Here is a 107610-nt window from a genome sequence, read left to right on the forward strand (position 1 = left end):
AATATCCCAACCACGAGAGTCAGAGTGCACCTTTCATCAACAATATCCCAGACACGTGAGTCAGTGTGCACCTTTCATCAACAATTTCAAGCCACGTGACTCATTGTGCATATTCGATCAACAATTCCCAGCCACGTGAATAATTATGGACTTTTCATCAATATCCACAGCCACATGTGTCAGCGTGCCCCTTTCATCAACAATATCCCAGCCACGTGAGTCAGCATTCACCTTTCATCAACGCTTTCCAGCCACGTCAGTCAGTGTGCACCTTTCATCAACAATATTCAGCCACGTGAATCATAGTACACGTGGCATCAACAATTCCCAGCCACGTGGGTCAGCGTGCAACTTTCATCAACAACTCCCAGCCACGTGAATAATTATGGACTTTTCATCAATATCCACAGCCACATGTGTCAGCGTGCCCCTTTCATCAACAATATCCCAGCCATGTGAGTCAGTGTGCACCTTTAATGAACAATTTCCTGCCTCGTGTCTCATTGTGCACCTTTCCTCAACAAAATCCCTGCCACGTGAGTCAGCGTGCACCTTTCATCAACTATATCACAGCCACGTGACTCATCGTGCACCATTCATCAAGAATATCCCAACCACGTGAGTCAGAGTGCACCTTTCATCAACAATATCCCAGACACGTGAGTCAGTGTGCAACTTTCATCAACAATATCCCAGCCACATAAGTGATTGTGAACCTTTCATCAACAATTCCCAGCCGCGTGAGTCAGTGTGCACCTTTCATCAACAATTTCCTTCCTGGTGTCTCATTGTGCACCTTTCATCAACAATATCCCAGGCACGTGAGTCAGCGTGCAGCTTTCATTGATGATTTCCAGCCACGAGAGTCAGCGTGCACCTTTCATCATCAATATCCCAGCCACGTGAGTCACTGTGCATCTTTCATCAACAATATCCCAGACACGTGAGTCAGCGTGCACCTTTCATCAATGATAAACCAGCCACGTGAGTCAGAGTGCACTTTTCATAAACAAATTCCAGCCACGTGAGTCAGCGTGCATCTTTCATCAACAATATCCCAGCCATGTGAGTGATTGTGCACCTTTCAACAACAATTCCCAGCCGCGTGAGTCAGTGTGCACCTTTCATCAACAATTTCAAGCCACGTGACTCATTGTGCATATTCGATCAACAATTCCCAGCCACGTGAATAATTATGGACTTTTCATCAACAATATCCACAGCCACATGTGTCAGCGTGCCCCTTTCATCAACAATATCCCAGCCATGTGAGTCAGTGTGCACCTTTAATCAACAATTTCCTGCCTCGTGTCTCATTGTGCACCTTTCCTCAACAAAATCCCTGCCACGTGAGTCAGCGTGCACCTTTCATCAACTATATCCCAGCCACGTGACTCATCGTGCACCATTCATCAAGAATATCCCAACCACGTGAGTCAGAGTGCACCTTTCATCAACAATATCCCAGACACGTGAGTCAGTGTGCAATTTTCATCAACAATATCCCAGCCACGTGAGTCAGAGTGCACCTTTCATCAACAATATCCAAGACACATGAGTCTGTGTGCAACTTTCATCAACAATATCCCAGCCACGTGAGTGATTGTGCACCTTTCATCAACAATTCCGAGCCACGTGAGTCAGTGTGCACCTTTCATTGATGATTTCCAGCCACGAGAGTCAGCGTGCACCTTTCATCAACAATATCCCAGACACATGTGTCAGCGTGCCCCTTTCATCAACAATATCCCAGCCATGTGAGTCAGTGTGCACCTTTAATCAACAATTTCCTGCCTCGTGTCTCATTGTGCACCTTTCCTCAACAAAATCCCTGCCACGTGAGTCAGCGTGCACCTTTCATCAACTATATCCCAGCCACGTGACTCATCGTGCACCATTCATCAAGAATATCCCAACCACGTGAGTCAGAGTGCACCTTTCATCAACAATATCCCAGACACGTGAGTCAGTGTGCAATTTTCATCAACAATATCCCAGCCACGTGAGTCAGAGTGCACCTTTCATCAACAATATCCCAGACACGTGAGTCAGCGTGCATCTTTCATCAACAATATCCCAGCCACGTGAGTGATTGTGCACCTTTCATCAACAATTCCCAGCCGCGTGAGTCAGTGTGCACCTTTCATCAACAATTTCAAGCCACGTGAATAATTATGGACTTTTCATCAACAATATCCACAGCCACATGTGTCAGTGTGCCCCTTTCATCAACAATATCCCAGCCATGTGAGTCAGTGTGCACCTTTAATCAACAATTTCCTGCCTCGTGTCTCATTGTGCACCTTTCCTCAACAAAATCCCTGCCACGTGAGTCAGCGTGCACCTTTCATCAACTATATCACAGCCACGTGACTCATCGTGCACCATTCATCAAGAATATCCCAACCACGTGAGTCAGAGTGCACCTTTCATCAACAATATCCCAGACACGTGAGTCAGTGTGCAACTTTCATCAACAATATCCCAGCCACATGAGTGATTGTGAACCTTTCATCAACAATTCCCAGCCGCGTGAGTCAGTGTGCACCTTTCATCAACAATTTCCTTCCTGGTGTCTCATTGTGCACCTTTCATCAACAATATCCCAGGCACGTGAGTCAGCGTGCAGCTTTCATTGATGATTTCCAGCCACGAGAGTCAGCGTGCACCTTTCATCATCAATATCCCAGCCACGTGAGTCACTGTGCATCTTTCATCAACAATATCCCAGACACGTGAGTCAGCGTGCACCTTTCATCAATGATAAACCAGCCACGTGAATCAGAGTGCACTTTTCATCAACAAATTCCAGCCTCGTGAGTCAGCGTGCATCTTTCATCAACAATATCCCAGCCACGTGAGTGATTGTGCACCTTTCATCAACAATTCCCAGCCGCGTGAGTCAGTGTGCACCTTTCATCAACAATTTCAAGCCACGTGACTCATTGTGCATATTCGATCAACAATTCCCAGCCACGTGAATAATTATGGACTTTTCATCAACAATATCCACAGCCACATGTGTCAGCGTGCCCCTTTCAGCAACAATATCCCAGCCATGTGAATCAGTGTGCACCTTTAATCAACAATTTCCTGCCTCGTGTCTCATTGTGCACCTTTCCTCAACAAAATCCCTGCCACGTGAGTCAGCGTGCACCTTTCATCAACTATATCCCAGCCACGTGACTCATCGTGCACCATTCATCAAGAATATCCCAACCACGTGAGTCAGAGTGCACCTTTCATCAACAATATCCCAGACACGTGAGTCAGTGTGCAAATTTCATCAACAATATCCCAGCCACGTGAGTGATTGTGCAGCTTTCATCAACAATTCCCAGCCGCGTGAGTCAGTGTGCACCTTTTGTTGATGATTTCCAGCCACGAGAGTCAGCGTGCACCTTTCATCAACAATATCCCAGACACGTGAGTCAGCGTGCACCTTTCATCAACGATAAACCAGCCACGTGAGTCAGAGTGCACTTTTCATCAACAAATTCCAGCCTCGTGAGTCAGCGTGCATCTTTCATCAACAATATCCCAGCCACGTGAGTGATTGTGCACCTTTCATCAACAATTCCCAGCCGCGTGAGTCAGTGTGCACCTTTCATCAACAATTTTAAGCCACGTGACTCATTGTGCATATTCGATCAACAATTCCCAGCCACGTGAATAATTATGGACTTTTCATCAACAATATCCACAGCCACATGTGTCAGCGTGCCCCTTTCATCAACAATATCCCAGCCACGTGAGTCAGTGTGCACCTTTAATCAACAATTTCCTGCCTCGTGTCTCATTGTGCACCTTTCCTCAAAAAAATACCAGCCACGTGAGACAGCGTGCACCTTTCATCAACTATATCCCAGCCACGTGACTCATCGTGCACGATTCATCAAGAATATCCCAACCACGTGAGTCAGAGTGCACCTTTCATCAACAATATCCCAGCCACGTGAGTCAGTATGCACATTCCATCAACAATATCCCAGATACGTGAGTCAGTGTGCAACTTTCATCAACAATATCCCAGCCACGTGAGGCAGAGTGCACCTTTCATCAACAATATCCCAGCCACGTGAGTCAGTGTGCAGCTTTCATCAACAATATCCCAGGCACGTGAGTCAGCGTGCAGCTTTCATTGATGATTTCCAGCCACGAGAGTCAGCGTGCACCTTTCATCAACAATATCCCAGACACGTGAGTCAACGTGCACCTTTCATCAACGATAAACCAGCGACGTGAGTCAGAGTGCACTTTTTTTCAACAAATTCCAGCCACGTGAGTCAGCGTGCATCTTTCATCAACAATATCCCAGCCACGTGAGTGATTGTGCACCTTTCATCAACAATTCCCAGCCGCGTGAGTCAGTGTACACCTTTCATCAACAATTTCAAGCCACGTGACTCATTGTGCATATTCGATCAACAATTCCCAGCCACGTGAATAATTATGGACTTTTCATCAACAATATCCACAGCCACATGTGTCAGCGTGCCCCTTTCATCAACAATATCCCAGCCACGTGAGTCAGCATTGACCTTTCCTCAACGCTTTCCAGCCATGTCAGTCAGTGTGCACCTTTCATCAACAATATTCAGCCACGTGACTCATAGTACACGTGGCATCAACAATTCCCAGCCACGTCGGTCAGCGTGCAACTTTCATCAACAATTCCCAGCCACGTGAGTCAGCGTGTAGCTTTCATCAACAATAACCCAGCCATGTGACTCATTGTGCAGCTTTCATCAACAGTTTCCAGCCACGTGTGTCAGCGTGAACCTTTCATCATCAAAATCCCAGCCACGTGAGTCAGCGTGCACCTTTCATCAACAATATTCCTGCCAGGTGAGTCAGCATGCACCTTTCCTCAAAATATCCCAGCCACTTGAGTCAGTGTGCACCTTTCATCAGCAATATCCCAGCCACCTGAGTGATTATACACGTTTCATCAACAATTCCCAGCCACGTGAGTCAGTGTGAACCTTTCATCAACAATATCCCAGACACGTGAGTCAACGTGCACCTTTCATCAACGATAAACCAGCCACGTGAGTCAGAGTGCACTTTTTTTCAACAAATTCCAGCCACGTGAGTCAGCGTGCATCTTTCATCAACAATATCCCAGCCACGTGAGTGATTGTGCACCTTTCATCAACAATTCCCGGCCGCGTGAGTCAGTGTGCACCTTTCATCAACAATTTCAAGCCACGTGACTCATTGTGCATATTCGATCAACAATTCCCAGCCACGTGAATAATTATGGACTTTTCATCAACAATATCCACAGCCACATGTGTCAGCGTGCCCCTTTCATCAACAATATCCCAGCCACGTGAGTCAGCATTGACCTTTCCTCAACGCTTTCCAGCCACGTCAGTCAGTGTGCACCTTTCATCAACAATATTCAGCCAGGTGACTCATAGTACACGTGGCATCAACAATTCCCAGCCACGTCGGTCAGCGTGCAACTTTCATCAACAATTCCCAGCCACGTGAGTCAGCGTGTAGCTTTCATCAACAATAACCCAGCCATGTGACTCATTGTGCAGCTTTCATCAACAGTTTCCAGCCACGTGTGTCAGCGTGAACCTTTCATCATCAAAATCCCAGCCACGTGAGTGAGCGTGCACCTTTCATCAACAATATTCCTGCCAGGTGAGTCAGCATGCACCTTTCCTCAAAATATCCCAGCCACTTGAGTCAGTGTGCACCTTTCATCAGCAATATCCCAGCCACCTGAGTGATTATACACGTTTCATCAACAATTCCCAGCCACATGAGTCAGTGTGCACCTTTCATCAACAATATCCCAGCCACGTGAGTCAGTGTGAACCTTTCATCAACAATATCCCAGCCAGGTGAGTAAGTGTACACGTTTTATCAACAATATCCGAGCCACTTGAGTCAGTGTGCACCTTTAATCAACAATTTCCTGCCTCGTGTCTCATTGTGCACCTTTCATCAACAATATCCCAGCCACGTGAGTCAGCGTGCACCTTTCATCAACAATATCCCAGGCACGTGAGTCAGCGTGCACCTTTCATTGATGATTTCCAGCAACGAGAGTCAGCGTGCACCTTTCATCAACAATATCCCAGCCACGTGAGTCACTGTGCATCTTTCATGAACAATATCCCAGACACGTGAGTCAGCGTGCACCTTTCATCAACAATATCCCAGCCACGTGAGTGATTGTGCACCTTTCATCAACAATATCCCAGCCACATCAGTCAGCGTGCACCTTTCATCAACAATATCCCAGCCACGTGAGTCAGAGTGTAGCTTTCATCAACAATACCCCAGCCATGTGACTCATTGTGCAGCTTTCATCGACAGTTTCCAGCCACGTGACTCATAGTACACGTGGCATCTACAATTCCCAGCCACGTGGGTCAGTGTGCAACTTTCATCAACAATTCCCAGCCACGTGAGTCAGCGTGTAGCTTTCATCAACAATAACCCAGCCATGTGACTCATTGTGCAGCTTTCATCAACAGTTTCCAGCAACGTGTTTCAGCGTGCACCTTTCATCAACCATATCCCAGCCACGTGAGTCAGAGTGCACCTTTCATCAACAATTTCCAGCTACGTGACTCATTGTGCACCTTCCATCAACAATTCCCAGTCACATTACTCATTGTGCACGTTTCATCAATAATATCCCAGTCACATGTGTCACCGTGCAACTTTCATCAACAATTCCCAGCCACGTGTGTCAGCGTGCACCTTTCATCAACAAAATCCCAGCCACCTGAGTCAGCGTGCACCTTTCATCAACAATATCCCAGGCACGTGAGTCAGCGTGCACCTTTAATCAAGAATTTCCAGCCACGTGTCTCATTGTGCACCTTTCATCAACAATATCCCAGCCACGTGATTCAGCGTGTACCTTTCATCAACAATATCTCAGCCACGTGAGTCCGCGTGCACCTTTCATCAACAATATCCCAGCCACGTGACTCAGCGTGCACGTTTCATCAACGATTTCCAGCCACGTGAGTCAGTGTGCACCTTTCATCAACAATATCCCTGCCAGATGAGTCAGCGTGCAACTTTCATCAACAATATCCCTGCCAGGGGAGTCAGCATGCACCTTTCATGAACAATATCCCAGCCACGTGAGTCAGCGTGCACCTTCCATCAACAATTCCCAGCCACGTGACTCATTGTGCACGTTTCATCAACAATATCCCAGCCAGATGAGTCAGCGTGCAACTTTCATCAACAATATCCCTGCCAGAGGAGTCAGCGTGCACCTTTCATGAATAATATCCCAGCCACGGAGTCAGCGTGCACCTTCCATCAACAATTCCCAGCCACATGACTCATTGTGCATATTTCATCAACAATATCCCAGCCATATGTGTCAGCGTGCAACTTTCATCAACAATATCCCTGCATCGTGGGTCTGCTTGCACCTTTAATCAACAATCTCCCTGCCACGTGAGTCAGCGTGCATCTTTCATCAACAATATCCCAGCCACGTGACTCATTGTACACCTGTCATCAACAGTTCCCTGCCATGTGAGTCAGCGTGCACCTTTCATGAACAATTCCCAGCCACGTGAGTCAGCGTGCACCTTTCGTCAACAATATCCCAGCCGCGTGACTCATTGTACACCTGTCATCATCAATTCCCAGCCACGTGAGTCAGCGTGCACCTTTCATCAACAATTCCCAGCCACGTGAGTCAGCTTGCACTTTTCATCAACAATATCCCAGCCACGTGAGTCATCTTGCCCCTTTCATCAACAATATCCCAGTCACGTGAGTCAGCGTTCACCTTTCATCAACGATTTGCAGTCACATGAGTCAGCGTGCATCTTTCATCAACAATATCCCAGCCACGTGAGTGATTGTGCTCCTTTCATCAACAATTTCCAGCCATGTGATTCATTGTGCACCTTCCATCAACAATTCCCAGCCACGTGTCTCATTGTGCACGTTTCATCAACAATATCCCAGCCATCTGAGTCAGTGTGCAACTTTATCAACAATTTCCAGCCACGTGATTCATTGTGCACCTTCCATCAACAATTCCCACCACATGACTCATTGTGCACGTTTCATCAACAATATCCCAGCCACCTGTGTCAGCGTGCACCTTTCATCAACAATATCCCAGCCACGTGAGTCAGCGTGCACCTTTCAGTAATGATTTCCAGCCACGTGAGTCAGCGTGCATTTTTCATCAACAATATCCCTGCCACGTGAGTCATCATGCACCTTTCATCAACAATTTCCAACCACGTGAGTCAGCGTGCACCTTTCATCAACGATTTGCAGTCACACGAGTCAGCGTGCATCTTTCATCAACAATATCCCAGCCACGTGAGTGATTGTGCACCTTTCATCAACAATTCACATGCACGTGAGTCATTGTGCACCTTTCATCAACAATTCCCAGGAACGTGAGTCATAGTGCACCTTTCATCAACAATATACCTCTGGAATCTGTATGATTTGGGATTTAACCAAACAGGAACTTCGGGATGTTCTGATTAAAAAAAGCTCGACTGGAGCAATAGTTGCTTAAATACTGCCTGTACACAATTATCAGTCAGCAAGAAATAACAGATTGTACACTGCATAAAATGATAAAGGAAATATATTTTCAAATTTCAGATTGAACAGTTAAAAGGAAAAAGAAAGGAAAAATAAAAGGTCTCATTACTGTTAAACCAGTCCAAAGTGCACACTGTGCAGGAACTCATACTGGAGTCATCTTTTACTCACGTGCTGGACCCACAATATCCTTGCCCCATGACTAAGCTCATTTTAAGGAGGTGCTGCTGAACATCTTCTACCTCCACCGGTTCTAACCGGCGAGACTTCTCTCGGAAAGGGGTGTCCTTGGTTACTGTAACAATGTGGCAAGTACTCTTGGATTTCCCAATGACTATATGACATTTAGCTGAACCATTAGCAGACATCCATCGAATGAGTTCAGATCAAAGTTTTTCCACCTCATTCCTCATTCCATCAGAGGCCACTTTAGCAAAAGAGGCCATCACTGAAGCACAACTCGGCTTTTGGAAATGTCCCGCTTCTCAATCATGTTTTCGTCTCACTAACTTCTGACTAACTCTGTAGAAGATGGAGGAGGGCACATCTTGTAGGTTATTGAAATACCTAGAACATTCATGTCATGTGACAGTTCACCTTTCACAACTTGCTCCACCCTCAAGAATTTCTCTTAGACAGTTGAATGCCCCCATTGTGGCACAAACAGGACAGCTTCTCTCCTTCCTCCCGGAATGTGTGCCCAGACTTCATCAGTTTGGCTTGGTGTGGCTAATGTACTTTCTGCCTTTAGCAACCTCACTATATCAGCTGTGGGACACTTTAAACTCTCTACCAGTCTCTGTTTTTCATATCATCTGAGCTCTGCCATTCATCCAGTAACCAAGAGGTCTCCTCAGCCTCTTCTTCCCATCGGGTGTGTCACTGCGTTCGGATATGTCCCAAGTGCGGAGCGAGAGATGCTGAAGCATGTTGATAGTTCACAGACTTCATTACGAACAGAGCTGTTAACTAAAACTCTCAAATGGAAAATGAAGCCTACACTGTGGCTGAAAGGAATAATTAAATATAAAATGAATACTGCTAGTCTTCAGAGTCAGTTGACTCGACAGTCCAACTTCTCAGGCAAGGCCGAATGCAAGCAGGCAGCGAAACATTGCTCTGCTTTGCTCAAGTCTCAACAAACACTACGACGTAAAGAATGGAGTTAAATAGCATCACAATGAAATAATAATTAGCTGACATGTGCATATTCACAAGCGTAATTGCCATATCTGCTACACTGCTGAATCTGTGGTTGTGACAGTGTGGGCTTGACTCCAGAGAACACTCCCAGCCTATGATAACTTTGCCTCTCTACAGGTACACTTTGGCACTTATCAAGTAGTGCTGTAATAGTCAAAACCAGCTCAGAACTTAAATCAACCACTGAAGGAATCCATTAGACCTTTCACACCAGTCAACTCTTTTCCTTCACTTTGCAGAAATGAGAATAACTTGTCTTTAAAGTCTTTGCCTTCAGCTACATACCGCCTTTCTCTGAAGAGATGAACTGCCTATGGCCTCACCTCTCCAGGGTCTCCCAACCTATCAGGCCATGTGACTTCAGCATGTCACTGCTTCGTCTGGACTAACATGATATCCTGATCAGCCAATTGGTCAAAACACCGTTCAATCAACAGAACTTTCCCCAAAACTCAGCATTCTGAGTAACTGTTCATCGGTAATTCAGACATCCCTCCCACCCCACCCTGCTCAAATCCAGCATTATTTATGAATAATCTCTTTGACTCTCTCCAAACCTTAGTCCCTGTCTAGATCTCATGATTTTAACATACAGCTGCTAGGGCAACATAATTTTTTGAGCAAGTTTTAATTGACCTATGCATATACACAGTTCAATATGTCAGTGAAGTTGAAGTTCATAGCAGTGAATACTCATAAACCTTTTCTTTGTTCAAAAGCACAACAAAGTCAAACTAGAAATTATAGGCCAGTGAGTTTTCCATTTGTGGTAGGGAAATTACCAGAAATAATTCTTAGAGACAGAACTGAGTTGCATTTTCAAAGCATATACTTATCAGGAATTGTCAGCATGGCTTTGTGTGGGGTAAGTGATCTCCTACATAGTTCAGTGAGTTTTTGAGAAGGTGATGAAAATGACTGATATAGGTAGGACTGTGGATACATATACCCTAGTAAAGCAAGGTTTCTCATGTTAGGCTGATTCAGAAAATCAAGATGCAAAAATCCATATTGATTACATTCAATATTGGCTTAGCCTTAGAAGACAGAGGGTAGTGTGGTAGACAGGTTTATTCTGTCTGTCACCAGTGGTGTTCTACAAGAATCTGTGGTGGAACTTACGTTATTTACAATACACATAAAAGATTTGGACAGAAGTATAAGTATTAATGAATTTGCAGATGTCACAAGAATTGGTGGAGTTGTGGATTGTGAGGAAACTTGTCAAAAGATATAGATTGGAAAAATGTGAAGAGAAATGGCAGATAGGACAAGTGTGATCTGAGTAGTCGGTCCAGTGTAAGAGGAAAGTATACGGTAAAGAGCAGGACACTCGGGAGCATGGTGTACAGAGAAATCTAATGGGCACTCATATAAAGTGGTGACAAGGTAGTAGAATGGTAGAGAACGGATACACTTGCCTCAGCGGATGAACCATTAAGTAAAAGTTGGCAAATCTTGTTGCAGCCGTATAAAACATTGTGAGACCACATTTGGAATAATGTACGCAGCTCTGGCCATTGCGTTACAGGAAGGATATAGAGGTCATGCAAAAGAAGTCCACCACCATGTTGTCTAATTTGGAGAGTATTAACTATAAGGAGAGGTTGGACAAACTAGGATCATTTTCTCTGGAATATTGGAAGCTGAGAGGGAAGTCTGACTGGAATATATAAAATGATTAGAGGCATGGATAGGGGGAATTGTCAGAATCGTTTTTCCATGTTGGAAATGTCAAATATTAGAGATCATAGCTTTAAGTTTAAAAGCAGAAAGTTTAAAGGAGATTTGTGGGGCATTTTTCACTCAGGGAGTGATAGTTACCTGGAACACACTGTTTCTACCACCACAGGAGGTGGTAGAAAGTAAATATAATAACAGCATTTAGCCAGATGCATGAAGAGACAGGGGATGAAGGGATACAGAGCAGTTAGATTGGCTTTAAGGTTGGCACTGACACCAGGGGCTGAGGGGTTGCTTCCTGTGCTGTAAAAGTGGCAATAACTAATCCATGCATTTGTTAAATATGCATTGTCAGTTATCAATACAATGATCTGACAATAAACACATTGTAAAAATTGATTGAAATTGTGATTCATTAAACAATATTTGATTATTATTTTAGGCTAAAGCTCTTGCCAGCAATTGTGTTCCATCATGTATTTTTGGTGATTATAACATATCAGAACATCCATCAAACCTGCAGAGGCAGAACACAGAGTGGAATTGATATTTGTAGATGATATTCCGTGTGTATGATACTGCGGAGCTGTAGGTGACCCAGCAGACAAATGGATTGGTGCTGCTAAATTACATGAACGGTGAATCCATGAACCCCATCTGGCAGTTTAACACACACAAATTGGTAAATTGGAAGTTTATTGTCATTTTCACTGAGTGAGGGTGAAAAAAGCATGCCTTCTATACAAACCATTTCATTAAAGCTGTACATCAAAGTAGTACCAAAAAAACCAGAATGTAGAGTAAAGTGGCACAGCTACAGAGAGTGCAGGGAGACAATCTATTGCTGTCATGATCCCATACTACCAGGCTCTATCTTCTTCCTGTACTCCTATTCAGCTTCATTTAAGATCCGTCTCGCTACAATGGCATCATCTGAAAACTTTCAGATGGAGTTTGGGGCATGCAGTCATGAGTGTGGAGAGATTAGAGTAAGGGAGGGAGGATGCAGTCACGTGAGGCACCAGTGTCCAGAGTAATAATGGCAGAAGTGTTGCTGCGGTTTCTTACTGATTGCAGTCTGTTGGTTGGGAAGACAAAGGTAAAACAGAGAGAACTGGGAGCATAAGGACACGGTCCCTGTGAATGTCATCACAGGTAGACAGAGTGGTGAAGAAGGATTATCAGTTAAGGAATTCAATACCCCAAGTTAGAAAGTCATATTGCTTCAAGATTAATCAGGATTGTGTAATAGGCTGGGCTGATCAGGAGATGTAATAGGAGGTTCATACAATCACAACAAAGTAACTTCAGCCTAATTTATTACTATAAAATAGAAACACAAATAAACAATACAAATACTACATTGGAAGTGAAGTAGATTTCCCCAAGGATTATAGGGTTCATGATTCTCAGCCACAACTTGATTGTTTCTGTTGTCAGGGGAACTCGGAATTCTGACTCACTCGTGAAACCACCAGGCTTCGATCATGGGTGAAGTCCAGCAAACCAGGAAAGGAATCCCAATAAACAAGCATAGAGAGACACAGACAGACAAGCTCTCTGATCTTTTGTTCTCGTAATGAACAGCCTGGGTTCCTTCATTCCACAACACAGGCTCATCAACACAGTGTTCAGCAGTACCCTAACAAATCAATTGCAAAGTAATGCTCACTCCTCATCCATCAGTCCACCGATGTTTTGGACACAACATTCTGTTGACTTACAAAAGAACATTAATGTTATATATATAAATATGTAATAAGCCGGAATTCGAAAAGGAATCTGTCAAGCCAACTTGATAGACATTCGCATTTTAATTGAGCCTGAGGCTAAGATAAAATCCACCTGCTATCAGCAAACATTCTAAAGTCATTAACAGTGTTTAATCTGTACAGACACTTCACAAACATTACTTACTAACAGTCATACATGCCCCAAATGCTAAGGGTTCATAAGACCATAAGACATAGGAGCAGAATTAGGCTATTCAGCCCATCGAATCTGCTCCTTCATTTCATCATGACTGATGTAATTTTTCACTCAGCCTTAGTCTCCTGCCTTCTCCCTGTATCCCTTTATGCCCTCACCAATCAAGACTCGATCAAACTCTGCCTTAAATATACATGAAGACTTCACCTGCACAACTGCTTATGGCAATGAATTCCACAGATTCAGCACTTTCTAGTTAAAGAAGTTCCTCATCTCCATTCTATAAAGCCAGCTCTCTATTCTGAGGCTGTGTCCTCTGGTCTTAGACTCTCCCGCCATAAGAAACATCCTCTCTACATCCACTCTATCAAAGCCTTTCACTATTCAATAGGCTTCAATGAGGTCACCCCTCATTCTTCTGAATTCTGGTGAATACAGGCCCAGAGCCATCTAAAACTATTGATATAATAATATGAAAGCAAGCTAGAAATCAGTATCAAAGTGGTTAGTAAAAGCTTTTTCAAGTATGTTAAAAATAAAAGAGAGATGCCAGTGGATATAGGACTGCTAGAAAACGAGGCTGGAGAAATAATAGCAGAGGGACAAGGAGATGGCAGATGAGCTAAATGAGTATCTTACATCAGTCTTCACTGTGGAAGACACTAGCCGTGCATCAGATGCTGTAGTGTGTGAGAGAAGAGAAGTGAGTGCAGTTCCTGCTACAAAGGAGAAGGTGCTGAAAAAGCTGAAAGACCTAAGGGTACATAAATCACCCGAACAGATGAACTGCACCCTAGGGTTTTGAAACAGGTAGTGATAGAGATTGTGGTGGCATTAGAACTGAGCTTTCAAAAATCATTGGACTCTGGCATAGTGCCAGGGGACTGGAAAATTGCAAATGTCACTCCACATTTTAAGAAGGGAGGAAGGCAGCAGAAAGGAAATTATAGACCAGTTAGCCTGACCTCAGTGATGTTAGAGTCAATTGTTAAGGATGAGGTGATGGAGTACTTGGTGACACAGGACAAGATAGTACAAAGTCAACACCAATTCCTTAAGGGAAAATCCTGCCTGATGAACTTGTTTGAATTCTTTCAGGCAATTACAAGTAGGATAGAAAAAGGGGGTGCAGTGGATATTATATATTTGGTCTTTCAGAAGGCCTTTGACAAGGTGCCACACATGAGGCTGCTAAACAAGTTACGAGCTCATGGTATTACAGGATAGCTTCTAAAGTGGTTAGAAGATTGGCTGATTGGTAGGAGGCAGTGAGAGGGAATAAAAGGACCCTTTTCTGGTTGGCTTCCAGTGACTAGTGGTGTTCCGCAGGGGTCAGTGTTGGGACCACTTCTTTTTATGTTGTATATAAATGATTTAGTTGATCGAATAGGTGGCTTTGTTGTCAAATTTGCAGATGACACAAAGATTGGTGGAGGGGCAGGTAGTGTTGAGGAAACAGGCTGCAGAAGGACTTATATTAAGAGAATGGGCAAGAAGATGGCAAATGAAATACAATGTTGAAAAATGCATGATCATACACTTTGGTAGAAGAAATAAATGCATGGACTATTTTCTAAATGGGGAGAATATCCAAAAATCTGAGATGCAAAGGGACTTGGGAGTCCTTGTTCAGAACACCCTAAAGGTTAACTTGTAGGTTGAGTCAGTGGTGAGGAAGGCAAATGCCATGTTAGCATTCATTTCATGAAGTCTAGACTACAAGAGCAGAGATGTGATGTTGAGACTTTATAAAGGCACTGGTGAGGCCTCATCTTGAGTATTGTGAACAGTTTAGGGCCCCTCATCTTTGAAAAGATGTGCTGGCATTGGAGAGGGTCCAGAAGAGGTTCACAAGGATGATTCCAGGACTGAAAGGGTTATCATATGAGGAACGTTTGATGGCTCTGGGTCTGTATTTGCTGGAATTCAGAAGGATGAGGAAGGATCTCATTGAAACCTTTCAAATGTTGAAAGGCCTAGACAGAGTAGATGTGGAAAAGATGTTCTCCAAGTGAGGGCTCACTAATTCTTTATAAAGTCTCAACATTACATCCTTGCTTTTATATTCTTGTCTTATTGAAATGAATGCTGATATTGCATTTGCCTTCCTCAACACAGATTCCACCTGTAAACTAACCTTTAGGGAACCCTGACTAAGGGTTTACAAGTCCCTTTGTGCCTCAGGGTTTTTTTTTGTATTTTATCTCCATTTAGAGAATAGTCTACCCTTTCTCTTCTTCTACTAAAGTGCATGACCAATCACTTTCCAACACTATCTTCCATTAGATTAGATTAGATTCAACTTTATTGTCATTGTGCCGAGTACAGATACAAAGCCAATGAAATGCAATTAACATCTAACCAGAAATGCAAAGAATAATGTTATTTACAAAATAACTGCAAATAAAAATTAAGTGCAACAGCACACAAATATAAAAGTACTGAGACAGTACTATATGGGTGCAATGCTGCTTAGCGCTGTGATGTGAGGTTCAGCAGGGTCACAGCCTCGGGGAAGAAGCTCTTCCGGTGCCTGCTGGTGCGGGAGTGGAGGCTCTTGTAGCACCTACCAGATGGGAGGAGAGTAAAATGTCCATGGTTAGGGTGAGATGCATCCTTGACAATGCTTTTCACCCTGCCCAGGCAGCGTTCATGGTAGATGTTCCCAATGGTGGGCAATTGGGTGCCGGTAATCTGCTGGGCAGTTTTCACCACATGCTTTGCGGTCCGATACAGGACAATTGCCATACCACATTGAGATGCAGTTGGTGAGTATGCTGTCAATGGTACAGTGGTAAAAGTCCATCTGCCATTCTTTGCCCATCCTCCTAATCCAGGTCCTTCTGTAGCCTCTCTACACCCTCAAAACTACCTGCCCCTCCACCTACCTTCATATCATCTGCAAACTTGGCAACAAAGCCATCAATTCCATCATTCAAATCATTGACATATACTGTAAGATACAGAGGAGATGTCAGGGGTACTTTTTTTTACACAGAGAGTGGTGAGTGCGTGGAATGGGCAGCAGGTGATGGTGGTGGAGGCACTTATGACAGGGTCTTTTGAGAGACTCCTGGGTAGGTACATGGAGCTTAGAAAAATAGAGGGCTATGGGTAACCCCAGGTAATTTCTAAGGTAAGTACATGTTTGCCACAGCATTGTGGAATGAAGGGCTCATATTGTGCTGTAGTTTTTCGAAGTTTCTCTGTTATAAGAATTGTTCTCAACACAGACCCTTGTAGAACCCCACTAGTCTCCAAAAGCCAACAGGTAAAGGCTCCATTCATTCCTACTCTTTGCCTCCTGCTGATCAGCCACTGTTTCATCCATGCTAGAATCTTCCCTGTAATACCACGGGCTCTTAGCTTGTTAAGCAGCCTCACGTATGGCACCTTGTCAAAGGCCTTCTGAAAATCCAACTCAAACCAAATCAACTGATTCTCCAGTGTCTATTCGATTTGTTATTTCTTCAAAGAATTCCAACAGATATGTCAGGCAAGATTTTCCCTTGAGGAAACCACGCTGACTAAGGGCTATTTTATCCGGTGCCTCCAAGTACCTGAGACCTCATCCTCAATAATCGACTCCAACGTCTTCGTAACCACTGAGGTCAGACTGACTGGCCTTTCTCCTTTCTGCCTTCTCTCCCTTCTTGAAGAGTGAAGTGGCACTTGCAATTTTCCAGTCTTCCCTAACCAGTCTAGTGATTCTTGAAAGATCACTACTAATGCCTCCACAGTCTCTTCAGCCACTTATTTCAGAATCCTGGATTGTACACCATCAGGTCCACGTGACTTATCTTCCTTCAGACCTTTCAGTTTCCCAAGATTCTTCTTTCTAGTTATGGTAACATCACACATTTCATGATCGCAACATCTGGCAATTCCACTGTATTTCTCGTGTCTTCCACAGTGAACACTGATGCAAAATACTTATTCAGTTCATCCACCATTTTGTTGTCCCCTATTACAACCTCTCCTGCATCGTTTTCCAGCAGTCCAATATCCACTCTCACCTCTCTTTTCCACTTTATGTATCTGAAGAAACTCTTGGTATCCTCTTTAATATTATTGGCTAGCTTAACTTCGTATTCCATCTTTACCTTCTTAATGACTTTAGTTGCCTTCTGTTGGTTTTTAAAAGCTTCCCCATCCTCTAAATTCCCAATAATTTTTTTTCTCTATTGTATGCCCTCTTTTTGGCTTTTATGTAGGCTTTGACTTCTCTTGTTAGCCACAGTTGTGTCATCTTTCCTTAAGAATACTCTTCTTCTTTGGGATGTAAATATCCTGTGCCTTCTGAATTGTTTCCAGAAATTCCAGCCATTGCTGCTCTGCCGTCATTACTACTATTATTCTTTTCCAATCAATTCTGGCCAACTCCTCTCTCAGGCCTCTGTAATTCCCTTTACTCCACTGTAATACTGATACATTTGAACTTTAGCTTCTCCTTCTCAAATTTCAGGCGAATTCCGTTACATTATAATCACTTTCCCCAAGGGTTCTTTTACCTTCAGCTCTCTGATCAATTCTGGTTCATTGCACAACACCCAATCCAGAATAGCTGATCCCCTAGTGGACCCAACCATGAGCTGCTCCAAAAAGCCATCTTGTATGCACTCTGGAAATATAGAAAGAGCTAAATTGTCTTTTTGAACTGTTCAGACATTCATCCAATGTTCTACAAAATTTAAAATAACACATTCCACCCTTTGAATGTCTGGTCAAGCTAAAGGCCCATGGAACTTTTCTTTCCGGTTAAAACAACAAATGGATATTAATATCCTTTGCAAGATTAAAATTAATATTATCACAATTATTAAAATATTATTAACCTCAACATTCACATTAAAATATAATCCTCATTCTAAGGGGGTGGGAACAACGTCTTGCCATCAATTTGGACAAGGTGAGTAAGACAATCACTACATTGTGGTCAGGGATGCAAGAGTCAGATTACAATCATTCCTGCACTTCTCTGTTTCATAAGAAAATGTTGTATGAGGCCAGTCACTCCAGGTTTAGAACATTACCTTACAGCTATAGGTCCTCAATTAGACATATCTCATAGTGTACACTTTTCCCAAAACAACAATATTATTTTCAGAAATCACAAGGTTATTGGTGGCCTGTTTGCTCTCAAAAGAAATCCGACATCCAACAAAACACAAGACAAGCATTAAAGCAGAACAAAGCAACATTCTGGCAGGAACCTTCCAAAAAAAATGCCCAGTGATAGTCAGAAATGCTTTATTTCTTTCTCAGTCAATTTACTGTACGTTTATCCACATACACAGGATGGGTTTGTCCTCATAGCATCAGCCAGTGTGTATTTCCTTGTCTATCAGCAATAATCTCACCCTGTAGTGTAGGGGAAGATCAGTATGCCACAAATGCTTACCCCCTTGCAGAACTTTTTATCAACATGTTCAGTTCTGCCATAAAGACAAAAGGAATAGATGAATAAAAAGGGACAGTTGTTCAAATTATGGATCTTGTGGACCATGGGGAAGGACAGGTAACCATCCAGACAAGGCATAGGCAGGAGCAAATAAACAAATTTGTTGTTTTAATAGGCCATTCATTCTTTCAGTCAGGCCACTAGCCTGAGGTTAGTAGTGGATGTGGAAGATGTACACCATTAGAGACAGTCCACTATTGTACCCTAGAACCCAAAAAATGGAAACCATGATCAGATTGAATTTCAAAGGGATCACGGTATGCAGAAACAAGATGTTCTAATCCCCCAAGGGTAACATCCTGATTATCTTTACCAGTAGGACGGCCATCCAAGGAGCAGAATAATTGTCGACCATAGTGAAGAGTTACTGGAATCACTCTGTGAAGGAAGGGGACCAACATAATCAGTTTTCCAAATCTGACCAGGCCACGCTCATGGCGAATAGCAGCCAAGGGTCATTTTAAGAGGTGCCAGTCCTTGATTTCTAACATCAGAATTGGAATTTCCTACCGCTGTATGATCTATATTAGTGGGAAGGAATAATCCCCTCTGCCTTGACCATCCATGGTACAATATACCCGCAGATCACCATAAGACTCATGAGCCAAGTGAGCAAGTGGCAATAATGGTATCTGAGGCTGGGGGCAAGATGTTACCGTGTCAATACAAGTGAGTTTTTCAGCAATGTTGTCGAATCCTGTCAAATTTCTGAATGGACATTGAACCCATGAACACTACCTCACTACTGTTTTCTCTTTTTGCACCACTTATCTAATCTAACTTTCTACACAAATACATGTGTGTGGGTATACATATAGTCTTCATACCATAATTCACAGTTTTTATTATGTATTGTAATGTACTGCTGCATAACAATAAATTTTGCGACATATGCCAATGATAATAACTTGATTCTGATTCATTGGCAAATGATCTTTCAAACGGTGAACTGTAATGGTAACGTGGAATGATTGACTCCAAATGTCATTCCATAACTCTACTCCCCATAAGGGAAGCCTCACAACAGTATAAGACTGCTGGTTCCATCGGGGCAACCACAGAACGTCCATTGGCAAAAGCCCAAGAATCAGTGTAAATATTCATGCATAATGACAGTTTGTATTGCTACAAGCTCTGCATATTGACTGGACCCATCAAGCCTTCCTTCTTCACAACTTGTTGGGTTGAGAAGGTTAGGGGCAGCAGGTTTCCAACAATGGCGACCAATCTTCAATATCACAGAGCCGATGGTGAACCAAGCCTTCTGCTGTTGAACAGGGTCAGGAGATCAAAGGGAATGCCCCACTCAACAGACGAGACTTTGACCAGAGTAGCTTCAGGTGCGGTTGACATAGCCTGAGGGGATTCAGCAACCAGTTCATTTATTTCACTAATTCCATCCCATCCCTTTGATGCTCTGCTCAGGGAAGTACCATTTCCACTTGACATTTGAACTCTGTTGTGTACACCCTACCTTGTAGGTGAGTGTGTCAGAGAGTACACATCCCATTATGGGCCGGTCAGGCCAGAGGGTGAAGGGAGAATCCTCTGTCTGTGTTTCAGTCTCTACTAAAGCCCAGTAGCAGGTAAGAAGCTGTATCAGGAAGGTTTCGGGAGCAGAAACCCAGAGGCATATTCTTTCATCAATACCTCTGCCAGAGGTTCCAGACATCATCTTTAACATAATAGGAATTATCCTATTACCCTTAGTCCATTGTATTCTAAGAATATGAATGGTCATATCTGGGCCCTGTACTTTGTCAGGGTTTATTTCCTGACCTCTTCATCACATGTGAATTTCCAATACACAAGTGTAAAGGAGAATAAGCTAATTGCTCTTCTGGATCTGACATTGCACAAAAAAAAAATAATAAGGTAAAGAATAAATAAACACACACAATAAATATAAATACATGAGATAGTCTATATGCAAAGATTGATTGTCCAAAGGGTGATGCCAGGCACAGGAGGATCTGGACACAAAGTGATTGTGACAGGAAATGTTAGAGTAATGGTGGTGGGGTTGTGGAGGTGTAGTTCAGTGGTGGAGGTGTTGAGCAGCCTTACTGCTTAGAGAAAGTTATGATCTTTCTGGAATGACTAGATTCTGAAATAGTTCTGAAGGACTGGGGAGTTGCAAATTTCACTCCATTCTTTAAGAGGTAGGGAGGCATAAGAAAGGAACTTATAGACCAGTTAGCTTGAACTCAGTGGTTGGGAAGGTGTTGGAATCCATTATCAAGGATGAGGTTTTGGCGTACTTGGAGGCACATAATAATGTAGGCCGAAGTCAGCATGGTTTCCTTAAGGGGAGATGTTGCCAGACACACATGTTGATATTCTTTTAGGAAATAACAAGCAGGATAGACAAAGGAGAGTCAGCGGCTGTTGTTTAGCTGGATTTTCAGAAGTCCTTTGTCAAGGTGCTACACATGAGGTTGCTTAACAAGGTAAGAGCCTTTAGTATTACAGGAAAGATTCTAACATGGATAGAAGATTAGCTGACTGGCAACATCGGGACCAGCATTCTTTGGTAAACGGCTGCCCTAGTGAGCTGGTTTTATGGAAATAGTTAAAAATTCAGAGGAGTTTATCCAGTGTATGCTGCTGTGTTCTTTTGATTAACTATGAAAGAACAAAATCAGTGCAGAATTCTAGTGCAGATAATGGACTACCTTCATACGATTCAATGATTGCATCCTTCAAATCTTCATTTTCATTGTAACATTCAAGATGATTGTTGATACCTTCAAATTCTTCATACTTGGATAATAAGTGTACTTTGAACTTTGAACTTCAAATATTACTTCCTGAATGGACAATGTTACATACACAGGCAAGCCTTCAATTATTGCTATGTATTTATTTAGATAGTATTATCAACAGGCAAAAAATAACAATTTTCATGACATTTAAAAAAACATGGAGTAAAACCACCTGCACAGTGCTCACTCTCATAACAACACTGATGTGATCCTTCAGTTCACTCAGAAAGTATACATTTCTGATGAGGGAAGTAGTTCAGCCGTACCACTATTAGTGGGTTAAGATTTAAGATTTTAACCACTCTTTAAGATTTATGAAGAACAATCGGATTAGTCAATCTACATTGCATCAGAAACACAAGTCCACTTTTAAGGAACGATTTATGATAGATGCAACAAAAAATATTCTAGAAGGACTTGATATTGGTCAACTATGGCTAGAAATAAATGCTACCAAATTCAAAGAATATTCCTTAATACACTGTTAGAGTAACTGAACTGACACAATCAGATGAATATCAGGACCTATACATTCTGGCCCAATTAAATGGCTGCCTCAATTAGCTGAAGTTTCATGGAAATAGTTAAAAAGATATAAAAAAGACAAACTACCATTTAACTGAGTAATAAATTATGTATTTAAATGAACACTACCAATACTACCACAGTACTGTAAAACTGTGTTACTTCTTAATAGTTAATGACAGTTATCCAATGTATGCATTCTTTTGTTTGAATGTAAATGAACAGAATTAGTGCAGATTATGGACTGCCTTCATACAATGCTCGCAACAACTACATCCTCTGAGCCTTCATCTTTATTGTAAAATTCAAGATGATGCTCGAATCCTTCAAATTCCTAACTTCCTGAAGTAGTGAAATATTTCATTTTCACTCCTGCCCATTTTTTGCAGCTCCAAGCCTAAGTGTGGTGAGCAAACCAGTTCTGAATTGTCTTACTATTTGTTTTTCACCATCAGTGACAAAAATCACTGTCCTTCGAACACAAACACACACAACTGACACATACGTGCGTGCCCCTGCCGCTAGTTAAAAACTGTTCAGTAACAGTCTTCTGCCCCAAATAAATGGCATAGTGACCGAAATAAACAAAGAGAATCCTGGTTCTCTTCTCAATTAATATTTATTCCTTTTGAGCTGTTCCAAATAAGTGACTGCTCCGATTAACTGATGGCCCAGTTACCAGAATCCGCTGTATGTTGTTCATTGCTGATGATAGCATTATACTGTCATGGTTTACACCTTTGATTTTACTATCCAAACCATCTGTCTTACTATAATATACCGTATGTGTTATGTGAAACAAAGGTAAAAAAGAAGAAGAGGCTGATGAGGCATTGTATGTGCATGGAATGGGCTGCCGGCAACAGTGGTGGAGGTGGATACAATAGGGTCTTTTAAGAGACTTTTAGATAGGTACATGGAGCTTAGTAAAATAGAGGGCTATAGGTAAGCCTAGTAATTTCTGAGGTAGGGTCATGTTCGGCACAACTTTGTGGGCCGAAGGGCCTGTATTGTGCTGTAGGTTTTCCATGTTTCTATGAGGTAGAACTGTTTGAATGTGTTTGCTATTCACTTACTCTTTGGGTACAGCATCCTGTATGTGGTACTCGTACATTGCAACAAGGAGGACCATTAGGCCTACCAATACTGTCATTTGTGTCATACTTGATGTTACAAGAACTATTTGCATATTCAGTTGCAAAATCCCTTTGTCTAATAGAACAGACTGGGTAGCCCTTGCTCAGTGAAAGTTTTCTGGGAAAACACAAAAGTTCGGAAAATGTGTCAATTTTTCTCAGTCAAGTCTGATCCTTAGCAAAGTAAAGGGGGGAGACCTGGAAAGCTCAACGTTCAATACCATCATTCCCTCAAAACTAATCAATAAGCTTCAGGACCTTGGCCTTAATACCCCCTTGTGCAATTGGATCCTGGATTTCCTTACTTGTAGACTCCAGTCAGTGCAGGTTGGCAACAACATCTCCATGATCTCCATCAGCACAGGTGCACCACAAGGCTGTGTGATTAGCCCCCTGCTCTACTCGCTTTACACCTATGACTGTGTGGCTAAGCACTGCTCCAATACCATATTCATGTTTGCTGATGACACCACTGTCGTAGGCTGAACCAAAGGTGGTGATGAATCAGCATATGGGAGGGAGACTGAAAATCTGGCTGAGTGGTGCCACAATGACAACCTCTCATTCAATGTCAGCAAGACCAAGGGACTGATTAGAGACTTCAGGACAAGGCAACCAGATGTCCATGAGTCAGTCCTCATCAGAGGATCAGAGGTGGAGAGGGACGGTAACACTCTGGATATTACTATTTCAGAGGACCTGTCCTGGACCCAGCACACAAATGCAATTGTGAAGAAGCAGTGCTTCTACTTCTACTTCCTTAGGAGCCTGCAGAGATTCAGCATGACATCTAAAACTTTGACAAAGTTCTACAGATGTAACTTGCTGCATCACAGCCTGGTATGCAAACACCAATGCTTTGAGCGAAATAGCCTACAAAGATTAGTAGTATATCATGGATACAGCTCTCCCAACCACTAAGCACATCTGCATGAAACACTGTTGTAGAAAAGTAGCATCCATCGTCAGAGATTGCCACCACCCAAGCCATTTTGTTTTTTGCTGCTACCATCAGGTAGAAGGTACAGGTGCCACCAGATTCAAGAACAGTTACTACTCCTCAGCTCCTTGAACAAAAGAGAATATCTATACTCATCTATTGAGATGTTCCCACAACAAATGATCTCAGTTTAAGGACTCTTTATCTCATTATCTCATGTTCTTGGTATTTATTGCATTTGCGCAATTTGTTGCCTTCTGCCCTCTGGTTGATCTTTCATTGATCCTGTTGTAATTACCAATCTAAAGATTTGCTGAGTACGCCCACAAGAAAATGAATCTCAGAGTTGTACCTGGTAATATATATGTAATTTGGTGATAAAATTTACTTTGAACTTTCAATTATAACTGGAGACAAGAATCACAAATATAGGAAGGAACTTATGCTGATGGTATGGTTGGTATTGGAATGCCAAGCAACAGCACACAAATGGATGGTCGCTCTATGGGAGATATATAATCAGCCCCTATGTTCTGACATTTTTTTACGGACACCTAGAAGAACTGCACCCTTTTTAGCTGACTGCACATCTAGAGGCAGTTTAACTTTATAAATGTTTCACTCTCTGTGTATATTATTATATTGAGAAATCATGTAACTGATGAATATAATTTTATGTAACTGAAATATAAGATTACTAATCCTTAGGCAAAGGGAGACAGCAATGATAATCAGTAACTAGTTTACAAGACCCATTACAAACATCATTGATATTAGGCCATTTTTGATAACAAAATTTGATATTAGGCCATTTGGCCCATCAAGTCCATTTAGTCCCATTTAGTCAACAAAATAGAGAGAGTACAGAGAAGATTTACTAGAATGTTACCTGGGTTTCAGCACCTAAGTTACAGAGAAAGGTTGAACAAATTAGGTCTTTATTCTTTGGAGCGTAGAAGGTTGAGGGGTGACTTGATAGAGGTATTTAAAATTATGAGGGGGATAGATAGAGTTGATATGGATAGGCTTTTTCCATTGAGAGTAGGGGAGATTCAAACAAGAGGACATGAGTTGAGAGTTAGGGGGCAAAAGTTTAGGGGTAACACAAGGGGGAATTTCTTTACTCAGAGAGTGGTAGCTGTGTGGAACGAGCTTCCAGGAGAAGTGATAGAGGTAGGTTCGATATTGTCATTTAAAGTAAAATTGGATAGTTATATGGACAGAAAAGGAATGGAGGGTTATGGGCTGAGTGCAGGTCGGTGGGAGTAGGTGCGAGTAAGTGTTTGGCACAGACTAGGAGGGCTGAGATGGCCTGTTTCTGTGCTGTAATTGTTATATGGTTAAGTCTGCTCTGCCATTTTATCATGGTTGATCCATTTTCTCTCTCAGCCCCAATCTCCTGCCTTCTCCCCGTATCCCTTCATGCCCAGACCAATCAAGAATCTATCAACCTCTGCGTTAAATATACATAAAAATTATATAGGGCTGCCTATAGCAAAGCACTCTATAGATTTAACACACTCTGGCTGAAGAGCCAGAGGACACCTTTCTATACCAAGGCTGCGCCTTCTGGTCTTAGACACTCCCACCAGAGGAAACATGCACTCTATCAAGCCCTTTCTCCATTCGACGGGTCACCTCAATGAAATGTCTCATTCTTCAAAATTCCAGTGAATATAGGCCTAGAGCCATCAAATGCTCTTCGTATGATGAGCTGTTCACTCCTGGAATCATTTTCATGAAACCCTTTTGAACCCTCTCCCGTTTCAGCACATCCTTTCTAAGCAAAAGCACTTTGAGGAAACAGGTACGCTGCAGAGGGAATTAGAAAAATTAGAAGAATGGGCAATAAAGTGGCAAATGAAATACAGCATTGGAAGATACATGGTTGTGCACTTCGGTAGAAGAAATAAATGTGCAGACTATTTTCTAAATGGGGAGAAAATCTAAAAACCTGAGATGCAAAGCGACTTGGGAGTCCTTATGCAGAACAACCTAAAGTTTAACTTGCAGGTAGAGTCAGTGGTGAGGAAGACAAATGCAATGTTAGCATTCATTTCAAGAGATTTAGAATACAAGAGCAGGGTTGTGATGCTGAGGCTTTATAAGGCACTGGCGAGGCCTCACCTTGAGTATTGTGAACAGTTTTGGTTTCCCCATCTAAGAAATGATGTGCTGGCATTAGAGAGGGTTTAGAGGAGGTTCAAAGGACGATTCCAGGAATGAAAGGTTATCATATGAGGAGCATCTGATGGCTCTGGGTCTGTACTTGCTGGAATTTGGAAGGATGAGGTGGGAATCTCAGCAAAACCTTTCTAATATTGAAAGGTATAGACATGGTAGATATGGAAAGGTAGGGGAGAATCTCATGGCCAAGGAGTTTAGAACAAGAGGGCACAGCCTCAGGATAGAGGGGCATCCATTTAAACAGAGATGAGGAGAAATTTGTTTAGTCAGAGGGTGGTGAATTTGTGGAATTTGTTACCACATGCAGCTCTGGAGGCCAGGTCAGTGGGTGTCTTTAAGGCAGAGCTTGATAGGTTCTTGATTGGACATGGCATCAAAGGTTATGGGGAGAAGGCCAGGGAGTGGGGCTGAGGAGGGGAGAAAAAGGATCAGACATGATTGAATGGTGGGGCAGACTTGATGGGCCAAATGGCCTAATTCTGCTCCTATGGCTTATGGTCTTAAAACTGCACACAATACTCCAGGTGAGGCCTCACACGTGCTTTATAAAGTCTCAACATTATATCCTTACTTTTATATTCTAGTCCTCTTGAAATGAATGCTAATATCGCATTTGCCTACCTCATCACAGAGTCAACCTGTAAATTAATCTTTAGGGAATCCTGCACAAAGACTCCCAAATCCATCTGCGTCTCAGATTTTTGTATTTTCTCTCCACTTAGAAAAAAGTTGACCCTTTCATTTCTTCTTCCAAGGTGCATGACCATACACTTCCTGACACTGTATTCCATCTGCCATTTCTTTACTGGTCTCCTAATCTGTCTAAGTCCTTCTGTAGCCTCTCTATTTCCTCAAAACAACCTGAATCTCTACCTACATCTTCATATTGTCTACAAACTTTGCAACAAAGCCATCAATTCCATTATCCAAATCACTGACATATAACAGAAAAAGAATTGGTCCCAACACAGCCTCTTGTGGAACACCACTAATCACCAGCAGCCAACCAGAAATGCACCCCTTTATTCCCACTCTGCCTCCTGCCAATCAGTCCCTTCTCTATTCACGCTACAAACATCCCAGTGATACCATGGACTTGTAGCTTGTTAAGCAGCCTCATGTGTCTTGTCAAAGGCCTTCTGCAAATCCAAGTACACAACATCAACAAACTCTGCCTTGTCTATCCTGCTTATTATTTCTTAAAAGAATTCTAACAAATTTGTCAGGCACCATGAGGAAATCCATGCATCGCGAGGAGAACGAACAAACTCCTCATAGGCAGTGGTGGGAATTGAACCGCAAAGCGTTCTGTTAACCACACATACCGTGCCACCCCATATATGTGTTTATGTGTCTGAAGAAGCTTCCGGCATCCTCTTTAGTATTATTGGCTAGCTTACCTTAGTATTTTTTTTTATACTTTCTTAATGACCTTTTTGTTGCCTTCTGTTGGTTTTTAAAAGCTTCCCAAGCCTCTAACTTGCCACAAATTTTTGCTTTATTGTATGCCCTCTCTTCAGCTTTCATGTTGGCTTCGACTTCTCTTGTTAATGACAGTTGTGTCACCTCGCCTTTAAAATACTTTTTCCACTTTGGGATGAAAAGATATCCTGTGTCTTCCAAATTGTTTCCAGAAATTCCAGCCATTGCTGTTCTGCCATCATCCCTGCCAGTTTTCTTTTCCAATCAATTCTGGCCAGCTCCTCTCTCAGGCCTCTGTAATTCCCTTTACTCCACTGTAATACTGATTCATCAGACTTTAGCTTCTCCTTCTCAAATTTCTGGGTGAACCTGATCATATTATAATTATTTTCCCCTTAAGGGTTCTTTTACATTCAGCTCACTAATCGATTCTGGTTCATTGTACAATGCCCAATCCAGAACAGCTGAACCCTGGATGGGCTCAACCAAGAGCTGCTCTAAAATGCCATAGAAACATAAAAAAACCTAGAGCACAAAACAGGCCCTTCGGCCCAGAGTAGTGTCAATCATGTCCCTACCTTAGAAATTACTAGGCTTCCCATAGCTCTCTATTTACTAAGTTCCACGTACCTATCCAAAAGTCTCTTAAAAGACCCTATCGTATCCGCCTCCACCACCGTTGCTAGCAGCCCATTCCATGCACTCACCACTCTCTGAGTAAAAAACTTACCCCTGACATCTCCTCTGTACCTACTCCCCAACACCTTAAATGGTTGTCCTCTTGTGGCAACCATTTCAGCCCTGGGAAAAAGCCTCTGACTATCCATACAATCAATGCCTCTCATCATCTTACACACCTCTATCAGATCGCCTCTCATCCTCCTTCGCTCCAAGGAGAAAAGGCCAAGTTCACTCAACCTGTTTTCATAAGGCATGCTTCCCAATCCAGGCAACATCCTTGTAAATCTCCTTTGCACCCTTTCTATGGCTTCCACATCCTTCCTGTAGTGAGGCGACGAGAACTGAGCACAGTACTCCAAGTGGGGTCTGACCAGGGTCCTATATAGCTGCAACATTACCTCTCAGCTCCTAAATTCAATTCCATGATTGATGAAGGCCAATACACCGTACTCCTTCTTAACCACAGAGTTAACCTGCGCAGCTGCTTTGAGCGTCCTATGGACTGGGACCCCAAGATCCCTCTGATCCTCCACACTGCCAAGAGTCTCACCATTAACACTATATTCTGCCATCATATTTGACCTACCAAAATTAACCACTTCACACTTATCTGAGTTGAATTCCATCTGCCACTTTTCAGCCCAGTTTTGCATCCTATCAATGTCACGCTGTAACCTTTGACAGCCCTCCACACTATACACAACACCCCCAACATTTGTGTCATCAGCGAACTTAGTAACCCATCCCTCCACTTCCTTATCCTGGTCATTTATAAAAATCACGAAGAGTAAGGGTCCCAGAACAGATCCCTGAGGCACCCCACTGGTGACAGACCTCCATGCAGAATATAACCCGTCTACAACAACACTTTGCCTTCTATGGGCAAGCCAGTTCTGGATCCACAAAGTAATGTCCCCTTGGATCCCATGCCTCCTTACTTTCTCAATAAGCCTTGCTTATCAAATGCCTTGCTGAAATCTATATACACTACATCTACTACTCTTCCTTCATCAATATGTTTAGTCACATCCTCAAAAAATTCAATCAGGTTCATAAGGTATGACCTGCCCTGGACAAAGCCATGCTGACTATTCCTAATCATACTATACCTCTCCAAATGTTCAGAAATCCTGCCTCTCAGGATCTTCTCCATCAACTTACCAACAACTGAGGTAAGACTCACTGATCTATAATTTCCTGGGCTATCTCCACTCCCTTTCTTGAATAAAGGTACAACATCCGCAACCCTCCAATCCTCCGGAACCTCTCCCGTCATCGCCAGAGGTAATCGCAAAGGTCATCGCCAGAGGCTCAGCAACCTCTTCCCTCGCTTCCCACAGTAGCCTGGGGTAGCCTGGGGTACATCTCATCCGTTCCTGGTGACTTATCCAGCTTGATGCTTTCCAAAAGCTCCAGCACATCCTCTTTCTTAATATCTACATGCTCAAGCTTTTCAGTCTGCTGCAAGTCATCACTACAATCACCAAGATCCTTTTCCACAGTGAATACTGAAGTAAAGTATTCATTCAGGTATTATGATCCCAGCCCCCTCCTTTGTGAGAATCGCCAGAGCCCTAGTGAAGGGGGGGTCAATGACCCAAGAGAAGAGAAAGATACGTGTGGTGTCCCTCGTTTCACGGCGAGGCAAAAGCTGGCAACTGTGGTCATTGTCTCTTGGAGACACCTTTGTGAATTGGGAACTGTACTACGTGTATACCCTCAGGGCAACGTGGGTGGAGAGACGGAGAGAGATTGCATCATCCCAACCTGATTGACATCTGAGACCCCGTGAGTTCAGATAAAAGAGGGCTTGTAAAGACGGCCCCTCAGACGCACCAGAAGACACGCTAGAAATCCTGTGACAGCGTTTAATAGCGACAGCCGGTGGAGGGGACTCGTGTGCGTCCTTTCCTTGCCTGGGATTGGCGACCTCACCACAGAAGAACAACTTTAGCTACAGGAGAGGCCACAAGTGAACGGCCACCCCCCAACGAGACTCCGACGGATCGAACTCATAAAAGTTGGAAAACCCGCCGGGTAACTGTTCCATTCTATACCTATCTCTCTCTCTCTCCAACAAAGTGCACCACCGCGACACCCAAAAGACGGCAGCTGGTGGAACTGCAGTGACCTCAAGAGACTTTTACATTTACATCGGACAAAATATTACCCCTAGACAACGATAGAGCTTGTTTCTTATTGGTTATTACTATACCTGCGCTTTAGATTGAGTATTGACGACGTATGTTATCTGAATGTTTGTATTAACCTTACTTTTGTGCCCCTTTATAAATAAAAACTTCTAAAGGATAGTGCCATCAGACTTCATCGGACCTCTCTATCTTTGCTGGTAAGTGATCCAGTTACGGGATACGTAACACAGGGAGCTAGGGCTTTACTCTCTGGAGAGAAGAAGGATGAGAAGAGACATGATGGAGGTGTACAAGATATTAAGAGGAATAGATAGAGTAGACAGCCAGCGCCTCTTCCCCAGGGCACCACTGTTCAGTACAAGAGGACATGGCTTTAAGGAAAGGGGTGGTAAGTTCAAGGGGGATATTAGAGTAAGGTTTTTTACTCAGAGAGTGGTTGGTGTGTGGAATGCACTGCCTGAGTCAGTGGTGGAGGCAGATACACTAGTGAAATTTAAAAGACTATTGGACAGGTATATGGAGGAATTTAAGGTGGAAGGTTATATGGCAGGGTTTAAGGGTCGGCACAACATTGTGGGCTGAAGGGCCTGTACTGCGCTGTGTTGTTCTATGTTCTATAAGTAACTGCTATTTCCTCTGGTTCCATACACACTTTCCCACTGTCACACTTGATAGGTCCTATTCTTTCACGTCTTATCCTCTTCCTCTTCACATACTTGCAGAATCTCTTGGGGTTTTCCTTAATACTGCCCACCAAGGTCTTCTCATGGTCCCTTGTGGCTCTCCTAATTTCCTTCTTAAGCTCCTTCCTGTTATTCTTATAATCTTCTAGATCTCTAACATTACCTAGCTCTTTGAAGCTTTTCTAAGCTTTTCTTTTCTTCTTGACTAGATTTATTACAGCCTTTGTACACCATGGTTCCTGTACCCTACCATAACTTCCCTGTCTCATTAGAACGTACTTATTCAGAACACCAAACAATTATTCCCTGAACATTTGCCACATTTCTTCCGTATTTTTCCCTGAGAACATCTCTGTCCAATTTAAGCTTCCAATTTCTTGCCTGATAGCCTCATAATTCTCCTTACTCCAATTAAATGCTTTTCTAACTTGTCTGTTCCTACATCTCTCCAATGCTATTGTAATGGTGATAGAATTATGATCACTATCTCCAAAATGCTCTCCTACTGAGAGATCTGACACCTGACCAGGCTCATTTCCCAATACCAGATCAAGTACAGCCTCTCCTCTTGTAGGCTTATTGTATTATATTATGTCAAGAAACCTTCCTGAACACACCTAACAAGCTCCACCCCATCTAAACCCCTCACTCTAGGGAGATGCCAATTGATATTTGTGAAGTTAAAATCTCCCATCATGACAACTCTGTTATTATTACACCTTTCCAGGATCTGTTTCCGTATCTTCTCCTCGATATCCCTGTTACTATTGGGCGGCCTATAAAAAATACCCAGCAAAGTTATTGACCCCTTCCTGTTCCTAACCTCCACCCACAGAGAATCCATAGACAGTCCCTCCATGGCATCCATCTTTTCTGCAGCCATCTTGTAGGCACATTGGAAATTTCCCCCTCTTGGGATTCAACACCAACCTGATTTTTCCCAATCTACCTGCATATTGAAATCTCTCAAGACTATTGTAACATTGCCCTTTTGGCATGCATTTTCTAACTCCTGTTGTAATTATGTATACAACTCTAATAAAGGTCTTTCTACCCTTCCATTTCCTTAGCTCTACTCACTATGAGTCACCACATTCTGACCCTATGCAAACTTTTTCTAATGATTTGATTTCATTTTTTAACCAACATGCCTCCCCTTTTACCTATCTGCCTGTTCTTTCAATAGATGTGTATCTTTGGACATTAAGCTCCCAGCTGTAATCTTCTTTCTGCCATGATTCAGCAATCCTGCAACATCATACATGTCAATCTGCAACTGTGCTGCAAGTTCATCTGCCTTATTCCGTATTCTGTGCGCTAACAAATACAACACCTTTAGTCTTGTATTCACCCTTTTCGATTTTGTCTGTCTTTTGCATTGCAACTCATCCTATTGACTGTAACTTTGCCCTATCATCAGCCTCCCCTTGCTGGGAGTCTCACTACACATTGCCTTTGTTTGTCAACCAACTACCTCCTCCTCAGCACTATCACTCTGGTTCCAATCTCCTTGCCAATTAGTTTAAAGCCTCTCAGACAGCTCTAGCCTTGGACTCAGGCATATATCAACTGCCCTATCCTCAGCTCTATCACACCAGTTCCTATCTCCCTGCCAAACTAGTTTAAAACCTTCCCAAAAGGGGGCGCTAGTGAGATGAGTGCAGTATAGACATGTTTTTTCCAGCTCCTCATGGCACACTAAACTTTACAAGTTAAAACTGCCTTCGTGAACGCTTGACTCTCGGTTTTTGTTGCAAGATTTTCGTTGTTTATTTCTCTTTTATGCTACCAAAAAGTGTAACATGAACATGAAACATGAAATCGCAGCAAGAGGCGGAGAGGGAAGAGGTAAAAGAAGCTCAGAGAGAAGCTTTTTTAAAAAACTGATCGGGGCAAAGAGGCTAGGCTGTGCAGGCGTGTGACGTAACGCCAAAGGTTTAAAAAGAAAGACCGCCATATACAGCGGCCATCATCGTAGTGGACTGAGGCAGAGTAGTTTGGCTTTGGCTCAATCAGGCAGAGGCGAGGTTGAACGGGGCACGACTGCGCAAGCGCGTGAAAGTTGGCCTCTGAGATCAGCGGGGCAATTTAAAAAGCGAGCAGAGGCTGAGTACAAGCTTCACTCCAGGTGAGGTAAGGCCGGGTAAGCTCCTGTAATTAATCTAATTAGATTAGGAGTAGGTAATGGAGGCAGCTGTTAGGGCAGCTGAGTGCTCCGTTTGCAGTATGTGGGAAGTCAGGGGGAGCACCGCTGTCCCTGATGACTACACCTGCAAAAGGTGCATCCAGCTGCATCTCCGGACAAACCGTGTTAGGGAACTGGAGCTGGAGCTGGATGAACTTCGGATCATTCGGGAGGCAGAGGCAGAAATAGACAGGAGTTTCAGGGAGATAGTCACCCCTAGGAGTCAGGAGACAGGTAGTTGGGTGACTGTCAGGAGAGGGAAGGGGAATAGACAGGAAGAGCAGAGCACCCCTGTGGCCATTCCCATCAACAATAATTATACTGTTTTGGATACTGTTGGTGGGGACGACCTATCAGCGACAAGTCACGGTGGTTGCATCTCTGGCACCAAGACTGGACCCTCAGCTCAGAAAGGAAGGAGGGAAAAGAGGAGAGCAGTAGTGATAGGGGATTTGATAGTTAGGAGGATGGATAGGACACAACACCTCCCCCCTTGTCCCTCCGATTCTATCACACCTGAAGTAACGAAATCCAGGAATATTTAGTTGCCAATCACACCCCTTCTGCAACCATGTTTCACTAATAGCTACAACATCATACTTTCAGGTATCAATCCATGCTCTAAGCTCATCCACCTTTCTTACAATGCTCCTAGCATTAAAATAAATGCATTTAAGAAATTCTCCACCTCTTCCTCTCTGTTTATCTCTAACAGTGCAAAGAACTTTACTGTCTTCTTTTTCTTCCTTCTCCCATACATCTGTTCCTACACTCTGGTTCCCCTCCCCCCTCATATCTAGTTTAAATCCACTGGAGCCTCTCTAGCAAACCTACCTGCAGGATTATTTGCCCCCCCCCCAGTTCAGATGTAAACCATCCCGCCGGAACAGGTCCCACCTTCCCTGGAAAACTGCCCAATTATCTATAAATCTGAAGCCCTCCCTCCTGCACCATGTCTTCAGCCACGTGTTGATCTGCACTATCTTACTATTTCTAAACCCACCTGCACATGGCACTAGTAGCAATCCTGAGATTGCTATCCTGGAGGTCCTGTCCTTTAACTTGGCACCTAGCTCCCTAAACTCACCTTTCAGGACCTCCTACATGGACCACGACATCCGGCTGCTCACCATCCCTCTTGAGAATACTGAGAACTCGATCCGAGATATCACGGACCCTGGCACCAGGGAGGCAACAGACCATCCGGGATTCTCGATCTCTTCCACAGAACCTCCTATCTGTCCCCCTAACTATCAAATCCCCTATCGCTACTGCTCTCCTCTTTTCCCTCCTTCCCTTCTGAGCTGAGGGTCCAGTCTCGGTGCCAGAGACGCAACCACTGCAACTTGTCACTGATAGCCTTACATCTGTGGTGGGAAAACTGCTGGAAAAGTTTCTTAGAGATAGGATCTATGGGCATTTAGAGAATCATGGTCTGATCAGGGACAGTCAGTATGGCTTTGTGAAGGGCAGATTGTACCTAACAAGCCTGACAGAGTTCTTTGAGGAGATGACCAGGCATATAGATGAGGGTAGTGCAGTGGATGTGATCTACATGGATTTTAGTAAGGCATTTGACAAGGTTCCACACAGAAGGCTTATTCAAAAAGTCAGAAGGCATGGGATCCAGGGAAGTTTGGCCAAGTGGATTCAGAATTGGCTTGCCTGCAGAAGGCAGAGGGTCGTGGTAGAGGGAGTACATTCAGATTGGAGGGTTGTAACTAGTGGTGTCCCACAAGGATCTGTTCTGGGACCTCTACTTTTTGTGATTTTTATTAATGACCTGGATGTGGGGGTAGAAGGGTGAGTTGGCAAGTTTGCAGACGACACAAAGGTTGGTGGTGTTGTAGATAGTGTAGAGGATTGTTGAAGATTGCTGCAGAGACATTGATAGGATGCAGAAGTGGGCTGAGAAGTGGCAGATGTAGTTCAACCCGGAGAAGTGTGAGGTGGTACACTTTGGAAGGACAAACTCCAAGGCAGCATACAAAGTATATGGCAGGATACTTGGTAGTGTGAAGGAGCAGAGGGATCTGGGGGTACACGTCCACAGATCCCTGAAAGTTGCCTCACAGGTGGATAGGGTAGTTAAGAAAGCTTATGGGGTGTTAGCTTTCAAAAGTCGAGGGATAGAGTTTAAGAGACGTGAAGTAATGATGCAGCTCTATAAAACTCTAGTTAGGCCACACTTGGAGTACTGTGTCCAGTTCTGGTCGCCTCACTATAGGAAGGATGTGGAAGCATTGGAAGGGGTACAGAGGAGATTTACCAGGATGCAGCCTGATTTAGAGAGTATGCATTATGATCAGATATTAAGGGAGCTAGGGCTTTACTCTTTGGAGAGAAGGAGGATGAGAGGAGGCATGGTAGAGGTGTACAAGATATTAAGAGGAATAGACAGAGTGGACAGCCAGCACCTCTTCCCCAGGGCACCACTGCTCAGTACAAGAGGACATGGCTTTAAGGTAAGGGGAGGGAAGTTCAAGGGGGATGTTAGAGGAAGGTTTTTTACTCAGAGAGTGGTTGGTGTGTGGAATGCACGGCCTGAGTCAGTGGTAGAGGCAGATACACTAGTGAAGTTTAAGAGACTACTAGACAGGTATATGGAGGAATTTAAGGTGGGGTGTTATATGGGAGGCAGGGTTTGAGGTTCAGCACAACATTGTGAGCTGAAGGGCCTGTAATGTGCTGTACTATTCTATGTTCCATGTTCTATGTTCTATGATAGGTCGTCCCCACCAACAGTATCCAAAACGGTATACTTACTGTTGATGGGAATGGCCACAGGGGTGCTCTGCTCTTCCTGTCTATTCCCCTTCCCTCTCCTGACAGTCACCCAACTACCTGTCTCCTGACTCCTAGGGGTGACTATCTCCCTGAAACTCCTGTTAAAAATTTTTTAGAAAAGCATATAATTCAGATAATGGTAGTAGAATCATTTCAAGCATGTATAAGGGGTTGTCAAATCTTAAAACACATTTGACTTCATACATTAAAACAAAATGGGAGAAGGAAGGAGGGATAATTATATCTGAGGAAGAATGGACAACAATATGGAGATATCAATGGAAGTGTACCAGTTCATAGAAATGGAGGGAGTTTGGATGGAAAAACTTGATAAGATATTTTATTACACCCTCTCAGAAATCCCATTATGGTAGTAACCTCCCTGTTTGCTGGAGAAATTGTGGAAAATAAAATGCAAATCATTATCATATTTTTTGGGACTGCCCTGCTATCAAAAACTATTGGAGGGGGATACACAATGCCCTACAAGACATCTTTAAATGTGAAATACCCTTAGAGAGTAAGACCATATATTTTGGATATATACCTCAAGAATGGTTGAAAAGAGATAAATATTTAATGAATATATTGTTGGTGGCTGGTAAAAAGACTCTTACTAGGAAATGGTTATCACAGGAGAGCCCAACTTTAAATACATGGATGGAAATTACAATGGACATTTACAAAATGGAGAAGATAACAGCATCTGTTAATCATAACCTGGAATAATTTGATTCATACTGGGAAAAATGGTTTAACTACATAATGCCTCATAGGCCTGATTTTATTCTCACAAATCAATGAATCTGTTGTTAAAAAAAAGATCACTCCCTACTTGTACATAGTTCTTTCCTTTTGCTTGTTTTTTCTTTCCACTCTTTTCTATAAGTGTATACCTCAGATAAATACTTTGTGGAGATTTGTAATATATATGATTATATGATATATATGTACAATGTCTGAAATACATCTTATGGAAATGTTTGTTTGATGATGAACTTCAATAAAAAAATAAATTACAAAAAAAAGAAACTCCTGTCTATTTCTGCCTCTGCCTTCCGAATGATTCGAAGTTCATTCAGCTCCAGCTCTAGTTCCCTTACACGGTTTGTCAGGAGCTGCAGCTGGATGCACCTTTTGCAGGTGTAGTCATCAGGGACAGCTGTGTTCGCCCTGACTTCCCACATACTGCAAACGGAGCACTCAACTGCCCAAACTGCTGCCTCTATTACCTACTCCTAATATAATTAGATTAATTAAAGGAGCTTACCTGGCCTTACCTCACCTGGAGTGAAGCTCGTACTCAGCCTCTGCTTGCTATTTAAATTCTCCCGCTGCCTCACGGGCTGACTCTCATGCGCTTGTGCAGTCATGCCCCGTTCAAACCTCACCTCTGCCTGATTGAGCCAAAGCCGACCCACTCTGCCTCAGTGCACGACAACAGTGACCGCTGTATATGGTGGTCTTTCTTTTAAACCTTTGGCGTGCTACGTCATGTGCCTGTGCAGTCTAGCCTCTTTGCCCCAATCAGTTAAAAAAAAAGCTTCTCTCCGAGCTTCTTTTACCTTTTAAATAGCAGGGGCTCTGACAGAAATATTTCAAATGTCATTAGAAATGGGGATGGTGCCAGAGGATTGGCGTATTGCTCATGTGGTTCTATTGTTTAAAAAGGGTTCTCAGAGTAAACCTAGCAACTATAAGCCTGTCAGTTTGACGTCAGCGGTGGGTAAATTAATGGAAAGTATTCTCAGAGATGGTATATATAATTATCTGGATAGACAGGGTCTGATTAGGAACAGTCAGCATGGATTTGTGCGTGGAAGGTCATGTTTGACAAATCTTATTGAATTTTTTGAAGAGGTTACGAGGAACGTTGATGAGGGTAAAGCAGTGGATGTTGTCTATATGGACTTCAGTAAAGTCTTTGACAAGGTTTCACATGGAAGGTTAGTTAGGAAAGTTCAATCCTTAGGTATTAATATTGAAGTAGTGAAATGGATTCAACAGTGGCTGGATGGGAGATGCCAGAGAGTAGTGGTGGATAACTGTTTGTCAGGTTGGAGGCTGCTGCCTAGTGGTGTGCCTCAGGGATCTGTACTGGGTCCAATGTTGTTTGTCATATACATTAATGATCTGGATGATGGGGTGGTAAATTGGATTAGTAAGTATGCAGATGATACTAAGGTAGTATAATGAAGTAGGTTTTCAAAGCTTGCAGAGAGATTTAGGCCAGTTAGAAGAGTGGGCTGAACGATGGCGGATGAAGTTTAATGCTGATAAGTGTGAGGTGCTACATTTTGGTAGGAATAATCCAAATGGGACAAACATGGTAAATGGTAGGGCATTGAAGAATGCAGTAGAACAGAGTGATCTAGGAATAATGGTGCATAGTTCCCTGAAGGTGGAATCTCACTTGGATAGGGTGGTGAAGAAAGCTTTTGGTATGTTGGCCTTTATAAATCAGAGCATTGAGTATAGGAGTTGGGATGTAATGTTAAAACTGTACAAGGCATTGGTAAGGCCGAACTTGGAGTATTGTGTACAGTTCTGGTCACCGAATTATCAGGAAGATGTCAACAAAATACAGAGAGTACAGAGAAGATTTACTAGGATGTTGCCTGGGTTTCTGCACCTAAGTTACAGGGAAAGGTTGAAAAAGATAGGTCTTTATTCTTTGGAGTGTAGAAGGTTGAGGGGGGACTTGATAGAGGTATTTAAAATTACGAGGGAGATAGATAGAGTTGATGTGGATAGGCTTTTTCCATTGAGAATAGGGGAGATTCAAACAAGAGGACATGAGTGGAGAGTTAGGGGGCAAAAGTTTAAGGGTAACACGAGGGGAAATTTCTTTAATCAGAGAGTGGTAGCTGTGTGGAATGAGCTTCCAGTAGAAGTGGTAAAGGCAGGTTCGGTATTGTCATTTAAAGTAAAATTGGATAGGTATATGGACAGGAAAGGAATGGAGGGTTACGGGCTGAGTGCAGGTCAATGGGACTAGGTGAGAGTAAGTGTTCGGCACGGACTAGAAGGGCTGAGATGGCCTGTTTCCATGCTGTAGTTGTTATATGGTTATATATAACATGCCCAGTAAAACAGCATGAGGCGGGAAGGGAGCCGCTCGCCCACAAGCCAATGCTGCAGTTAATGTTAGCCGGGACCAAGCTAGCAAGAACTCTCCAGAAATGTCGCCAGCCAAAGAAGAAGACGAGCTTCCTCTTATTTGGCAGAAAATGTTAAACAAGCTCTTGCAGTCCTTCAATGAGCGGTTTGACAAGTTTAAGCACAGTTTCCAGAGTCGGTTGTCCGCCCAGCAAGTGCTTACTGGGAGACTGGTGAACACCGAAAATCAGACCGCCAACCATGAGCAGCGAATCCGTCTCATGGAAACTTCAGTCACCGAGCTGCAGCAAGAAAATAAAAGGCTGCGGGCCAAGCTTTCAGATCTAGAAGGGAGATCCAGACACAATAACATAAAGATTGTTGGTGTCCCAGAAGGTGAGGAGAAAGGAGGGCCAACTGAATTTGTCGCTAACATGTTCCCCAAACTGCTGGGGGATGATAACTTCACCAAGCCGGTCGTTATCGACAGAGCACACCGCTTACAATGGCCCAAACCACTGGAAGGCTTGAGGCCTCGTACAATAATTGCACAGGTGCATTTTGCACAGGAGAAAGCAAAGGTTCTGCGACTCGGGAGGCAACACTCAATGGATTACGGAGATCATCGAATGTTAATCTACCCCAACTACACCACGGAGGTTATGGAGCAACGGTGGAGTTTCCGTGAGGTGCTGCGACTGCTGAGAGAGAAGGAGGTCCGGCATTTGCTAAGTTTCCCGGCCAAGCTCCATGTTCATCAACAAGGGCAAGTAAAAGTATTCAGCAACCCAGTTGAAGCCAAGACTTTTGTAGACCAAAAACTTTGAAAGGCTATTTTTCACAACATAAATGAAGAGGGTCTAAACGTGCTCCGAGCAGACTTTAATTATGGCAGTTCTTTTTTCTATCCTCAATTTGTTCTTTACTATGCGTGCTAATGAGGAGCTGCTAGTTGAAGGTACTTTTCTCTGTCTTTGTCCAGCGGTCCCAGATTAGGATGAGGGCAACTCTGCTTCGTTTAGGGAAGCAATAGGTGGGGGTTTTGTTCATATTTTTGTTAGCTGTTCATGTTATTTTTTGTTGGTTTTTGCTGGCTGCCAGACTGAATGTTAAGTTTGCGTTTCTTTGTAATGCAAAAGGTACCACAAATGAATAATACTTTAAAGACTCCATATCGCTGGTCTCTTGGAATGTGCGCGGTTTAGGTCACCCAATAAAGCAAGGTAAAGTTTTCGCACATTTGAAGTCACTGAAATCTGACATTATATTCTTACAAGAAACTCACGTTAAAGCCACTCAGGGCTAATTGGATTTCACAGGTCTATCAGGCACCTTTCACTTCCAAAGCCAGAAATGTTGCCATTCTCTTCCGTAAGACTGTGCCTTTTCGTTTTCACTCATCCACAATTCATCCAAATGGCAGGTTTATAATTTTAACTGGGCATATCAATTCACTTCCCATTACACTGGTTAATGTTTATGGGCTGAACTCGGATGATCCAGGCTTTTTTCCATAAGGCGTTTGACTTGATCCCAGATAACAATTCAAACCACATATTGATTGGGGGTGACTTTAATTGCTACCTGGACCCGTATTTAGATAGGCTTTCCTCTGCCCCCCCCCACCCAATATTCTCACTGTGCAAACTCTTAACAATTTGATGAAGTCAAGGAAGGTGGTGGATATTTGAAGACTACAACACCCATCTGACTGTGATTATTCTTTTTATTCTCATGTACACAGATCATATACAGGTATAGATTATTTTTTAGTTGACTCTAGATTAATCTCTAATATTGATCACACCAAATATCACAGCATAATAATATCTGATCATAGTCCGGTCAATCTCAATCTTCAATTGTCCCTCCCTAAGCAAGTCTATAACTGGCACTTTAATCCCTTTTTGCTCAAGAATCAGGCATTTAAAGTATATATTCCGAAGCACATTTTGCAGTTCCTTGAGACCAACAACAATGGTGAGGTGAATGACTCAACACTCTAGGAAACACTTAAAGTGTATATCAGAGGACAAATTATTTCTTATGAAGCAACACTGAAAAGGGCTAAGCGAGGTAGATTGGAAGTGATTGAGAAAGATTTACTAGCAGCTGAACAGGCTTACAAAAACTCTTTGCTCCAATCAGATTATAATAACATTCTTAAATTAAAATACAAATACAATTCCATTCTAGGGGAGCAAATTGGCAACATACTACTTAAACTTAAACAGTGACATTTTGAGTTGGGTGACAAACCACAGAAGTTATTGGCAAGGCAGTTAAGAGGAGAATAAGCAAAACGAGCCATTTACAAAATAAAATCCAAATCTGGCTTGATGCTTACGGAATTAAAGGATATTAACAAATGATTTAGTGAGTTCTATTCAGAAATTTACACCTCCAAATCAACAGCCACACAGGAAGATTTTGATAAGTTTTTTGATCCGCTTTACTTCTCACAATTAGATGCAGCTTTCAGGGAGAAATTGGATTTGGATTTTTCGCTATCTGAGTTACAAGATGCCATCAAAGTATTTCCCACCAGTAAGGACCTGACGGGTTCGGGCCAGAGTTCTACAAAGCCTTCCGAGGTGTCCTTACACCGACTTTGCTGAGAATGGTTCGGGATACCTTTAAAAACAAGAGGCTCCCACCCTCTCTCAGTGAAGCAAATATCTGTGTTTTATTTAAAAAAGATAAAGATGAAACAGACCCTGGAAGCTATAGGCCTATTGCACTACTAAATTATGATCTGAAAATAATTACAAAAGTGTTAGCGAATCGGCTCGGTAAGCATATAGCAAATATCATTCACCCGGACCAAACGGGATTTATCCTTTTTGTAATGTTCACAAAATTCTCAATATTTGGTATGCCGATTATGGGAAAGATGATAGAGCTGATATACTGTCTCTAGATGCCCACAAGGCATTCAATATGATAGAGTGGCCCTATCTAATTGCAACACTCCAGAAGTTTGGATTCGGCGACACTTTTATAGAATGGGTTAAAATATTATATACCAATCCAAAATCCTCCATTTTCACAAATGGGGATAAATCCAATCTGTTCTCCCTGCAATGTGGTGTTTGCCAAGGGGACCCATTGTCCCCCCTGCTGTTTAACATAGCGCTGGAGCCCCTGGCAATTGGCATTAGGAGTCACCCACACATTAAAGGTATTAAGTGGGCAATATTGAGACCCGTGTGACCCTGTACGCAGACAAACTCCTTATTTGTCTAGCCGACCCAGCGGCCTCTATTCCCATCCTACTAGAATACATAAATTCCTTTGGGAGCATTTCTGGCTATACCATAAATTGGGGAAAGAGCGAATTCATGCCCTTAGTGGATCAATTTACTGAAGACTTCCTGAAAATATTGCCTTTTAGAGTAGAGAAGAACTGTTTCACCTATTTGGGGATTAAACTGACTAAAAATCCAAAGCATCTTTTCAAATTTAACTTTACAGAATCCTTAGAAAAACTCAGAACAAATATCGAGTCCTGGAGGATGCTGCCCTTATCCATGATTGGACAGGTAAATGCGATCAAAATGGTGACCCTACCCAGGTTTCTATATCTTTTTCAAAACCGGCCTATATACTTAAATGCATCCTTTTTTAAGAAACTTGACTCTATCATATTGCCCTTTGTGTGGGGCTATAAATCACACAAGATAGCTAAGGCTCACCTACACAAACCTCTTAAGAAGGGCGGTCTTGGTCTGCCAATTTTCAAACATTACTATTGGGCAGCTAACTCCAGGGCTCTTACACACTGGAAATGTTGAGGTGCTGAAACCGAAGGAAAACCTTCATGGCTACAGCTGGAAGCCTCTGTTGTTAAATGTTCTTCACTTCCTGCTCTTCTGTTTTCCACTTATGCCTCAACAAATAAGCTAATCCAACTAAACTTTAACTTAAAGAATTCTTTACGAATATTAAACCAGATAAAAGCGGCTCACCAAATTCCCAGTGTTTCCATACACATTTGTCAAAATCACTCATTTAAGCCTGGACAATTAGATGGGGTGTTTGCAGTCTGGAGAGAGAGGGGTATCAAAACTTTCTTAGATCTGTACATTGATGGCCAATTTGCATCATCCACACAATTAAGCACTAAGTTTAACCTTCCAAATTCACATTTTTTTGCTATCTCCAAGTTAGACACTATGTTAAGGAAAAGTGCCCACACTTCGAGCCTATTTCCATCACCCATCCCTTTTTTGAAAACCTGTTGCTCCCTCCAGACTCAAAACAGTTAATATCAAAATTTGTGAAATGCTTTACTCCTTTGGTTTCTACAGACTTTATTAGGGAAGCCTGGGCTAAGGACTTGAACTCAAAGTTATCAGCAGAACTTTGGGAGGAGGCAATGTCCCGGGTTCACTGCAGTTCTATTAATTCATGCTACAGGTTAATCCAGTACAAGGTGATGCATAGATTGCATTATTCAAAAACAAAACTGAATCGCATCTTCCCATCTGTGTCTCCTGATTGCGACAGGTGCCGCTCTGCTGAGGGCTCACTAGCACATCTTTTCTGGTTTTGCCTTACATTATACAACTTTTGGACTGCAATTTTTGAGTGGCTCTTAAAAGCCTATTCTAGAGACATTCAGCTCAATCACGACCTTGCCATCTTTGGATGTTCTGTAGTGACTCAAGAGTACATGGAATATATTTGAGAGAATATGGGGGCCTTTCTTGGCTCAGTGTCATATTACCTCACATACATAGTGACCTTGACCTGTCTCATCTCATAAGTGGGTGTGGTGCCTAGCCGGATTCCTTTATTCGTTTTATTTTACATTGCTTCCGTGATACCACTATTGTGTCAACTTTTTTTAAAAGTCTATTTATGTAATCTTGTAAATTGTCTGGCAGCCTTTTTGTTTTTGTTTTTGATTTGTTTTGTCTGTGCTCCATCTAGAGCTGTATCTCCTTTGTATTGTTTTGTATGTCTTCAATATTGTTTTGTCTTTGTAAAATTGAAAATTGTAAATCAAGTATTCAAAAAAAAACCTTTCCAACAGTTCTAGTAAGCCTGCCTGCTAGGATATTGGTCCCCCTAGGGTTCGGGTGTAATCTGAGCTTTTGTAAATGTTGTATCTTCCCCTGGAGATCCCAGTAATCCAGAAATCTGAAACCAGCCCCCTGCAATACTCCCTGAGCCACTCATTCATCTGTACTATTATCCTGTTCCTGCCCTGATCAGCATGTGGAACTGGGAGAAGTTCAGAGTCTTGAAAGTCCCTGAAAATCCCACTCTTCAGCCTCTTCCCTAACTCCCTAAACTCACTGCCCAGGACCTCTTCTCACTTCCTATTTATGTCTTTGGTGCCAATGTACACCACAACCTCTGGCTGTTCACCCCCTTTCTGCAGCTCTCTGTGGCATCCTGAACCCTAACACCTGGGAGGCAACACACCATCCTGGCTTCTCTTTCCTGGTCACAGAATCTCCTGTGTAATCTCCTAACTATCAAGTCTCTTACCATTATCAGTCTAGTTGACTTTACCTTTCCTGGCTGAGCCTCAGAGCCAGCTGCTGCTGCTGTAGATCATATTCCCCCCACCCCCCAGCAGTATCCAAAGTGTAGCTGAGGGGAATGGCCACTGGGGAACGCTGCAGTAGCTGCTTATTCCCCTTACTTCTCCTGGAGGTCACCAGTCTACGATCTGAAGCCTGCAGCCTGGATATAACCACCTCAATAAGAGACTCATCTGTAAAGTTTTCAGCCTCCTGGATGACCCTGACTACATCCAGCTCCAGTTCTAGTTCCAGTTCCTTGACCTTGTCAGCCATGAGCTGAAGTCAGGTGCACCTCCTGCGATGTAGTCATCTAAGTTGTTAGGCACCCTGAAGTCCCATATCCCACATTGCCTTAATTATCATCCTTTATGCACGGTCATATGTCAAAGTGAGTCTCGCAGCCCTTATACATACAGTACGTGCGAGAATGTGGAAAGGAGTGGTCTTGGAATTCTCAACAGTAACAGTGACTTTTGAGCAGACAGCTTCATATTGAACATTGTCAAGATTAGTGATTTGTAGTCCTCTGCAATCTGAACCTATCGGCTATATTAAAGCATTTGCAACTATTTTTGGCCAGAAATGCAAAACAAATGATTTGTCTCAGCTTTCCCAAAGCTCAGTGTGGCTTGAGCAAACATTAAATTCAGACTCTAGCTCCAGTATCTATCAAAGAAGCCAGCCATATGATTTCAACAAAGACACAGCGAGAGTTATGAATCCACACATTATCCTTACTAAGGATCTGCACTCCAGAACTCTGTCCCAGCTGGTTCAGTACAATGCCAACTTGGCACCTTCCTAACAACATAGAAGAATTAAATAAAAATAGAAATTGCTGGAAGTTCTCAGCAGGTAAGACAAAGTTAATGTTTCAGATCTTCAACATCTGCAGGATTAAGTTACAAAGAAAAAATAATAACTTGTATTAAGAGAGTATATTATCACAGTTAATATGTCACAAGCTTTATACACTGACTGAACTATGTATCAATTATTACCAATAATATTGTTAAAATATGGTAATTTCTAAAATCTAAACGTATTATGTTATTATATTTACTGTTCCATTTTCTTGATCTTTTTACTGCAAACACTCAATCTCCAACTACATTTCTCATGGACAGATCCTCCCACAGCCAGAGATTGAGTGATATAGAGTGATATCCTGGTTCTTCTCCCTGGTTTGTATTCTACCTACTTAAACAGACATTGTATTGTCCAACTCCGCACATTCAGGTTAGGCACTGAAGTTAGGCTCTGAATTTAATGTTGAGCTCTGAGACCAGCACCACTTAACATATCACCTGTAACTTCAAGCCAGCTGGTAAGAATTTGAGTGATGGTGTTGACTTTGTGAACACACATGGCTGGTGTTATTTATTGACTAAAATTAGCACATTGAGACAGTGTTGTCCTGGATTCTCTAGCAGCAACCTATTTAAGATCCGATCACTTTAGCAACACTGAGAAAGGTCAGCTTCAGTGTATTAAAGACTCTTTATTGCCTTGTTTGTGCAGAATGATTTTAGGTGAGTGATATCAAAAACTAACTTCAAGTCATTTAATATTTCTACTTCATGGGCTGACTCAAAACTACAAAAATGGTTGGAGTGTCATAACTTCTGGTTTCTCCTTGAACTTACTTCCCTCTTCTGGATTCATGAGTTAATCTTTTTTTTTAACCTTGTGTTAACTGTGATAAATATTGGCAATATGGATAAGATTATTAATTTTGTTTCTTGGAATACTAATGGTTTAAATCATCCGATCAAACGGAAAAAAAATTCAAAGTATTCCACAGAATGAATGCTAATATTATCTTTGTACAAGAGACTCATGGGAGGAAGGAGGATAGTCAATGCTTTTTTAGGTTTTGGAAGGACCAACAGTATCACTCGAATTCCCAAGCCAAAGTAAGAGGCGTTTCCATTTTTATAGATTCTTCAACCTCTTTTATACACTATGAAACAATTTCAGACCCACAAGGTAGATTTTTGCTTTTCACTGGTTCACTTTTTAATCAAAAAGTTGTTTTAGTTGATGTTTATGCTCCAAACACTGACTGTCCTGAATTTTTTAAGTGTTTATTTACATCCTTTCCTAATTTAAATGAGTACATGCTGATAATGGGTGTGGATGTTAACTGTTGCTTAAATCCTTCTATGGATAGATCTAAGCCCCCCCAGGTTCTTCCAAATAAATTGGCCTCTCTTATTAATTCCTTTATGGTTGTTTCTGGAATTTCTGAAATTTGGCAATTCATACACCCCAATGATAAAGAATTTTCATACTTTTCTCATGTTTATCATAATTATTCAAGGATTGACTACTTCTTTATTGATCATCGTTTACTTACAGATATTATTGATTGTAAATATGATTTCATTACCATTTCTGACCATGCACCTTTGAAGCTATCTATTAAGACAATGGATTCATCTTCTAATGCTAAATCTTGGATGTTGAACTCCACTTTATTGCAGGACTCAGACTTTCTTAACTTCATTAAACAACAAATTGATTTTTTCCCAACAAATTCTACAGAAGAGATCACTAGTATTATGGGACACTTTTAAAGCATTTATTCGCGGACAGATTATTTCATACTCTGCTGGAGTTAGGAAATGAACTAATACTGAAATATTAACATTGGTCGATAAAATTAAAGAAATTGATAAGATTTATTCAGTGACCCCCAGTAACGAACTTAATAAAAATAGAGTTGAACTTCAAATGGAGCATAATTTGTTACTATCCTCTTCGATTGAAAATTAGTTAATTAAATCTAGAATCCAATTTTATGTACATGAAGATAAATCTGGCAAATTATTGGCTAATCAATTGAAAACTGCTTTGGTTAAACGACAAATCACTAAGATTCATAAACGAGATGGCACTTTGATGATTGATCATAGAGAGATAAATAAAGCCTTTCAAGATTTTTATAATTCTTTATATCAACCAGAATTTGTTGAGGATTCTTCCATAATGGATGAATTTTTAAGAAAATTGAATATCCCGAAATTAACAACAGAAGATAGTGTACTTCTAGATGCACCTATTATGGAAACCAAAATAAAAGAGGCTATTTTTTCAATTAATTCAGGTAAAGCCCCTGGTCCGGATGGTTATACTGCAGAATTTTTAAAATCCTTTTCTTCTATACTCTCTCCTTGGCTTTGTAAAATTTTTAAAGATGCATTAACTGTAGGTAAATTACCACAATCTTTTTATGATGCCTTCATTTCTCTAATTCTTAAAAAAGATAAAGACCCCACTGAATGTGCCTATATCCTTGCTGAATATGGATTCTAAGATTTTTACCAAAATTTTGGCCACTAGATTAGAAAATATATTACCTTAAATTATCTCTGAAGACTAGACTGGATTTATTAAAAACTGTTATTCATCTTTTAATATCAGAAAATTAATTAGTATAATTTATATTCCTTCATCTAAAATACCACAACATGTCATTTCCTTAGATGCTGAAAAAGCGTTCGATAGAGTTGAATGGTCATATTTATTTAATACATTGCAGAATTTTAATTTTAGTTTGAAATTTATATCATGGATTAAATTAATATATTATAAACCTTTGGCTTCGGTTCTTACCAATAATCAGAGATCTCCTTTTTTCAGTTATCCCGTGGTACGAGGCAAGGCTGTCCTTTAAGTCCTCTATTATTTGACATTGTTTTGGAACCTTTAGCCATTGCCATTCGTGAATCACCTAATATTTTTGGTATTACCCGTGGGGAAGAGACATATAAGTTCTCATTATATGCTGATGATTTGTTACTATACATATCTGACCCTGAGAGATCTATTCCTGCTATTTCGTCCTTGCTTGCTCAGTTTAGTAGTTTTTCTGGTTACAAACTGAATTTTAATAGGAGTGAATTATTTCCATTAAATATGCAAGTTCCAATTTATAAACACTTACCATTTAAAATTGTTACAGATCATTTTACTTATTTGGGTATTAAAATTACCAAGAAACATAAGGATTTATTTAAAGTTAATTTTTTTACCTTTAATTGACCAAATCAAGCAACTTGTTACCAGGTGGTCCCCATTATCTATGTCATTGGTTGGTCGAATTAATGCTATTAAGATGATAGTATTACCCAAATTTTTATATTTATTCCAAGCATTACCAATTTTTATTCCTAAATTTTTTTTTAATATTATTGACTCCAAAATATCCTCGTATGTGTGGCAGAATAAAAATCCTAGATTAAGTAAAAAATATTTACAGAAGCCTAAGAAGGAGGGTGGTTTGGCTTTGCCAAACCTGAGATTTTACTATTGGACAGTTAATATTTGATATTTAATATTTTGGACACAAGAATCGATTATAACATCTTGCCCACAATGGGTAAACTTGGAATGTAAATCTGTACAAGACTTTTCATTGCTTTCTATTTTAGGATCTTCACTTCCTTTTGTTTTATCTAAATTGAATAAACAAATAACTAATCTTATAGTTAAACATACATTACGAATATGGTTTCAATTTCGTAAATTCTTTGGCTTGAATAAGTTTATCTTATTATATCTAACTTTTTTTTCAGCCCTCTTTTATGGATCAAGCCTTTGTATTATGGAAAACAAAAGGTATAACATGTTTTTGTGATCTATTTTTAAATAACAGTTTTATGTCCTTTGAACAGCTATCTAATAAATGTAATTTGCCTAAAACTCATTTTTTTAGATACTTGCAAGTTAGAAATTTCTTGATTAATATGTTACAGTTTTTTCCAAAATTATGTCCAATGGACATTACGGGAAAAAAAATAGCTCTGAATCCTTGCCAGAAGGGTTTAGTAGTGATCATTTATAATATGATCATGAAAATACAGCCAGAAGTATCAGAAAAAATTAAGAAGGAATGGGAAAAAGAACTTCATTGTCTTATAGCCACTGAGCAGTGGGAGAAAATTTTACAATTAGTCAATTCTTCTTCTATTTGTGCTAAACATGCCCTAATACAATTTAAGGTTGTACATAGAGCTCACATGTCCAAGGATAAACTTGCTCGATTTTATTCTTATGTTAATCCAACCTGTGACAGATGTCATTCTGAAATTCCTTCATTGACCCACATGTTTTGGTCTTGCCCTTGCTTGCAAAATTATTGGAAAGATTTTTTTGGTATTATTTCAACAGTTCTGAATATCAAATTGCAACCACATCCTATTACTGCAATTTTCGGTTTACCAATGGTGGATAATAGTTGCTTATCCCTCTCAGCTCGGCGGATGATTGCATTTGTTACATTAATGGCTAGAAGATCTATCCTATTGAACTGGAAAGAAATTAATCCTCCAACTATATTTCAGTGGTTTTCTCAAACTATTTCTTGTTTGAGTTTAGAAAAAATTAGAAGTGTTGTCTTTGATCCTTCAGTTAAATTTGAAGAAACTTGGAGACCATTCATTCAACATTTTCGTATGAGCTAAACTGACTTTTCCTAAACCTTACTTTTATTATCCTTAATTATTTGGATGGAGGTACGGAGTTATTGACGCTACTGTGTTTATTTGAGATAATGCAATGGCCCATGTTGGTTAGGTCTTTTTTTCTTTTTTTGGTTTTTTTTTCTTATTTACTCCATTTTTCATAATTACTATGAGTTTGGGAGGTTATTATATATGGATTATCATCTATTTGTATTTATACTTTAACCTATTAATTATGTACTCTCAAACTCTCTGTATTCATGTTTCATATATGTTTGTTTAAAATTAATAAAAAGATTTTTTTAAAATCACTTAATATTACTGCATACTACTAGAGATATCTACACAAATGCAGGCCATACAGAGAAGAACCTAAAATTTGGTAAATCCAGAAATGTGCTTCATTATGTCTAGTAATAAGCCTTTAATAAGTTAGCACCATATAGTAGACAATATGTTGCACAGCACAATAGTATAGTAATACAGCTACAAACAAATGAACAATATTTTAAAAAGGTGTTTGCCACAATGAGAGTGATACTACATCGCACCATTGCATAAGATCATTTTCTCCAGACTGTGATGATCCATTTTGTTTATGAATGTATAACTAATTTAAAAAAGAAACCAATTGTTGATGTTAAACAATTAAAACCACAGTTCAAACCATTTGACATATTACACATTAAAAACATGAAGAAACAATTCCAGCACAATTCTTTGTTTCTAGTTTTTATATTTCATTAAAGAGAATTATGCTCATACTAATAAACTTATTTTTATATTCCTCATTGTTTTATTCCAACAACAATAACCACTTTGCCTTTACTGCATTGGCCAACAGTTAGAGCAGTTCTATTGCCCCAAAAAATGTCCCATCACCAGTTAAGGCAATTTGTGCTTGAATTCGAGGTATCACAAGTTCAAGTTCATCTCCCGCTTCAAGTTTTGCAATACCTGATTGAAAAGAAATAGTTGATCAACAATTGTGACAGAAGCAAAGAATATGATAACCAAAAAGGTGAATAGCAAAACAAATCCTTACCAGCTGTGAAGCAAGAACTGTTTGGACAGCAGGCAGACATGTTTTGAATGCATCGAAATAGAATTACAGTACGTGGCTCATCACCCACACTGCTTGCCCTTCTTCTCTGGATAAAATGTCCCATTGTAAAAGTATTGTCTTTATACCAAACCTATTATTTTGAAACATAATAAATCAGTGTATCTGCTAGATCCTTCATTGTGACTCTTAGGATAAAAAAAATTACATCATATGTTGGCGATAAAAATATGATTCTGTTTAACCCACCTGACTGTACACCAGAAAGTAGCCAGCTTCTTTGACTGAGATCCTGTCACCTTCTTTGTCAAGAGCATTTCCTCTTTTCAAGCTGAGAATCCAAGGGATTGCTGTCACTTCTGCTGTACAATTTCAAATAAAACTCATGAGTGAATTTTGCGTCAGGTTTGCTTGTTTGTTTGAGAGAAAGCAAAAAATCTGAGGAAGATGCCACACTTTGTAGAGGAATTGCAATAGATCCCAATATTCCTTCTTAAAGCATAAACACAGTGTTTCAAGGCTCCCCCTCCTGATATTCAGCTTTGTAATCCCAGATGGAATGTCCACCTGTAGATGCTGGATGACATCTTCCATTATACTCCGATATGAAACACAAGTGTTATCCATCACATTCCTCTTTTTCTTTCAAAGACAAAAACATAATGTTCAGCCTCCTCTGCACTGGCCAAAAATCCCAACTGATCTCCTTTTACCCAAATGAATTGAAGCAAGGACAGTCAGGAAAGTATAAAGAGAGGAAGAAGAGTAGGAGGAACAAAGGGATTGCTCATTTTGTTGAGTCAACTGTAAATTACTGGTAGCTAAATAGTTATGGTTTAAGTTACATATTTATTAAAAGGTACTCAATAAGTGCAGCATATATAATCTAAAAGAGGCAGCACTCTGTAGCCATCTCAATTTTCAATTATAAAAACAACTAATTCAAATTCCTACAACGTGACACCTTGAGAAAATGTTGCTAACATGTTGGTGTAACTGTGGACAAGTATTTTGTGATCTCATGCCATAGGTTCTCAATCACTTGTAGACTTTCTAAAAATGAAATCTAGTTATAAGAAGAAATGAACATAAGAAAAGAGAGTAGGCCACTTGGCTCATCGTGCTTGCTGCATCATCTGTGAAACCCATAGTACTGTAGACATTCAGCACCACAAACCTCATTCACTCATGCTCCTCTGATTTCCTTTATGTATAAAAAAATGATGTCTATCTATCTATCTAGAAGAAATTCAGTGACTGAACCTTAACAGTCCTTTTGGATGGAGACCTCCAGAAATACTGTCTGAAGAAAATTTCTCCTGATTTCTTACCTGAATGACAAGCCCTTTATTTTGATTCTGGAGCTGCTGGCTGTAAGTACTACAACCACATGAAATATCATTTTGGTACCTTCCATGTGAAGCCCTGTAAGAATGTTGCTTGTCTCAATGAAATAATTTCTAATTCTGTAAACCCAGTCTGCTTAACAAGTTAGATAAACTAGCCCCACTCCCTCCATCCCTCTTCCAGGAATCAACCTGGTGACTGTTTAAAGGTAAATATTAAGGTAGGTGAGGAAACAATATGATGACTAGCAGCACTGGATCTTTATTCCCTGGAGTGCAGGAGAATGAGGGGTGACCTCAGAGAGATCTATAACATCGAGAAGAGTATGGATAAGGTTAAATCTGGTCTGCTCTCAGAACAATCCCATCAATTCTGTTAATTACATATTTCCATATTCACAAAACCTCTCCTACCCACATGCACGAGGTAATAACAGCTGTGAATTAAGCTCCCCATCAGTATGTCATTACAATGTGGCAGAAAACTACAGCACCCAGAGGAAAGCTACATAGTCAGAGAGAGAAGCTGTAAATACCAACAGAGGCACTGGAGCCCAAAATCAAACCTCAAATGTTTGAAGTATGAAGTAGCAGCATTATCCACTGTGGTACGGCACCACCATTTTCATGCACGGCCACTTTTTAACCAGACATAGAGAGGCAAATCGGCAAAATTGTTAATCCAGAAAGAAGTTATTTATTAAACCCTATGACAACCTCCTTATTTAAGGAAGGATTTACAAGTATTGGTGGTAGTCCAAAAGAGATCAACCAGGTTAATTCCTGAGGCAGCAAAGTTGCCCTACTAAGAGCAGCAACAATTGTCAGGCATCTGCACATAACCAAGAGCAAGAGAACAACTAAGGAGAGGGTAGGGCCTATCATGGGTAAAAGTGGGAATGTTCTTAGAATCAGAGAATGTTGGTGAGATCCTAAATAAGCACTTTGGTAAATAAGTACTTACTAAGGAGAATGATGTGGAGGATAATAAGATCATAGAACATAGAATGATACAGCACAGTACAGGCCCTTCAGCCCACAATGTTGTGCCGATCCATAAACCCTGCCTCCCATATAACCTTCCACCTTAAATTCCTCCATATACCTGTCTAGTAATCTCTTAAATTTTCCCAGTGTATCTGCCTCCACCACTGACTCAGGCAGTGCATTCCACACACCAACCTCTCTCTGAGTAAAAAACCTTACTCTAATATCCCCCTTGAACTTACCACCCCTTTCCTTAAAGCCATGTCCTCTTGTACTGAGCAGTGGTGCTCTGGGGAAGAGGCGCTGGCTGTCCACTCTATCTATTCCTCTTAATATCTTGTATAACTCCATCATGTCTCTTCTCATCCTCCTTCTCTCCAGAGAGTAAAGCCCTAGCTCCCTGTGTTACGTATCCCGTAACTGGATCACTTACTAGCAAAGATAGAGAGGTCCGATGAAGTCTGATGGCACTATCCTTTAGAAGTTTTTATTTATAAAGGGGCACAAAAGTAAGGTTAATACAAACATTCAGATAACATACGTCGTCAATACTCAATCTAAAGCGCAGGTATAGTAATAATCAATAAGAAACAAGCTCTATCGTTGTCTAGGGGTAACATTTTGTCCGATGTAAATATAAAAGTCTCTCGAGGTCACTGCAGTTCCACCAGCTGCCGTCTTTTGGGTGTCGCGGTGGTGCACTTTGTTGGAGAGAGAGAGAGATAGGTATAGAATGGAACAGTTACCCGGCGGGTTTTCCAACCCTGTACACATCAGACTTCCAATATAACTCGGAGTCCTGCCATGTGCAGAAGTTCGCTGATGACACGGCCATAGTGGGGTGTGTCAGGAATGGACAGGAGGAGGAGTATAGGAAACTGATACAGGACTTTGTGATATGGTGCAACTCAAACTACCTGCGTCTCAATATCACCAAGACCAAGGAGATGGCGGTGGACTTTAGGAGATCTAGGCCTCATATGGAGCCAGTGATCATTAATGGAGAATGTGTGGAGCAGGTTAAGACCTACAAGTATCTGGGAGTACAGTTAGACGAGAAGCTAGACTGGACTGCCAACACAGATGCCTTGTGCAGGAAGGCACAGAGTCGACTGTACTTCCTAAGAAGGTTGGCGTCATTCAATGTCTGTAGTGAGATGCTGAAGATGTTCTATAGGTCAGTTGTGGAGAGCGCCCTCTTCTTTGTGGTGGCGTGTTGGGGAGGAAGCATTAAGAAGAGGGACGCCTCACGTCTTAATAAGCTGGTAAGGAAGGCGGGCTCTGTCGTGGGCAAAGTACTGGAGAGTTTAACATCGGTAGCTGAGCGAAGGGCGCTGAGTAGGCTACAGTCAATTATGGATAACTCTGAACATCCTCTACATAGCACCATCCAGAGACAGAGAAGCAGTTTCAGCGACAGGTTACTATCGATGCAATGCTCCTCAGACAGGATGAAGAGGTCAATACTCCCCAATGCCATTAGGCTTTACAATTCTACCGCCAGGACTTAAGAACTTTTTAAAAGCTATTATTAATGCTTTTTGAGATAGTGATTTAGATGCATATCATATTTTTTACTGAGTTAAGTATTGTATGTAATTAGTTTTGCTACAACAAGTGTATGGGACATTGGAAAAAAGTTGAATTTCCCCATGGGGATGAATAAAGTATCTATCTATCTATCTATCTATCTATCTATGAGTTTGATCCGTCGGAGTCTCGTTGGGGGGTGGCCGTTCACTTGTGGCCTCTCCTGTAGCTAAAGTCGTTCTTCCGTGGTGAGGTCGCCAATCCCAGGCAAGGAAAGGACGCACACGAGTCCCCTCCACCGGCTGTCGCTATTAAACGCTGTCACAGGATTTCTAGCATGTCTTCTGGTGCGTCTGAGGGGCCGTCTTTACAACCCCTCTTTTATCTGAACTCACGGGATCTCAGATGTCAATCAGGTTGGGATGATGCAATCTCTCACCGTCTCTCCACCCACGTTGCCCTGAGGGTATACACGTAGTACAGTTCCCAATTCACAAAGGTGTCTCCAAGAGACAATGACCACAGTTGCCAGCTTTTGCCTCGCCGTGAAACGAGGGACACCACACGTATCTTTCTCTTCTCTTGGGTCATTGACCCCCCCTTCACTAGGGCTCTGGCGATTCTCACAAAGGAGGGGGCTGGGATCATAACACCTGAATGAATACTTTACTTCAGTATTCACTGTGGAAAAGGATCTTGGTGATTGTAGTGATGACTTGCAGCAGACTGAAAAGCTTGAGCATGTAGATATTAAGAAAGAGGATGTGCTGGAGCTTTTGGAAAGCATCAAGCTGGATAAGTCACCAGGAACGGATGAGATGTACCCCAGGCTACCCCAGGCTACTGTGGGAAGCGAGGGAAGAGGTTGCTGAGCCTCTGGCGATGACCTTTGCGATTACCTCTGGCGATGACGGGAGAGGTTCCAGAGGATTGGAGGGTTGCGGATGTTGTACCTTTATTCAAGAAAGGGAGTGGAGATAGCCCAGGAAATTATAGATCAGTGAGTCTTACCTCAGTTGTTGGTAAGTTGATGGAGAAGATCCTGAGAGGCAGGATTTCTGAACATTTGGAGAGGTATAGTATGATTAGGAATAGTCAGCATGGCTTTGTCCAGGGCAGGTCATACCTTATGAACCTGATTGAATTTTTTGAGGATGTGACTAAACATATTGATGAAGGAAGAGTAGTAGATGTAGTGTATATAGATTTCAGCAAGGCATTTGATAAGCAAGGCTTATTGAGAAAGTAAGGAGGCATGGGATCCAAGGGGACATTACTTTGTGGATCCAGAACTGGCTTGCCCATAGAAGGCAAAGTGTTGTTGTAGACGGGTTATATTCTGCATGGAGGTCTGTCACCAGTGGGGTGCCTCAGGGATCTGTTCTGGGACCCTTACTCTTCGTGATTTTTATAAATGACCAGGATAAGGAAGTGGAGGGATGGGTTAGTAAGTTCGCTGATGACACAAATGTTGGGGGTGTTATGTATAGTGTGGAGGGCTGTCAAGAGGTTACAGCAAGACATTGATAGGATGCAAAACTGGGCTGAGAAGTGACAGATGGAATTCAACTCAGATAAGTGTGAAGTGGTTAATTTTGGTAGGTCAAATATGATGGCAGAATATAGTGTTAATGGTGAGACTCTTGGCAGTGTGGAGGATCAGAGGGATCTTGGGGTCCCAGTCCATAGGACGCTCAAAGCAGCTGCGCAGGTTAACTCTGTGGTTAAGAAGAAGTACGGTGTATTGGCCTTCATCAATCATGGAATTGAATTTAGGAGCTGAGAGGTAATGTTGCAGCTATATATGACCCTGGTCAGACCCCACTTGGAGTACTGTGCTCAGTTCTCGTCGCCTCACTACAGGAAGGATGTGGAAGCCATAGAAAGGGTGCAAAGGAGATTTACAAGGATGTTGCCTGGATTGGGAAGCATGCCTTATGAAAACAGGTTGAGTGAACTTGGCCTTTTCTCCTTGGAGCGAAGGAGGATGAGAAGTGACCTGATAGAGGTGTGTAAGATGATGAGAGGCATTGATTGTGTGGATAGTCAGAGGCTTTTTCCCAGGGCTGAAATGGTTGCCACAAGAGGACAACCATTTAAGGTGTTGGGGAGTAGGTACAGAGGAGATGTCAGGGGTAAGTTTTTTACTCAGAGAGTGGTGAGTGCATGGAATGGGCTGCTGGCAACGGTGGTGGAGGCGGATACGATAGGGTCTTTTAAGAGACTTTTAGATAGGTACATGGAGCTTAGTTAAATCAGGCCTGCTAGCTAGATTTTGCGTGTTTTTTAAGGGAAAGGTGGGAGTCATCATTTAGAAGATGTACAGCGGGGTCCATTGGTAATTGTACCCCCGTTAGTTCTGTAAGAGTACTGATAAACTTCCCCCACAAACCAAAAACCCCTGGACATTCCTATACAACATGTATAAAAGAGCCAACGGTTCCGTGGGGGCAAAATGAGCAATATGGGTCAGGAACCAGTCCCATTTGATGTCTAATTCTCGTTGTTAGATATGCTCTATGACAAGATTTCAAGTGTATATACCGATGATTTGAGTTTTTCGAAGCACAGGCAGCATTATCCCAAATCGCATCCCAGTCTAAGTCTCATCCAATTCAGATATGTCCCTATCCCAGGCTTTCATTCCTGATGTGGGCATATATTTCTGGGAGTTTAATTTATCAATAAACATAGAATAGTACAGCACATTACAGACCCTTCGGCCCACAATGTTGTGCTGACCCTCAAACCCTGCCTCCCATATAACCCCCCACCTTAAATTCCTCCATCTACCTGTCTAACAGTCTCTTAAACTTCACTAGTATATCTGCCTCCATCACTGACTCAGGCAGTGCATTCCACGCACCAATCACTCTCTGAGTGAAAAACCTTCCTCTAATATCCCCCTTGAACTTCCCTCCCCTTACCTTAAAGCCATGTCCTCTTGTACTGAACAGTGGTGCCCTGGGGAAGAGGCGCTGGCTGTCCACTCTGTCTATTCCTCTTAATATCTTGTACACCTTTATCATGTCTCCTCTCATCCTCCTTCTCTCCAGAGGGTAAAGCTCTAGCTCCCTTAATCTCTGATCATAATCCATACTCTCAAAACCAGGCAGCATCCTGGTAACACACACAAAATGCTGGTGGAACACAGCAGGCCAGGCAGCATCTATAGGGAGAAGTGCTGTCGACGTTTCGGGCCAAGACCCTTTGTGTGTGTTGTTTGAATTTCCAGCATCTGCAGATTTCCTCGTATTAGCATCCTGGTAAATCTGCTCTGTACCCTTTCCAATGCTTCCACATCCTTCCTATAGTGAGGCGACCAGAACTGGACACAGTACTCCAAGTGTGGCCTAACCAGAGTTTTATAGAGCTGTATCATGACCCTGCGACTCTTAAACTCTATCCCTCGACTTATGAAAGCTAACACTCCATAAGCTTTCTTAACTACCCTATCTACCTGTGAGGCAACTTTCAGGGATCTGTGGACATGTACCCCCAGATACCTCTGCTCCTCCACATTACCAAGTATCCTGCCATTTACTTTGTACTCTGCCTTGGAGTTTGACCTTCCAAAGTGTACCACTTCACACTTCTCTGGGTTGAACTCCATCTGCCAGTTCTCAGCCCACTTCTGCATCCTATCAATGTCTCTCTGCAATCTTCGACAGTCCTCAGCACTAGTCACAACACCACCAACCTTTGTGTCATCTGCAAGCTTGCCAACTCACCCTTCTACCCCCACATCCAGGTCGTTAATAAAAATCATGAAAAGTAGAGATCCCAGAACTGATCCTTGTGGGACACCACTAGTCACAACCCTCCAATCCGAATGTACTTCCTCCACCACGACCCTCTGCTTTCTGCAGGCAAGCCAATTCTGAATCCACCTGGCCAAACTTCCCTGGATCCCATGCCTTCTGACTTCCTGAATAAGCCTATCATGTGGTACTTTGTCAAATGCCTTACTAAAATCATTGTAGATCACATCCACTGCACTACCCTCATCTATATGCCTGTTCACCTCCTCAACGAACTCTATCAGGCTTGTTAGACACGATCTGCCCTTCATAAAGCCATGCTGACTGTCCCTGATTAGACCATGATTCTCTAAATGCCCATAGATCCTATCTCTAAGAAACTTTTCCACCAGCTTTCCCACCACAGACGTAAGGTTCACTGGTCTACAATTACCCGGACTATCCCTACTACCTTTTTTGAACAAGGGGACAACATTCGCCTCCCTCCAATCCTCCGGTACCATTCCCATGGACAACAAGGATATAAAGATCCTAGCCAGAGGTTCAGCAATCTCTTCCCTCACCTCATGGAGCAGCCTGGGGAATATTCCGTCAGGCCCCGGGGACTTATCCATTCTAATGTATTTTAACAACTCCAACACCTCCTCTCCCTTAATATCAACATGCTCCAGAACATCGACCTCACTCATATTGTCCTCACCATTATTAAGTTCCCTCTCATTGATGAATACTGAAGAGAAGTATTCATTAAGGACCTTGCTCACTTCCACAGCCTCCAAGCACATCTTCCCACTTTTATCTCTAATCAGTCCTATCTTCACTCCTGTCAACCTTTTGTTCTTCACATAATTGAAGAATGCCTTGGGGTTTTCCTTCACCCTACTTGCCAAGGTATTCTCATGCCCCCTCCTGCTCTCTTCAACCCCTTCTTAAGCTCCTTTCTTGCTACCCTATATTCCTCAATAGACTCATCTGATCCTTGCTTCCTAAACCTCACGTATGCTGCCTTCTTCCATCTGACTAGATTTTCCACTTCACTTGTCACCCTACCATTCTTTATCTTTCTCACTGGGACAAATTCATCCCTAACATCCTGCAGGAGATTCCTAAACATTGACCACATGTCCATAGTACATTTCCCTGAAAAAACATTATCCCAATTCACACCCGCAAGTTCTAGCCTTATAGCCTCATAATTTGCCCTTCCTCAATTAAAAATTTTCCTGTCCTTTCTGATTCTATCCTTTTCCATGATAATGTTACAGGTCAGGGAGCGGTGATCACTGTCCCCCAGATGCTCACCCACTGACAGATCTGTGACCTGACCCGGTTCGTTACCTAATAGTAGATCTAGTATGGCATTCTCCCTAGTCGGCCTGTCAACATACTGTGACAGAAACCCGTCCTGGACACACTTAACAAACTATGCCCCGTCTAAACCATTGGGACTAATCAGGTGCCAATCAATATTAGGGAAGTTAAAGTCACCCATGATAACAACCCTGTTATTTTTGCACCTTTCCAAAATCTGCCTCCCAATCTGCTCCTGTGTATTTCTGCTGCTGCCAGGGGGCCTATAGAATACTCCCAATAGAGTAACTGCTCCCTTCCTGTTCCTGACTTCTACCCATACGGACTCAAAAGAGGATCCTGCTACATTACCCACCCTTTCTGTAGCTGTAATAGTATCCCAGACCAGTAATGCCACCCCTCCTCCCCTTCCCCCCCCCCCCCCCATCCCTTTTAAAGCACTGAAATCTAGGAGTATTGAGAATCCATTCCTGCCCTGGTGCCAGCCAAGTCTCTGTAATGGCCACTACATCATAATTCCATGTATGTATCCAAGCTCTCAGTTCATCACCTTTGTTCCTGATGCTTCTTGCATTGAAGTACACACACTTTAGCCCTTCTACCTTACTACCCTTACACCCTTTATTCTGTTTCTCTTTCCTCAAAGCCTCTTTATATGTTAGATCTGGTTTTACTCCATGCAGTATACTTACAGATCTCGCATGACCTTTATCCTCCTCCATCTCACTATCTGCTCCAACACTCTGGTTCCCCTCCCCCTGCAAATCTAGTTTAAATCCCCCGGAGCAGCACTCTCAAATGTTCCCACAAGGATGTTAGTCCCCCTCCAGTTCAGGTGCAAACCATCTCATCGGAACAGGTCCCACCTTCCCTGGAACAAGGCCCAATTGTCCAGAAACATGAAGCCCTCCCTCCTGCACCAACTCCTTAGCCACGTATTTAGCTGCATTATCTTCCAATTTCACACAAAGTATACTGCAGATGCTGTGGTCAAATCAAGATGTACAAAGAAGCTGGATGAACTCAGCAGGTCGGGCAGCATTCATTGAAAGGCGCAGTCAACGTTTCGGGCCGAGACCCGTCAGTCAGTCATCAGTCCTGATTAAGGGTCTCGGCCCAAACGTTGCCTGTGCCTTTCAACAGATGCTACCCGACCTGCTGAGTTCATCCAGCTTGTTTGTACGTGTTATCTTCCTATTTCATGGTCTCACTAGCACGTGGCATGGGTAGCAATCTTGAGATTGCAACCCTGGAGGTCCTGTCCTTCAACTTTGCACCTAACTCTCTAAATTCTCTTTGTAGGACCTCCTCTTTCTTCCTATCCATGTCATTGGTCCCTACATGGACCACGACATCTGGCTGCTCACCCTCCCTCTTGAAAATACTGAGAACTCAATCCAAGATATCGTGGACCCTGACACCAGGGAGGCAATAGACCATCCGGGATTCTTGATCTCTTCCACAGAACCTCCTATCTGTCCCCCTAACTATCGAATCCCCTACCACTACTGTTCTTCTCTTTTCCCTCCTTCCTTTCTGAGCTGAGGGTCCCATCTTGGTGTCAGAGATCCAATCACTACAACTTGTCCCTGATAGGTTGTCCCCACCAACAGTGTCCAAAACGATATACTTATTGTTGATGGGAATGGCCACAGGGGTGCTCTGCTCTTCCTGTCTATTCCCCTTCCCTCTCCTGACAGTCACCCAACTACCTGTCTCCTGACTCCTAGGGGTGACTATCTCCCTGTAACTCCTGTTTATTTCTGCCTCTGCCTCACGAATGATCCGAATCAGTTTTGAATTCATAATATGCTAGGGTGTTTTTAGATAAAGAAAGGGCTAGTGTTGAGTTTCTTTAAGAACACTAAGGTGGATAAGACCCCAGAACATCATGTGATTAACACTGGGTTATTGAGAGAGGCAAGAGATGAGATTGCTGGGGCCAAGTTCTTTATGAGGTAGAAATGACAGAGACATTAACAAGTTCTTAGATAGGCACACAAATGTACAGAAAATAGAGGAGTATGGACTGTGTGCATGTGGAAGGGATGAGATATCACTAGGTTTATTTGTTTGGCATAACTTGGTGGGAGAAGGCCCTGTTTTGGTGCTACAATGTTCAATGCTCTATGTTCTAGGCTTTGGGGTGGTTGTAAATTGTAAATGTTGAGATTCTTCCACTGGTGGAAAAGTCTCAAACAAGGGGGCATTGTTTTAAGTTAATTTAAAAACAAAATGCATTAACATTTCTTCCCGCAGGGAGTAATTGGAGGCTGGAGATTATTAAAAATGATTCAGATAACTTTTTGAAGCACTGCAGAATTGAGGGCTATGTTTAGCAAAACTGAGGCCAGACATAGACCTGTTATGATCATATTGAATGACAGGGCAGGCTTGAGGGATAAGTAGTTTATTTTTATTTTTTTTTCCTGAGTTCTAATGTTCTTCTTTAGTGTAACTGTGAGAAATTTAATTCATGTTTTTTTTTAATGTTTGTCCTAAACTATATTTAGGATCATATGCCAATATCAATAATTTTGATTAAGTTCAAAACTAGAACAAACGTTAACCTTTCTGAAAGGGGAGAAAAATTTAAATGTATGGTACTTTTGCACATATAGCAAGCCGGTTATTTACCTTCAAATACCAGTGAACAAGATCGTTACAGTAGTAATGTAGTAGTGAGGTTGGGGATGGCATTAAACAGGAAATTAGAAATGCGCGCAATAAAGGAACAGTAGTTATAATGGGCAACTTCAATCTACATATAGATTGGGTGAACCAAATTGGTAAGGATGGTGAGGAAGAGGATTTCTTGGAATGTATGCGGGATGGTTTTCTGAACCGACATGTCGAGGAACCAACTAGAGAGCAGGCCATTCTAGATTGGGTATTGAGCAATGAGGAAGGGTTAGTTAGCAATCTTGTCGTGCGAGGCCCCTTGGGTAAGAGTGACCATAATATGGTGGAATTCTTCATTAAGATGGAGAGTGACATAGTTAATTCAGAAACAAAGGTTCTGAACTTAAAGAAGGGTAACTTTGAAGGTATGAGATGTGAATTAGCTACGATAGACTGGCAAATGATACTTAAAGGCTTGACGGTGGATATGCAATGGCAAGCATTTAAAGATCGCATGGATGAACTACAACAATTGTTCATCCCAGTTTGGCAAAAGAATAAACCAGCGAAGGTAGTGCACCTGTGGCTGACAAGGGAAATTAGGGATAGTATCAAGTCCAAAGAAGAAACATATAAATTAGCAAAAAAAAAGTGGCACACCTGAGGACTGGGAGAAATTCAGAGACCAGCAGAGGAGGACAAAGGGCTTAATTAGGAAAGGGAAAAAAGATTATGAGAGAAAGCTGGCAGGGAACATAAAAACTGACTGTAAAAGCCTTTATAGATATGTGTAAAGAAAAAGATTGGTCAAGACAAATGTAGGTCCTTTACAGTCAGAAACAGGTGAATTGATCATAGGGAACAAAGACATGGCAGACCAATTGAATAACTACTTTGGTTCTGTCTTCACTAAGGAGGACATAAATAATCTTCTGGAAATAGTAAGGGACCGAGGGAGGAACTGATGTTAGTAGGGAAGTGGTGTTAGGTAAATTGAAGGGATTAAAGGCAGATAAATCCCCAGGACCAGATGGTCTGCATCCCAGAGTGCTTAAGGAAGTAGCCCACGAAATAGTGGATGCATTAGTGATAATTTTTCAAAACTCCTTAGATTCTGGATTAGTTCCTGAGGATTGGAGGGTGGCTAATGTAACCCCACTTTTTGAAAAAGGAGGGAGAGAGAAACCGGGGAATTATAGACCGGTTAGTCTGACATCGGTGGTGGGGAAAATGCTAGAGTCAGTTATCAAAGATGTGATAACAGCACATTTGGAAAGAGGTGAAATCATCGGACAAAGTCAGCATGGATTTGTGAAAGGAAAATCATGTCTGATGAATCTTATAGAATTTTTTGAAGATGTAACTAGTAGAGTGGATAGGGGAGAGCCAGTGGATGTGGTATATTTAGATTTTCAAAAGGCTTTTGACAAGGTCCCACACAGGAGATTAGTGTGCAAACTTAAAGCACACAGTATTGGGGGTATGGTATTGATGTGGATAGAGAATTGGTTGGCAGACAGGAAGCAAAGAGTGGGAGTAAATGGGACCTTTTCAGAATGGCAGGCAGTGACTAGTGGGGTACCGCAAGGCTCAGTGCTGGAACCCCAGTTGTTTACAATATATATTCATGATTTAGACGAGGGAATTAAATGCCCATCTCCAAGTTTGCAGATGACATGAAGCAGGGCGGCGGTATTAGCTGTGAGGAGGATGCTAAGAGGACGCAGGGTGACTTGGATAGGTTAGGTGACTGGGCAAATTCATGGCAGATGCAATTTAATGTGGATAAATGTGAGGTTATCCACTTTGGTTACAAGAACGGGAAAACAGATTATTATCTGAATGGTGGCCGATTATGAAAAGGGGAGGTGCAACGAGACCTAGGTGTCATTGTACACTAGTCATTGAAGGTGGGCATGCAGGTACAGCAGGCAGTGAAAAAGGCAAATGGTATGTTGGCATTCATAGCAAAAGGATTTGAGTACAGCAGCAGGGAGGTTCTACTGCAGTTGTACAAGGCCTTGGTGAGACCGCACCTAGAGTATTGTGTGCAGTTTTGGTCCCCTAATCTGAGGAAAGACATTCTTGCCATAGAATGTACAAAGAAGGTTCACCAGATTGATTCCTGGGATGGCAGGACTTTCATATGAAGAAAGACTGGATCGACTAGGCTTATAGTCGCTGGAATTTAGAAGATTGAGGGGGGATCTTATTGAAACGTATAAAATTCTAAAGGGATTGGACAGACTAGATGCAGGAAGATTGTTTCTAATGTTGGGGAAGTCCAGAACGAGGGGTCACAGTTTAAGGATAAAAGGGAAGCCTTTTAGGACCGAGATGAGGAAAAACTTCTTCACACGGAGAGTGGTGAATCTGTGGAATTCTCTGTCACAGGAAACAGTTGAGGCCAGTTCATTGGCTATATTTAAGAGGAAGTTAGATATGGCCCTTGTGGCTAAAGGGATCAGGGGGTATGTAGAGAAAGCAGGTACAGGGTTCTGAGTTGGATGATCAGCCATGATCATACTGAATGGCGGTGCAGGTTCGAAGGGCGGAATGGCCTACTCCTGCACCTATTTTCTATGTTTCTATTACCAAATAACTGAATGCTTCAGTGACAAATAAAACATTTTCAGTAGTGCAAAGCTCCGGTCATAACTTTTAAAATTTCATTTTGTTCTGATCATTGACAAGCATGATACTGACAAGTCTGCAAGATGCATTTCAATGTGGTATATATTTTATATTTGTGTGTACATAAGATTGTTTCACAGCGACACGAATAGCATAAATGTTATTGTAAATGAGTTTAATCACATGCAATGTTGTAAATCTAACCTCAAAAGGGCAGCAGATTATCTATTTTCCATGCAAGTTCAAAATGCTTCATTGTATGGGTGTAAGTCTACATTTTATCACTACCTTTTTGTTGGTATTATTCACATATAGATCAGTGAGTCTTCCCTCAATGGTTGGTAAGTTGATGGAGAAGATCCTGAGAGGCAGGATTTATGAACATTTGGAGAGATATAATATGATCAGGAGAAGTCAACATGGCTTTGTCAAGGGCAGGTCGTGCCTTACAAGCCTGATTGAATTTTTTAAGGGTGTGACTAAGCATATTGATGAAGGTAGAGCTGTAGATGTAGTGTATATGGATTTCAGCAAGGCATTTGATAAGGTACCCCATGCAAGGCTTACTGAGAAAGTAAAGAGGCATGGGATCCAAGGGGACATTGCTTTGTGGATCCAGAACTGGCTTGCCCACAGAAGGCAACGTGTGGTTGTAGACGGATCATATTCTGCATGGAGGTCAGTCACCAGTGGTGTGCCTCAGGGATCTGTTCTGGGACCATTACTCTTCGTGATTTTTATAAATGACCTGGATGAGAAAGTGGAGGGATGGGTTAGTAAGTTTGCTGATGACACAAATGTTGGGGGTGTTGTGGATAGTGTGGAGGGCTGTCATAGGTTACAGTGGGACACTGATAGGATGCAAAACTGGGCTGAAAAGTGGCAGATGGAGTTCAACCCAGATAAGTGTGAACTGGTTCATTTTGGTTGGACAAATATGATGGCAGAATATAGTATTAATGATAAGATTCTTGGCAGTGTGGAGAATCAGAGGGATCTTGGGATTCGAGTCCATGGAACTCTCAAAGCAGCTATGCAGGTTGACACTGTGGTTAAGAAGGCGTATGGTTTTATTGGCCTTCATCAATCATGGATTTGAATTTTGGAGCTGAGAGGTAATGTTAGATAGATGGATAGATAGATAGATAGATACTTTATTCATCCCCATGGGGAAATTCAACTTTTTTTCCCAATGTCCCATACACTTGTTGTAGCAAAACTAATTACATACAATACTTAACTCAGTAAAAAATATGATATGCATCTAAATCACTAACTCAAAAAGCATTAATAATAGCTTTTAAAAAGTTCTTAAGTCCTGGCGGTTGAATTGTAAAGCCTAATGGCATTGGGGAGTATTGACCTCTTCATCCTGTCTGAGGAGCATTGCATCGATAGTAACCTGTCGCTGAAACTGCTTCTCTGTCTCTGGATGGTGCCATGTAGAGGATGTTCAGAGTTTTCCATAATTGACCGTAGCCTACTCAGCGCCCTTCGCTCAGCTACCGATGTTAAACTCTCCAGTACTTTGCCCACGACAGAGCCCGCCTTCCTTACCAGCTTATTAAGACGTGAGGCGTCCCTCTTCTTAATGCTTCCTCCCCAACACGCCACCACGAAGAAGAGGGCGCTCTCCACAACTGACCTATAGAACATCTTCAGCATCTCACTACAGACATTGAATGACGCCAACCTTCTAAGGAAGTACAGTCGACTCTGTGCCTTCCTGCACAAGGCATCTGTGTTGGCAGTCCAGTCTAGCTTCTCGTCTAACTGTACTCCCAGATACTTGTAGGTCTTAACCTGCTCCACACATTCTCCATTAATGATCACTGGCTCCATATGAGGCCTAGATCTCCTAAAGTCCACCACCATCTCCTTGGTCTTGGTGATATTGAGACGCAGGTAGTTTGAGTTGCACCATATCACAAAGTCCTGTATCAGTTTCCTATACTCCTCCTCCTGTCCATTCCTGACACACCCCACTATGGCCGTGTCATCAGCGAACTTCTGCACATGGCAGGACTCCGAGTTATATTGGAAGTCTGATGTGTACAGGGTGAACAAGACCGGAGAGAGTACGGTTCCCTGCGGCGCTCCTGTGCTGCTGACCACCGTGTCAGACCTACAGTCTCCCAACCGCACATACTGAGGTCTATCTGTCAAGTAGTCCACTATCCAATCCACCATGTTATATGTTGCAACTATATAGGACCCTGGTCAGACGCCACTTGGAGTACTGTGCTCAGTTCTGGTCGCCTCACTACAAGAAGGATGTGGAAGCCATAGAAAGGGTGCAGAGCAGATTTCCAAGGATGTTGCTTGGATTGGGGAGCATGCATTATGAGAATAGGTGGAGTGAACTTGGTCTTTTCTCCTGGAGTGACGGAGGATGAGACGTGACCTGATAGAGATGTAAAGATGATGAGAGGCATTGATCGTGTGGATAGTCGGAGGTTTTTTCCCAGGGCTGAAATAGTTGCTATAAGAGGACACAGGTTTAAGGCGCTGGGGAGTAGGTACAGAGGAGATGTCAGGGCTAAGTTTTTTACTCAGAGAGTGGTGAGTGTGTGAAATGGGGTCGGCAATGGTGGTAGAGGCGGATACGATAGGGTCTTTTAAGAGTCTTTTGGATAGGTACACGAAGCTTAGAAAGATAGAGGGCTACAGGTAAGCCTAGTAATTTCTAAGGTAGGGACATGATCAGCACAACTTTGTGGACCAAAGGGCCTGTATTGTGCCGTAGGTTTTCTATGTTTCTTTAATTGACTATAATTTAGATACTTACGTTTGCCATCTTTCCTTGAAATATATCTTCGTTCCGTTTTACAGATTGGTTGTGACTTTCCATACAAATGTCTCGAGCAATCACTTGCTAAGAATTTGTAAAAACATATTAGAATTCAGTTTAAATGCAGGGAGCAATTGCAGCATTAGTACTTATTAATTAAAATTACCTTTTACAAACGGCATTTGATGATTTGTAGCAATCAATTGCACGCAGGAATGCTGCACTAAATGAAAAGGAATAGAAGACCAATATATACAGTGAGTGACATTCATTGATTTTAACACAATTCCCAACAACCAGAATATCTCTGATAACTTAGGATAAGTTACTCTCAATTTCCATTCTGTTTAGAAAATACCTGTCCTGATTGAATGTAATTCAATGTATATAAAGAAGGGCAAAAGTTGATGGAAAATACCAAGTCAAAAGAAAAATAGAAGTCCAAAAACTGGAAATCTAAGATGCAAAATAAATTTTTTTGGAAATAACCAGCACATCAGGTATTCTGTGATAAAACACACAAAAGGAATTCAACATCTTCCAGAAACAGAATGTCATGAAGAGTGCATGGTTGTGGTAGTCTATAATATCTGCAAAATCTATTTTGTGTATGATAGCTTTGTCTATACCAGCAAAAGCTCCCAGATGTGCCCTTCTCCCAACAGACAGTGCTGCACCAACAACGTAGATAGTTAGGATGTAACAGCCATAGTTGACCTCGACCAATGGAGGACCACAACACATAAACTTTCTAACTTTGAACTCTACCTCCATTACTTCATTGCTTTTGGGATTAATTTGGTCCTCCATACTCAATGATACCGGAGCACCCATACACCACATTCATGAAGCAAATTCACCACCATTATGTTCTCAGGTATTCTGGATCAACAATAAATGTTGGTCTACCCACTGACAACTCCTGCATCCAACAACATTTTGAAATTTGGTGCAGAATTTGAGAACTAGTGATTAGCTAATCTACCATTTACATTGAAGAAGGGATATTTGAGAGGCATAGATAGATAGTAAGAAACTTTCTCCATGTAAGTAGTGTCTAAAACAGTGAGCATAGGTTTAAAGTTAAGAATAACAGTTAAGCGGGGATCTGTGGAAGGTCCTGGAGGACGGCACTCTCACAAAGTCAAAGAAGAATCTTTTGAGTTGCCAAGCCATTATAGGCCACAGGTCAAGCATTGGATAAGAAAACATTTGTATATATAAGTATTTGATGGTAGAAGGGCTGAAGAGCCTGGTTCTGTGCTATATGGCTCTATAACAAGTCCAATGAATTAAGAATAATAATGGATTCTGCTTGAAATATTGTGGAATATTGGTAGCTCAGGTTGACTATTTGGAAGTTTGGTTGATCACCAAACTTGGCAAAATGCTTGCAGATGTTTCAGCTTCAATCAAGTTGAGGGTGTTCTCTTTTCAGAATGCTGGCTTATATACTCCTCCAGGGTCCGAATGTATATTGATTAGATGTTGTAATCTGGTTGGCTGGTTCAAGACATTGTGAACCATTTAGCAGTAGAAGGTTCTGACTGGCAAGCTTTGAGGGAGGTCTGTTGGAAGTGTTTTCTTTGCCGTCCAGATGCTGAGATTATTGGCCATTCATTTATTGTTGATGTTGTTTCTCTTTTCCCTAAAAGGGTTCATATACCGGATCTATGTCGGTGTGTTTGTTGATGGATTCTTCTGCAGAGAACCATGCTTCAAGAAATTCTTGTTCTTTTATTGTTCTTGCTTGAATCAAGACTCTGGCTGTAGTCCAGTTGAAATGGTGTCCTTCCTCGTCTTCATGAACTGTTACTAGTGAGAGTGGACCGTGTCCTCTGTTCACTAGCATGTTAGCACACTCCACACTTATTTCCCTATCTTCCCCATTCCTCTACTTGGTTAATACTGATGTAAAGCTCTGATTTATGATCTCACCCACTTGATCCGTGTCCTAGCAGGATTGATCCAATCTGTTCCCTAGTTTTCCTCTTGCTGTTGGTACAGATATGGCATGCTTTGAGTTTCTCTTCAAACCTACTTGCAAAGACTTGTGACAGTAATGGGCAGAACACACTTGCAGGTGCAGGAATCGGTGACGGCTGGCACTGTACAGTGATACACTAATCGTTATGCTAGCGTGATGCGCCAAGTAAAGATCAGTCACCTAGCTCATTTTCCATGAGCTCCCATTTGCTTACTAAAATATCTTCTAGAATTCTCTAGATTTTAGTATTTTGCTTCTGTTTATAAATCATTGAATATATGCTAAGTTACCAATTAGCATCCAACTTTATAATTTTCAGTAATTTGTGCAAAAAGAATCTTGGCCCCTCGCTCTTTACATCCCTCACCATGCTTTCTAACCAGCTCTTTCAATTTGTTAAAATTGTACCATCTAGCATACATGGTCTGTTTACTTTCCTACCACAATTGTATGTTTTTCCTTTCTAACAGTGTGTCTTTTAAATCTTTGTTACTCACTACTAATACTGCATGTTTAAGTTTTGTCTCATCTGCAAACCTGAAAATTATTCTCTGTACTACCATGTTCAGTTTATTACATGAATTAAACACAGCAGTGTTCAACAAGTGTAATTCTACCTTGCCAATGTCTTGCCTCAGACCAAGATCCCAGATCTAGGATTTTGGACAGAAAACATGTCAATCAAGATAACTCTCCTGAGTACAATTAAGAAATACTATCCCCTATTGCCCTTATCACAATCACAATAAGTACATTCAGTGTCTGGAACATAAGCTTTCTTTTCATTCAAGGAATTTGGGCTACGTGAGATGAGCCAATATTTAATGCCTATCCAAAATTGCCCTTGAGAAGGTGGTGGTGAAATATCATCTTGAACCAGAATCTGATTTAATATCACCAGCATGATAAATAAATACTGAGAAAATAAACCAAGTTTAGTCTATTATATAGGTAAAATAAGTAGTGCAAAAAAAAAACTAATAAAAAAAGTAGTGAAATAGCGTTCAAGGGTTCAATGTCCATTTAGAAATTGGATGGCAGAAGGGAGGAAGCTGTTCCTGAATCACTGAGTGTGTGCCTTCAGGCTTCTGTATCTCCTTCCCAATTGTACCAGTGTAAAGAGAGCATGTCCTGGGTTGTGGGGATCCTTAATAATGGACACCGCCTTCCTAAGGCACCTTGAAGATGTATTGGATACTATGGAGACTAGTAGCCATGATGGTGTTGACTAATTTTACAAGTTTCTGCAAAGTTACTTTGATCTTGTGCAATCCCCCACACTCCCAGAGCAAACACTGATGCAGCCAATCAGAATGCTCTCCATGGTACTTCTGTATAAGTTTTCGAGTGTCTTAGTTGACAAACCAAATCTCCTCAAACTCCTGATGAAAGATAGTCGCTGGTTTGCCTCCTTTATAGCTGCAGCAATATGTTTCATCCAGCTTAGGTCCTCAGAGCTATTAACACCCAGAACATGAAATTGCTCACTCTCTCCACTTCTGATCCCTCTACAAGGATTACTTTGTGTTTCCTCATCTTACTGTTTCTGAATTCCATAATCAACTCTTTGGTCTTACATTGAGTGCATGGTTGTTACTGTGACTAACTAACTACCGTAGATTCCGGATTATAAGCCGCTACTTTTTTCCCACATTTTGAACAGCTTTGAACTCTGCGGCCTATAATCCAAAGCGGCTAATACATGGTTTTTTTTCATGCCGCCTCGTAAACATTTTGCCTCGTAACAGTAGACCAATAAAATTGATGAGTAGTTCACAGAGGTCCAATGAAATTGTACGATAAATCAAGCGCACTTTCACAATTAAATTATTGTAAATCAGTCATTTGTACTCACCCTCATCAACATGGAAAATACTCGAAGCAAGACCCGAGCGCGTCAGACCCGATTAGACCCGATCGCAATGCGCAAGCGTCAGACCCGATTAGACCCGAGCGCATTGCGCAAGCGTCAGACCCGATTAGACCCGATCGCAATGCGCAAGCGTCAGACCCGATTAGACCCGAGCGCATTGCGCAAGCGTGTCAGACCCGATTAGACCCGATCGCATTGCGCAAGCGTCAGATCCGATTAGACCCGATCGCATTGCGCAAGCGTGTCAGACCCGATTAGACCCGATCGCAATGCGCAAGCGTCAGACCCGATTAGACCCGATCGCAATGCGCAAGCGTCAGACCCGATCGCAATGCGCAAGCGTCAGACCCGATTAGACCCGAGCGCATTGCGCAAGCGTCAGACCCGATTAGACCCGAGCGCATTGCGCAAGCGTCAGACCCGATTAGACCCGATCGCATTGCGCAAGCGTGTCAGACCCGATTAGACCCGATCGCAATGCGCAAGCGTCAGACCCGATTAGACCCGATCGAAAACGCTGCTTTTAAGTTAAAGTCGATCAATAACTTTTCCTGGTAGGCTGCAATATATATATTTTTACCAGTCGCTAGGAGATATTGGAATGTTGTTCGTGCTGTTCAGTAAAAAAGTATATGCAACGTAATTTGTGTTACCGATACGTATGTATATTTAAAAGTAGCGGTGCGGCCTAAAATCCGGTGCGGCCTTTACAATTAAAAAATTGATTTTATTTCTAAAATTAGAGCCTGCGGCTAATAATCAGGTGCGCTCTGTAGTCCGGAATCTACGGTACTATATCTCGCTGCTGTATGCCCTTATGTCAACATCTGAAATTCTACCAACAATGGTTCTATCATCAGCAAATTTATAAATGGCATTGGAGCTATGCCTAGCCACACAGTCATGGATGTAGAGAGAGAAGAGCAGTCGGCTAAGCACACATCCCTGAGGTGCACCAATGTTGACTGTCAGCAAGGTGGAAATGTTATTTCCAGTCCACATAGAACTGTTGCAATCTTGACTGTCAAAAAGCTGTTAGAAAGAGAGTTCCAGGAAGTTGTGGTGAAAGAACAGCATTATATTTCCAAGTCAGGCTGGTGTGTGCCAAATGAAATGAAGAATATAATCACAGCCTGCGCATGTTTTATTGTTGTCTAGGTGCTCCAAAGTTCAGTGGAGAGCCAGTGAGATTGCAACCACTGTAGACCTGCTGTGGCACACAGTGGTGTTAGGAAATTTGTGAATCCTGTAGAATTTTCTCTATTTCTGCATAAATATGACCTAAAATATGATCAGATTTTCACAGAAGTCCTAGAACTAGATGAAGAGAACCCAATTAACTAAATAACACAAAAATATTATTCTTGTTCATTATCTATTGAGAAAAATGATCCAATATTACACATATTTGTTGGAAAAATTATGTGAACCTTAGCTTTCAGTAACTTGTATGACCCCCCTAGAGAACAACAACTTCAACCACGTTTCTGGTAACTGTTGATCAGTCCTGCACATTGGCTTGGAAGAACTTTAGGCCATTTCTCCTTGCAAAACAGCTTCAACTCTGGGATGTTGGTGGGCTTCCTTGCATGAACTGCTTGCTTCAGGTCCTTCCACAACATTTCTATAGGATTAAGGTCAGGACTTTGACTTGGCCATTCCATAACACAAATTTTCTTCTTTGTAAACCATTCTGTTGTTGACTTACTCTTGTCTTTTGGATCATTGTCTTGTTGCATTATCTAACTTCTATTAAGCTTTGGGTTACAGACTGCTACCCTGACATTCTCCAGAAAAATGTCTTTATTGAATTCATTGTTCCCTCAATGTTTGCAAGCTGTCCAGTCCCTGAGACAGAAAAGCAGCCACCAACCATGATCCTTCTTCCACCATGCTTCACAGTTGGGATGAGGTTTTGGTGTTGGTGCCCTTGAAACATAGCAAAGTGCAATTCTGCCCAAAAAATTCAACTTCTGTCTCATCTGTTCACAGAACATCGTTCTAGAAGTATTGTAGTACGTCCAGGTGGTATTTTGCAATCTTGAGATGTGCAACAATGCTTCTTTTTGGAGAGCAGTGGTTTTCTCCATGGTGTCCTTCCATGAATACATTCTTGCTCCCTGTTTTTCTGATAATGGACACATGAACAGAGACTTTAGCAAGTTCTAGAGATTTCTGTAGGTCTTTTGCTGTTACCCTTGGGTTCTTTTTCATCTCCTTCAGCATTGCATGTTGTACTGTTGTTGCGATCTTTGCAGGATGCCCACTGCTAGGCAGAGTAGCAACAGTACTGAGTTTCCCCCATTTGTAGACAATTTCTCTTACTGTGGACTGGTGAACACTCAGGTCTTTAGAAATGCTTTTGTAGCCTTTTCCAGCTTTGTGCATCTCTACAATTCTTCTTCTAATGTCCTCTGTTTTGACTGAGGCATGGTGCACATAAACTGATATTTCTTGAGAAAAGCAGGCTGTCAGTAACCTGACTCCAAGCTTTTGTAGAAGGCATTACCCAGAAGTTCAAATACTTTTTTCAACAGGTGCATGTAATATTAGATTATTTTTCTCAATAAATAAATGAACATGTAAAATGTTTTTGTGTTATTTATTTAATTGGGTTCTCTTTATCTAGTTTTAGGACTTGTGTGAAGCTCTGATCACATTGTAGGTCATATTTATGCAGAAATAGAGAAAATGTTATAAGGTTCACAAACTTTCTAGCACCACTGTAGATGAATTGCAGTGGATCCACCTTCTTGCTTATTCAGGAGCTAATTCTAGCCATAACCAATATCTTAAAGCACTTCACAGTGGTAGATGTGAGTGCTACACAACCACAGTGACATAGCATGGCTCCTAATCCTTTTATATTTTGTGAAAAACATGGCAAAAAAGAGGAACCTTTGTACGTCAGTAGCAGAGGAAATTGCATAATAGCTCTTGATTCTTGAGAAATTAATTGTAAATAAAATTAGAAGAAGCAAACGTCCCAAGAAATATTTGTCTCCAGGTGGCATAGAAGTTTTCTTTCAGATGCTACTGAGTTGCTGGCTGATTTGAAGCTTATGATCAATGATATAACAAATTGTTTCAGATGGGAGTCTAGACATTGTCTTGAAAAGAAAACTGCCTTTAAAATTACAAGAATCAAATATCCACCAACAGCAGCAGCCTTGTGAATTCCTCCATCAAGACTTCTGAACAGTTAATTCCTAGCGAACTAAAGGATTAATCATATGTCTTCAAGGAGATTTTTGTTCCATCTATCAACACTCTTCCAAGGACTTTCCATCTCATGTTCTCAATATTTATTGCTTATTTGTTTATTATTATTATTTCTTTCTTTTCGTATTTGTGGCTTGTTGTCTTTTGTATTTTATATTTTTATGTTTACAAGTAAAGGAAAAACTTATTTTTAATATGTAATTTTTGTATGTTTGATAATTATCAGCCAGGGTCCCAAAGGAATACACTTGTCTTTCATTCAGAAAATCTCTGACATCTGGGTAGGGCTGAAGAAGAGTTGAACTCAAATCTTTTAAAGGATAATTTAAACTGATATCCTAGTTACCCTCAGAGAAACATTAAGTTACTTACAATTATATACAAACAGAGCAGGGCATTCTCTGTAGTGGTTTTGACAATTATCTCTCAAACAACACCTAGAAGAGACTATTTGGCCATTCTCTCAATTCTATCAGTTAGAGATTGCTCTATACAAAATGATTGCTGTACTTCATGCAAAGATCCCAGATGTCTCTGTGCTATTGTCTGCTAGCATACAGTGCCTATAAAAAGTATTCACCCCGTCCCCCTTTGGAAGTTTTCGTGTTTTATTGTTTTACAACATGGAACCACAGTAGATATAATTTGGCTTTTTTGACACGATCAGCATAAAAAGATTCCTTTGTGTCAAAGTGAAAACAGATCTCTACAAAATGATCTGAATTAATTACAAATATAAAACACAAAATAATTGATTGCATAAGTATTCACACCCTTCAAGTCGGTATTTAGTGGATGCATCTTTGGTAGCAATTACAGCCTTGAGTCTGTGTGGATTGGTCTCTATCAGTTTTGCACATCTGGACACTGAAATTTTCTCTCATTCTTCTTTAAAAAACTGCTCAAACTCTGTCATATTGCATGGGTATTGTTCGTGAACAGCTCTTTTCAAGTCCAGCCACAAATTCTCAATTGGATTGAGTTCTGGACTCTGACTTGGCCACTCCAGGACATTAACTTTGTAGCCATTCCTGTGTAGCTTTTGCTTTATGCTTGGGGTCATTGCCTTGCTGGAAAACAAATCTCCCAAGTCGCTGTTCTCTTGCAGACTGCATCAGGGTTTCCTCCAGGATTTCCCTGTATTTTGCTGCATTCATTTTATCCTCTACCTTCACAAGAAGGAAAACTCTGGGGTGTGGGTTACCTGAAACTGGAATAGTCAGAGTTAGATTCCATTGGGTTGTAAGCTACCAAAGTGGAATGACTATAAGACACTGTTCTTCCAATTTGTGCTTGGACTCTCCATAGCAATGAAGACGACCCAGGACTGACAAATGGGAAGAAGAGTTGAACTGATGCATAACTGAAAGCTGGAGATGGCTGCTGCAGGCAGGGTGCAAATGCTCCATGAAACAACCATTGTCTATGCTTTGTTTCACTGATATAGAGAAGGTCACATTGTGATCACTGAATGCAGGAGTCCAGATTGTAAGCAGTGTCATTGAATGCCTCCCTCGCCTGGGAAGGTGGTGAGGAAAGTGGGAAAGGATACAAATTATATTGGTTTCAGTTGTAGATGGGAAGAAAAGGCAGAGAAGACCAGGGAGTCCTGAAGAGAATACTCCTTGTGGAAAGCAGTAAGTGTGGGATGGTGGAGATAGAGCTGGTTGTGGGAATACATTGGAATGGGTGGAAATGGCAGAGAATCACATGGTGCAGTGAAAGGTGAGAGCCAAGGGGATTTTCATGCTGTTCTGCCAAGGGAAAGTAGGGATCAAAGTAGAAAAAACATGTGAGTTCTTCAAGTGTCTTCTTTTTGTTGTAGATTCTAGTGTCTGCTGCTTCATTTATCATCAACAGCAGAAAGACACACAATCAGAAACCTTATCCTCATGAACTGATACATCCTTTCTTGTGCCATGACTATCAAACCACCACACCAATATGAAGAACAGTACCTCTCATCCTATCTTGGTATTCTCCAACCTGACAACAATGACAGCGAGAACCACTCCCCTCTGCCTTATCCCACCAACCCATCACCCCTTCTCTTTCTCTTTCCCTCTCTGGTTGTCTTCCACCTTTTTCCCTTTATTTATTGGTCCACTGACCTCTCCTATCAGATTCCATCTTCTACTGCCCTATCTCTCTTCCACCTATCACTTCCAGCTTCTTATAACATTCCCACACTCCTCCCCTCACCCAGAACCAGCTATCACCCACCATCCTGCCATCCTTTTTATACTGGCTATCTGCTGTCTTTCTTTGCCATCCTGATAAAGGGTCTAGACCCAGTGAGCTCCCCCAGCATTTTTCATGTTGCTACAGATTTCTAGCTTTTGTAGTCCTTCTTGAGTCTCAATGGTTAGCATAGTCAGGCATCAAGCTGAACTTCAAACAACCTAATGAAGCTGCAACACACCATTGTATGCATTATAAACCATGGAAGGGCTATGTCAGTGTGAAAGAAAATATAATATCAATGGAAACCACAATTCCTCTTGGCTTCCTCCTGATGACAACGCCAGCATAAAAGCCCGTTTCGACCAATTCGGTTCACAAATGGGGATATTCACTTATGTTCATAATGTTCAATTCTTCTGGCTACTCCTTACTAAATGAAGGAATCCACGCGTTCCTGCAGCAAGAACTCGATGACATAGGCAAAGGGACAAGGTCCAATAGCATGGCTTAGAAAGCTAGGTAGCTGATTAAGTAAAACTGTAACCACTGGCCTTCTCCCTGATAGCGGATAACTGGAAAGCGGCCAGCGAGTGAGTGGGCCAGTGATGGAGTGGAGATTTGAGGCTTTGACTCGAGAGGCTTTGTCATGAAGAGGCGGAGGACGAGCTTGTTCCCAGTTAGTCTTTACAATGCCTCCTGAGATGATGATTGCCTCTCCTGTGAGATGTGGCAGTCTTGGGGGAACTCCTCTCTCCTGCAGAGTCACATCTGCCAGAAGTGCTTGCGGCTGGGCGATCTGGAAGACCGTGTGAGGAATCTGGAGCAGCAGCTAGATGACCTTCGACTCATAAGGGAGAATGAGGCAGTCATAGATGAGAGCTACAGGGAGGTAGTCATACCTAGGCTGCTGGAAGCAGGTCATTGGGTGACAGTCCGAGGGGGGAAAGTGAAGGAGAGTAGACAGGTAGTGCAGAGCACCACTGTAGCCATTCCCCTGAATAATAAGTTTACCGTCCTGGATGCTGTTGGTGAGGACAGCCGACCAGGTGTGAGCCACGGTGACAGGGCCACTGGCACTGAGTCTGACCCTGTGGTGCTGAAGGGTGGGACGGAGAAGAGGAGAGCTGTCGTCATTGGAGACTCTATAGTCAGGGGAGCAGACAGGAGATTTTGTGGACGTGAGAAGGAAACCGGCATGGTTTGTTGCCTCCCGGGTGCCAGGGTCCGAGATGTCTCTGACCGGGTGCATGACATCCTGGTATGAGAGGGAAAGCAACCAGAAGTCGTGATACATGTTGGGACCAACAACATAGGCAGGAAGAGGGATGAGGTCCTGAAGTGTGAGTTTCGGGAACTAGGCAGAAGGCTGAAGAACAGGACCTCAAGGGTGCCGTTCTCAGGATTGCTGCCAGTACTACGTGATAGTGATGGTAAGAATTGGAGGAGATGGCAGTTGAATGCGTGGCTGAGGAGTTGGTGCAGGGGGCAGGCTTTTAGATTTTTGGACCATTGGGATCTCTTCTGGAGAAGGTGGGACCTGTACAGATTGGATGGGTTGCACCTGAACTCGAGGGGGAGCAATATCCTTGCTGGTAGGCTTGCTAGCATGGTTCGGGAGGGTTTAAACTAATTTGCAAGGGGGATAGGACCCGGAGCGATAGAGCAGTGAAAGAAGTGCATGGAGTAAAGCCAGATCTAACACATAGAGAGGCTTTGAGGAAAGAGCAGCAGAATAAAGGGTATAAAGGTAGTAAGGTAGAAGGGCTAAAGTGTGTGTACTTCAATGCAAGAAGCATCAGGAACAAAGGTGGTGAACTGAGAGCTTGGATACATACATGGAATTATGATGTAGTGGCCATTACAGAGACTTGGCTGGCACCAAGGCAGGAATGGATTCTAAATATTCCTGGATTTCAGTGCTTTAAAAGGGATAGAGAGGGGGGAAAAGGGGAGGAGGGGTGGCATTACTAGTCAAGGATACTATTACAGCTGCAGAAAGGGTGGGTAATGTAGCAGAATCCTCTTTTGAGTCAGTATGGGTGGAAGTCAGGAACAGGAAGGGAGCAGTTACCCAACTGGGGGTATTCTATAGGCCCCCTGGTAGCAGCAGAGATACCGAGGAGCAGATTGGGAGGCAGATTTTGGAAAGGTGCAAAAATAACAGGGTTGTTATCATGGGTGACTTTAACTTCCCTAATATTGATTGGCACTTGATTAGTTCCAAAGGTTTAGATGGGGCAGAGTTTGTTAAGTGTGTCCAGGATGGATTCCTGTCACAGTATGTTGACAGGCCAACTAGGGGGAATGCCATACTAGATCTGGTATTAGGTAATGAACCAGGTCAGGTCACAGATCTGTCAGTGGGTGAGCATCTGGGGGACAGTGATCACCACTCCCTGACCTTTAGCATTATCATGGAAAAGGATAGAATCAGAAAGGACAGGAACATTTTTAACTGGGGAAGGGCAAATTATGAGGCCATAAGGCTAGAACTTGCGGGTGTGAATTGGGATGATGTTTTTGCAGGGAAATGTACTATGGACATATGGTCGATGTTTAAGGATCTCTTGCAGGATGTTAGGGATAAATTTGTCCTGGTGAGGAAGATAAAGAATGGTAGGGTGAAGGAACCATGGCTGATAAGTGAAGTGGAATATCTAGTCAGGTGGAAGAAAGTAGCATACATGAGGTTTAGGAAGCAAGGATCAGATGGGTCTATTGAGGAATATAGGGTAGCAAGAAAGGAGCTTAAGAAGGAGCTGAGAAGAGCAAGAAGGGGGCATGAGAAGGCCTTGGCGAGTAGGGTAAAAGAAAACCCCAAGGCATTCTTCAATTATGTGAAGAACAAAAGGATGACAGGAGTGAAGGTAGGACCGACTAGAGATAAAAGTGGAAAGATATGCCTGGAGGCTGTGGAAGTGAGCGAGGTCCTCAATGAATACTTCTCTTCTGTATTCACCACTGAGAGGGAACTTGATGACGGTGAGGACAATATGAATGAGGTTGATGTTCTGGAGCATGTTGATATTAAGGGAGAGGAGGTGTTGGAGTTGTTAAAATACATTAGGATGGATAAGTCCCTGGGGCCTGACGGAATATTCCCCAGGCTGCTCCACGAGGCAAGGGAAGAGATTGCTGAACCTCTAGCTAGAATCTTTATGTCCTCATTATCCACGGGAATGGTACCGGAGGATTGGAGGGAGGCGAATGTTGTCCCCTTGTTCAAAAAAGGTAGTAGGGATAGCCCAGGTAATTATAGTACAGTGAGCCTTATGTCTGTGGTGGGAAAGCTGTTGGAAAAGATTCTTAGAGATAGGATCTATGGGCATTTAGAGAATTATGGTCTGATCAGGGACAGTCAGCTTGGCTTTGTGAAGGGCAGATCGTGCCTAACAAGCCTGATAGAGTTCTGTGAGGAGGTGACCAGGCATATAGATGAGGGTAGTGCAGTGGATGTGATCTACATGGATTTTAGTAAGGCATTTGACAAGGTTCCACATGGTAGGCTTATTCAAAAAGTCAGAAGGCATGGGATCCAGGGAAGTTTGTCCAGGTGGATTCAGAATTGGCTTGCCTGCAGAAGGCAGAGGATCATGGTGGAGGGAGTACATTCAGATTGGAGGGTTGTGACTAGTGGTGTCCCCCAAGGATCTGTTCTGGGACCTCTACTTTTTGTGATTTTTATTAACGACTTGGATGTGGGGGTAGAAAGGTGGGTTGGCAAGTTTGCAGATGACACAAAGGTTGGTGGTGTTGTAGATAGTGTAGAGGATTGTCGAAGATTGCAGAGAGACATTGATAGGTTGCAGAAGTGGGCTGAGCAGTGGCAGATGGAGTTCAACCCAGAGAAGTGTGAGGTGGTACACTTTGGAAGGACAAACTCCAAGGCAGAGTACAAAGTAAATGGCAGGATACTTGGGAGTGTGGAGGAGCAGAGGGATCTGGGGGGTACATGTCCACAGATCCCTGAAAGTTGCCTCACAGGTAGATAGGGTAATTAAGAAAGCTAATGGAGTGTTAGCTTTCATAAGTCGAGGGATAGAGTTTAAGAGATGTGATGTAATGATGCAGCTCTATAAAACTTTAGTTAGGCCACACTTGGAGTACTGTGTCCAGTTCTGGTCGCCTCACTATAGGAAGGATGTGGAAGCATTGGAAAGGGTACAGAGGAGATTTACCAGGATGCTGCCTGGTTTAGAGAGTATGGATTATGATCAGAGATTAAGGGAGCTAGGGCTTTACTCTTTGGAGAGATGGAGGCTGAGAGGAGACATGATAGAGGTGTACAAGATATTAAGAGGAATAGACAGAGTGGACAGCCAGCGCCTCTTCCCCAGGGCACCACTGCTCAGTACAAGAGGTCATGGCTTTAAGGTAAGGGGAGGGAAGTTCAAGGGGGATTTTAGAGGAAGGTTTTTCACTCAGAGAGTGGTTGGTGTGTGGAATGCACTGCCTGAGTCGGTGGTGGAGGCATATACACTAGTGATGTTTAAGAGACTACTAGACAGGTATATGGAGGAATTTAATGTGGGGGGTTATATGGGAGGCAGGGTTTGAGGGTCGGCACAACATTGTGGGCTGAAGGGCCTGTAATGTGCCGTACTATTCTATGTTCTATATTCTATGATACCTTTGATGCCAAGTCCAGTCAAGAACCTATCAATCTCTGCCTTAAATACACCCAATGACCTGGTAAAACCCATTTCTAGCTCTAATCTACTTGAATTCCTGTTACCAATATTTTTTTCTACAAATCGGTTTTTGGTTAATACTTTTTGCATGAGTAGGCTTACTTTTTTATTATTATCACTGGGTTGCAATGCGTCACTTCTAATCATCCAATACACCACTTTTGGCACATGCGCCGTAGGTTGGCCATCCCTGATCTAGATTGTTGATATAGAAGACAAACTACTACGGACCCAGCACCGATCTGTGTGGCATACCACTAGTCACAAGCAACCATCTACTACCACACTCTGGTTTGTCCCATAAAGCCAGAGTCTAATACAATTTATTACCTCATCTTGAATGCCAAGCGACTGACCTACTCGACAACTTCCCACGCGGGACCTTGTCAAATGCCTTGCTAAAGTCCATGTAGACAACATCCACTCCCTGCCTTCATTTTCTTTCCTGGTAACTTCCTTGAAAAATGCGGTAAGATTGGTCAGGCATGGCCTACCATGCACAAAGCCATGCTGATTATTCATCATCCATGTCTCCAAATACTTGTATATCTAGTTTCTTAGAACATCTTCCAATAATTTTCCCACAACTCACTGGTCTATAATTTCTTGATTTATGTTTAGAATTTTTTTTTAAATAGCAGAACAACATTGGCTATCCTTCAATCCTCTGTTACCTCTCCTGTCGCAAAGGATGTTTTAAATATCTCTGCCAGGGCCTCAGTACTTTCTGCACCTGTCATCCGTTGGGTCTGAGGGAGCACCTTGTCAGTCCCCGGAGATGTATCTATCACTGATTTGCCTCAGGGTAGCCAACGCCTCTTCCACTGTAATCTATACAGGGTCCATGAAGTTGATGCTGCTTTACCTCACTTCCATAGACTCTGTCCACTTCTTGATTAAACACAGATGGAAAAATATTATTTAAGGTCTCTGTCATCTGCTTTGGCTCCATACATGGATTAACATTCTGATCTGCCAGAGAACCAATTTTGTCCCTGCAATCCTTTTGCTCTTAACAGATCTGTAGAATCCCATAAGATTTTCCTCCACCTTGTCTACTAGAGCAACTTCATGCCTTCTTTTAGCCCTCCTGATTTCTTTCTGAAGTGTTTTCTTGCATTTTCTGTACTCCATATACACCTCATTCGTTCTTACCTGTCTATACTAGCTGTGCACCTCTTTTTTGTCTTAGCCAGGGCCTCAATATCTCTTGAAAACCAAACTACACTTGTTAACCTTACCTTTTATTCTGACAGACACATACAAGCTATGTACACTCAAAGTTTTGTTTTTGAAGGCCTCCCACTTACAAAGTACATCATTGCCAGAAAACAAACTGCCCCAATCCACATTTGCTGGATCATTTCTGATGCCATCAAAATCGGCTTTTCTCCAATTTAACATCTCAACCCATGGACCAGACCTATCTTTTTGCATAATTACTTTAAAACTAATGGTATTGTGGTCACTGGATGGAAAGTGTCCCCTACACAAACTTTTGTCATCTGCCCTGTCTCATTTCCTAATAGCAGATCAAGTATCTGATGAGACTTGTGCGTACTGATGAAGGAAACTTTCCTGAACACATTTGATAAACTCTATCCCATCTAGTCCTTTGACAAGTATGGAAGTTCCAATCAATATGCGGGAAGTTAAAATCTCCTATGATAACAGCCTTAATTTTCTTGCTTAATCGTCTTCCTTAATAGTCTGCTACCTCTCTGTAAATTTGTTCCTCTAAATCTCTAGGACTGTTGGGTGGTCTGCAATTTAGCCCCATTAATGTGATCATACCTTTTGTATTGCTCAGTTCCAACCATAACCGAGTGAGGTTCTCACAGAACCTTACTAGACAAGTTGTCCAGTCTGTCCTGATGGAGTACTGCCGTGATATTTTCCCTAATTAGTTCCCTCCTCCTTTAATCCCTTCCACTCTGTCACGTCTGAAACAATGGAACTCCGGAACTGAGCTGCCAGACCTGCCCCTCCTGCAACCACCTCTCACTAATGGCCACAATGTCATGATCCACACCCTGAGCTCACCCACCTTTCCTACAACACTTCTTACATTGAAATATACACAGCTCAGGACACTAGTCGCAACATGCTCAACCTTTTGATTCCTGACTTTGTCTGAGGTCTTACCAAAATATTTCTTCACTAACTTCTCCACTGATAATCTCCATGATTCCCACATGGCCCACAACCTCTGGCTGTCCACCCTCTCACTTGAGAATACTAAGGACTTGATCCGAGATGTTCTGAACCCTGGCCATAGGAGGCAACATACCATCTGGGAATCTCATTCTCACCCACAGAACTTCTGTTCTGTTCCGCTTATCAACAAATCCCCTATCACCGCAGCTCACCTATTCGCCCCCATTCCCCACCTTCCTTGCTGAGTAAAAGTCAGTGTGTTCAGAAGGCAGATCAGGAATCTATATTGCATACAGAAGGGAATGTATACGCATACAGAAGTGGCAACTCATGGTTAAACCAGGAATGAATTATTGCATTACTAAGAAAGGATATCCAGGATTCCTTCTCAACTGGGTGGAGCATAGGAACAAAAAGGATGTTTCACATTACTGGGGACATATTACAAACTACTCAACAGTCAACATGAGACAGATGAACAAATATGTAGGCAAACAGCAGACAGATGGAATGAAACAATAGGGTAATCATACATGAGTTTTTAATCTCTCATATATTAACTGGGCTTGCCTATCTGTAGAAGGCTCAAAGGGGGTAGAATTTTCCAGGAAAACCTTCTGACACAGACGAACACACTCTGTCTTGGAGAATGTACCTGATCAAGTGGGGGCAGCACTTTGGAGGTCGTAACCACAGAACATAGAAGACATTACAGGCGGACCCTCTGGTCTATGACGTGCATGCCAAGCATGATGCCAAATTAAATTAATCCCTTCTGCCTGCACATGATTCATATCTATCCATTCCCTATATATTCACGTACTTACTTACCTAAAAGACTCTTGAGCACTTTGCTTGTATCTTCTTCCACTATCACAATCTCACAGTGTGTTTTAGGCACTTTGAACCTGCTCATCACATTCCCCTTCTCACCCTCTAGTATTTGACAGTACAACCCCATGAGACAGAGACCGGCCATCTACGCCTCTCATAATTTTATCAACTTCGATCAGGTCTCCCTTTAGCCTCTAATGCACGAGAGAAAACAACCCAAGTTTGTGCAGCTTCTCCTTATAGCTCATACTCTCTCATTCCGGCAGACATCCTGACTTCCTAAGACATACTTTATGCCCTCGCGATGCAGGCCAGATGAAGTTGCATACTTTACTCAATTTGGACTTGGACTCCAAGAATACTCTGTACATCAATGCTGTTAGGGGTCCTGCCATTAACTAGGCACTTTTCCCTTAGTTTTGAGATCTCAAAATGTAAAACCTCACATTTAGAAACGTAAAAACATAGAAAACCTACAACACAATACAGACCCTTCGGCCCATGAGGTTGTGCTGAACATGTTCCTACCTTAGAAATTACTAGGGTTACCCAGAGCCCTCTATTTTACTAAGCTCTATGTACCTATCTAAAAGTCTCTTAAAAGATCCTATCATATTCGCTTCCACCATCGTTGCCGGCAACCTATTCCACACACTCACCACTCTCTGAGTAAAAAACTTACTCCTGACATCTCTTCTGTACATGCTCCCCAGCTCCTTAAACCTGCGTCCTCTTGTGGCAACCATTTCAGCCCTGGGAGAAAGCCTCTGACTATCCACATGATCAATGCCTCTCATTATCTTGTACACCTCTATCAGGTCACCTCTCATCCTCCTTCGCTCCAAGGAGAAAAGGCCGAGTTCACTCAACCTATTCTCATGAGGCATGCTCCCCAATCCAGACAACATCCTTATAAATCTCCTCTGCATCCTTTCTATGGCTTCCACATCCTTCCTGTAGTGAGGCGACGAGAACTAAGCACAGTACTCCATGTGGGGTCTGACCAGGGTCATATATAGCTGCAACATTACCTCTCGGCTCCTAAATTCAATTCCATGATTGATGAAGGCCAGTACACCGTACTCCTTCTTAACCACAGAGTCAACCTGCGCAGCTGCTTTGAGAGTTCCATGGACTCGAACTCCAAGATCCCTCTGATCCTCCACGCTGTCAAAAGTCTTACCACTAATACTATATTCTGCCATCATATTTGACCTACCAAAATGAACCACTTCACACTTATCTGGGTTGAACTCCATCTGCCACTTCTCAGCCCAGTTTTGCATCCTATCAATGTCCCGCTGTAACCTCTGACAGCCCTCCACACTATCCACAACACCTCCAATCTTTGTGTTATCAGCAAACTTACTAACCCTCTACTTACTCGTCCAGGCCATTTATAAAATCACAAAGAGTAAAGGTCCCAAAACAAATCCCTGAGGCACTCCACTGGTGACTGACCTCCATGCAGAATATGACCCGTCTAGAACCACTTTTTGCCTTCTGTGGGCAAGCCAGTTCTGGGTCCACAAAGCAATGTCCCCTTGCCTCCTTACTTTCTCAAAAAGCCTTGCATGGGGTACCCTATCAAATGCCTTGCTGAAATCCATATACACTACATCTACTGCTCTTCCTTCATCAATGTGTTTAGTCACATCCTCAAAAAATTCAATCAGGCTCGTAAGGCATGAACTGCCCTTTACAAAGCCATGCTGACTACTCCTAATCATATTATACCTCTCCAAATGTTCATAAATCCTGCCTCTCAGGATCTTCTCCATCAATTTACCAACCACTAAAGTAAGACTCACTGGTCTATAATTTCCTGGGCTATCTCTACTCCCTTTCTTGAATAAAGGATCAACTACCGCAACCCTGCAATCCTCCGGAACCTCTCCCGCCCCCATTGATGATGCAAAGATCATCACCAGAGGCTCAGCAATCTCCTCTCTCGCCTCCCACAGTAGTCTGGTCCCAGCAACTTATCCAACTTGATGTTTTCCAAAAACTCCAGCACATCCTCTTTCTTAATATCTACATGCTCAAGCTTTTCAGTCTGCTGCAAGTCGTCACTTCAATCACTAAGATCCTTTTCCATAGTGAATACTGAAGTATCCATTAAGTACCTCTGCTATTTCCTCCGGTTCCATACACACTTTCCCAGTGTCACACTTGATATCTCCTGTTCCTCCACGTCTTATCCTTTGTCCAGACTAAACTCCATTTCTCTGCCCATAATTGTAACTGATCCCATATCCTGCAATATTCTTTGCTGTCTTTCTCCTTTTTTGTGTCATCTGCAAACGTACTAATTAACCCACTTAAATTACTGTGCAAATGTTTTAGGCACCCTAGCTGTATATATGAGCTGCAGACTTTTGCACAGTGCTCTACATGTTTGTCAAAATCATTTATATACATCATAAGTAATAGGCCCAGCACTGCTCACAGACAGACAGCCTTCTACCACTACACTCTGTCTCCTCCAGCAATCTAATTCTGAATCCTAGCTATCAAGTCACTGTGGATACCATGTTTCTTAATGTTCCTGATCAAATTACCACGAGGAACCTTGTTAAATGATTTACTGAAGTCCATATAGGTGACATCCACTGCCCTACCCTCATCAGATATCTTGGTCACCTCCTCAAAAAAAAAGTGTTTAACAAAGAATTATTTGTAAAGCATGACCTACCCCACAAAAAGCCATGATGAGTATCTCTTGCTCCTCCAAATGTGAATTACTCCTTCCCCTAAGAATCCTCCCCAAGACCTTCCCTACCATCGATACGAGGTTCACTGGCCTATAATTTCCTGAATTATCTCTATTTCCCATTTTAAACAAAGGAATAACATTGGCTTCTCTCCGGTCCTCTGGAACCTCACCAGGGGCTATAGAAGATACAAAGATATTCACTAAAGCTCCAGAAATCTTCTTTCCTTGTCTCTCTCAACAACCTTAAAATAGATTCTATCAAGTCCTGTGGATTTTTCCACCTTAATGTTCTTCAAGAAGACACAACCCATCTGCTCCTTGATCTTAAACTACCTAGCATATCAGAACACCTCTCACTAACCTCACTATCCTCTGGGGAAAGGAACATTTCATTAAAACAAGACAGAACCTGGCAAATTTATTTAGGGAACATCTATTTCTGTTACATCTTTGCCCTGTGGGAAGCATTCAAAGGAAAATTGACAACAGTTCAGAGCCAATATATTCTTGTAAGGGAGGAGCAAAATAAGGTTTATTACCACTGAAATATCATGAAATTTGTTGTTTTGTGGCAGCAATACAGTAAAAGATAAATAACTTACAATAAAATAAATAAATAGTGCAAAAAAGGAACAGAGAGGTAATGTTCATGGGTTCATGGACTGTTCAGAAATCTGATGGTGGTGGTGAAGAAGTTGTTCCTAAAATCTTGAGAGTGCATCTTCAAGCTCCTATAACTCCTCCCTGATGATAGTAATGCTAACTCTCCCTTATGATAGTAATAATAACTCTCCCTAATGATATTAATAGTAACTCTCCCTGATGTTAGTAATGATAACTCTCCCTGATGATAGTAATGGTTTCTCTTTCTGATGATAGTAATGATAACTCTGATGAGAGTAATGATAACTGCTCCCGAATTATAGTAATGTGAAGATGGTGTGTTGCAGAGCCATAGAAAGCTACAGCATAGAATCATGTCCCTTGACCCATCCAGTCCCTGCCAAACCATTTAAGCTGCCTAAATCCAGAAACCCACACCCAACCCTCCCATCATGTCCATATCCAACCTTCTCTCAAATGTTGAAATCTGAATCACATCCATCACTTGCGCTGCCAGCACATCTCACACTCTCACCAGCCTTGCGGGGAACTAGTTTCTCCTCATGTTCTCATTTCATTTTAACCTTTGACCTCTAGTTGTAGCCTCACCTAATCTCATTGGAAAAAGCTTCTTTGCATTTACCCTATTTATACCCCTCCTAATTTTATATGTCTCTATCAAATCATCGCTCAATTATTTATGTTCTCGGGAATAAAGTTCAAATTTATTCAATCTTTCCTTATAACTCAGGCCCTCCAGTCCTGGCAACGTCCTTGTAAATTTTCGCTGTTTTCTTTCAGTCTTATTTTCATCTTTTATGTTGGTAGGTGACCAAAACTGCACGCAATACTCCAAATTAGGCCTTCAACATAACATCCCAATTCTTGTACTCAGTACCTTGATCTATGAAGACCAATGTGCCAGAAAGCTTTCTTAATGACTCTATCCACCTGTGACACAATTTTCAATGAATAATGCATCTGTATTCACAGATCCCTTTGTTCTATCGCACTCTTCAGTGCACTACCACTCACTGTGAAAGACCTACCCTGGCTGGTCCTCCCTAAATGCAACACCTCACACTTGTCTGCAGCAAATGCCATCTGCCATTTTTCAGCCCAATTTTCCAGCTGGTTCAGATCCTGCTGTCCACTACACCCCAATCTTGGTATCATTTGCAAAGTTGCTGATCCAGATCATTGATATAGATGATAAACAACAATGGACCCAGCACCAATTCCTGTGGCACTCCACTAGTTACAGGCCTCCAGTCAGCTACCACTCTCTGGCTTCTCCTGCTTAGCCAATATCTAAATCAGTTTATTACCACTTCTTGAATGCCGAGCGACTGAACCTTCTTGACCAACCTCCCATGCAGGAACTTGTTAAATGCCTTGCTGAAGTTCATAAAACCATAAGACAAAGGACCAGAAGTTGGCAATTCAGCCCATCAGCCATTTCATCATGAGCTGATCCAATCTCCCCTTTAGTCCCATTCCCCCACCTTCTCACCATAACCTTTGATGCCCTGACTACTCAGATACCTATCTATCTCTGCCTTAAATACATCCAATGACTTGGCCTCCACAGCCGCTCATGGCAACAAGTTCCATAGATTCACCATCCTTCGGCTAAAAATTTTTTTTCACATCTCTGTTCTGAATGGGCGCCCTGCAATCCTCAAGTCATGTCCTCTCGTACTATGTAGATAAGAGAGATATGTAGATATTATCCAGTCTTGCCTTTAATCAATTTGCCTAGTAACATCCTTAAAAAAATTTGTAAGATTAGTCAGACATGATCTACTACAAACAAAGCTATGCTGACCATCCCTAATCAATGCCTGTCTATCCAAATGCTCATATCTTGTCTCTTAGAATACCTTCCAATAACTTTCCCACTCTACTGTCCTGGAAGGTGAGGGGCCATAATGATGAATATTGCATTCTTGAAGCATCACCTTTTGAAGATGTCTTCAATTATGAGAGGCTTGAGCCCGTAATGCAGCTGTCTGAATTGACAACCTCGACAGTCGGTTTTGATCCTGTGCATTGGAGCCTCCAAACCAGGCAGTGATGCAACCACTCAGAATGCTCTCCATGGTGCATCGGAAGAAATGTGTTAGTCTTTAGTGACATTCTAAACTTCCTCAGACTTCTAATGAATTACAGCCATTGTTGTACCTTCTTCACGATTGCATCAATATGTTGGGCCCATATAGATCCTTGAAGATGTTGATGCCCAGGATACCAAATACAGGGAGTTGTCAAAGCAAGTCAAAGGTTGGATAAAGAGGGAAAAAGAAGCAAAATATTATGTACAGAGTACTAAGAACCAGGGATGCCCATCAGGAGTAAAAAAACATAGGGATACACATAAAAATGGAAATTAGGAAGACCAAGAGGTATCATGAAATGTCACTGGCAGGCAGAATTACCACAAACCCAAAAGCATTTTGGAAACACAGCGAGACTGATCAAGAAAGAATAGGACCCATAAAAAAAGGACAGGGAAAATTAGTGTGTGTAGCCAGAAGGCACTGGTGAGGTTCTAAATTAATGCATTTCATTGGCATTCATAAATGAAAATGCCTTTGTAATTGGATAACTCATTGAAGGGAAAACTACTTAAATCTCCATCAATAAAGAAGAGGTACTTGGATGTTTTTGCAAGTTTAAAAGTGGATTACACTTATCCTCAGCCTCTGTGGGAGAAAATGGAAGAGATTGCTGGGGTTCTTGCCGAGATTGTCACACCCTCACTGACCACAAGTGAGGTTGCAGATAACTGGAGGGTAAATTCTAAGGGACAGAATTAATGACTAATTGGAATGGCAGGGTTTCCAACATGGTTTTGTCAAGAGCATTTGAACCATTTGATTTAGTTTGTTGAGGTAATAGAATGTGCTAATGAGAGTGGTGCTGTGGATGTGGTTAAGTGGACTGCAGTAAGGCTTTTGACAAGATCCACCGAGAAACTGGTCCAAAAGTTAGAATTCACAAGATCCAGAGCAATTTGGCAAATTGGATCCAAAGTTGGCTTGGCAATAACAGACAGAAAATAATGGTGGAGAGTTGTGATTGGATACCTGCGCCTACTGACATTCCACGGGATCAGTGCAGGGGCACTTACTGTTTGAAACATGCATTAATCATTTGGAGGTGACATGATCAGTAAGTTTATAGTTGACACTTAGATTGGTGTAGCTGTTGACAATGTGGAAGGTAGTGGGGCTACAGAGTGCTATCAATGTTTTGGTGAAATGGGCTGAGAAAATTTGAATCTGGATAAGTGTAACAAGATACATTTTGGGAATACTAATAATTGGAGTATTGAAGAAAAGTGAGTCCTTGTGGTGCAAGATCATAGATCCCGAAAAGTGGTAATGCAAGTACATAATGTTATTCAGAAGGAGGTCTTCATTACACCTCTGAGTGCAGAAGGTTATGTTCCAACTTTATAAAACTTTGGGCAGCACTCAGCTGGAGTAACGAAAGCTGTTTTGATAATCACATAATCGGAAGGTTATGATAGCACTGGAGAAAGTCCAGAGGAATCCACTCGGATGTTGTCTTAGTTACATTATAAGGAGAGACTGGAGAAACTAGGTCTGTCCTCCCCGGAGAAAAGGAACTTAAGGGGAAACATTATTGGGTTATATAAAACTGTAAGCAGAATACATAAAGTAGACTGCAGGAAGTCTTTCCCCTGATCAGAGGTGAATAAACCTAGAAGTTTAGGGGAAGTGTAAAGAAATTTCGAGGGGAGTTGAGGAGCCCTTTCTCACCCAGAGCGCGTACCTGGAATGCACTGCCAAAGACAGTAGCAGAAGCAGGCTCACTTACTGCCTTTAGGAAGTATCTAGAAAAGCTTATGAATTGTCAAGGCATTGAAGGCCATTGAGCAAGTGCTTGATAAAAGGTGGCCACTAGTTCATGGCCATGCAGTCTGTTTTGATTCTGTATGACCGTTACATCCAGGTATAAGCTAAGGCAAAAGGGTTAAAGAATTCTACCCTTTTACTTCAATGTACTAATATGATCTCTATATATGGTAGCTGTGTCTTTCACTGTACTTTAGTTGATCCACATAAATGTAAGACTAGGTCTGAGGCTGGGTATCCTGTTGCAAGTTCTTTATCTCCTGTCATTCCAAGTGATTCATCTCCTTTCCACCATCTACAAGGCACAAACAATGAGGCTTGTTCTCTCCACTTGCTTGAATGAATACAGCACCAAAGCTCTCAAGAAGCTCTACATTATCCAGGACAAAGCAATCGACATGATCAGCTCCTCATCAATCAACATTCATTCCCGTCACCACTAGTGTACAGTAACTGCAACCTGTCACCAGTTAATTGCCCACACTTGTCCAACAGCACTCCCTGAATCTGCTGCATCTATTGCTGAGAAAGAGATTGGCAGCACTGTACAGGAATACAGCCACGTTCAGATTTCTGTTCAAACTGCACAATAGCCTGTCATAAAAATATCAGCTTCACCACTGTGGGAGCAATTTCACCAAATAGTCTGCAGTGACTCAAGAATCACCATCACTTTCTCAAAGGCTTTTAGGGATCATCAGTAAACACTGGACTTGCTAGTGATACCCAAATCCTGAAAATGAAATAGAATAAAATGAAGCCATCATTCAAATTTTATCCAAGTGTTTGAATCTGTTAAACCAGTTTAATAACACAAAGGGAATTAAACCATTTATTCTTTCCAGGTGTTTGGAAATTTCTAAAAGCTTGATGTACAGTGCCTTGAAAAAGTATTCAGCCCCTACAACTATTTTCACATCTTATAAATTTAAAATATATTGTAGGATTTTTGAGCTAAGCTACAAAACATTGTGCATGTCAAGTCAAAAGAAAAATTCCAAAACCTGTCAACAATTTACTAAAAATTAAAAACCAAAATTGTGAGGCTGAAAAAGTATTTATGCCTTTTGTAATTGCAATGGTAACTTCTCTCAGGTGCAATATTACTTTGCCAACTCACCCAATTTGTTGATGTAGAAAACTGGATTATCTGTTTTCAATGAACTTTTAAGAATAAATACCCTCTCACTAGGTAAGGCCTAACAGTAGGGTAGATTTTCAACAGACCAAACCAAAATGAAGACTAAAGAGCATTCAAGACAAGTCAGGGAAATTCTAACAGAGAAACACAAATCTGGCTAAGGGTACAAGACCATCGAAAAGGCACTGAACATACCTCAGATCTCAGGGCAGTCATGAAAAGTGGAAAAAAATATAAAACCACAGCCTAGGTCAGGCCACCCCTCTACACCTCGTGGCCAGAGCAGTATGGCTCTTGTAAACGAGGCTACTGTGACACCAATGGTCACTCTGAGTGAACTGCAGAAGTCAGTGGCTGCAACTGGAGATGAAGATCATGGCAAAGTGTAACTTAGAAGATACAGTAAAGATATGGAAGAAGGTCTTGTAGACAGGTGAGACTAGATTAGATTTTGGCCTCAACACAAGCAGCGTAAATCTAATACTGCACATCAGCCAGGTAACACCAGCCCTACTGTAAAGTACGGTGGAGGTAGCATCATTCTATGGGGATGCTTTTCAGCAGCAGGATTTAACTGGAAATCTGATCAGGATAGATGGGAAGATAAATATAGAGAGTAAATGGATTAAAATCCTGCTAACCTCTGCCAAAAAGCTTAAACTGGGAAGGAAGTTCACCTTTCAGCGGGAAAATGGCCCAAAGCACACTGCTAGAGTTTCAAATGAAGAAAATTGATATCTTTGAGTGGCCCGGTCAGGGTTCTGACCTTAAACTGATCAAACATCTCTACAGAGAGCTCAAGTTTGCTGTCCAACTTTACCCCCAACTAAGCTGGCACAGCTTGAGCAATTTTGTGAGGAGGAGGACAAAACATTGTGCAAAACTAATAAGGACATCCAAAAAGACTATTGGCTGCATTAGCTGTGAGAGGTGGTTCAACTAAGCACTGAGCAAATGGGGATGAATACTTTTGAACTGATAGTTCAGTTTTTCATGCTTTACAATTTTCCCTGATTTTTGTGCTCTACTGTGAAAAAAAGGCACATGTGATTCACAAATAAAAATTATCTGTTAAATTGATCAGAATCTCTGGTTGTAACACTCAATTACATGAACAAGAGGCAGGGGGTTGAATACTTCTACAAGGCACTGTGTATTTTTATTGGAACGTTAGAAAAGTACCATGGACTACAGGGGGAATTACAAGGTTTTGTTGCGTCATGATAAGGGAAAAGTATTTTAAACTTCACAATGGGGAACTACTTTATTTAAAAGTAAACAGAAGCAAGACAATTACTCTCTGGTAGAATTTTCTATTTGGCCGAGTATAATCTGAGTTCAAGAACATCTTTTCCAATTAAAGTCAGCAAACATCGACTGCATAACGTTTCTTAATGTATATTAAGAACCATCTTGGGAGGTACTAATCAATCAGTTTTATGGGCATAAACACTTTAAAGCTCTGAATCATATTTCAGATTACCAGTTAACTTTCCATGGCACAAGACAATGCATCGTAACGCAAGTGGTAAGATTATTTGTTTCAGATGAGCAATATCTGGATCAGGACAATGGTCTCTGGAGACAATAGGAATGTTATGCATTTTATTTGCACTAGCTGAATCATTCATATTCCACAAGCTTGTAATAATATCTAGTTTATTTAAATATATACTTGGAGGTTCCTTAAACACTTAAAAAAAATAAAACATGATAGGGTAAAATGGGGAACAGACAATATCTGGAAGTGGGTGAGGTTCTGATTCCAATATAATGTGGTTTATTCTAAATAAAGTCTAACAAAAATTCTTCTGCTAAAACATAACATTTAGATTACACTGTCACATAAATTGTCAATTCACTCAAATGCAAATTTTTGTATACAGAATAAATCCAAGGCTTATCTCACATGCTCACACACAAACCTCGTTCAAGAAGGGACCTCCTTCCTCGAAATATTCGTTTTCTTTCTGTTGATTTCTCCCTGTCGTGTATGTTTTTCTCAAGAGATTCACCAACCTATAAAGAAAAACATGTAATTTTAAAATATTCAATGTATTACAACAGATGAGAAGAGATTTGATTTGAGCAATTGCAATTCTTCTGGATTTAATTAGCTGTACCTGATTTAATGAAGTGTTCCAGTTGGTTGAAACACCCTGGCTCATCCTCATCAATGCTTGCAAGTAATCCCCTTGGGACCTGTACATTCCCAAATCCTCTTTTAGAGCTGATATTTCTGCTTGTAGAGCACAAACTTGGCATAGAGTTACTGCTGTTATGTAGGCCATCAAGAAAACTGCAGAAGTTAGGATGAAGGCAGAGCAAATCAAATTTCTGTGTTCTGTGTGGTATTCTTCCCTTTGTTGTAACATCTTCATCCCACTTTTCAACTGCTGCAGCACAATAATCCGTTCAGCTTGGCGAACTTCACAATTATTCACATAGTTGCCATTTGCTTAAAGTTGACTTTCTCTGTAAAGTTTTCAAGTTCTGCAGTTGCACACAATTATACCACTGCACAGTTTGAACTATAATTAAACAATGATTGATCTGCAAGATACTTTCTTCCTAATACAAACTCCACCTCCTTTGAAGACTCCTCCCTTCAAATATAACTTCCCCAATTTGTCCAGCCAATCTTGTTGTGTGTCATTTATTGCCTGCAACACCTTTCTTTCTTGACCATTTTGGAATGATCTTAACCTTTACATACTGTTTGAGTTGACTTTCACCCGTTTTGACATTTGACAGCAGTAAAAACATCTTAAATGCCATTTTTTAGCCAAAATTTGATGACTTTTCCTAAAGTGACCCAAAATGCGCAAAAATGAAAATATTTAAAAATGTTATACTTTTGTACAGGTGCTACAAGCTTTTGTACATTGAGGCTATTCTGGGTCAAATTTGACCGGTATCTATTGAAATAGATTTTAGATCTCTGAAACATTAATTAAGGATTAATCACCCATTTATTAATGTCAGATAGGCTATTTATACATTCTAAATAGATCTGTGGTTCAAAATTTGGTATAGACACTTGTTATGAGGGGATTCTTGGGCTGGGTCACGGACCATACTGTGAAGGTATAAAATATGAACAGGTTGCCTGGGTTAATTGATTGGAGGTGACAGCTATCTTCATTCTTACTATAACTTGCCATGGAAAAAAGGATTTGCCTTTTGTTTTGATGACCCTGCGACTAACAAGCCAGTTAATAATAGTAATTATGATGTTTAATGCTACGCTATATTTCAATTTGCCATTCTCTGTATAGTGGCTTTTCTCTTATAAATGTTGTAATATTTGGAGAGGGTCAGGCCCTTCTGGGATGTCAGTGGATCTGGGAAGTAGTGACAATGTACGAGATCCTGCTGAGCTACACATTCACCAGGACGCAACCCTCTGTCTTTCCTTGTTTGTTCTTACTGCTCTGAATCCAAGGGCTAATCTTGCTAAAGCTTCTGGGGTTGTAGTATTCCCAAAAGCTTTAGAAGATGTTATCTGACCTATTCAATATTTACAGCAATCACTGTGGATTTTCAGATATGGTCCTCTTGGGATTGCTCCAATTCACAATCAGGACCTCAAAGATCTGTGACTGTAACATCCAGAAAGAATAGGGTAGCATAGATAAAGGCATCCTTGAATGGCAAGCTGTCCTTACTGTCTGAAGCCAGTCCAACACAGACATTAACTGACTCAATATCCCAAGACTCATCATTGTACTTTCAAAGGCAATATGACAAATACAATATGGATTAGACAATAGGTGTACCTTTGATAATGGTGCTGAAGGCATGAAAATTGATACAAAAAGTAATTGGATGCTCCTGAGAGAGGTGTACACTACTGTATCACTTTCCACTATGGCAAACAGATCAAACTATCAAATATTTATTTATTGACTTCTGGGCCTTCAAACTGCGCTAATCACAGGACAATTTACAATGACCAATTATCCTACCAGCCAGTATGCCTTTGGAATGTGGGAGGAGACCGGAGCACCTACGTGGTCACGGGGAGAAGGTACAAACTCCTTATAGACAGCATTGGAAATTGAACCTGGGTCACCTGTACTGTACCACTACACTACCCTATACCTTCTAACTAATTGCTGAATGTATTAACATGAAATGAAAAGTAAAATATAATTTGTTTCATTGTTGCATTGTAAAACCTATATAGGTATTGGTCAGATCACATTTGGAGTACTGTGAGCAGTTTTGGGCATATCCAAGAAAGGAGGTGCTGACGTTGGGGAAGATCCAGAGATCCAGGAGAATGACCTTAGGAATGAAAATTCCTACCAATTCCTGCCAGTTTGGAAGAGAGCGAGAGAACTCAGCACCCAGCAAATGAAGGAGCACAAGAAGCAGGGCCCCGTCAGTGGATGGGACCATGGGAATCAGCATTCAGAGTTACAGGCTGAATCATGGAACTTCCACATTTTGTCATAGTTCACATTTTGCCTAATATCACTAACTTTAGGTTATTTAATGATTTCAACATATTTATTAAAGTTTACGGGGGATAGAGAAGTGAAGTGAAAGCAAGGAGGCCAGAAGTGAAAGGGTAGATGAAATGGCCTTGGTAAGCAGATTAAGGAGAATAATCGTAACTTTTATAAACATATTACAAATAAGAGTTTAGCATGGGAAGGGGTAGGAGCACTCAAGGATCAAGGGAGGAATCTTGTGCGTCAAGCCAGGGGATATGAGTGCACCAAGGAGAAAGATGTGAAAGCTGGAGAGTTATGGGGGAGGTGTGTTGATATCCTAGAATATGTTTATATCAGGAAGGAAGAGGTGTTAGATACTGGCATACATTAAGGTGGACAAATCCCCAACACCAGATGTGATCTATTCCAGGATGCTATGGGAAGGAAGGGAGTCGATTATTTCATTGATAGTTTCAGCTGACATAATAAAGCAAATGTTGTTCCCTTACTGAAAAAGGTTAGTATAAACAAATGAGGAAACCACCAGGCCAGTAAACTTTATATTGTGGTAAGGAAATTACCAGAAAACAATTCTAATGAAGAATAATTATATATACGTACTTGGAAAGGCAGGAACACATTTGGGACAGTCTGCATGGCTTTGTGTGGGGGGAATCCCACCTTTCAACTTTTTTACTAAGAAAACTGAAGACAGAGCAGTATTCGTAGTAAATACAGACTTTGGCAAGGCTTTGACAAGGTCTGGGTAAATTTTTCAGTTGAAATCATGAGGGATCCAAGTTGTGTTGCTAAACTGGATTCAAAATTGACTTGATGACAGAAGGCAGAGGGAAATTGTCAAGAGCACTTTCTTCCTCCTATTGGAGGAGTGTCCTGTAGGGATTGCTGCTGAGACCTTAGTTGCTTGTGATATACATAAATTACTTGGATGAAAGCAGACATGATCTGATTATGCCAAAGTTACAAATATCAGAGGAGCTGCAGATAGTAAAGAAGGCTGCCTAAGGATGGACAGAAAGAAATTAGCTGGAAAATTGTGTGAAGTGATAGATGGAGACAAGTATGAAGAAATGTATTTTGAGATATCAAATACAGGCAGAACATATAGAGTAAATGGCAGGGAGATCAGGAATTTTGATGTACAGAGATGCCTTGAGGTGGAAGTTTATAGCTCCCTGAAAATGGAAACACAGGTGGAGAGGGTCATGAATGAAGCATTCAGTATGCTTGCCTTCATTGGCTGGGCAATCAATATAAGATTTAAGAAGTTATGTTACAGCCACACAAATACTGGTTAGATTGCACCTGTATCACGTACAGTTCTGACTGCCACACAAATACTGGTTAGATTACACCTGTATCATGTACAGTTCTGGCTACCACACTTAGGATGTGGTAGCAACAAAATATTTTTGACGATGCTGCCTGGAATGCAGGGCTATAGATAGGGCAGATAGACTAGGATTAGTCTCATTGCAGTAGAGGATGCAAAGGAGCGACCTGATAGATAATTGAGTCATTAATAATATTATGAGAGGCACACAATGGATAAGGCTAATACAATGGAGGTTCCAACCTGTTTTAAACCATGGACCAACACCTTTAAGTGAGGGGTCTGTGGCCCCAGGCTGGAAACACTGCTTTAAAGGGAGATTGGTGAGGAAAGGTGCAGTGGGATCTGAGCCTAATGCAGATGAAGGGCATTAGCAAAGTTACAAACAGCATAGATGTTTGGAGCTGTAGTGCCCACTTCTCTGCTAAGCTTTCTAATAATATTGGTTAGTGTTAATTTATTTGCAGTCATATTGGATACAAAAAAAGCCTTTGGAGTATCTGTAAATATACAGATACAGTTAAGAGTGTGGAACGAGCTGCCATCTGACATGGTAAATGCGGGCTCACTCTTAAGTTTTAAGAATAAATTGGATAGATACATGGATAGGAGTGGTCTGGAGGATTATGAGCTGGGCGCAGGTCAATGGGACTAGCATAATAAAGTTTCGGCACAGACTAGAAGGGCCGAATGGCTTATTTTCTGTGCTGTAGTGTTCTATGGTTCTAAGACCATCAGACCATAATACATAGGAGCAGAATTAGGCTATTTGGCCCATCGATTGTGCTCTGCCATTCAATCTTTTCTCTCCTCCTCAGCCCCACTCCCTGGCCTTGCCCCATAACCTTGCCTCCAATCAAGAACCTATCAAGCTCCACCTTAAATACACCCAATGACCTGGCCTTCACAGCTGCCTGTTGTAACAAATTCCACAAATTTACCACCCTCCGGCTAAAGAAATTTCTCAGCATCTGTTTTAAATAGACACTTCTTGATCCTGAGGCTGTGTGCCCTTGTCCTAGACTCCCTCAGTATGGGAAACATCCTTTCCACAAGTACTCTCTCCAGGCCTTTCAATATTTGAAAGGTTTCAATGAGATCCACCCTCATCCTATGAAATTCCAGCGAGTACAGGCCCAGAGACATCCAAACATACCTTACATGATAACCTTTTCATTCTCGGAATTATCCTTGTGAACCTCCTCTGAACCCTCTCCAATGCCAGCACATCTTTTCTTAGAGCTTTTCACAATTATCAAGGTGAGGCTTCACCAGTGCCTCAGCATCACATCCCTTCTCTTGTATTCTAGACCGCTTGAAATGAATACTAACATTGCACTTGTCTTCCTCACCACTGACTGTACCTTCAAATTAACCTTCAGGGTGTTCAGCACAATGACTCCCAAATTTCTTTGCATCTCAGATTTTTTATTTTCTCCCCATTTAGAAAAGTCTGCACATTTACTTCTACTACCAAAGTGCACCACCATGCATTTTCCAACATTGTATTTCATTTGCTACTTTCTTGCCCATCCTCCTAATCTGTCTAAGTCCTTCTGCAGCCTACCAGTTTCCTCACACTACCTGCCCCTCCACCAATCTTTGTATCATCTGCGGACTTGGCAACAAAGCCAACGCCTCACTGGCAGCCAACCAGACAAGGATCCTTTTATTCCCACTCACTGTGTCCTGCCAATCTGCCAATGCTCTAACCATGCCAGTAACTTTCCTGTATAATACTATGGGCTCTTAAGCTGGTAAGCAGCTTCATGTGTGGCACCTTGTCAAAGGTGTTTTGAAAGTCCAAATATATAACATCCACTGCATCCCCTTTATCTATCCTACGTGTTTTCTCCACAAAGAATTCCAACAAGTTCATCAGGTAGGATTTTCCCTCAAGGAAGGCGTGCTGACTTTATCCTATCTTGTCCGGTGTCACCAAATACACCATAACCTTATCCTTAGCAATTGACTTCAACATCGTCCCAACCACTTAGGTCAGGCTAACTGGTCTATAATTTCTTTTCTGCTGCCTTCCACCTTTCTTAGAGTGGAGTGACATTTGCAATTTTCTAGTCCTCTGGCACTATGCCAGAGTCCAACGATTTTTGAAAGATCATTACTAATGCCTCCACAATCTCTAACACTACCTCGTTCAGAACCTTAGGGTACAGCTCCTCTGCTTTGGTTAACTTATGTACTCTTAGGTCTTTCAGCTTTTTGGGCACCTTCTTCCTTGTAATAGTAACTGCACTCACTTCTGTTCCCTCGCAGCCTTGAACATCTGGCACACTACAAGTGCCTTCCACAGTGATTTCTGGCTCCCGTTATTATTTCTCCCGCCTCATTTTCTAGTGGTCCTATATCCACTCTCATCTCTTTCACTCCTCATGATTCTTTTAGTTGCTCTCTGTAGGCTTTTAATCATTTCCCAATCCTGTCTTCCCACTAAATTGTGCTTTGTTGCATGCCCTTGCTTTTGCTTTTACATTAGCTTTAACTTCCCTTGTCAGCCACGGTTGTTCTATTTTGTCATTTGTATATTTCTTTGTTTTTGGAACTCATCTATCCTACACCTTCCTCATTTCCCCCAGAAATGTCATTGTTGCTCTGCTGTCATCCCTGCTAGCATCTCCTTCCAACTTACTTTGGCCAATTTCTCTCTCATACCATTGTAATTTCCTTTACTCCACTGAAATAGTGCTGCTTCAGACTTTACTTTCTCCCTATCAAATTTCAAGTTGAACTCAATCATATTTACCTTACTTTACCGTAAGCTGCCTATGTTCATTATATAATATCCAATCCAGGAAACTGATTTCTTAGTAGGCTCAACAACAAATTGCTCTATAAAGTCATCTCATAGGCATTCAATAAACTTATGTTCTTGAGATCCGTTGTCTACCTGATTTTCGCAATCAACCTGCATGTTGAAATCTCCCATGACTGTCATATATTGCCCTTTTGACACATCTTTTCTTTTTCCCTTTGTAATCTGTGGTCCACATCCCAGCTACTGTTGGAAGGCCTGTATATAACTGCCATCAGGGTCCTTTTAACCTTGCAGCTTTTTAACAAAACCCACAAGGATCCAACATCTTCCGATCCTATGTCATATCTTTCTACTGACTTGATGCTATTCTTTACCAGCACAGCCACAACCCCTCTGTCTACTTTCTTATCTCTCCGATACAACACAAAACCTTGGACATTCAGCTCTCAACTGCAACTATCCTTCAGCCACGATTCAGTGATAGCCACAATATACCTGACAATCTGAAATAGTGCAACAAGATCATCCATCTTATTTCTTATTCTCCGTGCATTGAGATATAATACTTTGAGTACTGTATTTGCTACGCTTTTTGATTTTGCATCCCTAATGCACTGATACTCACCCTGCTGGCTGCAATTTTGTCTTATCATCTGCTTGCCAGCTTTGCCTTTTTTTAAAAATTATCCATCCTATTCTGAGTACCTTCACTCTGGTTCACAGCCCCCTGCCAAATTAGTTTACACCTTCCCCAACAGCTCTAACGAACCTGCCCGTGAGAATATTGGTCCCCCTCAGATTCAAGTGCAACCCATCATTTTTGTACAGGTCATACCTCCCCCAGAAGAGGTCCCAATGATCCAAGAACCTGAAGCCCTGCCCCTTGCACCAGCTCTCAGCCACGGATTAATCTGCCAAATCATCCTGTTTCTACTCTACTGGCTCATGGTACAGGCAGCAATCTCGAAATTACTACCCTGGAGTTCCAGCTTCTCAGCTTTCTAAATACCTAATTTTCCAAATATTCTTTTCAGGACTTTGCTTTTCCCTTCTATGTCAATGGTACAAATATGCACCAAGACATCTGGCTGCTCTCCCTCCAAATTACTGTGGATGCTATCCCTGACCCTGGCAGCTGGGAGGTAATATACCATTCGGGTGTCCTGTTCACGTCCACAGAATCTCCTGCCTGTTTCCCCTGACTATTGAGTCCCTCATCACTACTACCCCCCACTTCTCCCTCTTTCCCTTCTGCACTACAGATCCATGCTCAGTGCCAGTTACCTGGTCTCTGTGGCATTCCGCTGGGAGGTTATCTCCAATAGTATCCAAAATGGACCCTTAAAAGCAGTGTAATTTTGGGCCCTAGTCCATACAGACGTGAAAGTGGCAAAGCAAGAAGATAGAGTGGTAACAAAGACATGCAACACACTTATGAGGGCTTGGCATTTAGGAATCAGCTGCAATTGCTTGCAGTTCTGGTTGCCCAATTACAGGAAGTTTGTGGCAGCTTTGACTAAAGTTCAGGAAAGTTTTACCAGTATGCTGTTTGGATTAGAAGATATTCACTACAAGAGAAGGTTGGATAAACTTTGTTTCTTCTGGAGTATCAGATGTTGAGGGGATACCTGATAGAAGATGATAAGATTATGAAAGGTTTAGATAGGAGAGCCAGAATCTTTTCCCAGAGTAGCATTGCTTTAAGTTGGGTACAGTGTGAAGGGCACATGCAAGGCAAGTTTATTTTTCTTTTTACACAGAGCAGCAGGTAAGCGTGTGTAATATACTGCGAATGGTGGTAATGGAAGCAAATATTATGATGATATTCAGAGGCCTTCAAATAGGCACAGGAATATCCAAGGAATGGAGGGATATGGATTATGCTTTGGCAGAAGGGACTTGTTTAAGTTAACATCATGTGCGATGCCAAATTTGTCGATTGATGGGCCTGTTCCTATACTGCATTGATCAATAAAAACATTTGCATTCTTTGTTATCTGCAAGGAATCCATGTCCACATCTCTTGTGGATAACAAGGTCAAGACTAATTAAAATCAATGGAACCCTCTTTTTAATATCCCCACTACATAAGTCTATACTATTCTGTAAAAGAAAGTTTCATCTCTGATGGATATGCAATAGAACTTGCACTGCACTGTATTTAAAAATAGGCAGGTTGCTTCATAAGTTGATGGAAGTTCATTTTTAGCTCAGCAAATACCCCTCCTTGTGCCTGCAGCATCCAGTTGATTCTTAACTTTAAAGCTTATGTGTCAGTTGCTGCCATGCAATCATGTTGAAATTAACATGTACAACATGCTGGAGGAACTCAGCAGGTCGGGTAGCATCCGTGGAAACGAAGAGTCAATGTTTTGGGCCGAGACCCTTTGTCAGGACTGAAGAGGGAGGGGGCAAGGGTCCTATAAAGAAGGTGGGGGGAGGGCGGGAAGCAGAAGGCTGGTAGGTGCCAGGTGAAAAACCAGTAACGGGAAAGATCAAGGGTTGGGGGTGGGGATGGGGATAGGCAGGAAAGGTGAAGAAGGAATGTAAGTGCACTATGTGTAGTAGAAGGAGGTGGAATCATGAGAGAGGTGATAGGCAGCTAGAAGAGGAGACAGAGTGAAAGTGGGATGGGGGAAGGGGGAGGGAGGGAATTACCGGAAGTTGGAGAATTCGATGTTTATACCAAGGGGCTGGAGACTACCCAGACTGTATATGAGGTGTTGCTCCTCCAACCTGAGTTTGGCCTCATCATGGCAGTAGAGGCCATGTATGGACATATCCGAATGGGAATGTGAAGCAGCGTTGAAGTGGGTGGCAACTGGGAGATCCTGTCTGTTGTGGTGGATGAGCGGAGGTGCTCGATGAAGCGGTCCCCCAATCTGCGTCGGGTCTCGCCGATGTAGAGGAGGCCGCACCAGGAGCACCGGATGCAATAGATGACCCCAGTAGACTCACAAGTGAAGTGTTGCCTCACCTGCAAGGACTGATTGGGGCCCTGAATGGTGTTAAGAGAGGAGTTGTAAGGACAGGTGTAGCACTTACACTTGCAGAGATAAGTGCCAGGTGGGAGATCTGTGGGGAGGGACGTGTGGACCAGGCAGTCGTGGAGGGAACGATCCCTGCGAAGAGGGATAGAGAGGGAAAGATGTGCTTAGTGGTGGGGTCCTGTTGAAGGTGGCGGAAGTTGCAGAGGATAATATGCTGGATCTGGAGGCTGGTGGGGTGGTAGGTGAGGACAAGGGGACCTCTGAACACTGTTGCAGTGACAATGTTGAAATTAAGCTTTTTACCTGTATTAAATTTCCCTTTCTCTGGTTTAAAATATATTGGTCAGCCGGCCAAGGTATATTTAAAAAAAACACTTTCCCTGTTTTCCTTTTCTACACCTTGAATTTCATCTAATTTGATCATACAACAGTATCAACAGTGTGGCCATTCTGTGCATTGCTTTCTGCAGTTAATATTAAACAAAGTGCATGATCTTATAAGAACAGTGTGAAGGTGGAAAGTAGGATGTTATGTGCATCACAGAGCTGTGGCAGAAAGAAGACCACACCAAGGGTATAGATCCTATCGAAAAGGTGGGCAAAAGATAACTCTGCCGGTAAAAAAAAAATCTAGAGTAAGAAGTGACAAAAGATCATAAGATATAGAATTTCTGTGGGTAAATCTGAGAAACTGCACAGGTAAAAAGATCCTGATGTGAGTCTAAATATACAGACCTCCAAATAGTAGCCAGGATATGAGGTGCAAATTACAATAGTAGATAGAAAAGGCATGTCAGAAAGGTGACATGGGGGGTCTTCAAACAGGTAAACTGGGAAAATCAGATTGGCACTGGATCCCAAGAAAAATTATTTGTAGAATGCCTGAGATGGATTTTTAGAACAGCTCTGGTTGAACCCACTAGAGATTTGTTGTGCAATAAACCAGATTTGATTAGAAGGCTGTGCTCATGATAGAATTCAACTTGTAGTTTGAGAAGGAGAAGATGAAATTAGATGCACTGGCATTACATGTGAGTAAAGGTGACTACAGAAGCATAAGAGAACAGCTAACCAAGGTTAGATGGAAAGGGATCTTAGCAAGGACGATGGTAGAGCAGGGGTTTCTAGGAGTAATTCAGAAGACAGAACATTATTTCACTCCAGCATTCTAAAGGGAGGATGAGGCAACAGTGGCTGACAAAGGAAGTCAAAGAAAGCACAAAAGCAAAAGCAATGATATACAATACTGCAAAAACGAGCAGGAAGCTAGAAGACAAGGAAACTTTTGAAAACAAACAGAAAATAACTCTGTGGAATTCATTGCCACCGATTGCTGTGGAGACCACTCATTGGGTAAAATTAAAGCAAAGGTTGATAGGTTCTTGATTAGTTAGGGAGAAAAGGGTTGAGAAGGAAGAATAAATTAGCCAGGATCAAATGGTGGTGTAGAATCAATGACCGAATGTTGCTCCTATGCCTTAAAGAATATTTTCCACTTAGAGACCCGCAGCTATTATTGCTAAGATCCCATAAATCCACTGCAGAAAAAAAACATAATTAAGATGAAAATTTAAGTAAACTTTATTTTAAGAATATACAGGAAATCAGAAAAACTAAACACTTGCAGACTTGCTGCTCCAAGAATCAGATATGTAAACCACGATTTGCTAAACTTCAGAAAGAATTAATTTTCATTTCATGTACCATTCCTGTGATTGGCATGGCCAATAGCACGTTAAGCACGTTGCAAATTTAGGTATTGGAGCTTCAATCAAATCTTCTGGACAAGGTTGTAAACAAGAATGTAAAGACATTCTGGAACAGATACAAGTGTCAGCTGAGGCAAAAAAAAAATTTAGACAAAATATTATAGTGCAGAATTACAGAAAATTCCAAACCTTTCAAAAAAAAATTGTATTTTGTATTTCATATAAGAAATCACATTTAAATTTAGCAATACTCCTGGTAGAATGCATAGTGAAAAACTACGTGTGTTAGCATACATGGTGCAAACTCATTTTCAATGAAACTATTCTTTGCATATAAGCAAAGTTGTCTTACATCATTTCTATACAATAACCACAATACCAATCTAAGACCAATTAAAGGTTAAAGGTGAATAGTGTCAAACGACAGAAAGATTTTTTTAAAAATTTCATACATACCAAGAACAGCAGTAATTTCAAGACAGCTCCAAAAACACATAAACTTACTGTGAACTTTTCTTACTGCTGTGATACCTCTTTGGTTTAATCCTTTGAACTGAAGCAATTTCCAAAGTTAGAACACCAAAGATTCAAAT

General features: G+C 41.8%; 1 protein-coding gene across 1 annotated transcript; it reads right to left on the minus strand.

Annotated features, from left to right (window-relative positions):
- Positions 1–50838: 50838 nt before the first annotated feature.
- Positions 50839–96159, minus strand: LOC140726596 (uncharacterized). The gene is made up of 7 exons (XM_073043183.1): positions 95873–96159; positions 95675–95768; positions 68624–68680; positions 68455–68541; positions 51725–51834; positions 51458–51608; positions 50839–51369 (listed from the first exon to the last, which is right to left on the minus strand). Exons 1-7 carry the CDS (start codon positions 96128–96130, stop codon positions 51257–51259), a joined length of 870 nt encoding a protein of 289 aa, XP_072899284.1. The 5' UTR covers positions 96131–96159; the 3' UTR covers positions 50839–51256.
- Between the last annotated feature and the right edge of the window lie 11451 nt (positions 96160–107610).

The sequence above is a fragment of the Hemitrygon akajei genome, chromosome 4, assembly GCF_048418815.1.
Source record: "Hemitrygon akajei chromosome 4, sHemAka1.3, whole genome shotgun sequence".
Taxonomy (NCBI): domain Eukaryota; kingdom Metazoa; phylum Chordata; class Chondrichthyes; order Myliobatiformes; family Dasyatidae; genus Hemitrygon; species Hemitrygon akajei.

Excerpts from the sequence above, each read along its gene's own strand:
- LOC140726596 (XM_073043183.1), bottom strand. The coding sequence starts at position 96,130 with ATGAAGATGTTACAACAAAGGGAAGAATACCACACAGAACACAGAAAT. Across the intron at positions 68,681-95,674 it reads GAGGTCCCTTCTTGAACGAG|TGCAGCATTCCTGCGTGCAA; the intron begins GTTTGTGTGTGA and ends CTTTTCATTTAG. Across the intron at positions 68,542-68,623 it reads TCAAATGCCGTTTGTAAAAG|CAAGTGATTGCTCGAGACAT; the intron begins GTAATTTTAATT and ends ACAAATTCTTAG.